At 40.1% G+C, this 144,179-nt stretch overlaps 5 protein-coding genes across 7 annotated transcripts; 2 read left to right on the top strand and 3 right to left on the bottom strand.

The window, feature by feature from the left end:
• Positions 1-6,846: 6,846 nt before the first annotated feature.
• rras2 (RAS related 2) lies at positions 6,847-37,532 on the bottom strand. Its single transcript, XM_085402466.1, has 6 exons — positions 36,998-37,532; positions 13,247-13,334; positions 12,875-12,977; positions 11,188-11,296; positions 10,407-10,525; positions 6,847-8,906 (listed from the first exon to the last, which is right to left on the bottom strand). Exons 1-6 carry the CDS (start codon positions 37,097-37,099, stop codon positions 8,819-8,821), a joined length of 609 nt encoding a protein of 202 aa, XP_085258592.1. The 5' UTR covers positions 37,100-37,532; the 3' UTR covers positions 6,847-8,818.
• Positions 37,533-40,221: 2,689 nt separating this feature from the next.
• On the bottom strand, positions 40,222-48,710 carry copb1 (COPI coat complex subunit beta 1). Its single transcript, XM_085402474.1, has 22 exons — positions 48,567-48,710; positions 46,964-47,116; positions 46,326-46,555; positions 45,993-46,162; positions 45,797-45,911; positions 45,588-45,680; positions 45,352-45,489; positions 45,092-45,211; positions 44,771-44,878; positions 44,508-44,654; positions 44,244-44,389; positions 43,989-44,085; positions 43,744-43,904; positions 43,518-43,638; positions 43,192-43,419; positions 42,531-42,710; positions 42,051-42,195; positions 41,824-41,943; positions 41,557-41,702; positions 41,247-41,336; positions 40,807-40,962; positions 40,222-40,471 (listed from the first exon to the last, which is right to left on the bottom strand). The coding sequence occupies exons 2-22, from the start codon at positions 47,052-47,054 to the stop codon at positions 40,412-40,414; spliced, it is 2,862 nt and encodes a 953-aa protein (XP_085258600.1). The 5' UTR covers positions 47,055-47,116; positions 48,567-48,710; the 3' UTR covers positions 40,222-40,411.
• Positions 48,711-52,683: 3,973 nt separating this feature from the next.
• On the top strand, positions 52,684-101,506 carry pde3b (phosphodiesterase 3B). Of its 2 annotated transcripts, none has more exons than XM_085402485.1 (16): positions 52,684-54,138; positions 86,435-86,485; positions 88,364-88,612; positions 88,814-88,965; positions 89,620-89,720; positions 89,824-90,043; positions 90,158-90,243; positions 90,397-90,557; positions 91,776-91,910; positions 92,312-92,423; positions 92,547-92,660; positions 93,632-93,831; positions 95,949-96,152; positions 96,323-96,484; positions 96,839-97,097; positions 98,601-101,506. In XM_085402485.1, exons 1-16 carry the CDS (start codon positions 53,251-53,253, stop codon positions 98,801-98,803), a joined length of 3,297 nt encoding a protein of 1,098 aa, XP_085258611.1. In that variant the 5' UTR covers positions 52,684-53,250; the 3' UTR covers positions 98,804-101,506. The 2 variants fall into 2 exon arrangements, with proteins under 2 accessions (XP_085258611.1, XP_085258609.1); XM_085402483.1 differs by having other exon boundaries at positions 52,685-54,138; positions 90,394-90,557.
• Positions 101,507-103,379: 1,873 nt separating this feature from the next.
• cyp2r1 (cytochrome P450, family 2, subfamily R, polypeptide 1) lies at positions 103,380-107,252 on the bottom strand. Its single transcript, XM_085402491.1, has 5 exons — positions 106,649-107,252; positions 105,773-105,914; positions 105,035-105,667; positions 104,588-104,917; positions 103,380-104,429 (listed from the first exon to the last, which is right to left on the bottom strand). The coding sequence occupies exons 1-5, from the start codon at positions 106,883-106,885 to the stop codon at positions 104,212-104,214; spliced, it is 1,560 nt and encodes a 519-aa protein (XP_085258617.1). The 5' UTR covers positions 106,886-107,252; the 3' UTR covers positions 103,380-104,211.
• A 9,295-nt stretch (positions 107,253-116,547) lies between these two features.
• Positions 116,548-118,521, top strand: calca (calcitonin/calcitonin-related polypeptide, alpha). 2 transcript variants are annotated; one of them, XM_085411325.1, is made up of 3 exons: positions 116,548-116,646; positions 116,931-117,062; positions 118,359-118,521. In XM_085411325.1, the coding sequence occupies exons 1-3, from the start codon at positions 116,561-116,563 to the stop codon at positions 118,519-118,521; spliced, it is 381 nt and encodes a 126-aa protein (XP_085267451.1). In that variant the 5' UTR covers positions 116,548-116,560. The 2 variants fall into 2 exon arrangements, with proteins under 2 accessions (XP_085267451.1, XP_085267444.1); XM_085411318.1 differs by lacking the exon at positions 118,359-118,521 and adding an exon at positions 117,769-117,946.
• The last annotated feature ends 25,658 nt before the right edge of the window (positions 118,522-144,179 follow it).

Here is a 144,179-nt window from a genome sequence, read left to right on the forward strand (position 1 = left end):
GAAACTGCTGATTTTCTCCAAAATGATGTAATTAGAATTCTATTATTGAATTTGAAAAAAAGTAGCTTTTGTTCATAGATCAAGACAAACACAAAAAGTTTTTGTAAAACCATTTACGCAAAATAATTTCCAATGTTTAAAAAATTCTACATCTTAAAGAAATGCAAAACTCATTGCTATTCTCCTTTCGCCGTTTCACAGCATGGAGGGGGTGATGGTCATCAATGGATTCAGTGTCCAGTGCCACAAATTCGGAAATAGGACACACTGAAGGCAAAGAAATGCCTTTCAAATCCTTTTAATTTTTTACAATAGTTTGGAGTTTACTGTCACAATGCTCTTAACGGTTCCGAACAGGGGCTCCCCATCTTCAGAGTGAGACAACAATAGTGTCATTCCTGATCTGTAGTTTGTACCCTTGCACTCAATCCAAGATGGCAAAAACCCTTCTGTGAAAACAGAAATTCCCTCAAATCCACTTGTCAGTTTTTCAAAATCATCTACAGCACCAAGCAGTCTGGTGCTTCCTGGCTCAACTTCAAGGCGATGAGCGAGCATCTGGCCGGAAAGAAGAGTGTAGCACATCATTATTTGATGTCTGTAAGCTTGGGTTTTATAAATCTTCGGAAAGTTGCAGTACACATGACTAATTAGCAGAAATGAACTACGCGCTCCAATTTTCTGATGGCTCCAGAATAAGGTAGCATGAAATGGTGACTGGGTTTCAAGTGTCTAAGAGGAAAGAGCTCCAAATAAAGACAGTGGTGTTCCTGAATAAGATGTCTCAAAAAGATTACTGTTCCTTGCGTTAATGAAGGAGAAAGAAATCAACTCCATACGGCTAAGCAATAAAATGAGTAACTCCCAGTATTGGTTTCCCTCTGGAAATCCCCAATAATGAGAGTTAGCAGTCTGAGTAAGCACCATGTCTATATCGCTGTTTGCCTATATGCAGAATCATATATTAAGCCATTGAGTTTGATAGCTGATGGCTTGTTGCGACTATCACAACCCCCATAGTCAAAACTGGTCAATCTATAGTTAAGTTGCTCAATAGTCAGGACTTCTTGGTCCATCAATGCATTTAGCACTAGCTTAATTTCCCAATCCCCAACTCCTTCAAGGATATCATGCATAATATTGGGAGCAACATTGTCAGTGACATGATAGAACAGCAACTTATTAAGAGAACAATCTCTTTTAATACCAGTTTGAAATTGGTGACGTAGAAGAGAGACTGAGATGTAGTTTTCTTTATCACACACTGCTGAAGGATCTTCAATTGTCTGTACCTTCAGAACATCTCTGTGTATCCGACACCATCTACACACACTGTTGCCAGCAAAACTTTCTGTGTAGCAAAGTATGCTGTTGAGTCCGACGCTGTACCCACAGATCTGTGCCATTCTAGCATTTACACTCCCTTCGAATTGTGGGATTTCCACCTGAAAGCCATTAATTTCCAGATATGTAATTTCATTCACAATTGCCTCCAATACAGCATTTATTCCATGGGTTTTTACATCATCAGTCTTGCTTACTGCCAATAAGAAGTGAGATTTTTAGACTAGCAAGAAACTCTTTTGGCATGCACTTATTGATATAGTGATATATGATACAACCCTAGTTTATGGACTGATAGTTTTGATACAAGTGGATTTACCATCTCACAATCATCATTGTAAAGTGCTAATAGAAAAGACAAATTCTCAGAAAGAAGAAGAGTATTTGCAAAGAATGTTTCATCTGTAAAATCTTCAAGGGCTGTTTTTTTTTTTAAATTTTCTCCATTGTTCCTGGACTTTCAAGAATGACTTTCAAAATAGATTTCAGGGGAACATACTAGAAGGTGTCTCACACTGCTACTTGTTTCACTGTCCCTGTCTCTCCATCGATTTCCTGCATATAGGAAAACCCAGGGAAAGGAACTGCTTCTGGCTGTATGAAGTATCCAGACTGGGTGAAATACTTCATTTGTCTATATTGTGATTCAAATCCTTAAAATGGTTCAGAGGCTAATGCAAACTCCTCTAAAAGTTTATCTGCGTTTGGAGTTTCAGACTGGCCAGTCTCTCTTAAGAAGATGCCCCCGCCCCCAATTAGAGCTGGGCGATATGAGATTTTTTCATATCACGATATGTTTTTTTCATTTCAGGCGATAACGATATCTATCACGATATAAGCCAAATAACTATATTTGTAAGATTTAAATGTGCCGTTGCTCACAAGTAAAATGTGAAATAATCAGCAGCTTGTTTTTATTTAAATATTTATTTCCCATAATAAGTTCAACAGGGTAGATGTACTTAAGGAACATGAGACTTTTTCAGATAAATAAAGGCAAATATTGCAAACTACACAAAAGGCAGCCGCTAAAGCGTTTAAGTTTCAAAATAGGACAAACGAAACAGACTAAATTGTCAATTCCACTTAGAAACAAAATATTAATTCTAAAAATAAATCTTAGTTTGTTTTACAGAAGAACAGACAAAACTGACTAACTTTTGTCAATATCAAATAAACTGAGAACTAAAAGGAAATTCTCAATCTCTCCTTGTTGTATAGCTGAGCTTTTCAAACAGTTTTAACAGTTACTTTAGTCTGACAAAAGCCGAATGACGAATTAGCGCTTCCAGTCAGAGACTGAGGCTACGTCCACACGTACACGGGTATTTTTGAAAACGGAGATTTTCCGTTTTCGTTTTAAAAAATAATGCCGTCCACACATAAAGGCAGAAATGAAGGAAAACGCTGCTAGGAACATGCCAAAGCAGCAGGTGGCGCTAGATTCCTAACCGTGCAGAAATGTTGGCCAATCAGAAGTCTAGAAGCCTCTGTGGGAAAAAGTAAACAAAGCTGGGGCATAGAAGCAGAACCGAGTCGTATGTGTGGAGGGACAGTAACTGTGTGTATATGTAAGCATTTAAACACTGCAGAGAGTAGAATTAACAGTATTGTAGAAATTCATTTCACCGAAACAATAACGTGGCGCACAGTGTGACGCATGCACCAGTTTATTGTATTTCCAGACTTGCTTTCGGCACAATTTACAGTGCACGCTACTCTGTTTTTTGTCAGACTTGAAATAGCCGAAATACCTTCACACTACGGAACTTCTATGGCTCTTCCGTTTGACAATCTCTCCGGCGTTGGAACCATCATCTGTTTTCTCTTCGGTCACGCTCGGTTGATTTTTCTAGTCGGCACACTCATTTCCTCCATTACGAGCTGGCTCCATTACACGCTGGCTGCTTCCCAAACAAACACACGTGCGGCTTGGCACTTGTGCTGTACGTAACAAGTCACACGACGTGACGCTGCGGCTGTGATTGGTTCGGCTCTGCGCTACTTAATTTGGATTGGCTGACCTTTTTTTTTTTTTTTTTTTTTTGAGGACAAGAGCTGCGAGGTCTATCGCGATAGCTTAATTTCTCTAGCGAGTAAAAGTTATATCGCGATACATATCGTTATCGTTCTATCGCCCAGCTCTACCCCCAATTGTTTATTATCCCATAGAAACAGCACTTTGTAGGATTATGCAAGGCAGCTTACAGACTAAAGTTTCTGCAGATATGTTTTTCAAAGGTCGGGCTGCTTTATGCTTAGTTTAAATCTTGTCTCAGCTTTACGGTGGTAGCGTATCTTTAGTGACAAAAACTCCTTTAACGTTATGTTTATCTTTTGCTCACTGCAAATTTAGACTGAGCCATGCTTGAATATTGTGGAGAGAGGTATGCTTGTAAGTGTGCTGTCTCGCTACAATAACTGACATTAACAGGTGTTGTGCTAATATCAAATGTAATTACATAGACGTCCTATTCGACTTAATTGTTATCATTCTATTATAAATTCTATTATAAACCAATAAACTGTAATTATCAAAAATAACCCTATCACTTTTAAACTGTAAGAATTCACCTTTTACTTACCATGTTTTATTTCATGGAAGAGGACAAGTCCAGTGATATATTATCAGGTTGATAAGATAAGATAAGATAAGATCTAGTTGAAAATGATGGTTTGTGAAGAAAGATGTGCCTTCTTCTGATGCTTGTCTTCAACCCAACCAATTGGGTAAAATTTAACCCAATATTTGATCAAAGCTACCGAGTCTATGACCCAACAGAATTAGTCAAGCTGTAGAGTTAATTAAAGAACCCGGCACATCGCCAACCCAACTCCTGAGTCATGACTTTTTAACCGATATTTGGCCATACTAACCCAACCTACAACCCTTCGACTTCCCAGAAATTGAGTTGTGAAAATAACCCAGCATTTTTTAGCGTATATAGATAAACATGTAACAGAGTGACACACTCAAAGCATGCTATGTTGGAGTCATTTTCATTGGGCAAGGCCATTCAGAAGGACTGACTCATTCACACTTACCACTGACATTATGGCAATGCCATCCCACACACACCAAATGAATGTTTTTGTTATTATGGCATGCAAATGTGTCATGAATCGCACACTTTCAAGCACATTTCATCTTCTTATTTGAGCATCTTATTAAAAACTGCTACGGTGAAGCTGAGAGGAACAGTGGCTGTACAGGGTGGGTGTATCTTTTATGCTTTCTGTGTTCATACTCCACATGCCTGTTTTAATTTTTTAACAAAATGTGAGGTTTTGATCACAGTCACCCCTACTGGGACCCAGTCTGCCAACTTCCTGCCTAATTAAGTGAAGCTCTGGGATCACTGTAATGAACGAACACAGTCACGTTTCCAGCATAGCTAGATAGATAGGTGGACAGAAACAGCCTTAAGCATAAACACTTCAGCCGTTCCCAGGGGAATGTTTTGGTAATGGTGGGCTGCCTGGGAAGGTAGGACATTTCTGAATACATCATGACAACACAGAGTGAAGCAAACATCCGGTGTAGCAGACAGCAAACACACTACGATGCTCAGGCTACTGATGTACTCTTATCACATTTCTCATTTCCTGCTCGGTTTCACCTGCCAACTAACCTAATTCCGCAGGGGAGGGGGGTCCCCCAAAGATGTACAGCCTAAACCTTAAGAATATCGCCCTTGAGTGACAGTACATGCGAAACGCATCACACCTCATACTGGTTTAAACATACAATTGGCATTATGGGAAAGCTCGCTTACCTGTCATAACTCCATCTACTGTAAGACATACTCCTGTTGCTGCTGACTCCCTCCATGGCAGGGATTGGACTGGATGGTGAGACGGCAAAAAATAAAAAAAATAAACAATAAAAGAAAGGAAAAAAATCAAAGCGCAAACGCTGCCCTCCTCTTCGTTGCCACGGCAAAGACGAACTAATGGAATCGCCGTTTAGTGAATGAGCAGGATGGCTCCGCGCAGCCAGACGCTATCCTATGGACTATACCACTACAGAGAGGGGAGCGAGCGCGAGCGCTGTCAGCTCCAGTGCACGCGCATCTACCAATTTCAGTCGTTTACGGCGCCGATTAGTTATACAGACTGACTGCGCCCTACATACACTTCACCCTAATTAACGAGTCCGCACCGATGTATGGCACTACGCTTTCTTTTGATTGCTGGCATGCAAGGACATGAACGCATAAGCATTTTTTTACTCATTTGCTGACAGCTGCACAGTAAAAGATACTTGTATGTATCAGCTCACTGCTGACTGATGCTTTTTTGTTTTAAATAAATGAATACCTGGTCACACACGTGGACATGCTCATTTGGCAAACTAATCCACGGAGTAAAGGTGCCAATTGGGGTGAAAGACAAGCAGGAAATCCTCTTGAGCTTCACCTGTAATAGCCTTCCATTTATGCCAACAAATAAAAATACAAACTCCTTCAAATTTCTCATTTTCTCGTATTTAATCTCAGGAGGAACGCGCCTGAGATTGCACTAATGAGCAACTTTCATTTTCCAGTTTCTGCTATTTTGCAGGCGCAAATATCACATATGCTCGAATTTTGACATTGCTGTTACTCTCTAGAACCTATTGCACAAATAGTGGCATAGTGTGTGTGATTATAAAATCAAAATATCATTAAATTATAGTAAACGAATGATGTAAATTCTTTCAGTTGACAAGGAATTATGCCAAGGAGCTGTTAAGATGTTTATGATAGCCCGTTATTTTTGCTAAAACTTATTAAGAGCTAAGTCCTTCCATCAATTTGTCATCGAGCTTTATGTCTCTGTATTATGTGCTCTCTATATAAACCCAGTGGTTCTCAAACAGTGTAGGCAGACCTCCCTTGGAGGCACAGAGCTACTATATGTAAGACTTTACTGATCCTATCTTACTGACCTTTATTTCAATAATTTACTTGGGTCATTTTTTTCTATCGGCGAAAAAAAAAACTGTGGGTTGGGTGGTGTTTTGTATCATCTGATGTAAGGTATGAGAGAAAAATGAGAACCATTGCCTTGACCATGTTCTGGTACATGTACTTAATAGCATTTCCCTTTAGTCAAACAGTTACCCTGTGGTTCAAATACATGCATGTAGCTGTTTATGGAGGTTTGCTTTTGCACAGTTGTGTGAATTTAACTGGGTTCGGGGAGCTTATTAAATCATTGTCAGTAACATGTTTTGGTCTCAAAGACTCAAAATGAGAAGAAAGTATGAAAAGGCGACTGATCTGTCTGAATCTGGCCTTTTTTGGTCTGTTTTAGGTCTAGACTACACGTTTATTTCAACACTTATAGAATAAACATGTGTATTATTATGTAAGGTGTCTGGAAATTTATATGCCTCGGTTAAAGCATGCCAAAATGAAGTCCCCTGCAGATTAAAGGACAGTAATGCAGATCTGCAGTAAATAGTGAATTTTCAGTTCAATCTCATTTTTTAAAGCTAAAAAAAGATTCTCTACCCCCTCAGGCTCAATGACAGACTTTATTTTAGCACCAAAAGCTAGACACAGGGCAAAGGACACTGATGTTGAAGAGAAAAAACAAACAGTATGATTGGGGTTCACACTAGGTTTTGCAATAAGATGGGAGATTTCAGCAATTATAATAATCATTTGTATAATTTAAAGCTCCTCTGTAAAGTTTCCCAAACTCTCCTCCACTTGAACCGGCATTATTACACTCTGTGCTGGTAATGAACACCTCATAATAAATATACTCTCCATAACTAAGCCACATAAGATTTGTTTGAAAAAGCAACTAAAGAAAAAAAGCAAAAAAACCCTTCCTGGTCACATGTTTGTGACAAATCCAATTTTGCAATTTTGGGCCAACAGTCATCTTCAGTTTAAAATAATTGAGAGAATTAAATATTCTTCTTTACATATATACACAGCTGTGCTGTGAACATGTATTCACTTATAAACATATAAAAATACTTGTCAACTAGTCTGATAAGAAAATAATGTATAAAAGTAGAGTAGAAACATTTAATCAAGTCCGTTACTTCAATCGTCTAATTTTTGTGGTTTATATTACAAGATGATGAGTGAAAAACAAACTGCAGTACTCTGTTTGAATGCCTGAACAGAAGTACACAAGTGGGAGGGGAAGGCAGAACATTATACTGGGTATGTGGCGATGGCTGCTCCACAGGTGGCAGGTCCGTTGAGTTCATGTCCCACTGGAGATGGGTTGTCTTATGATGTGCATCTCAAAGCTTCCATTTGTCCTAATTTTCCAACTGGCAGACCATCGGGATGGGGGGGGGGAGGAAGCCGTGTTACAGAATAATTCAAAGACAAAGGGAACAAACACATTGCCACTGTGTTATTGGAATGGTGAAACAGTTATTTGATCTACATCATGGACTAAATGTTTGACAGAAAAGATGCTTTGCACTGGAATGATCTAGATTGAATGGAGCTCTGAAAGCTTGATTTGCAACAAAGGGATTTGCTAGCATTGCTCGTCAAAGGCTGAGTATAGAACGTAGTTTTCAGTGTTTTGAGCTGAAATCGGGTTAGTTTTCAAGGCTACACAAAGCGCTACCAGTTATTTTATTTCTACTGCTTCTTAGAAATGTGAAAAAAATATGTAGTATGTCCAATGCTGACCTAACCGCCACCTTCGAGGAAAGAAATTCAGACAGATTTGCTACTTTTTGACAAGTGTAGGATTTTTAACAATCCTTCAATCTGTAAGACTTAAAAAAAAATACAGTAGACACTTCATTTTTGACTAAAATGAAAGCAGAAACCACAAAAAAGATCAAGAATTCACTGCAAAATGCCAGAAACCTCTAATCTCATAATAGCTTTAAGGGCTATCATTATATTTATATACATACTTATATATTCAGTTCATATATGTAAAACCAAACTCAATCTCACACACTGTACTGTGGTGATTTAATAGGTCATTAGAAATACAAAATCACAACAAATGTCACATATGTACAGTAGCAGATTAGCACATGGGAGTAAAGGTGGATATGGCACAACATACACAAAGCTTCATAAGATAATCTCTCTGCTCTGGTCAGACACTGGAAACTAAAGAAAGTCATTAACATTCTGGATACATAGTTTTCATTCAATCTCGGTAGCAAGTACAAATGTCACTACAAGGCAAGAGAAGTCCTTCAGAGTACGAAACATTAATTTGTCAGGCTGATTTAGAAGGCAATGTTTAGTGTTGGGACTCTCGTGTGAATTAAGATTACTGCTGAAGGTAGAGTGGTGTTAAATTTTGGCATTGTCAGTTGTCCATAGCGATGTCCTGGGGACAGCAGTTCCTGGTCAAAGTATTTCAGAAAAGGCTGTCTGAAGTCATGCACGTGGAGAAGGCAGCGGTCAGTCATCCACTTAGGATGTGATGTCAGGCAGAGTGGGTGGGGTGGTAGAGTAGCTGCATGAGTTACAGTGATAAGGCCAACTCAGACAATCACACAGTGGCAGCCGCTCTTGTCTTTTTCTTTCCTTGTAGGTTCTGGCGACGGTGGACATTCCTGTTCTTGGAATTTCCTGGGAGTTGGAAGAGATAGAGCATAGCTATAAGGACCCAGTGTGTACTTTTCCCCCTGTAATTATGGCCAGAGATACTTAATCGGTCTTTAAACTATCATCTATAACATGTTATCCACCAAAAGCACCTTATATCCCTTTAAATCTCCTTCCTTTTAACTCAGGGCATTTTAATAATAATAATAATAATAATGGATTGGATTTATATAGCGCTTTTCAAGGCACCCAAAGCGCTTTACAATACCACTATTAATTCACTCTCGCATTCACACACTGGTGGAAGCAAGCTACGGTTGTAGCCACAGCTGCCCTGGGGCAGACTGACAGAAGCGAGGCTGCCATAACGCAGCCTCGATATATGAACGATATTTTCACACATATCGTTCATTTTTTCTGGTCCGAATCTGTTGATGAGTTTGTAAACTTGTAGCTTTTTCACATGATTCACTTTCTTTTTACACAGAGAACAAAAACAAGCAAACCCAAGCACATCACTACAAACCACGTGAGAATGTTCAGTCCGCTTATTGTCCAGATGTGTTTGGGGTGGGAACATTAAAAGTAAATACAGGAAGAAGGTGCTGTGTTCTGAACTACTGGAGCATTTACGTTCATGTCACGGGTTGCTGGAAGTTGCTTGCTGTCACTTGGTTAAATTGAAAACCTCCTCAAGGGTGCTAACAGATTACCAGAGTCACCCACTGTTTCTAGTCAAGGAACCGGGCAGTTAGTTAGTTTGTAACTGATTTCACCTAGCGACAGCCAACAACCTCTAGCAACCACTTTCTAACTGGTTGTGGAATACATATGTGGACTGGTCTCTTGGCCTCTGTTACTGAGTACATATGGAAACTGTTTACATTAAATTTAAATTAACCTTGACTGTGACACTTCCATGACCACATACATTGAAATGTGACCTAATTAATAATTAATTTCTTCATCTTTACCACAATTATTGGTGAGCCAAAGTTTAAATTCCTTTGAGTTTTATCTAATATGATTTTTTCTTTTACACAGCCAGAGATTGTGTGCTTAGTTTTAGCACTCCTTGTCAATAAATGAAGGAAATACTGTCCTATTGCTCCCTGCAGAATGCAGATACAGTTGTTTTATGCTAAAGCCTTCTGGAATATTTTCTAGGACTTTATACTTGAGTGGTGGGGAATTTATATTTTAAAATTCAAAGAATATAGACAGAAACAAAGAAATGTAACTCATCTGTTACAGCAACTGTTGACATAGCTTGTCCCTGTTTTTATAGTAATTTGCTAGGCAGGAAACAAAAGAGCTTAAGAAAAAAAAATGTTGCTCCTGTAAACATTCACCCTGAGATCCTGCAGTGTGTTTAACAGGGCACTCTGAGGATTAGACATATTATTTTTAAGCAATATGTGCAACATGCCTCAACACTAAAGCTTCCACACTGTTTACAGATACAACACAAAAGACTGACATGTGGACGATATGTAAAACAACACACTTTTACAAAGCACCTACCTGATTACTCTAACCAGCTCGTGGAAAGCCTGGTCTACGTTCATTCGTATTTTAGCTGAAGCCTCCATGTATGTGACCTTTAATTGTCTGGCCAGCTGCTGGCCCTCTTCCTGGGTTACCTGAGGCAAAAAGAAAGATGGTAATGATGACGTGAACCTTCAATGTAAACTGAAGTCCAGGAAGGATCATGCTCTACAATCCATCAACGCAATCACTGTGTTTATAAAAACAATGTTATTACTTACTGAAAAGCTACAAATGTCATAATATTGTAAAATATCAAATATGTCTGTCACATACTTGCCTTTATTCTATGAGTATAGTGTGCAACATCGACCAGTTCCTTTTGCTGCTCTATCTGTATTAATCAAAGTTGCATTCACAGAGGACAATACCTGCTTTAACCGTGACTCCCTTTGGAGTCAAAAAGGAGTCACAGGTCAGCGATCAAGATTCTTGATTTAGATCAAGATTCTTTTTCACCATTAGGGGGCGGTGTGGATTTACCGAAGGGAGCGAGGCCTGACTGCACACCAGCGGCTGAAAATTCATCATTTCATCACACTCCTGTTTCCATCCATCCTCCCCTCGACACCAGCCTTTCTGCAGCTTCTTTTATTCTTTCACTCACATCCTGTTGTATCTCAGCAGCTACGCTGCAGCTGCTGCGCTACCACTTTCAAGTATGCAAATGCAAAATCCTCCCGACTGGTTCGTATTATCTCTTCAGCTGATCAAACCGGGTACATGTGAGCCTGTCAGTGCAATCTGTTGGACTTACTTGTCTCTGTAGTTCCAGATCTGCTTTGTTTCCTACAAGGATCATAGGGAATTCGTCTCTGTCTTTCACTCGGAGAATCTGTCTTTGGAATTTGTAGATTTCTTCAAAGCTGTAAATCATAGTATGTGGTGTTAGGTCGTGTTCCCTAAACAAACAGGTTGTGCAATATCTTCTCACATATCGATGAATGCATTCATCTAAAAATGTACATGAGACAGACTTCAAAGCAAAAGGAATGTAGCTACAAATGCCCACCATTACCACACCCACGCGAACAGAACGATCACCCAGAGATAAGGGTCATCGGCAGCGTGCATGAGACAGAAAGGCTAAAACATGTCAGAATATAAAAAATGTCGAATGCATTTATTTAAGGCTCTCTTCTGCATGCTGACTTGACTGCTGAGCCACTACAATAAAGATAGCATGTGAGGGCTACATTTTTATTTTCTGTTGGGTTGAAACTAGCCCTAGTTTCAACCCAACAGAAAATAAAAATGTTAAAAAAAATAAGTAAAAAAAAAGGAGGAGGTGGGGGGCCAGAATGGAACAGTGCACCCAGGGCGGCGTTCCAGCATCGGGCCCACAGACAGCTTGGTGAGCACATAGTAAATCTGGAAGGACTTCACTAATATAAATGGAGGAAGGAAAGGCTGTTTACAACATAAACATTGGGAGGAGGCTGTGGGGGCAAGGGGAATGCAGCTCACTGCACTGCTGGGCAGGGACGCAGGCATGAAGAAGATGAGTAGAAACACAGAGATCACAGCATAAACTCTATAAAGTTTCACATAAAACACTATTTTATGTGGCGTAAGCTGCGACACATACTGAGAGACATAGAGACATACAGAGACATACTGATGTATCTGCATATTTTTATTACTTTTTTGCTTCTATTCAATAGTATTAGTGAAGAGAGGAAGCCTAGATGCTGCTATATGGCGTCAGTTGGCTTTTACTGAAACTGATGGAGCCTGCCGTTTCTGAGATTATCTACATAAACAGGAGGAACACCCTTTATTCTTTTTAGTTTCGCTATTGCAGTAGCCTGTCTTCATTTTCAAAAGATGAATTTGCTTGGCGCTGGCTTAAAAGTGATTTATGACACTTGTTTTTACCAAGGTGACCAAATAAATCTGGCATCCTTTAAATGTTGTTTAAAATCAGAACCAATTAGAAAGTGTGGACTAAAGTTTAAATTAAAGGTCCGTGACAGTGTTACTTTGACTCAGGGTGCTATGCACCGGGGTTTAACAAGTTAAAGGACTCTCTGTGCCTCAGAGTGTTGTTAGTACATACATACGTGCATGTTTCTACTGTATACATGATGGAATTCAGCAGGGATTGCTACGGGATTCTTGTCAACTCCCTTAAGCGTCAACTTGTATAATGCTCTCTGAGCCCATGCGCTATTGTTTCAGCAGGCTTTAAATAGAAAGCTAAGGTGAAGTCAAGAGAACAGGATAAGGGGGTAAGTGCGAAGAACAAAAGAATATGACAACAAGAGCAACAACAAGGTCCGGAAGTAAGAGCAACAAGTGAGAGTATCGGTGCAAGATTTATGGTTTTACTTTAGAGTCGGAGATAGAGGAGGAGCAGCGCACAAGCGTATGTTACTGTAAACAGAAATGTGCAAGGCGTGTGTGCGTGTGTGTGTTTGCACATGATGAAAACTGTCACTTACCTTCCTCTGTCAGTGACTGAGAAGACGAGCAGGAAGCCCTCCCCTGTCCTCATGTATTGTTCTCTCATGGCTCCAAACTCTTCCTGTCCAGCCGTGTCGAGGACTAGAGAGCATGAACATGTGCGTTGACAAAAAAAAAAAGTACACACACACACACACACACACACACACACACACACACACACACACACACACACACACACACACACACACACACACACACACACACACACACACAGGGTAGCTCACAGCAAAATAAACTTCTGAAATCAGTTCCTCAAGTGCAATAGACTTCAGGACAAAGGAGCTACGTGTGCGTCTTTGTACTTGCGTATTTGCACTGGTCGTGTTTATTCAGCAAAGTGCACTTACTGTCGAGCCTGGCCGGCCTTTCGTCGATCACACACTGCTTGGTATAAGAGTCTTCAATTGTCGGGTCATAGTCAGTGACAAAGTACGACTGTAGGAGGCAAAGAAAACGACAATAAAGGTGGATAATATTTTCTTTCTGCCTACTTCTTGTAACAAATGAAATAATGAATTTGTGAATGCATCCGAGGCCTGGAACTGCGTCGGGTTAGACATATCAACATTACATCCAACCTACAGTGCATTTACTTTGTTTCTCCATCTTTGTAGATTTCACATTAAAAACAAACATAAAATGAAATGAAGTGACGTTATTAGATGTTTTTTTGTGTACGTCTTTATACAAAAATGTGTTTATATTTCAACACCATTCATAAAGCATGTCCACAGCACGTTTAAAAATATAAAGTTTGAGTTAACTTTTTACCCTTTTGTTCCCTCCACTGTGTGCTTAAACGCTGCTGAAAAACGACTGTGTGCATTGATCAGGCGGCTTCAAAACTGCCCCTTCTGTTTGTCCTTTTGTTTTAGGTTTAAACACACTACAGTTCCACTGACCTCTACCTTTACTAGCATGCTGCACGCAGGAGGTAAGCACACTCTGTGCGGACACCTGCACGAAAAAAAAAGCCGCTTAGGCTCTGACAGCAGCCTGCTTTTCACGCTAATATCTCATTTACAAGATGTTTCCTCCGTTACCGCTGTAGGCTTTGATTCTTTCACTCCGAGGCCAAAATCTGGTCTCTTAGTAACCTCAGCTGGAAGGGTGGGGCCAGGGCGGTGTTGGAGGTGGGGTGAGGCGGGGGGGTCGTGCATTTTTTACATTTTTCCCATGTTTTGTTGTTCTCGCTCTCCTCTGGGACTAGTTAAGCGGTGACAGCTGAGGGGAGTGCTCGGGGAATGTCAAACCAACACCCTAAAACGCAGCGCGATCACGAGGACATAAAAATCCAGACAAGTTTCCCTGTCATTCTAACAATAGGCCAAATTAAACTTTTACAGTTGCAGTGGCGTTGTTTGTGCCTGAAACTGTATGTTATTTTATGACTCACACACAATCCCACTTATTTTGGGGTTAGCTGGCAGCTGAGGAGACAGAGAGCTCTTGCTCTATGTGCTGTCAGTAGCACATCTCTGAGTAATACGGAGGCGGTTAACGCAACGTAATTTTCATTTGAGAGGGACTGAAACATTTTAGTCAATAAATATTAAGTGATGGTGGCACTGAAACTGCAAAAGCACATCACCACTTAAAGCTACGAGAAGCTCATATATGCTATCAAAACTCTTTTTAGCCTGTTGGATCATTTCTGCAGCTCCATCGCAGATGATCCATGAATATTGTATCTTGGGATGCTCAAATATATTCATGGGATCAAAATGTTTATGCCTTTAAGTCTCTGGTTGATACTGCATATAATCAGATTTCGTGCCTTCTATAGAGCCTTTCTTAGTCCTTAGTCAAGCTCTGTTTCAGTTATAGGGTACTTTATTTTTGTATTTATATATTTTTTGTCTCTTGCAGCTTTTTGCACATGCAGGTAATTTCTCCATCGCACGCTCCTGTCGTTGTGTAGCGTGGAAGCAAGACTGGCCTGTGTCACATCCGTTCACCGCTGTTCAATAATTCATCAGTATTACTGTGCATCCTAGAACTCGCTGCACACTGCAAACCTGCACTGACAGTGTGCCTTCAGACGACGAGACAGACAGAAAGCGAGAGAGAGAGAGAGAGGGAGAGGAAGGGGGTTAAGAAAAAAACCCCAACAACAAAAAAAAAATGCTGCTTATGTTTCTTGTCCCTGCCCACCACCACCTCTAGCACTCTCCCAGCTGTAGCTTCAGCATGTGACCTCGGCCTCACGTCAATCTCTTATTCCTATTCTGTCAACCTCGGGCTACGATGAGCATCGCTCTGCCCTGGCTGCTCCTCCCTTCTCCCTCCTCTGCGCGAGCAGGCGATGGAGATGCTGCACTCCACTCTGGCCGATTGTCTCATTGCCATTTCCCGTGATAGATGAGGCTGTTTTGCAGTGCCAGCAGCACCAGAGCCAGCACTAACAGGGCTGTAGCCCAGCCTGGCTGGCTTTCAGCTCGGCCACAGCAAAGCGATGGGCTAGGTGAGAAAGTGCAACATGACAGGAGGGCTACCAATAACTATATGACATGTGCCAGCATGAATCATGGGTAGTAATATGGCCTATAAATCCTCATGCTGGTCCACAACTTCATCAGCTGAAACAGGCTCCTTATAACGAAATGAATCTGCTGCATGTCGAGTACGAGAACAGCTGCAGGTTTTGGGAAACAGTAGCTCCCAGACGCTCACCACACACCACAAAGGTAGTATCCTTAAGGTGCTGATCGCCTCTCGGCTCTCTTTTACTTTTGTGTTTTAGCTGTCATATTGTATTTCATCTAAAAATGTTAAACCTACAGCTATGAGCACAACGCACAATTAATAAATTAACTGATAAGCAAAATACTTTTTCAAGAATGTAGGCAGATTATGACTTGACTAGACAGAAATGAAAAGACTAGACGGATTCAGATGAGGTCAAAAGCTTTGACATTAAAGATTTTCTGCAGCAACATTGCAAACCTGAGATAAAATACAGTATACCAGCTTGTGTAATAAATCTTTAATAAACCAGAACAGGACGTGTGTGTTTGCAAGATATGTATTAGGGAAGATAAGGCTGCTGGAGGCGGGCTACAAGACCATCGACAAGAAACTTGGTGAGAAGGTGACAACTGTTGCTGTGATTATTCAGAAATGGAAGAAATATAAAAATTCCATCAACTGATCTTGCCTCATGGGGGGAGGATGATCATGAGAAAGCTGGTGGATCAGCCCATAACTGATACATGTGAGGAAGTGGTAATGATCTGAAAGCAGCTGGGACCACAATCCCAAAGAACACCATTCGTGATACACTACAGCGCAACGGATGGAAATCTTTCTGCACCAGCAGGATATTTAGTTTGCTAGTGACCCAAAGAAAACCATCCCAAAGTCAAGCACAGAGGTGGAAACGTTATGTTTTGGACTGTTTTTCTTTCTTTTGCTAAAGATACAGGACGACTGCAGCGCACTGAGGGGCTAATGGACGAGGCCATGCCGTGTAAAATCCCCCCCCCCCTCAGTCAGAACACTGAAGATGGACCATCACTGAGTCCTCCAGTATGACAATAACCCAAACCATACTGCCAAGGCAAAAAAAAGCAGCGGCTAAAGAATAAGCACACCAGGATTCATGGAGTAGCCTCGCCAGTCTTCAAAGATCTCAGTCTTTTAGACAATTTGTGGAAGGAACTGAAGCTTCGAGCTGAGAAGCAGCAGCCAAGAAACCTAAAGGAACCTACTCAGTTTCTAACTTCTATGTAATCCTGTCTTTTGGGGGGTTTTTCTCTTTAGGATTTTTGGTTTATATTCTGTCTCTCCCCACTACAATGACATAAAAATTAGAGACTGCTCATTTCTTCGTAAGTGAGTAAACAAACAAATTCAGCAGAAGAACAAATAATTATTTCTCACATTATTAGCAGCATGGTTTGGTTTCACCTCCACTCAGCAGCAGGACAAAATTTTGGTTTATTTGACACAAATTATCAAATAAAGGTGCTAAAGCTTAACAATATGAAAGAAAACCAGCACAACAGTGAGCACACAACAACACACTGTATGACGAAAAAATAAATCCAGTCTAGTTTAGCTGTCGGTGGTAAGGTGGGTCAAGCCACACTCAGCCCTGGTCAGCTCCACAGGAAGGAAACTCCACCTCTGCAGCACGGAGCTGGCCCGGTCGAGCCTTCGAGTGGTGGTGATGTCACAGATGACATCTTACCCTACCCCGCCTTTCCAGCAAAGTCTGATCCTGTGGCTCAGTCCTCCTCCAGCATTCTAGCTATACATCCCAGCCACACACACAAAGCACATGTACGCTCACACCAGGAAATCATTAAAGGCCACGAGTGGAGGCCCAGTTGATGAGGCTCAGCAGCAGTGCGGCTTTGTGTGCTGAGGCCGTTCTGTATCTAGATGATTGTGAAACAAAGACAGATTGTTTTCTGGGCTGAAACTAAGAAGCTGTCATATAAAGGAGAAAGTCAAGGAAAGGGTTAAAAAAAATAGGCTACAACAAGGGATTGATTTCTGATCTGCTTATTTTATGATCAATTTCTTTTGTTTGGGTGCCGGTGATGAATGGTTTTCAATGTTCTTAAAATGCCTTTTTCTACCATTTCATATTATATTTTTTCAAAACAATACATAATGTATAAAAAATGTTCAAACAAAGCAGGAAGAAGAGAATCAACAGATTCTTAAAAAGAAGAGGGTTTTTTTTGTTGTTGTTTTTTGCATAATTGACAAAAAAGAGAGAAAAAGAATCCAAGTCTTTGCGCAAATTCCTGTAGATTAATTATCCTTTCAGAAATCCAAGAAATGCAAAAAAACAGAAAAACATGATGCACTGATTCATTTAGACGCACGTCTTCCCCCCCTCTTTGCTACACGAGCCACACACAAAAAAAAGCGCTAATTCAGCGTGTAGGTGCTTTGTCGTCTAAGCCACTTCATTGCTCAACACAGGAATAAAACACCAAAGCACCTGGTGAAGTTTGTGCTCTGTAACAAGTGAAGAAATAAAGCAATTAATCCCGACTGTTACGACTGCTGGCTGCCAGCGACGCAAGAATGGGTGATATGTGTAGGCGTGTAATCAGCATAGTGCTTGCATTATGCACCCACTTCCTCCCCACACAAACAGCTATGCTAACACTAAATATAGACCCTTTTCCATCTCACTCAGTTATCCTGCTTGTTTGGTTGTTTGGTTAGAGACGCCGATTTGACTGTTACCATCATTATCTACGCGGAACATAAAACCACTGATTCAGCAGCAGCAGAGATGAAACTGAGATTTTCTTTTTACTACATAATAAAAAACTTCATTAAAAAACAAAAACAAAAAAAACACCCACCCAATGTAGGTTACATGGTGCACCCGCTCACAAGACTGTCATAATGAGAGGGAATGCTGAGTTAAAACAAATAGTCATCAACACAGTTGGGAGTTAATTACCTTCTGCATATGGCTTAATGCCCAATGAGAATTCCCAGACCTCAGCTTTGAGAATCATCAGCCGTAGATATTCTTTAATTAAAGAAAAAAAATGTAGATTAAATACCATTAAATCTTGTTATTCTAGTCAGCATATGCAGATTTGCACTATTCCCCAAACTGCTCATTCCCCGCTCCAGCACACCGCAAGCCTACCACAAAATGTTCCCCAACTAAACATTTTACATTTTATAAGAAAACTATCTCTTGTGATATGTCTGGAATTGCGACCTCGCATGTAACAAACTGTTTATATCTTGAGCACGCCATTCTGTTTGTTTTTTTTTTTTGTCAACGTAGCTGGTTTTGAGTTCTTAATGCTCACTAGATCGTCACCCAAACGCCTGTTTTGTGCTCAATGAACGAAAAAGTAAAAAAAGAAAAGAAAAAAAAGAAAGAAAGAAAAAGAAAAATAGCTCTGCACGAAGAGGTGGGCGTGAAAATGAGCCGCTCGTGGTTTTTGTGCATTTTGCAGAATGAGCTGAAGGTGAGCAGCAAACCTCAGGACTTGTGCAAATCCAATTGAGCAAGCTTTGTCGATTCAGAGCATTTGTGACCACAATTTGAGTGAATGAAAACAGTTCTTATTCACACTGCAGGACTTTTGCCAAATGTATCAAAAGTGCTTGGCCCAGAAAAGCTATATGGCACGGTCAAGGGAAAGCTATAGCTCTCTTTACAGTGAGCGTTCAGCTTACTTCACAAAACTGACCCATGCTCTTTGTTTTGCTGACAGAGCAAGCACAAACTGCTAGATGGACTGAAATATCAGCAGCGAGGAGTAGAACAGGAGTGGTCGCTACATGAAGCGGGGGCGTGCCCCCCAGCTGACAGGTGAGACATGCCATTTGTAAGACTTGTTCGGTGGGCCGGAGCCAAGTTCAGCAATTTTGATTAAGAACACAAACCCCACGCCAGACAGACTGGAGCCTGCCAAGTTACAGTCTGAGACAGAATGTGTAGATCCGTTTCTGACAGCACATCATAGCCAGACATGGTAAATTCATACACTGTACATGCTAATGAAAGGCTTCAAAAAGGCAAAACAGCATAAATATTGGGGGGACTCAATCTGACGGTAAGCAAATACTTGATCAAGCAAGTCTCGATTACCTCAAACCGGCAGGGCAACACTGCCGTCTAAGAAAAGAGAAATTTGACTGTGGGCATCACTTCCTGTCCGAAAAACCATGCAGGTTTAACCTTCTGTGGACCCTCCGGGGCTGCGAGCAGCTGTCTGCAATCAAATAGCCGCCATCAGTGTTTAATGTTAAACAGATGGAAATGAAGACCAATTCCTCTGCAATCTCTGCCCTGCCTGTCCCCCTCCGTTATCGCCTTTCTTTTCATGGTTCACAAAGTTTCACACAAGTGATACAAGAATTGCCGCGAGGAGCATTGTTCTGTCGAGTACCTGGGAGCGCCTGAAAAATAGGGTGGGAGGTGGGGGGGCGTTCAGAGCGAATGAAGAGGTTTGAGGGGGAGTAAGACTGTAAGCTACATGGAGAGGGAGAGCAAGAGAAAAAAGAGGGGGAGGGAAAGGCATTAACTTCCTGTGGAAACACCCACTTTTCCCATGAGCTCATACAAACCAGAAAGGTCACTTATTCAATACCTAATACACATGGAGAGAAAGAAAGCACACAATGTGTCCACTGGCTTAAAGGGCCACGGGGGAGCATTCTGTTATAGCTGGGAAAGCTTTAAGACCGTAAACAATGCTGCAGAGAAATACTCGAACATTAAAAAAAAACAAAAAACCCAGTGCTGGTCATTTCCAAAAAGCCCTACACCCCTGCTATAAAGTAAGCCAAATAAGCATCCATAGTAATGTGACTTCCATTGAATGTTTACAGTTGGAGAATGCGGTCTGGGTACAGGCGCCAAACGTTGGCATGATGCCGAATTAAATGAACCCCTGCACATCACTCCTACAAGCGCTCTTCCTCCTAATGCGCAACAGATCAATAGTCTTTTTCCTTTAATCATTGCCTTGTCCTTAAATGCCAGCAGGCTAGTGAAGCCCCACCCCAACAGGCAAACCCTCGACATAACACACACATCTATCCAGCACTGTGACCTTACTGGAAATTCAGATTCACTTCACTTCAATTTTATTTATTTTATTTATACAAATCACGACAACAGTTGCCTGAAATTGTAAGGTAGACCCTACAATAATACATACAGAGAAAACCCAACAATTATATGAGCCCCTATGAGCAAGCACTTTGGCGAAAGTGGGAAGGAAAAACTCCCTTTTAACAGGAAGAAACCTCCGGCAGAACCAGGCTCAGGTTCTGCCAGAGTTCCCCATAGGCAACTGAAATGATGGCAAGAACGATAAAACGTAAGGTCAAAATAAAGCATATAACATTGATTTTGTCTTTAATGGTGGTTCTTTTATAATTAGATCAGAAATATTCTAAGAGAGAAACATTACACAACATAGAAATTTACAGGTGACTCACGCTACAGTTGTCTAATGGCAAAAGTGGTGACTGTCCTGACCCATGACCTTAAACAATCATCACTCGAGCTGGGAAAGCTAGTAATGTCGTTGCGCTGATGTATGACAGTCTTATATGGGTGGTGGCAGACTCATGCACTTATTATTTTAGTAAAGATGTAGGTGAGTGTATCTCTTGTTCTTCTTTTTCAAAACTCCAAACAAGTTCCTCTTTAATCTTTTTCATGTACTGTAAAGTCTTTTATAGCCTTGGTTCTGTGGCCCTCCTATAATATTTGATTACTATTATTATTATTCCTATATTTGAGCGTGTGTGTTCGCCTCAAGGCACTTTATATTTAAAGGTAAAGACCCTACGATAATACAGAGAAAACCCCAACAGTTAGACGACCCCTATCAGCAAGCACTTGACAAGAGTAGGAAGGAAAAACTTCCTTTTAACTGAAGGAAACTTTTGGCAGAAGCATTCATTTTGAACTATAATTTAATTATTTCATGAAAATGCCTTTATTAATTCCGTACTGTGATATTGAAGTCCCGACTTTCCCACAAAAGTACAATAGTAGTGTTGGAATGATCACTAGTCTGAAACTTATTTAACGAGGTCAAAACAGTCCCTTGCAAATATTAACTTTACAACCTCTGTGTGCAACTTAATACCTATTATAATTTCCCAATGGCCACACACTCCACAGCAAAGATATCCACAAAGTCTTCACAATTAAGGAGCACACATAAGAAAGTAAAATAAAACATAAAACACTGATTTTATTTTCAGAGAACTAGTTGAAGTCACTACAACCCAACATTTTGGTTCGACCTCCTACATTTTCAATAAGTACAACTATTTTTACTTTGACATGTTCATTGATTTTTATGTAGGTTTCTTTCCCTGCTTGGGTTATTCGCACTGTTTGACTCCTTCTTAACTAATTCTTGTTGTCATCGCCCAACAATGACTATTTTCATCCAAGTAGCCATTAATGAGGCATAAATGAACGCTACATTGATTTATTACAACTATTCTGGACGCATTGTTAGGATAAAACAAGTCAAGTAGGCTATGCGAGCTGAATGACCAGCCTGCACTCATGGCTTTAGATATGGGGACAGCACCCATGCAGAGAATAAAGCACAGGATAAATGTCCCACCAAGTAGGCCAACTCCTGGTGCAGTCAACCCCCTGCTCTCCTCTAACCTCTCTGGCATTAAGACTTCAATCACTCTGCTAAATATCAATGCGTGCCGGACTGAACACTTTTGAACCCGCTCAAAGACGCAGAATCAAAGCGGTGCCATTTAAAGGCCTTTTTTCTACCAGATCACTTGGCACAAAGCCACCTACTTGCTCTATAGTGGCTACACAGCACACTGTTTCTTTATCTCAGTTTCATAAGCCAATTCTCTTGAATAAGCAGGCGCGTGGCAGACGCATGTGTCGTTCAGAGACGTTCTAGGTGATCGTGCGATCTCACTAATGTTCCTTCTCCCTCTGCATTAAGCCAACCCTAAACCCTAAAGTCACTGTTCATCGACGCCGGTTTTCTCTTTTCGGCTTTTTGCTGTTTTGCTGGAGGGAACAGAAAATAAAAGGCTCAACCGAAAAATATCTAAAAAAGACACAGTGAGCCCCTTTGACTGTTTTGACATTTCTTCCGTGATGTCTTCTTTTGTGGAGGCTGGGGAAAAAACTAGACCCATGCGAGGTTGCCTCAAAACTTACAAACGAAATTGGAAAGATCTGATCATTTACAGGTGAAAGGTGCTGACATAAATGTGCTTGACATCATGCATTAAATGACAAAAGAGAATCCAAAAAAATCCTTTTTTTACGACTTAAAACTAAACAGTAAGCACATAACAGTAATGAAGGTTATGATCTGTTTAGGCACAGACCCTCCTAGTTTAGGTACACACAAGCTATGTAATGATACACTGAGCGTGAGCCTTGCTGGTTACCCGACATGTAATACAGCTCCATGTTTACATATGTTCTTGCTTCACTCTGGGCTTTATTCAATTCTTCTTCCTCTGCTTGTGTTTGTGCAGAAGTAGCGCTGCACGCGTGCTCATCGACAAAGCGGCACTGTGACAACTCAGCGAGAGGACACCAGCTACCGCAGTGGCTACGAGGACAGAGAAACTACTGTGTGACTTTCAGAAACCCCACACAAAGTCATTCAGTGGAGTGCGTCTCGCAGTCTATGGTTCTCGGGAAAACCGTATGACTGACCAAATAATGGTAACGCTGATCAGTGATGTAAAATACACAGGCCGTAGTTTTATTTATAACTGAATGCTTATAGCTGACACACGATGCTACAATAAACATTTGTCTCTTATTATCTGCTTTAAAACAAGGCAGATACCTCTAAAACCCTTAACTGTACTGCATCTGAGTGTGTGTGTTATCATCTTCTCCCTTTTCTCCCTACTGGGACAAGCGCTCAGTGTGTATTTCTGCAATGGTGTGCTCTGCTGCAGACCATAATTCCTAGCATGGGGTGATATGTCACAGGAAATGGGTCCACTGACTGGCATCATGTCAGACGCCGCAGCATTAGTGCCGTGTGCTTTTAAACCAGCAGCCCTACATCACAGGCAGCAGAAAAGTTATTACTCCAACAGGCGCCTTCTTATATCGAATTTCCCAGAGGAACCCACCCGAGGGATTAATAAAGTTCTATCTTATCTTATAAATAAGTCCTAATGGATCTGCGCTTCACCTTCTCCCGGTTCCTCTCTGTTGATCTTGTCACCCTGTTGTTGATTCTGACAAACACCATGTCAGAATCAACAATTGTGTATCTGACAATAACTTGTTATTTATATATATACACATATATATACACACACACACATATACATATATATATATATATATATATATATATATATATATATATATATATATATATATATATATATATATATATATATACATACATACATATACATATACATATACAAGACCAGACTGACCAACCTGTGCACTGCCTGGATTGATTACAAGAAGGCCTATGACTCAATGCCCCACAGCTGGATACTGGAATGCCTAGAATTGTACAAGATCAATGGGACCCTAAGAGCCTTCATCAGGAACTCAATGGGGATGTGGCGTACAACACTAGAGGCCAACTCCAAGCCCATAGCACAAGTTACCATCAAGTGCGGGATCTACCAAGGAGATGCTCTGTCCCCACTGCTGTTCTGCATAGGCCTGAACCCCCTCAGTGAGATCATTAACAAGACTGGCTACGGATACCGACTACGGAACGGAGCAGTTGTCAGCCACCTCCTGTACATGGATGACATCAAGCTGTATGCCAAGAGTGAACGAGACATCGATTCACTGATCCACACTACCAGGCTATACAGCAATGACATTGGAATGTCGTTCGGACTGGAGAAGTGTAGTCGGATGGTAACAAAGAGAGGGAAGGTAGTCAGAACTGAGGGGATTGAACTACCAGAAGGCAACATTGCAGACATAGAGGACAGTTACAAGTACCTGGGGGTCCCGCAGGCAAATGGGAACCATGAAGAGGCCGCTAGAAAGGCTGCAACCACCAAGTACCTGCAGAGGGTCAGGCAAGTCCTGAGGAATCAGCTGAATGGTAAGAACAAGATCCGGGCCATCAACACATACGCCCTGCCCGTGATCAGGTACCCTGCTGGGGTAATAGGCTGGCAAAAGGAGGAGATAGAAGCCACTGACATAAAGACAAGAAAGCTCCTGACCATGCATGGAGGGTTTCACCCCAAGTCCAGCACCCTGAGGCTGTACGCTAAGCGGAAGGAAGGGGGCCGGGGACTGGTGAGTGTCAGCACCACAGTCCAGGATGAGACAAGGAACATCCAAGAATACATTGGGAAGATGGCCCCAACTGACCGAGTGCTCAGTGAATACCTCAGGCAGCAGAAACCCAAGAAAGAGGAGGGAGACGAGGAACCATCATGGAAGGACAGGCCCCTGCACGGTATGTACCACCGGCAGATAGAGGAGGTGGCTGATATCCAGAAATCCTACCAGTGGCTGGACAAAGCTGGACTGAAAGACAGCACAGAGGCACTAATCATGGCAGCACAAGAACAAGCTCTGAGCACAAGATCCATAGAGGCTGGGGTCTATCACACCAGGCAAGACCCCAGGTGCAGGCTGTGTAAAGATGCCCCAGAGACAATCCAGCACATAACAGCAGGGTGCAAGATGCTAGCAGGCAAGGCATACATGGAACGCCATAACCAAGTGGCCGGCATAGTGTACAGGAACATCTGTGCCGAGTATAACCTGGAAGTCCCGAGGTCAAAATGGGAGATGCCCCCAAGGGTGGTGGAGAATGACCGAGCTAAGATCCTGTGGGACTTCCAGATACAGACGGACAAAATGGTGGTGGCTAACCAACCGGACATAGTGGTGGTAGACAAACAGAAGAAGACGGCCGTAGTGATCGATGTAGCGGTTCCGAATGACAGCAATATCAGGAAGAAGGAACACGAGAAGCTGGAGAAATACCAAGGGCTCAGAGAAGAGCTGGAGAGGATGTGGAGGGTGAAGGTAACGGTGGTCCCCGTGGTAATCGGAGCACTAGGTGCGGTGACTCCCAAGCTAGGCGAGTGGCTCCAGCAGATCCCGGGAATAACAGATCTCTGTCCAGAAGAGCGCAGTCCTGGGAACAGCTAAGATACTGCGCAGGACCCTCAAGCTCCCAGGCCTCTGGTAGAGGACCCGAGCTTGAAGGATAAACCGCCCGCAGGGGCGTGCTGGGTGTTTATATATATATATATATATATATATAAAAAAGGGTGCAAAATGTCAGGCAGTGTGACCACGATATATGCATGCACCTTTTTAGTCATTTATGTTGGTAACTCCTCCCACAGTGATTTTTTTCTTCTTTTTTTGTTCAACTGACACTGTATATATTCAAAGTGCCATCATTAAAATCGAAACGGCGGTTGTCTTTTTTGTGTGCAGGGGGCAGAGTGTCACATTCGTTAACTAGTCCCCCAAAGTCCAAAGAGGCTTGCCTGTGAGACAACAATGTTTTGGTTAGACATACTAAGCACGCTGTTTTTTACACAGCTGTTGACTTTGTGCGCACTGGTGTGTGCCAAATAAAAATTCGGGTTAGTCGACACCAACTGGTGTCACGCACACGGTCGCATACAGTTGCTGTGTGTCAGATCAGCGCAGCAGTCACACAACAGCTGCGTCGCAAACCAAATTCAGATATTCCTGAGTGTATCTACGCGCTTACCTGACGCTCTTGCATTTTATCAGTGGCAGAAAGAACACGAGGCCCAATTGGCCATTGTTGCAGACACATTTGGACAGTGAGTAGTGCTATACCGTCACCTGTTGAGGGGTTGTCTCATTCCGTGCCTCACCTCCCCCTGATGGACAGCAGGTGCCCCACAGGCTTCTGGACACTGTCTGCTCGAGATGTGCCAAATGTCCACCAGCTGCCTGGCAGGCAGTTCAGAGCACGGCATCAGCGACAAGCACACGGACATAAAAAGAACCATTCAGAGCGCTCTGTTGACTAAGGTTCAGAAAAATGTCCCCCTCACTTTTGGCAAACAACAAAAGACGCTTCAATTAGCCGTGTAACTAGTCACGCCAATAATGAAATCAACACTGCCTACTATTTTAAAAGTCAGCAGAATTATCTGTAGCACCATTAATAAATATAAGCTTATCATAAAAAAGATGACTTACCTTTGAAATGCTAAATGTTAAAAGGTGTGGTGGAGTGGGATGCTAAAATAAGCAGCCTGCATGTTGGTTTCCCATAGCCAGAGCTGTTGTTATATGACTCTGAGATGTGAGACCTGATACTGTGAGTAGTTATTCTGAAACAGACAGATGTGTGAATACAGAACAATAGCCAAAAACAACACGGATGAACCCGCCGTCCTCTCTGTCTGTCTGACTATGTGAGGGGCTTCGACTAGAAAACAAGGGAGTATATTTCAATTTTTTTCCGCTATTAGAAGGACATCCAACAAAATATACATGGGTAACTGCATGTTCTGTAGAAAATTTAGGCTTGGACCAAACTGAAAAAGGAAAACTGCGATTTCTAGTTCCACATCATATCCGTCACTTGTTGGCTTTATACAATGATATTAAATTGCATGAAAAATAAGGAAAAATTCCGTTAACATCTTATGATATAAAGTTAAGAATGAATGTTGTCTTAATGATCTTCAGTACTGTAGAAATAAAACCTGGAAACGATGCAGCTTTTCAATCAATATGACAAACGCAAATGCAATTTTAAAAATGGTAATAAATCAAGGAAGTAAACAACTGAATTAGGGCTGTTCAATATAACGATTTATATCGGATGACAATTTTTTTTGTTTTGATGGTCACTGTAGTGGCTATATTAATTTCCTAAAGTTCTCTCTTTCTCTTATATTTAATATAACCACATAACAGACGGACAAGCACCTGTTTTTATGCGTTGTTAGCAAAAACGACGATAAAACCATCCCGTATCCGCTTATTTTACACATAAACCTTTCACAATAAAGCTCAAGATCCTGTTGAGACTTTTCAAAATAAACGGAACCCCGTGAAATAGTATGCAGAGTATTTACGGATGAGAAGCAAAAAAGAGCCGTCAGGTGCTAAAAAATAAACCTTAGACTCAAACATTAGAACAGGCTTTTTCCCGCAGCACACCATATAATAAATACTTACAAAGAAAAAGGCGGCCGTTGAAACTTATATCTAAAAATATATAGTTTCACGCATCGGTTAAAACACTCGACTCCAGGTACACGACGCCCAGCTGGAAACACTAGATTCACAGAATTTACAGAAAATGTTAAATTTTTGTAATTTATATTGTTATCGGGCGATAGATGTCTTATATCGGGATATGAGATTTTGGTCATATCGCACAGCCCTAAACTGAATACAGTTTGTAAATGAACAAAACTAGAATCACACCTTAGACGCACGAGCCTTTTTGTCATCATTACAAACTTGACATAAGGCTGCAGGTGGGTTCTGTTTGCTCAGATCTCTCAGCGTTAAAACTGTAAGCCTAACAAAGGAAACTAGCTTTGAGGTGAAATCTGAGACAATGTTCCGAGCGTTTACTCGCAAAGTCCATGGGGGTGGACATGGTTGCCAACATACCAACATTAGCTGTTTTTAAATGACTGTCATTTATGGCACTGCTGACGGTGATGATGTGTGAATGGCTCGTTGCACACGTCCTACGCCAGCTTGATGCCCGGCCTACAGACAGTGGAAATACTAATAATGTATTCTGCATGGAGAAGTTACTTTGTTCAGCCAAACTTTGCTCTGATTTCATATTTACACCCTGCAAATTACGCTGACATGTTTTCTAACTCCTACTTGCTTTCATTATTAGTAATGATTAGTCAACAGTAATCATAGCTGTCACCTGCTTCATCCTACCCTCCTTGACTTTTTTGAACATTAAGCTGCATTTTCGGACTATTTGTCACTATATAGTGTAATTATCACCATTCAAAACAGCAAATTATCCTTTTTTTAACCATGAAATCATCATGCACTTGAAAGCTGGTTTGTCGTCCAGTATTTTTTAAATTCTTGAAGATATTCATAATAGATGTTGCCCTGACTGTAGTGGTGGAGTTAACAGACTAGACATCAGGACAGTGGCGCAAACTCAAGTGTGTCTTTATGGTAAGAGACTAGTCAGCGACCCCCTGGCAACCTCTAACTGCTAGGGAAAAATATGAAGTCCACAACTGGTTGGCAATTGGTCACCTGTAGTTTGCATGGAAACCAGCAATTTGTTTGGAAACACTTGGCAACTAACCACTGAGCATAAGTAAAACCTTGGAAGAGTGTGACACAAACCGGAATGTTTGCCTTCAAAGGAAAAGCTTCAGGCAACACATTTCAAACAGCACAACTTTTACTTTGAAGTTGAACACTGTTTTCCACAGTTATGCCACCAGCAGATAAGTCACAAACTATGGAAAACCTTGGCAATCTGCTAGCAACAAAAGCAGTAGCAAGGTGGTTTTTGGTCCAGCATCATAAATCCTTTTTTTAGCTGGCCACTACCAGCAACCAACCAAGTGGTCAGCAACTTTTCCCTAGCGACCTGTGGTGACCAGGTGTCACTAATTGTTCTCTAAGTCTGTGTGACATGGCAGTAACATCCTTGTGAGTAGGAAAAATTGGTTGCTCAGTGATTGCATTCAGTTTTTCATATTCGGCAACCAGCTGCAAGTAGTTACAGTGGCAAACTGGTTGCCCAGAGGTCAGATTGGCAAAATGTTTCCAAACAATCATGGTTCCTCTTGGATTGACAGCAACCATTATCAAACTTGCCAACAATTTGCAACGAGTCTGAATCAGTCTGTGCTGATGAGTGAAACTCATCTGCAATGCATCTCTTTGCAACTGGGGACTCGACTCAGGTGGTGGCAACCTGGTTGCATTCTATCTGCATGCCCATACCTAAATCAAGGTTTCTGGGTGCCTATGTCATTTTATAGTTAAACTGCCATTCTTAAATCACTTCCAGTCAAGGAATTTCTGTTTCAAATTTATAAGGTTCTGGCTGGACTCTGAATGGAAGTAGTTACTTTTAATGTAGCTTTCTCTGCACGCAGATGGCAACAAATTTGCGACTTTTGCATTTTTATCACAATCATTCACAGTTAGTTGCAGCTTTGTCCTGTCTTTCTCCCCTCAACCCAAATCTGTCGTGTCAGATGGCTGCCCTTCCCTGAACTTGTTTCTGACAGAAGTTTCTTCCTAGTTTTTCCTTCCCACTGTCGCACCAAGTGGTTGCTCATAGGGTTTGTCTAATTGTTGGGGTTTACCTTACAATATAAAGCAAACTGAGGCGTCTGTTGTTGTGATTTTGCATATAAAAAAAACTGAATTCAATCAAATTGACGTTAATCTTTATATTTTCACAAAAAGACTGCATATAATTGTCAACTTGACCTCATTCAATCACAAAATGAGAGAAGACTGAGTCCATCTTATTACCTTTTCAATAAAAAGGTAATAAGATGGTAACTGCACAACTCTGAAGTGACCATTTCAGAGGCAGCATCCACTGCGTACGGTAACAATAACTTTGGTCATGCTGCAGTCTCCAACCGCTGGTTTTCCTAATGTGACCATAACAGTAATTGCATGCTATTTTATGAATTACATTGTTGGAGTTTATGACTAATTCCCCCATAATTTCTCTTTTCCAATATGCATGTATGTATGTATGTATGTATGTATGTATGTATGTATGTATGTATGTATGTATGTATGTATGTATAGCTCTTTTGTTAGTTTCTACATTAATGGGATTTATGGTTTGGTTCTTGCTTGTTGCTGCTACAGAGAGACAGACATACTGAGGGAGACGGAAAGAAGAACTGTGTTATCTGATCTCAAATCTGTGTTGCCTTTTGTAGAACATTTTAAATCACACCTTTGCCTCCAACTAAAAAATGTGTGCAAAACAGGTACTTCCAAATAGATACATTGAGCCGTTTAATACAAATTCGATCACTGACGCAACGTTTTTTCCCACGTTATCGGCACAATGTAATATATTCTGTTGATTTCGTTTTACTGAGACCTTCAGCAGTGCTTCTTACGCAGATTTGCTCCGTTACTCTGACATTCAAGGCAACAAATGACTCAGGGTGTGACTGATCTCGGTTAGGTAAGAGAATGCTAGCATTTTTCTTGAACTCGCATCATATGTGCGGCCCTGAGACAAAGTTCTTCTTTGACTGAGCAGTAATTCGATGTCACACAATCAACGAGAACAGAGAAGCACTTTATAACAAACACATACTATATACAGAAGAAGCATGCAGAATGAGGAAGCGCACTTTCCATTGAAGATAAGTGATGCCCATTGTTCGGGGATATCGATGTGTGGAACATGAGGACGTGGATTCCAGCCAGCATGTGTTAAAAAGATAAAGGCCACAAAAACCTGAGCTAGAGAAAACTGTAAACTATGTGTGTGACCCATGTATGTAAATGTACTCCTGTTATTGTTATTGTAACTGACAACAGATCTTTCCTGACAATAAAACAAAAGTGTATAAGTGCAAAAATAGAGGTTACTCCTATTGTTTTGCGCAATGCATTAATGACTGTGATGCCCATTTAATTTTTGCTGATTAACAGTGGTCTTCCTCCCTGGATAGTCATTAGGTTCTCATTAGCGTGGAGCAAAGGGAATGACCTACTAGTCTCTTGAGCTTTCCCAGATGGGTGGGAGTGTCTTTATGGATCCTGAACTTCTTCTCGTGTACATTCCTTTGGTGTGTTGCTAGGCATTTTGCCAGATACAGCTAAATTACCTCAGCAATGGGATTGCGTTCATCCCCTGCATTTAAAGTCTTACTTAGGGGATCTTGATGTTGAAATACTCATAGCAGCCTACGACACAAAGACAAATCGGACAGCACAAATCTTCAGCTTGACACTCAGCCATCGGTGAGCATCAGTAAAGATACAACAGTGCACTGCAACAACAACTGATGTTTCTCTGTGTCAAAGAACCTCTGGCATTCATGTGTACAGTTATGTTTTCTCTATACATTACAACATTTGTTCTTGCAGCGCTACAAAGGCACAAATGACATGATTTCCTGAATTCATACTTGGCTGGTCACATTAAAAAAAGCATTTATGAATTAACTGTATGCCTTACAGGTTATATCTGGATAGAGTTTAATATTCACTGAAGTGAGATACATTAAGAAGTATAATTAAGTATGTAGACTTGCATATTGTTTTCACATGAGTGAAGGAGAGCGGCAGTGCAGAATACAAATTGACCGCTTAAGATCAGCAAGGGATAGTGGATGAAGTTACACTGGAAGAACCTGAGCACATCTGGCTATGGTGCCATATTAGAATTGGTCCACTGTCCTTAAAAAACATGAAATCTGCCATCTTTACAGAACGACCCCAAGCAAGTGGAAAGTGTTAACAGAGAATTTGAGTGGAAAAGTGATAAAGACTGAGAATAACATAGCACCAAAAGATTCAAATACGGCAGAGAAGGTGGAAAGGAAACTGTTGCTTTAAACCCAGCAGTCTAAATCTTACTGGAACTCATAAACATGAAACAGGTATTGATGTGAGTGTAGCACTGAGCGCTTATAGTAATCTGACTCTCAGTAAGCCACCAGAATGACAACTACCCACTATTAATTTTTTTCTTTCCAGCCAGCTATGATATAGAGTGCACACCGCCTGCTGTTTACACAACACAAATATTGTCTGTTTGATTGATGATTCATAGACAAACAGGCTGTGAAACCGCTCGCAAAAACAGTAGGTCTATGGCAATTGTTTACAATTAAACTTCTGAGGGATAGTGCTGCGTGAAATTTGAAGTCCATAATTTTCTGATAAATTTTCTTTTGCTAATATTTTATACACATTTCTATTTTGTTTTAAAAATAAGAGGCATCATCCGGAGGCTGGAGAAACAATTCCAACTTGTAGTGACTAAACGGTTGCCCAGACCTGCGTGTTGGACACTCATGACTACTTTTGATCGCAAGGAGACTGAACAGGTTGCAACATTCTTATGGCAGGTTTTAGTAATTCCCACCTCTAGCTTTGCTAACCAAGCTAGCAAGTTATCACAATCTTCTTCTGTTAATATGTCCACTTCAAGCTCCGAAATGGAGACTCCAGCAGCCAAAATGCCATCTCAAACCAGTGGGTGACATAAGATGACTCAATATTGAGTCTATGGTGAAAGTTACTGAGGGGCTTATTTGCTCTCACTGAGGCTCCACTCTGTGAGAAGCCAAGGTGTGACCACTCAATAGTGTTAAACAAACAGTTATTCTCCTCACCTACCCCCCCACACACACATCTGCCACATCCTACACTTAAAATGAGTTTACTGTTATACTGGTCAGTTTTAGGAGAATGTTATACTTTCCCTGTATAAAGCACTTTTTTTTTTTACTTTAATTAAGCAGTCAAAGAACTTTTTACCACAGCCAATGCAATCATGCACACATATAGCACTTTATTGCCTATAGATACTTCAATGTCTAGACTGGAGCAGCCGGGTATCAAACCGCTGACCTATCGATTTTTCAATTGATAAATGACCGCCTCTGCCTATGGAGGCATCCCAAAGTTCATAAAAGCAAAGCCGAGTGGAGTTTATTAGGAAAATTTCAAGCGGTCTTTGAAAAAGCAGACAGAAATAACTACTTGTCTGGTGTCTGCAGGTGTCCGTGTCTGCATCTGAAAGCAAATATAATCCTCAGCTTGCACGAGACATAACAAAAAGACATAAACTTCCTTATAAAAGAAAAAACACCAGTCAGAATATCCAGTGAATGGAGCTGTTTGCACTCATTGGTATGGTATTTGGCATATGACTAAGCCCTACAAAAAGCTACAAACCGCCCGTATTTAAAAATGGGCTGAGAGCATGCACTGTGTGGAAATACATAAAACAATCTCTCAAAACACACATTCACCAAAACATTGTTGCAAAGCCCAGACACCTGTGGCTGTTTCTGAAATGGCACCCTCCACATTTCTACTCAAACACTACTATTACAGCCATATCCTGCCTCCACATGCTCAACCAGGGCTGCTGCCCTCATAATCCAGCCTTTTTCTCCCCTACTGAGCTGCTACTTTTGGCAACATGTCTCTTGAAAGTTTTCATATCTGACTAATCAAATCCATTTTAGAAGTTATGAGAGATGCATGTAATGAGGGTGTGTATTAAAGAAACTGGAGAACACGTGCTTTAGCTGTAAATCCAGCTGAGGTCTACATAAATCCTCAGCTAATCTGTCTGGACTTGATCAGTCAGGATGTTTTGCTCTCATTTATGAATCTCCATGGCCAGGGGCTGCCATCATGCTAATATTAGCAAGCATGTGAGAAAACAACACCACGCTTCACCTCAACATTTCTAGAGCTGTCTCATGCTGGCGGCTTCTCTGGTAACCCAGAGTAAATTGAGAAGGGTTTCTAATATACCATTATTTCAGGCACAAAAAAGGCACAGACGCAACCCACATGCAGTGCTCACATGGCTAATGTGAGTCATCTTTTCCCTTACTTGGGATGCTTCCTGCCCCGCAGACGTCACATTAAACAACATGCAGTGTTCAACAACTTTTGTCAGATGACTCAATGTTATGTCATCCTAACGCTATTTCAACTTGAGTCTAATGCTTGGCATTAGGGTGGCCAGCAGCCAGGGACCTGCCACTCTTTGTTATTGCTAGCGACATCATCTTTCATGTTCTGACTCCCCAAAAAGTCTTTTATTTGAGCTGCTCGGGAACCTCAAGATCAACATTAGCTAAGACACCTTAGGACTAGCAAGTGATTAAAATGTGCTCGCGGAATAAATATAAAAGCTGACATCAGATGATTGGCCACATTGACGAAGTGCTTTTAAAAATGCTACTGTGCTGGTGCATTGTGGTCACCCACAGCCACCCCAACACACGAACAACAACGATAAACATTTCAGCACACAAACAAAATTCTAAACTGTGATGCCACAAGAGGATGATCTAAATATATGGATCCAATGGAAGTAGATAACAAAATACCATAAATATCTCATTGTTACTGGTTTATTAGAAGTAGATCTTCTAGTCACAGTCTTAATCTGTCATGATCCCCAATCCTAACCATAACCCACCGCACTTTTCTAAAGAAATCCAAACTTTTTTTTTGTTCCCCAATTCCAAACACTTGAGGGAACAATTGTTTTTTGAAACCGTAGAACAACAAGTTCTGATAGTACAGGATGTGGGTCAGGGTTAGGGTTGGAGTTGTCACTGATGACGACTCTGACCTCAGAGGGTTACTGACAAGATAATAAATGACGTTAACCTGTTTCACCAGCAGCTGAGGCTAAAACTATGAGCAATATTTCATACCATGAAGGTGATTAAAAGCACATTAATGAGCAATGTAGGAAAAATCTATTAGTGGAAAAAGAGCGTTTGCTAAAGAGAAATCTAACCAAAGAAGGGTATTTGGGATATATTGAGACTTGAGACACTTGCAGTCACTTCATCGAGTATTTTATGTTTTTGGTAAAACACATAAAACTAAAATTAGTGCTAGTCAAAGTGACAACTAACACACACACACACACACACACACACACACACACACACACAAACGCACACGTGCACAGAATTCCAGTGATTCAGGAAGCAGGTCATGTTTTTCCATACAGAACTAGGAGGCCCTAAGAGCAGCAGTAGAGGGACTTCCTCTGCCAAAGGGCCAAATTCCACATGGTCCGTGACCATTAACCCATCCAGGCTGACTCAGACACCCTCCGACCCCTCCACCCCCACCCCACCACCACACACACACACACCCTCAAACTCACAACACTCAGCATAGTTCTGAGTATCGCCTCGACTTCACAATCAGCTGTCAGGTCCACCCCAACACAGCACAGCAGGCGACTTCTTGAAACCTCTGAAGAGTTTGTCAGTTCTCCCCTAACCCTACTATTTCTATCACCATCACGGCACAAGACATGCAAGCCGGCAGTAAGAAAAACACACACGGTGATTAACTGAAAAGGGGACATCCAAGCAAAATCCTCAGTCAGCAGTCAGTTAGCTGATTTGAAAATGAGTCTGTGAGACCTTAGAGAAAACTTTATTACTAAATCCAGGCCCACCTCGTGCATATATGAAGCACGTTTTAAACGATTATTACATATGACAAGCAAAACTACAAATGAGAAAATTCACAATGACATTATCAGCGTTATTCCAGTGGTGTTACCATAACATCTCAAGTGTTTCCACCCAGTTCAGGTCTATCTGATCCCTTCCTACTTGGTATGCAGTTAATGAGCTTTTTGAACCCTCATTAGGATACAACTCTCCCCCACCCACCCAACACACACATTTGCTCACAAGCTTCACAATCCACCCCCCCAACTATTGTCTGTCAGTGTGGAGACACACAGCTGCCTGCCTGTCTTGTCTCCTGCAATCCAGAGCAAGCATCAGTAACACAGTGACACCATGGTGGGGACACACACACACACACACACACACACACACACAAGGCAAAGAATGTCATCTCTTTCTTACAGTGTGTGTGTGTGTGTGTGTGTGTGTGTGTGTGTGTGTGTGTGTGTGTGTGTGTGTGTGTGTGTGTGTGTGTTTGGGCCCTCTCCTAAATGGCGATTATGAAAGCCTGGAAGGTCAGAGCAGTGTCTGCACTGTGCTGGAATGCAACCAGGCATTACAGGGAGGTAAACTGTTTACACGCCTTTTATATGTGACACCCAGCAAGTTTTCTTCAAGCAGGCTGCTGTAAAACTGATTAAGAGTGGTGGAAGCAACCTTTCATTTCTATAGATTATCTATATTAGTGCGCTTGCTTGCCTTTGGTTTCAGCTTGAAACGAGGTTAACCAGCAGACCTGGTGAGACTCTGCATCAGAGCACAAAAGTTAATCATCTCTCACTGGACATTTTGTGCAGCTGCTGCTTATTTTACAGTCACCCAACCTGAACGGATTTTCTCTGTCTAGTTCACATATTTCCAGTGAGATCTGGAGGATCCGTTTTGGTGGCACTTAAAAAGAACTCAAACGCACTTTTTCCTCTTGAGAGTGACACAGAGAGACACCAATGTACCAACGTTGTACAGCTTTTGCATCCTTCTATTTGAAGTATTACATTGTGTGGCTTGGTGGGCCAGTGCACCCCCTCTCAAAGAAAATCACAGGACTTCTAACAACTTAGCACGAACTCTAAATCCGCTGCTTTACTTTGTAGGGAAACTTAGGTACAAGAAAATAGGACAACTCTTTAAGCTCCAAAGACCCACTTTCCTTTCTCTTATGACTAGCGGCTGTACAAACTGCAAAGTGGAAGTGGTCCTCTCGGAAATCGTCGCGTTAAAGTGACAGACGTTTAATTCTCCAAAACCTCCCCATCCGTCCGACAGTCGCAGGCCTCGGCAAAGTAGTGAGGAAAAACAGACCCCGGTGTCCGTTTACGGACGGAACCCGTGTCCGGCCTCTCCCTCCTTGTTTGGCCGTGTTTTTTCGGGCGAGCGTGGAAATCAGAGCGAGGCTTACATTCGCTTCAACTGCAAGGTTTACCGCTACTGACCTGAATAAACTGGATAGTCAGGGCTGATTTCCCGACGCCACCTCCTCCGACCACAACCAGGCGATACTTCTCCTGCACCGAGCCGTCCTTCCAGCCTGCCATCGAGGACACCGCCGCCGCTGCCGCTGCCGAAACACCGGTGAAGCAGCAAACACCCACTTTTCCCCCTGTAAACTGAAGAGGCCCTCGTAGTTGGAGGCACCGGAACGCAGATACAGAGGCCAGCTACGTGCCGAAACAGTCTCGCCTGTGCAGCAGCCCCCCTTTCTCTTTTTATTTAGTTGTAGGGATGTAAACGAAGAGGGATCCCGATCGGAGCTACCACCGACTGTCCATACGCCTGACCGCGTTTCGGGCTCGCCAACACTGCACCGTTCAAGATGCTGATCCGATAGTTAAGAGTAATCAGCCAGGCTAATACTGATGTCTGACGCTAGGGGCTGTTTCTAGAGGCAGTCTGCAAACTGCTTCAACACCCTCCTGCACGCACACACACCGACGCAAGTAGACCTCAACCCACTCTGCAGCTCTGCCCTGACACTAATATCATGCACCCTGCAGTCACATTCCTGTCCTCAAATGGCTCTGCGCTGTCTGCTCGCTGTAATTACAGCCAATTACGCAGCGATAACGCGCCCCGTGGCCGTCGTCGTCGCAACGTAAATATGGTTTAAACATGCTGGAAGTTACTAGTTTCTTTACTTTTCAGTCCAATGAATAAAAAAATAAAAACTGTAAAAAAAAAAAAAACAAACTCAGGGTGACGTTTCTTGATATGTTATCTACAATATTTCCACAGCTTAGTCGGATTTAAACATTTTATTTGTGCTGTGCGCGACATCCAATTTTAGATAGATTTAATTAGAAAAAAATCACTTATTTTAATATTCAATTATTTAAAAAAAAAAAAAAAAACCTTTTCCAGCACAGTGGGGAAAAATAGGTTTTGTGGACAGATAAAGCAAACGGAGGAAATGCAGTAAAAGTGATGTTTGCAGGAGTATTTCTGCACGCTGCACACACGCCTGCTGCTGCCCCGCAATTTACTATAAAATGCGCACATGTGTGCACTTTATATGCGGCGTCATAACTCATCACGCAGGTGGAAATTGAAAGTGGTGGACTGTGATTTGTGTTTTCTTTTTGTTTTTTCCCTTGTTGAAACTGACTCATACCAGTTCGTCTAAATTACAACCTTTTATTTCATTGCGCAAAAGTCCCTACTTGTGTTGTCAGCGCGTAAATCGTGCCTCACTTCGTGCTAAATCCAATGTTTAACTGCATTAAAACAACAACAACAACAAAACATAAAACACCACATGGCTTTGGGACCCGTGGCGCCACCCGGTGTCAGAAAAGAGAAAACGCGGGGCCTTAAAAAAAACTCCCTCCAAATCTCCAAAAGTTGATTCTGTTCATCTGGACGTAGCGTTTTGTGGGAGAAACGTTTCGTCACTCATCCAAGTGACTTCTTCAGTCTCAGCTGACTGCAGGTTTCCCCAATCTTATAAACAGTACATTTGCAGAATGACTGAAACTAGCCCACTGAAGTCATTATACAAATGTACTGTTTATAAGATTGGGGAAACCTGCAGTCAGCTGAGACTGAAGAAGTCACTTGGATGAGTGACGAAACGTTTCTCCCACAAAACGCTACGTCCAGATGAGCAGAATCAACTTTTGGAGATTTACTTTCCTGGATGATTGAGCATGCATCAAGACTCCCTCCAAATGGTTTACATGGTGAGTGCTGTCAGTTTCAGTCGTACCAGAGTGGTTTTAAAATATAATACAAAATATTATATCACCCAAACCTTCTTAAAATTTGGAGGAATTGTGACAGTGATCCTGTGTTTAGCATGAACACTTTGTGTCTACATATTGATGTGGCAAAGCAAGAAAATCACCCAAAAGCACAATGCCAAAGTCATGCCTTGTGTTAGAAGGTGTAGCTGTGATTCTCATAATAACTATACCCGAACCAGACAGTCTGTGCTGTGCACACGGCAGTTGGAGTTGGCTGTTTATTTTCACAGTTGAAGGTCTGACCTCAACGCCACCTTTCAGCCTTTATCTAAAAACCCTGGGGGGAGATTTTTACAGATACTGTAAATGTATGACTGGGGTGGTGACCCTTTAATCTGGCCTACTGCCAGAAATATCCCTTTACTCATAAATAATAAACTGGAGGGCGAGTGGAATATGGAGGCCTGTGCCAGCACTAATCTATCTCCATCTCATTATCACGCTGACAGTGAAACTTGCAGATGGCTCAGAGTTCAATTCAAATCTTGGCAATATATTACCTGAGGTTAAAAGAATTTATGTTCTTGCCCAGGTTATGCATGTAGACAGACATTTTCAAGGTGATGTCGTCAGTTTAGAGGTACTGGCAGTACAAATTCCAATCAGTTACCCCACTGTGGGAGATATTGTGGAAGGAATCTGAGGAATTCTAATTAGATCCCAGAGCTACCATCACAAGCTAGACACTCTCTTCACTTTGGGGCACAACGTCCTTTAGGTAATTGTAACAGCTTCTTTAAAGATTATTACTAAACATCTACTGTCATGCACATTAAGGCAGGTACAGCACAACTTTCCATATTTTCCAAAAGAAGGCATACAGTCCAACTACATTTCTGGGTTACCGTTGTGCTGGAGATGCTCCCAGCTGTCACAGTGGGTGGGGTGCACCCTGCACAGGTTGCTAATCTGTCACAGGGATAACACAGGGACAAGCAGACAACCGGTCACACTCACACCTATGCCCAATTTAGAATCTTTACAATGAAAGGCTCCAGCCAGCTGATTCAAACCTATTACTAACCACTGCTCCTCCCTGCCATCTCCAAAATTCAATTCAATTTTATTTATAAAGCACCAAATCTCATCAACAGTCACCCCAGGAAGCCTTATACTGACCCTATAAAAAGGGTACACACTTATTTAAAGATCATAGTTTTAGTTTGGATGTTTTTCCGTCTTATGCCTTTAAGAATATCAAATTCAATATGAACCTTAGTGGTTCTGGGAGGTACTAGAGAATTTTTTTACCCTTTTCTTACTGAATTGAACTGGAATTCCCTATCTTTTGCATATACTGTCTTAAGTTTCATTTGTAAATTGCACTATTTTGAAAAAAAAAATAAAAAAAAATAAAAATAATGAGGTTTTAATAAGAAAAAAAGGCTCTTAACTCAATGAAAACACCACAGAGCATCTTTTGGACATTATTTCAATACATTTATTGAAAATGAAACAGGACAGCGAAAGCACATTGCTGAGATGTAGTTTTCAGAAAGAGGTGATGTTAAAAAATATAGAGCACAGAAGTAACTGACCATATAATAGTTCATATCTGCTATGACGATGATCAAACAGTAAGTTAGGTGACACAGAACAGCAGCTGTTTCAGACATTTGCCTTTTTTTGGGAGAGGTTGATCTTGTCACCCAGACTCAGGGCCATCCCCTGTGGAACAAAGGAAAGAGGGTTAGCTGCGACACATGCTACATATTAGCATATCTAAAATACAGTGAAATCCATCAGCATTTGGAGATTAATAAATGCAAATTTTTTGTTAACTGCGTGCATTTAAGGATGAAAGTCCACACTTGGGGTACTTTAGAGAGGCAAAAACTGTGTCACTGTGCAAATACTTGCAGAACTGATCAATTATTTCAAATCAAATCAGTCATGTGATATTTTTACAAATGGATGCATTGCTTTACTGAGGGGAAATAAAGTCCACCTAGCCTTTACCTCTCAGATTCTTAAGAGTTCACGGTGTGGCAGCTGTGACCTACCTGACTTTTAGCTCTAATGCGTATGTGTCCATTGACAGGTGCATCGGGCCCCAGGTGGAAAGGCTTCTCAATGCTGACATTAGCCAGGGCATCTTCTCCAAAGATAGAACGAGCATAAAGGTTGGCCGCCATGAAGCCACAGAAGCCAGACAGAGCCTTGTTTATGAGAGAAGAACGTTGGTTAAGAACAACAAACAACATCACAGTATCTGCACATTCATCTTATAAGGAAGCACTGGCATGTCTTATGTTTACATATATTCTTTATATAGTCAGCACAAGAAACTATCCTGCTATACGGCCGCTAATGATTCTTTCCGATGTGCACTGGTGCCAAAAATTTTAATTACCCTTGTTATTTGTATTTGGGAAAGCTGCCAAGATTTAAAAGGTTGTTTACTTTCCTTAGTCTGTGGTTTACAAAATGTTCTCATACCAACCTTTTCAGGAGTCAAACACTTCATGTTGGTGGACTTGAGGATATGCTGGAGATACTCGTTCAGCTCAGTGATGTTGGTGTTCACTGTCACCTACAATAAAGAAAAGACAATCAGTGCTCAATGTTAGTTGAATGTGCATCAACTAAACCCATTTAAAAAAAAAGAGAGAGAGAGAGAGAGAGAGAGAGAGAGAGAGAGAGAGAGAGAGAGAGAGAGAGAGAGAGAGAGAGAGAGAGAGAACTTTTAACATGTCCCACTTTTTGCAAAACGAGTCAGCTTTCAGGAATGTGTTTTAACCCCTTAAGTTTACCTTGTTTTCCCACTCAAACTCTGCCCACATCTGTCTGAATTCTGCATCAGTGCAGGAGGCTGGCTGGATGTAGTCCATGATGTCAATATGGATGTCGCTGAGGACAACGCAGTTTCTGTCGCTAGCAGCTCCTGACACATCGTAGACTGAAAAGAAGAATCCAGACATCCCCACAATTAATTTAAAAAATGCATTTAGAGAAAAAAAAGAAAGAAAAAAAGGTGTGACTTGAGATGTGATGCTAAAAATAGTCAAAAATTCTTTTACCGATGTTTCCAAATATAATGCCATTCTCTGTTGATGCCACCTTCACATTGGCCTTGATGTTAGCAAAATCATGAGGTGCCAGAGTTAAAGGTGAAGGCTTCTCAACCAACTTAAGATCGCCTGCAGGACAGAAAGTTGAATTACATTATAGTAGAAACCCAAATGTGTACAGCCTAAATGAGAGAAAAAAAACATATTTTCACAGAAGTTGAAAAAACTACACTAACCTAAAGTGGCCAGCTCAAGTGTGCAGTTCTGAAGAGTATCACTGGTCTGATTGACCACCAGCACATCCAGCACAATGTCATACTGGTTCACATGAACGTAGGCTTCAGCATAGACTGGATCTGAGAAGCCCGTCAGCTGGGTCACCTAAGTTGGACAAAATGCATTCATTTAATGATTAATAAACAACCTAGTACAAGCACTCCCTAAACACTAGTTTATTATCTTTTAATAACCTATTAAAAGCAAAGCATGTGCACAAGAAGGGCTTCAGCAGCGGTTGCTGCCATGTTGCCAATAATATGAAATAATATGAACAGTAAATAAGTTAGACTAAGCCGTAAACTTGAAATGCACGCAAACAGCAATAATCAGTCCCTTTCCCTCTTTTTCTGTTCAAAAGCACTACTCCAACATTATCTCTCACATTAATTTCCAGTTTCCTTTTATGGAAAGGCTTTTAGGGGTTAAGTATGGTGCACCTTGTTGAGTTTCGATGCCAGAGGATCGGCGGCCTCCTTCCTCTGAGTGTTGCCCATAGCAGCCAGCAGGCTGAGCTGGAACTGGTCCTCCTTGGAAGTCATCTCATTTTTGGCCGTGAGCTGCATGAAGGATATTGGATCGTCGGCCTGGACCGTTACATTGCGTTTCTCAGACTCTTTCTGTAGTCAGAAGAAGAAACACATGTGGTTATTTTTGGAGGAAATAACAACCCCAATGGAACAACAACAAAAGTATCTATAATGTAGTCTAGTATAGTGAAAATAACACAGCATAGCAAGTTACAAAAAAGACATAAGAAACAGTTGTTCAACAGAAAGAGAATAAAAACAGATGTTATTGTGCAGAACTAAGAGAAACTGGAAAGACAGAGACAATGCTGCTGTCAAGAGAAACTGGTGCACTATAAAAAAAAAAGTTTTCCATCAGTCCCAAAAGTCTTATGTGTATACACATCAGGTTTAAATGATCATCTAGGGGTGTGATATTACTACACTCCTCCTTAGACCTATCAGGGTGTAGGCTCTTGAAAACAAAAGTTGGCTTATAAACATATCACAGGTTTCGTATTAAATTTGGCACCAAAAATTTGCTCATTTTCTGTGTAACGAGGTTGGTGAGTTTTAGGTCAACTTTCATTACCTTCTGTGACAGCTTCTCTTCCTCCAGCCTGACAGCCAGCATGTGTGACAGGGATCTGCGACACTCCTTGTTGAAAATGTCATTCATAAGTGGTGAACACTCTGACAGGACCTTCAGGCACAGTGAGATGCGATCCACATCGTCGTCTGTAATTGGCTTCTTGGGCAGAGAGCACTTACCCAGGTGCAGCACAGTGACCATGATCAACATGGCCTCTGCAACAAAAGACTGCAAGGGGGGGCACCAAGACAGCAGGGGTCAGAAGAAGCAAAGGTAGGGCAAATTATTAAAAGTGCTTTTATTGAAATGAAGGAAGAATAACTTACATTTTGCTTCTTTTTATCTTGAACAAGAGCAACATAGCGCAAAGCCACTTTGGTCAGCGTTGTGGCCAAAGAAGCTGCCACATAGAAGTCTCCATCCATTAGGAAGCCTCTGAGTGGAGGTCTGGAACAACAAATTCTTAATGAGCGAGGTGGATGGAAAATTCAGCACAATGAAGGGTATACAGTGTTAGCAAAATGCTTTTCCTCCATGATGTCCAGTGTTTACCTGTCTTCCTCCTTCTTTGAAGGCCTGGAGGAGCTGAGGGCACTCTGTGTCACATAAGTGCCCATTTCTGTCACAAGTTTCTGAGCTGGAGCTGCGCTCACTTCATCTTCTGGCTTCACCTCACCGGTCTCCTTCTTAATCTCATTCTCCACAATTGGGATCTGTCCCGGGGAGAGACAATTATAAACGTTTTAATCAAAATAGCGTGCGTTACTTGTAATTCTGACAACAATGAACAAACATACCTCTCCCAAGGACCTGCGAACTTCTGTCATCACACTCTGGATGTCTTCCTTGGTGCTGCAGTATTCTCCTAAGATCCACAGTGCCCCCCTGTAAATCCTGAAACAGGACAATTGTGATGAACTTTATAAACAATCACAGTGCTACACAATCAAAGAGTAAGTAGTGACTTCCCTTTAGCAAGCACAGCCTATACAATGGTTTCTTAACCACGAATTGACTTTCATCTGCTCTTTAGACTCATCAGGATTACTTACTTGACAGTTCTGATGGCATGAAAGACTTCCAGCATCTTCTCGATGATCAGGGGTCTCAAGTTGTCAAACCTCTGAATGGCTTCCCGCACAAACTCCAGCACATCGGCAGCAGCTGCCTCATTAGTGTCACTCAAGAATTCCATCAGCTGTAAAACATCAACATATAGAAAATGTTTTATTTTAAAGACCATTTATGATAAAAATGTATATTTAGAAATCTAAAGATATCACGAGAATCTTAAAAGGAAATAAGAGGAAACTCACCACAGGTATGACATTGGCTGCCATGTCAGGAAAACGCACGCTACACGAGTGGAGGGTGCGCACCAAGAGCTGCCTGTACTTATCAGTGTCTTCATGCTCTGTTACGTTGTTTGTTTTGATCACCTCTTTCTTCAAAACAATCACCAACTAGCAGCCAGACAGAAGTCACTACTTTAACACTGTATTCCAGTTTTTCTAGGTGTCAATGCAAAAACAAAAAAAGCAACAACAAAAATACACAAAAGCTGCAAATGTCAACAGACCTCTTCTACATTACGGGATGAAACAAGGTCCAGCGCCAGCTGTAAGGTCTTCTTTCTGACTTCCAGGTCAGGAGTGCTTAGAACACGCAGGATGTCCATCACAAGGTCCTGAATGAAAACGTATTAGTGAGACCCAATTTTTAACACAGTTGGTACTGACACATAACAATTTTTGTATATTTTCTAATAAATTTTATGATCTCAAAAAGACTTCTTTTGGGTACCATTCCTTTCCTTTTATGGTTTCTGTAGTGAAAGAGCCACTAACAACTTTATTTGTTAAGTGCTAGAAAAACTAATAAAAGCCATTATGAGACGTACCTGGAGCACACGCTCATGAGTGGGATGCTCCTTCAGTTCGATGAGACGATCAAGAACGATCAGTTTCACATTATTGTCACTCTCCTTGATGATCAAATCAATGTAGCACTGGGCAGCAGCCTAGAGTCCAACAAAGCACAGAATGCATACAGGCTTTAATAAAGCAAAGATACCAATCTATCTAAACGTAATACAATGTATAAAGCACTGTATAAATGATACAAGACATACACACAACCACTGAAACACTGATGACGTACCTTAATGGCTGTGGGAGCACTGGAGAGTGTTACAAGGGTGCCAGCAGCCTCATACTTAACCGCCGGGCTGGAAGACTGCAGCAGGTTGTAAATGCAACGGATAAAACGGGCACGCTCAGAAGGGTTAGCATGGCAAACCTAACAGAGGGGAAAAAAGAAAAACAACAAGAACTTGGATGTGAAATCCTCCATTGTGCTAAAAGGTTTAGATATGACCACCACAAGCTGTGACTCACTTTGTAAATCAGCTCCACAATAACCAGCTGGAGGATGTCTCCAAAAGTGTGAACTTGGTCAATACATGTGCTGAGGTAGTCCAGAGCTCGATCCTGCAACATATAAATGCATGAATGACAAGGTGTGAGATAGACCTTTGGCATATTTACTGTATGACTAAAAGTAAAAGTAGAAACAGTAAGAAAAGAACAGACAATATGCTACAGACCTGGTCTGCATGAATCAGCATCATGAAAGCATTTCTCTTACAGCTGGCATCTTTCTCATTGACCAGGAAATCATGGATCAGCTCTGGAGCATCTGGGATGAGATGTTCAAAGTTCCTACAAAACAAACAGAGCTGGTTGTTGTTCATGATGAATACAGTTCAAAATTTATACGTTATAATATTTAGCAGCTAGTACCTGTAGATTGTGTAAATGGCCAGGACAGCGTTACGGCGCACATAACTGTGGCGGTGCTCCAGGCAGGCCCGGATCGCTGGCATGAGAGGCTCAAGCAACTCAGACTCCTTCAGCTTGCACAGGAAACGCAGAGTGGAGCCACGGATGAACTCATTGGGATGCTGCAGGTCCTGAAATAGAAGAAATATTTAAAATTAGAATTGCTGAACTGATTTTTTTTAACCTTTAGTTTTCCCCCATTGCTATAGTTATGCAGTAATAAATAGTGTAACCTGATGTGTATATTTAAAAATGCACTGTTTATAGCAGCTGATAGTATATCACTTAGATTACCTTCCTGTAGGCATCACAGACCAGGATCATCTCCTGAAGGAGTTTGCCATCAGGAGTTGTTTTGGGAACAATCTCCCAGAAAACCAGCAGCAGCTTCTTGATGGTGTGGTCTTGAAGCGGCAGCACAAAACGGATTATAGTCATCAGCAGTCCCGGCAACTTCTCGCCATTCAGGATCATGATGATGACCTTCTTCAAGGCTTCAGTTTTGGCCTTGATCTCTCCCTTTTCTAAAGAAAGATTATTATATTTAGCATAGCAATCAGTTATTATTTAAACTAGTCTTCATCGAATTAAATTCATCTGATACTAAACTTCACCAAAAACTCTCAAAGGACGTTGTGAGGTTTTACCCCCCAAAGGACACTGACTTATTTGCACGTTAATGCAAAAAAAGTTAAACCAATCCTGATCAAAGCTTGATGTCATACATCAACAATGCTTCTTTGAATCAAAATTAATCTATAAAAAAAGATTTGAACTGTTTTTCCCCTAAACCAGACATTATATAATGGCCTATAAAAATAACACTCATACATCACAAATGCATTAAGATGTAGAAAAAAGTGGAGAAAGGCTATTTTTCCCTTTGTACTGTATATTGAGGTAAGTTATTAAACTTTACAGCAAATGGTTACCTAGATCTGCCTTTAGGCTGACTTCAGAAGGGGGCTCTGAGTCTGAGGCAACATTGATCAGAGTGTAACAAACGTTCTCTGCAGCCGTCATTTTGCTGCTGTGCTTGTATCAGATTAGAAGAATCCAAATGTATGTTGCTCACTGGATAATACCTATGAAAACAGAAAAAGAACAGATTTCGTCAGTGATGGAGAAAACATTTACACTGGTGAAAAAATCTCAGTGAAGTCAAAACTAACCTAATCTCATGGAATACGTTTGCCAGTTCTTCCTCTTTGTTTATGCTAACTATGATCATCAACATGTTTCCACACAAGATAAAAGCACATAGATTTTATACACACAATTTGATAAAGTCCTATACTTATAATTGATCTATATCTGAAATAAAAGCTGTGGTAGTTTGAGTTAGTCAGATCAAGTTGTTGCCTTTTTGTACACATTTTTTTCTGTTTCCAAATAGCATTTCCCTGGTAATCTGTGGTAGGATAAATTTGTCCTAGAATTTCTCTTGTAGATATTCAGAAACTACAGCACATCAGTCCACTCCCTTAATAGCTCAGCTGCACTGGGTACAGTTTTGGATAAATGTTAAACTTATATTACACATTCTTAAGGCCCTCTGTGGATTTGGTTGCACTATATATCGAAATCTTTTAAATCTGTGATATTTTGCCTTCAAGTCATTGAGGTCATCCTCCCAACAACTGCTCAAAGTGCCATCTTCTCACCTAAAAACTTAAGGTGACTGGACCATCGTTATTGCCCCTAGTCGATGAAGCAGTCTGGCTTCCCGGACAAGAACCTCTAAGGTATACCCAATTTCAGCTGCTTTTAGTAGAGTTCATCATGATTTGGCCAAACGTATTGCAAATGTTTTCCATTGCTTTTTGTGCGTGTGTGGATGTTTTTACCAATATTGAAATCTAATTATGTTTTTATTCTTAGTTTCTCGCTTCTCCTTAACTGCAGTTTTATTTTGCCGTCTGTTTTTGTGAGTTCCATGTTTTTAGTTGGGTTCTAGGAGACCTGTATTACAAATGAGTGTGTCAGTAAAGCACTTTGTGCTAACTTCTGTTGCTTTAGAATTTAGCTATAGAGCTACAACTGAATTGCAAAACATACTACTAGCTGAAACCTGGAGAACCAGGTGATTTGGTGTTCAGTCTACGTCTGGATTAAACCTGAAAACGACAATTACTTCTCAAAATTAAAGTCAGATCAAAGTTTTCAGCTGCTTTTTACGGAAAATCTTGGTTGCCTTCATCACAAAACAGCATAAGCTAACAAGTCAAAAAATAGTGACACGCAGCTAATAAGCTTTCTAACAGGTTAAATGGCGTTACATGCGTAAAGACAAAAATGCTAAAATAGCAAGGTTTTGCTCATTTTTATTAGTTAGTTGTCCCCAAAGCTGGTTTTTCTAGGTTAAAACACAGAACCAACTGCTGACTATCAAGAATTAGCTGACAGGAGTTTAGCTTTTGCTTCGGTTAGCAATGAAATGGAGGACAGTAACGTTAGCTAACGAGCTTATGAGTTACCACCAGACAGCGAAACAAATGTCACTCATGTTGGTTAAAAATAAGTCCCAAAACCTACCTATCTGCAGGACTATTATCCTCCCAGGTGACCTTCGATGTGCAGTTTGAGATATTTACATCTGTAAAATTTCTCAAAAGCTCCCGCAGGCGAGCTCTCACTCCCTCGGCTCTGCACTACTTCCTAGTGACGTGGAAGATTACTTTACCGAGAGCCACATCACTGCTACCGTGCGCCACAAGGCTCAAACCGAACGCCTGTGCAACACAAACGCAAAAAAATGAAAAAATAAAATAAAATAAAATAAAATAAAATAAAATAAAATCAATCAGTAAACAAAAAGAAAATCTAACAAGCTGGTCCTCTCTTTCTGCTTAACAATAACACGAGAAAGGCCGTTAATCTTATACTGCCAACTTTAAATGAATATATTGTTATGTATGTTGTCTGTCACCTTGTTTCTATGGTTGAGATACGTTTACTTTTTTAAGCTGTTTTGTAAGTAAGTAAGGCATTATAGTTAACTAAAATTAAACTAAAACAACACAATGAATAAATAATTCTTGCCCTCATAAACATGAAGCAATAATGTTGAGTGAAATGCAAATGAAATATATAAAATCAACAGTTTATGTATCCAAATAATGAATCATTAAGAAAAAAGTAATGGGTATAAACTGAATGCATACCAATCAAGTACATTTAATTAGACCATATTCCATAAAATTTTACATTTTACAGTTATGTAAGAAATTACGCGGAACACATACTTAAAATCAAATTATTAAAGTTAGCATTTTGGGGATAAATATTTTTTGACAGTAGATTTGTCAACGAATTTAAAAAAATAAAAACTATAGTTTAGATTTTTTTTTTTTTTTAAATTACAATTATTTTGTCAACTTGGAAAGCTAACTAAAAATTTGGTTAAAAAGAAAAAAGAAAAAAAAGAAAAAGTGATGATGATGGCTTTGATAGACATGCTAATTGAGACTTTGGGTATCTACAGGTCTCCTTTCAAAAACATATGTGTTTTTTAATAGTAATACCCACCTGCTGAAGTCTGCCTAATCTCACCTTGATAAACCACCTACACACTACACCTACAAGAGCTGCTCAGGCATAGATAATGCGTGTATGGATGGACCCCGAATTAAAACACGAGTACCTTAACAATAACAGTATGCAGCACCCTCCAGTGGAAGGTTTTAGTGTTTACTTTAGTAACACATTGGATGGGCAGAGACTTGAGTGAATCATATGAGTGCCTCAGAATCTTCCATCCACCCATTATTATCACTTTTCAGTCATGCATCAATCAATGGCCAACAGCACCAAAGCAAAGAGACTATTAGGATATATTTTTAAAAATCTGAATACTTAATTATTTAATTATTAATAATTTCCATGACTGAAAGTGATTTTATACGCACAGATGGTGAATAGACAAGTCCCATTAAAAGTCTGTTAAACAGCAGTTATTTGGTCAGTAGGTTTATGGCAGAATAACGCCCAGTAAAAGAATAATGCTCCCATGTACAGTAACGTGGCACTGTTATTGTTACTTTTTGAGGTGTCAGGTTCTATGTGTTTATACACCACTTATTATTTATCTCTGGCTCTCTTCCACAGCATGTCTTTATGCTGTCTTCCTCCCCTCACCCCCAACCAGTATGGCAGATGGCTGCCTATCCATCAGCCTGGTTCTGCTGGAGGTTTCTTTCATTTAAAAGGGAGTTTTTCCTTCCCACTGTTGCCAAAGCACTTGCTCATAGGCGGTCATCTGATTGTTGGAGTTTTCTCTGTTTCCTCTGTATTCTCTAAGCCCTTTACCTTACATTATAAAATGCCTTGAGACAACTATTGTTGTGATTTAGCACTATATGAATATAATTGAATTGAATTAAATTGTCATATCAGGCTTTCACAACGCTGTTTTGCAAACTATCTGTTGTAGACGCCACAGTAGGCAAAATTGATCCCAACACTGATTAATTCCCACTTCCACAGACCCGTTTATTGCGCTAATTCAAACTGAAGCTGATAAAGAAGATTTATGGCTCAAGTTAAGAGCAAAGTACACTTATCACAAAGAGCCCTGCCAGCCAGGGAACAAAATACATGTTTGCTTCATACAGATGGATGATGAGCCTTTTGGAAATGATAAGTAATCATAGGATTGGCATTTAACACATATCCTGTTCAACGGGCATGCTTACTTTTGGGGCAGTAACGTCATATTGTGCCAGACCATTCAGATTAGCTTAAGAAGGAATATAAAAGGTCATTGTTACTTATATTTCACATAATCGTAGTTGCCAGTATAAGCGCTGACTTTCATTCATTTTGCTTGTGTGTATTTTCATGCAAAGCACAGTTTATTAAATTAAACAAACTCTGTCTGCACCTTGCCCTTCCACTGAGCTCCGCTGCAGAGACAAAGATGTAACCAATCAGGGCTACATTACAAATGCCTTCATTTTAAGGGGAAACACTTTAAGGGCTCTGTGACTGACTAAAGGAAACTGCAGTCATTATTAATATTATTAATGAAATGTGATTTTCTACTGTGTCGGTGGAAAAATGACAGAAATAGCAGCTCTAAGAATAGTCTGTTATGGCGTCAACATACTTTCTTCTGCATGATTAAGGTAACCTGAGACTGTCAGTTTAATTCATGGGACTTCAGCAATGCTTAGCAGTGGAAAGGAGTTTTTTAAAGGCCAATTTCTTGGTTTCTGCCATTCTTTGCACATTTGGCATATTAATGAAAATGGGGAAATGCCTTCTGTGCAGTTCAGTGCAGGTGATCTCTACACAGTAATAGTAATTTAACCACAGCTCGCTCGAACCAGGAAGTCATTTTTTTTTTTAACTCAAAGAGATGTCTAAGCCTATCATCAGCTAAAAAGAAACAACAAAGCTCACAAGCTGGCTACAAAAAACAACCATCAGTATGGTTTTGTAACAAATGCTAAAACAGTTGAATTAAAACGTGAAAGGTTTTTAAGACCTAATCTTTTATAAATACCAGCAATCCTTGTCCCTAGTGAGACTTACAATTGTAATAACATAAAAAATAACATTAAAATAACATTTTTAAAAAACTACATTCAGCAGATTTTTGTAATTTTTAAGAATCTATATATGAATATAGATCTGTTTTCATCACTTGTAGTTTAAATCAGACATTATTTAAAATATATACAGTGAAATAAAGTACACTTGTATAAGCTGCACTTTGGAATTTGCAGTTAGGATTTTAACCTGTTTTGACTTTATTCACCATGCAGTAAAGGAGAAATTTACTGTGCAAAATTATGGTGAAAAAATTATTTGCCCTTGTTCTGATATCAGTCTGGAACACTGACTAATGTCAAAGAACCCAGAACAACATCTAAAGAACTGCAGGCCTCGCTTGCCTCAGTTAAGGTCAGAGTAAGAAAGTAAGAAAGAGGCTGTGCAAAAATGGCATCTGTGGGAGAGCTCCAAGGGGAAAACCACTGTTGAGCAAAAAGAACACAAAGGCTTGTCTCACACTTCCCAAAAAACATTTCGATGATCCCCAGCACTTTGGGGATTTTTTTTTCTTTAGGAGTGACTAGGTCAAAGTCTAGACTCCAATCTAATCAGGATGCTTTGGCATGACCTTAAACAGACCATTCATACTTGAAAACCCTCCAGTGTGGCTGAATTATAACAATCCTACAAATAAAAGTGAGCCAAAATTCCTCCACAGCAAACGCTTGATTGAGAGTGGATGTATCCACAGCTAAATAAATAAATAAATAAAAAATTAAGGGAGTACTTAAATCACACATAAATCATAATGATTTAAATGTTCAAGATCAAAAAAAATGTTTTAACAAACGCTGTGTAATTTGTAAAAAAATAAAATAAATAAATACATAATAAATGTTAAAAATGGTCCGAGTGCCCCTTAAATGTTTTAGCGGCATAATTTTGTATATGTCTATATTACGTCCGTGGATAATGGGTGATATTCACTGTTGTTTGGTTTAGCCTGATCAGATCGATAAAATCGAGAATCGATTGAGCTAAAGACAGGCAAACCAAACGATCACAGTGCAAGTCGATGGATCCAACGACTGCGAAAAGCAGCGATGGCATTTTAACCAGAAGACCAAAACAATTTCGGCGTCGTGCAGTATCATTTTATTTAAATTAAATTACATTTATTTGTATCTAATAATAAGCGAGAGAGGAGAAAGAGTCAACACTACAAGAAACTCTGCGTTAGTGGGTTTATTTATGAAGCGAAGACTTCCATGAAGCCTTTGCCACACATATAAGATGAATAGTGAACTAACAAAGACTTCCCGTGCACACAAGGGATGCAGACAAAACAAGTAAACTGCATTGTGGGACATCCTGCGATGGAAATTTAACAGTTTTCCTCGCTATATTATATTCTAATGAGCTTCTTCTGTCTAATCGTACACTGCTAATATTGGGTTATAAAGTCTCAGGATTGGTTCGGTCTGTGGGCTCAGCGCTCCACATCGCAAAAATAAGCCATGCAGTGTGAGTTGTGGCCTATAGCCGGCGACAGAGAGCCCCATTTCTGTAAAAACAACATCTCACCTTCTTTCTTTAGTCCAAGTGCTGGAGCACGTTTGAGTGACCATGGAGTGCGTTTGCTGTCATGTAGTTGAGCGTTAATACGGCGTGAATAGCAGGAGAGGGGGACTTTCGCGTGGATACGAGGACCCACAGTCGAGCCATGGCTGCACGGGAGGAAGGAGAGGTTTTGCACAGTAAAACAAGGCACCACGACGGAGCTGGAAGTGTAAACAGCTCAGAAGGCTTCAGGAACGGCTATGTGAAGAGCTGCGTCACCCCCCTGAAACAGGACCATCAGAGGGGATTTTTGTTTAGCGTGTGCAGGTTTTGCAACGAAGACATTCTCAGCTCCAAACTGTTAAAGGTCTCTGCCCTGTACGTGGGCGCTTTTGTGATTTTCGCGGTCTCCTTTCTAATTTCCAGGAGCTTGCAAAGTGACTCGCTTTGGGATTTGCGGACTTTTTTGTCGGGCTTCTCCCAGTCCATCAGTCCTTTATTCAGCATAGGATGTGCTTTCTTCTTCCTGACACTTTACCTGAGGAGGAAAAAGAAGGAGAGCACCAAATGCTGGCTGGTGTCACTGCCAGCATCGTGTTACCTCGGGGATTTTTTGGTCTTGCGGTTTTTACAATGGGGAGAGGACCAGCACCAGATGCAAATGGTGGGCAGGTTGTTATTCGTGTTGGGATGTGTGGGTCTGCTCACGCTGATCCCAACGCTAAAACTCAAACACAGTGTTCTCATACTGGTTTTTGCCAGCGTTGTGTGGCTTGTTTCTTTCACAAGTTTGAGCGGTCTGCCCGCACTGCTCAGACCGCTCTTTGCCTGCTTTGCGGGGGTTTCTGGCTCCCTGTTGGGGCTCTGCTTTGACCGCTACTACCCGTCGAGGGAAGCACCGAGTGGGATTTCCAGCGCGGAGGAAAAGGTCCCTGTGATCAGACCTAGGAGAAGGTCCAGTTGCGTGTCGCTGGGGGAGACGTCGACCAGCTATTATGGCAGTTGTAAAATGCCTCGCAGACCTTCGTTGCCCTGTATATCCAGAGAGCAGGTAGGTCTCCCCCCTGCAGGACCACGTCTGTTGCTGCTGTTGTTGTTGTTGTTGTTGCAAAAGTAGGCCCACTGTTCATCCACAGCTACTCTGAGTGCACATGTGCACAAGTTGAAAGCACAATACTGTATCACTAAAGCCCACACAGAGCATTTACAAAAGTCACTTTGGTAGAATTTGTTTTCCAAATTCAATATGGTTGCTGCAGGTTGCTTCTAACACGTATATAATATTCTTATATTAATGCTAATAATCTGTGATCGATAATGTCAAGCAAATGGCCAAAACCCCGATTTTAACCCTGAAACACAATGCTACCATTGGTTTGAAGTGCACTCGGATACAAAACTTAGGCAGTGCTGTCTCTCCACATTTTCGTGGGAATGTCCTCACCGAAGAGCTCGTGTGGCACACAAGCCATAAAATGCAAGTGCACGTCAACATCCTCCTGGCAGCATAACAGCACAGCCAGCAACAAAGCAAGTGATGTGGGCTCAGTCCCACATGACAAACAGTCAACAACACAAAATGATGGCAAGCGCGCACTGGCATCTTTCAGTGTCCACAATCCCACAGCAGAGCCTGCGGTGCTCCTTTCCACTTTGCAGCACTTCTGAAAACTGATACACCCACATGGAGTGATATGCGTACAAAATGAAGACTATCAGGTTGCATGCAATATGTTGGGAGCAAACAGCTTACGCCGCCCGTCGCCTTAATTTAAGTGTAGGCAGTGTAGACAAATGCCAGCATTATTGTTGCCAGTGCTATTCTTTAGTGGATGCCAAGCCATCAGTTCACACACATTGTTTTGTGTCCTTCGAGGTTTGTTAGAAATGATAAGAGAACTAAAAATATATGTCCAATTTGTTTCAGTTGTGCTATTTCCAGTAGTTGTTTTTAACCTCATTGTGTTGTGTGCCGTTAGAAGCCTGATAGTCACATTGCACTAGGCCTCAAACAGAGCACCGAAAAGTTGAATGCACCTTGTGTGTTGCTGAAAATGATGGAGAAGTGAATAGTTACATGGTAGGTTGTAATATCTGTGAATTAGGCTTTGGGATTAAGGCCTCAGCTCCAGCATTTGTCAGCTTCTCATTATTATTATTTATAAGAACTGACCTTAAATATTTTTGGGAAAAATATTTGAATAGAAGTGGAAATTTGCAAAGTCAACCCAACAAAAGCAAAGAACTGTTGCCTCGCTGTGTGCCTGCAGTTAGTTTTTAGGCTTTTTGCTGATAGGAATTTAATTTAAAATTACTGGGCAATACTGCTTTCAGCTAAAAAGTAAAAACGGGACACTGATTGCAAATTAACAAATTAATAATAAACTTTAGTTCCCACATGTTATCATCACAGTATCCTGGCCTCTCTTCCAGTGAACACTAAAGCAAAGAGTTTTTCTTTGTGACTAGAAGAGACAAACAGCTTAAGTGCTCTCCATCTGCTGCGTGGACACATGCCAGTCAGGTGAATTAAAGCCTGGATTGCCCGTTAGTTGTCAATGTGTGAGTGAGTGTGTAGTGAAGAGCTATCAGGGATGTTTGTGTCTGTTTTATATTGCACATAAGTAATAATTAATGATTTAAAGACCTGACCGTTTCTGTGTCAGATGCAGATTAAAAAAAAATAAAATACAGAGACAGATAAAAACACTCAGGGTTCATTGGTAATGTCAAACACGTTATTTATTTTCACATAACAGTTCAGTTCATAACAGTTCTGCATTTCTGACTAGGGTACTGGTTTCTGTCTTTCAGTTGCAAAGACAGGAGGTTGTTTTTCTGTTTGCAGCAACATGTGGTTTTCAATATAAAATGTCTATCGCCTTGGGAAAACTGATTTAAAGTTCAACCCCAATGCAGACACAAGTCAAGATGCTCTGGATCAGAACTACAGACATGAGTGTGCGACTAGAGTCAGACTAAAGATATTCAAATTGTGCTTTCAAATCTCAAAACAGAACATTAGAATCATTGTCAGATCACAGTTGCATGCTATCATGCTCCCTCATCGCACGCAAAACTGCATGTTGATTTGAACTATTATGTACTTTATTAGCGCTAACTTCAGCATCAGTGCTTTTTGCACCATCATGTATAACAGTTCCATTAATGAAATGGGGCTCGTCAGGGCTTAAACCCACGGCCAACAACCTTTAACAAAACAGATAATGATGTAAACACAGCTTCCCTTTTTTAAATCTCTGATAAAAGACCGTTTTATAACTGTGGCAGTGCAGAAAATAATGGAGCAGATAGAGGACATTCCAGTTGATGCGTCACATTTCTCCGTATGTTTTTTTTATTTGTATTTTTACATTATGATACTCCTTGAGTAAAAAAAAGAAAGAAAAGGATGTAGCGCACAACAGTGGCTGTTTTTTGTCATCAAGTGGAATTTTGCAAAGTTGAGACTCATCTATATCCTGTGTTTGGTGACTTTAGCGGGTTCTGTCAGAAAAATCAAAAACAGCCTTTAGTCTTTCTACAATACATCTATTCACAATAGTAGGAAGCTTTTTTTAAAGTCATGATTGAACTAGCAGATATGCTCTCAATAACGCGCCATTGTTATTAGTCTTGTTCCATCATGAATACCCTTAAAAAAGGCAGCTTCAGACAGTGCAACTCCTAAGAGACACCACAGTCAGATATATATTTATACCTTTTTAGGCGCATGTTTCTAACAACAATAAGTAGCAGATAATGAATAATGTTTAATTGGTGCTTACAATAAGTGTAAGTAAATCAAGGACATTTTCCATGTTTCTTTTCCACTGAGCTAATGTCACTGATGACAGACTTCCTAATTTGAAATGTGAATCTATTGAAACAAGATCCCAGCCGCTGTGGCATTATATTGCAATAGTAATGAGACAAGATTATATCCAGTGACGAAACATAGAATTAGAAGAATTTTCCCTGGAAATTTGAATTAAATGCATAAAATAACAACTTTAGTGCTTTTAAGTTAACAATAATTAAAATAACTTAACATTGTAACTTGTAGGAAGTCTGCACGATAATGTCACATAATACCACTGAAAAATGTATATCACTATGTAACCATATTAGTTATTTCCATCCACTCTTGGCTCTTCCTGTCACATGGAGCGCCACTAGCGAGCGCTCCGGCAGCGCTCGATGGGGTAATTTGTTTACATATTTCAGTTGCACGTCACCAGCGGATAGTATCTGCCTCTTCAAAGCCTGTTTGTAGTCAACGGTGTGGTTTTTCCTCAAGTGGGGGAAAAAGTGTGTCTTCACCCAGCAAAATTCCCGTGCTTTGTTAAAGTAGCTCCCTTTTTTGGTCCTAAATCATCATCGGAAGCTGACTCACAGCTCTTACGCTCAGATGTGCCTGGGCCTAAAAAGATAAAATATTAAAAAACAATTTGTGCAGTTTCCCTTTTCACCGTCTCCTTTTTGAGGAGTGCTGGATCTCCTCTAGTATGTAAAAAAAGCCAACCTTTAACTTGATTTTCATGGTATTGAGGTTCACAGAGAAGTGAATCTGGCAACTATGGCAACACGTCTGTTGATGCGGCCAAAAATCATACTTTAGTCAGCACCGTGTGTTTCCCTTTGCTTGAGATCGTTACTGCTGGATGTTCTGTCTTAGACACGTGAGGACCTCACAGTAGAAGGTATATGATTATAATCTGCTTCTGGGAGACAAATTCATGTACTACCTGATGAATGTTGAAAACAAAATGCTACACAGCACATGCTTGTGGCTACACGCCAGGTCCAGTGTGTTCCTTTTATCATTTGACTAGATATCCAGCTCTTATCACCAGATGTCGGGCGTGTTTATATAAAATTTCTTTCTTTGCTGTGTGTCCTTTCCAAGAGGTCCATGATGAGGTTGCAGAGTGCACAATGAAATAGAGGGTAATTGGACTTCCAGGAAGCAATAAAAAAAAAGCAAACGTTTCTAAAGTGAGAGATGTACGACGAGATGGTGTTGACATGGATCATTGGTCATATTAGGGTTATGTATGGTTTTTGACTTTTATGGGCTCGTTCCCAAAACTTTTTGATCACGCCTCATGAGAGGAGAGACATAATTTTGTGCTAAATCATTTTTTAAGTGTCTTTCTAGAACGTCTCTGATTTTGTTAAAGTTACACCACAACATATTTTCGTCAGACAGTAATAACTTCTTAACTTCTTTCAAATCACTGTTTATGAGCGAGAAAAATCATTTTTCTTTATGTTAGGGCATTTTTTACTGCCTTCTTTGCCTGTCTTCTCTTTCTTTAAGTTTTATTTTCAATTGCAAAGTAGTCAAATTACAAAAGTCTGTTTTTAAAAGTACCCTACTATTTAATCATTGATCTTTCTTTTTGGTATTTTTGGTATCACTAAGATAGAACTATAATGATGGTTTACAGGTGCCACAGATATATACTTCTATATCCATTTGGTTCATTATGCAAAGCCTTATTTTAATTTTACACCTCAAATGTATGTACATAACAAGTACTGTCTGTAATATGCACATTCTAGCAGATTTTCCTTAAATTGTGTAAAACAGTGTACATAGTTTTTTGGTGTGCAGATATTGTTTATGTAGCTGGCTCCCAAAATTTTATTTGTCTTGCTTTGCATTGTGTTTCCACTGTGGGCCTTACACTGGTGGAGGTGGAACAGTATGAGTAAAAACATGGTAATAAAAGCAGTTTTAACCTAGTTTTTTCCCCCCTAAAATCTCATTTACAAATCACTTCTGTGAGTTAAATGTGAGGATACATTTATGAACATACTGTTTTAACCTTAAAGCTTTAAGATGTTTTTCTTTTAAAGTGTTATGTCAGCCACCAAGTATTGCTCACAAAGTCCCCAGTCACTTGAAGGTATTATTCCAATTTCTGGTACATTACAGTACCAGAAATTGGTTAACAATTGTGTAGAACTAGTATTTCTTTGATGTTTAGACAAAAGCCATCACCGTTGTTTCTTAAAGGTAAAGTTAGGAATTTTGGACTCCAGAGTTGCTGTAGAATAACTTGAATTGAACTTAGGGTATGCACTGCTATTACACTCCGTTGCAGTCCTGACAGAACCAAAGGCCGAGGAGTTATTCCTGTTCCTGTTATAGTTTTTTGAAGTCCGGTGCCTGGGGCGCATGCTTAATTGGTCCATTGCAATGTAAATTCTCTAGGAAAAGCCCCTAAAAAACCAGCAGGCATATCTGAAAGGAGTTTTGCCCTCACTGTCTGATGACAGAATCTATGTCGCTCTGACCGAAGCGGACCCTAGTGGACTGGGAGACATGGGTTTATTAGATAGCAAAAATCAGGATTTACAATTGTGTTCCCAATTAAATTTGGAATTAAAAATTCAATCATTCAGTCCCTAATTTCAGTTACCAAAAGTTGGCATTTGAAAATTAATGAAAAGGTTTGTAGTCATAAAAAATATTTGATGGAATACAATACAACAGCAAGTCAAGTATCATGACTGGCTAAAAAAGGAGCATCCTGGTTCGACAAATTGTTTAAGAATTGAAAAATCATGTTTGTGAATGGAAAATTGAATGTCCAGTCAAATATTATTACCTTTTAGAAAATCCGATCACCTGATGTCTGAATGTGTAATCTGAATCAGTTTATACATTTCAATACTGCATCTAAAATGCAAAGTAAAGCTTTCTAAATAAAATCAGGAAAAGCTGAAGCCTTCTCTGACTCGGTGTCCATTTATGTGGAGTGGCAAAGTGTCCTGTACGACGGAGTTATACAAAGAAAATGAAGGAAGCATTTTGTTTTAGTAAACTACTGATTTGTAATTACTGGTTCATTGCCATAAGTGACAGGCTTTGGAAGAGCTTTATTTTGAAAAGACTGAACCTCCAAACAGGTGTAATATGTTAGCTACGTAACACCTCCGACTCTGAAGACATTTAAGCACATTCACGGTTCCACTCGTGTCCACTCAAATCATGAACTTTTTATTTTAACTGTATACTGTTTACTACCTTTGTAAATTTTATCTGTCATTTTTTAAATACTCTCAGGTAGTGGGCAAGCATAAAAATGAAATAGACTTTGCCGTTACAGCCTTACTTAATCTTTTGTCAACCGCAACTCTACAATTTAAATAGAATTGTACCAACTGCACTAGTGTCAGCGCTTCTTTGGGCAAGAAGCAAATGCAAAAATGAGAGGACATCATCAGGATTTCACCTTGAGTCAAAAAACTACTTTACTATTCTTGAAAGCCAATTTCTCAGCTCTCGCTGCTTGTGACTGTATGGGAACAGTTTCTGTTGTTAGTCGAGAACACGATTTTTTGTAATGTGTGATCCTTGAATGTGTCAGATTGACAAGATAGGAAAACCCTTTGTGGTTGCTGTCACCTTAAATTCAGGCTATGAATTTTAGACTTAGTTTTAGTTTCAGTTAATGTTAACTTGTGCTCTCAGTTTTACGTTTTGTCACTCAAAATCTGCACAGCCAAAGCATTGTGGGTTAACTGCAATCGCAGAATCTTTGATTTACTATGTTAACTGTGTGTGTTAAATTCTTATTTAATAGATATTTTAAACAGATCAATGATTTCAATCTGACTTAGTAAAAACTATATTTCGCTAATTTCATTGTGGGATCAGTCTTGCACTTTGAGACTGTCTAATAGTCATAAGGGTCACCGGATGGAAAAAACAAACAAACCCAAGAACCCACAAACCAAGTGAAAATTTATATTAACCGCTCCATATTTGGTTATGGGCCTTTAGAATAATTTATCTCCAATGACTGTTTTTCCAAAACAGTGATTTTATTGTCCAACCCTCTCTGTCAGCGTGCGTCTGTGAGATCAACTGAGGTATTTTGAGACGGAGAGAGTAAAGTAGACTTAATTTTTTTTTAAAGTAGGATTAATGTATTTGGGCTTTCATGGCAGAAATCTAAAAGCTCTGCTTCATGACTAAGACCTCAGAGGCTGTATTAGCAGGCCAGTGTTGAATTCAGGGAGACAGCCCTTTTATGTGTGGTTACCACTTCACGGGGGCAAGAAGAAGTAAATAATACACTTAACTAACCCCCCCTCCCATCAGCGCAACCCCCACCATGCAGACAGGAACAGAGAAGCAGGCTGTAGAGAGAAAGGTTGGAGGGAGAGCAGCGAAAACGCAGAGCAGCTCTCAGCTGTCACGTTAGCTTGCTGTAAAGCCATGTGGAATGATATAACATTGACGTCACAACCAAGTGACGTACAACAGGGTTATTGCAGAGAAGGGGGGGGGGGGGGATTACAAGTCTTATTAATTGCCTGGTAGTATATAATGTCTGCCTCCAGCAGCGATGAGAAAGAGCGAAGCACTCAGTCTTTAGGCAGTGTGCAGTATGAAGTGTGTTTTGGTGGAAAAAAGGTGCCACAAAAAAAAAAGAGTCTACTTCATATCAACTTATTCATTCAGAAAATCACATAAAGGTCCAAAATATATAGAAATTATATATTTATCTGTAATTATACTTTGCTTTGATATATGCATATATTTTGCTGGCAGTTTATTTAATTCTGTAAGCACTGTGTAAGTTAATGTTTACTTTGAGCAAATCCTGCCTTATCAGTATTTTCAGAAAAGCAGTCACGTATGTGTTGGAGAATCAGTGCTTGTAATCTGCTCGGGCCTAAATGCAGTTGATCTACAGATCAAATCGTGGTGAAAAACGTACGTTTTTACTGTTATGCGTCTTTAGCCTCTTCATGTGTTGTTTGTGGAGATGTAAACCCTTGATGCACGTTTAGTTTTCCCCCCCTTTGATTTGCTGTTATATCAAAACTGAAACACTGTCTGAGCAATGTATATTAAATTCAGGAGTAGTGTGTGTGTGTGTGTGTGCGTGTGTGTGTGTGTGTGGACTGCATGCTGAAACAAGCACTGTTTTGTGTTCCAATACACATTTAATCCTGGTCATTGCATCTTTTTCAATTTGGTATTAAGTATGAAAAAAGCATATATATCTCATATTTTAATTGTATAAAAGATAATCAAATCAAGTCTGATTGGCTGAGATTGGGCCACTCGGGGCCTGATATTTACAGAGGATGCATCGTGAACACTTAAGACAGCACTGATATGTAGTTTTATGTTGTTGTTTTTTTTTTAACTTAGAAAATAATTTAAAATAAAATAGTAGACGTGTTTGTGTAGTATAAAAAAAATTTAATCATTGTTTTTTTTCCCTCTCAGTCCAAGTCAGACAAGAATAGTTTTCAAATATAGGAATTGTGTTTTTCTTGGTTTCTAAATTGAAATGGAAATAGCCATTTTTAGCGAAAGTGATAATTCTCTGGGACAAATTGTGAGCCAAGCTGAGCCTCTGTTGAACTGAAGGAGAGTGATACATGAGGGGTAAACTGTGTGTTTAGGAGGTTGTGTAACAGTTGCGATATCAAGACCAAGATGTCCCAATTCTCAACGTAGCAACTTTTCACTGATTCCACAGGTAGCTTTCATAATATAGGTAACAATTTTATAAATATTAAATTAATCAGTAATATTGTCCGTATGAGTGATGGAAATTCTTCAGGTGTTTCTGTTTGAAAAGTGTATAATTTGCAAGCCCCAGTTGGGAATTGCACTGGTTAAAACTCTTGCTTTTTGGGATTGGATCCAGATGGGCTGCCGTGATAGCTTCTGTGAATTCTGCTCCCAGCCCGCTTTCTTTAAAGTCAAAACTAGTTTGCGTAGCTGCTTTTAATTTCTCATCGCAGCGGCAGAAGTGTTAGAAAGGGTTAACTTGTGCGAGGCGCAGAGTGAAACAGGATGCAGCGACTGCATTGTCAGCCTGCTGGTGTGAGTGCAAACAGATGAGGAAATGCTGGAGCGGGTACTTCAAAACTCGGGTTGCCCTGGAAACGGTTTGCGTCATGATCACCAGCAATTAGCTTGCAGCTCTTTAGTTTTCATGATAGGTCTACCAGAGCTTAGCCTAATGACTCTGGTGTCTGAGGAGTCACTGTCTAAAAGGGGGCTGAAAAAAAATTATGAATTTATAGTTTTATTTTCTTTGGTTTTTGTTGTTGTTGTTGTATTTTTTTTAACATTTTGTTTACAAGACTAACAATAAATTACAGTTATTTGAGGGATTAGTTATGGCAGCATGTCCCCTGTTTCTTATTTGTCTCTAATGAGCCTTAATGTGCTGTCCCGACTTTGTCTCAGCCTGTATTATTATCTATACAAAGCTTATTTGTGCTGAGTTTGTGTGTTGTTGAGGCCCAGAATGTTGGACTGGTCAGAGCGATGCGGAGCCATTGCCATCAGATAAATCTGGGCCATTAAAAAAAAAAAAAAAAAAAATCTGCAACTGTTGTGCCAGCCTCCCATGCTTTGCATATCTTGGCTTCTGCTCAGGTTTTCTTAAATACACCACGAGATTCCCCACAATTCAAACATTTTAGGTGGCGTTGCTTTTTAGGTTCAGGCTGAGGTAGCTGAACTTTTCACGTGCTGGCTGTTTGCTCAGTCCAGTGATGGTGTGTGAGCAGCGTGGTAGGGTTAAATTTGACTGCTGTGACATAGATGGTGGGAGCCCCCTGTGAGAATTTAAGCGTGGAGAAGGAGAGGTTAAGGATGTAATAAATTTCAGTCTAACGTAAAAGAGCACATGCCATGGGTTTTACTGACTGTTAATAGTCTCCAGACAACTTTATTGACATAACCTAATCTTTTCCTCCAATGTTCTTAAAGTGTTTTCAGCTTTTGCTGGTGATTCGTTCTTACAATTATCATTTTTTGCCTTGCAATCTTTCTCCCTCGTCTTTTCTCTCGCTCAGTATCTGTTTCTCATTCTCTCTGAGTTTCTTTCTGTCTCTCTGTGTGCGCCTCTTTTGAAAACGGTGTCAGCACTGCTGCTTTTACACCAAAAGGCTGTTGCTAAGTGACGGTTGACGTCAGCCGCAGCTACAGAGGAGGGCTTGTGTGTGTTTAGCAGCTGAGGGCAGATCCTACTGAAAAGGGCAAAACTGTGAAGCGCTATTAGTCACTGCAATGAAAACCCTAACTCCAACCAACAAGATCGTCATTTGCACTAACTGTGCACGAATTATTCAGAGCAACTCATGTTTAAAAGTAAATATTTTAAAGTGGAATGATGAGGTTTAGACTCATATATATTCTTTTGTAAGGGGGGGGGGGGGGACTGCACCCGACCAATCCCCACCCCCCTTTCTTCACTTTTTCTTCAGTCTGTCACTGTCTCACTTTTTTTCTCACTTTAACCCCCACTCCTCCATCTACCCTTCCCCCAACACGCAAACACACACTCACACAGACACACACGCACGCACGCACACTGAAATGTCAGATCCCCCTTCCTCTCAAGTCAGATTTTGTAGGTAGATTTAGTGTCGGACAGAGGTCTCTAACTCGGAGCTTCAGGGTGATATCTCCCCCATCCTGTCAAGGCTGCTCTTGATCTACTGGCAGTTGTTCAAGGTAATCAATTCCTAGGGAACCTGTATCATTGTTTACATCAATGCAATCTGCTCTCCCTCCTGTGACAGCAAATCTTCAAATTTGAAATAAAAAGTGCAAACTACACTGCTAATATTTTTTTTTTTTTTACAACCCCAATTCCAAAAAAGTCATGGTGCTGTTTAAAATTTAAATAAAAAACAGAATGATTTTCTAATCTTATAAACCCAGAGTTTATCCACAATAGAACATAGAAAACATATCAGATCTGGCACATTTCACTATTTTGTTAAAAAAAAAAAAAAATCTAATTTTGAATTTGATGGCAACAACTCGTCTCAAAAAAGTTGAGATGGGATGGAACAAAAGCCTGGAAAAGTAAGTGGTACTGAAAGGAAACAGCTGAAGGAACGTTTTGCAACTAATTACGTCAACTGGCAGCAGACAAATAACACGACTGGGTATAAAAAGAGCATCTTTTAATCAAGAGGCAGAGTATATAAGAACTAAAGATGGGCAAAGGGTCACCAATTTGAAAAAAAAAATGAAAGAAAAAAAAGAAATACATTCACAATTTCCCTTAACATAAAATTACAGACACTCTGGGTACGTCATCACTTACAGGGCATGATATCAGCCAATTATTTAGAGAATCTGGAGAAATCTCTGTGCGCAAGCGACAGTGGCAAAACTTTGTATTGAATCCCTGTGATCTTCAGGCCCTGCATCTCTGCACCTTAATTTTAACAAAGGAGTAATATAGCTGACATTGTTTTAATCAGTAAATATCCCTGGACCCTCATTTTGAAGATAACTAATTTTTTTTAGAACTGTCCCTAAAGTTGCGTTGTTTAACAACTACAACACCCAGACGAAGCGCCGTCACTGTAGTGTGCTCTGTTTTGCTCTTACTGTTGTCTCGTTTGATCTCCTTGATGAAATCTTGTGTTTTACCCGGGAAGCTGATGTGGCTTCACTCTTTGCATATTACCACTAGTCTTGCAGGTGCAGTCAGTTTGTGTCATATCCCCAGGGTCCACAGCAGCTGGCGAACCAAATAACACTTTTGATGCATTGTATAACCTCACTTGTTTTTTTCCTCTACAAAATGTCTTTTGTTTGCCCAGGCACCATTGCCTGTTGTTTCCCCCTTTGGTTAAGGTTTCACTATCAAACCTAAGTATTTTATGTAAGTAAGTATTGCCTGAGTTTGTTCACTCATTATCTTATCTCCATATCTAAGAGTTTATCTTCCAAAGTTTTGTTTTTCATCTGTGATGCATGTACCTCCGTCTGCCGTGGAAGCGCATCATCCTTGGCCGTCAATATTCATAGTTTGTGACATCCGTCCAGAAGGAAGCATAGATACTATAAGTGCTACTATGATTATTTTGCAACATGTTTCCATCTCACAGTCTGTTTACTGTTTACAGTTTTTGCAGAACCATATTTTCTCAGTCGAAATTATCAGAAGTTTCAGCAGATCAGTGCAAGGAACATCTTAGTAGGTGGCCTCTAATCTAAAAAGCTTGTGCTTTCGTGATGCTCACTGGGGAAAAATATTTGTGAGAAACATTACAGAGTAATGGCACAGGAGTTCATGAGTCTGTATACAGCAAAAGATGCAAAATGATTATGGCTAATAGAGGCTGCTGCAGGTGGAACAAGCACAACACAGAAGATCCATGGACAGGGTTATGGGGTTTAGCAGTCATATGGAGCTGACTGATGGCAGAATGAGTGAGCGTAGCGCACATGGTTTAATTACTGCAGCTAAGAGGTGGGGAGTTAGAGCTGGGATCTGCCCCAAATTATTACTGATCCTTCAGATGGTCTCGTCATGATATGTCCATAGGATTTTTTGGAGAGTGATATACAGGGATCAAGGCATGATGGAAGAGGAATTACTGTCAAAATTTTAATGTGTTTATTTAGTTAGTTTACTTTAGCAATGTGTAGGTCCCCTTGAATAACTCCTAAACTGCTCTGTTCTGTCTGTGCGTGGACCTCTGGGGTTGTCCGCTTGTTTCTCTTGCAGTCCGACTCTCCTTCTTTGTCCTTATCTGTCTCAACTGTATCAAAGGATCAACCGGATCAGCAGTGGACTTGATGCCACATATCAACAGCAGGCTCCCTGGCACGACTCTACAGACATGGAGCATTAGGCACGGCAGTAGTTGGCTGGATTTAGGCACGGATTAAAGATGAAATATGTGCAACATAAGCTTAACTGTACTCAGAACAGATCATATAGAAAGTTTTGTGGCTCTAAACACAGACACATCAGGTTGGTGTTTATACATTTAGCAAAAAACACAGGCATAAATTCAATTTAAAAATAGAGGTAAATACACTTGGCAGTTTTCAAAACTCGCTAGATGGCTGTAAGAGTTGTTTCCATTCTCTTTTGGTTTGTCTTTTTCATATACAATGACTTGGGACCAGGTTCAGAGCGCCGGCACGTCCACAAATTTACCAAAGGCTAGTAAATCATCAGCCATATGTAAAATATTTAAGGTATTTATTATAGGCATCAAGGCAAAGGGTTGAAGAGGCAAACAGGAGGGTAAAGATAGAAATGCGAGAGTCTCTCTCACCAACTCTGCTTAGACGACACCATCAGGAACGATGACAAGGACGGTAGTAAAAAAACTAGTAGGGGATGTTGGGTTGTTTGAAAGGAGTTATCAGGTCGTTAAGATAATGTTTAGAGACATAAATAAATCCACAGCACAGGTTTCTGAGAAATAAAAGGTATTTAAAAGTAGAATTTAATAGGATTTTTTAGTATAGTATAGCTATAGCTATGTTGTATGAAAGAGTTATATATGTCTTGAGCAAAAAAGGAAATAAATCCAATTTTCTGCTATATTGATGTATTTATTATTTTTCTTTAGAAGCGTTTTATACAACTTGACTCTTCCTTTTCATCAGCACCACAGTTTAATACCTAGAAAGAGTGTGTTCTACACATGTTGGTGAAATGGGTACACAAAGATCTTACCTTTGTTCTTCTTATCTCTGTTTAGTAAACCTACTTCAGGTTTGTTTGTGTTACTCTGACTCATCTGACAGTCCGTCAGAGTTCATGCTATGTTGCATCTGTTTCAGGTGACGTAGGCAATGCTCGCCAAGGTCTAATTTTATACTTTTCGATTTCGACTCATCTGGCCACAGAGCAGTATTCCACTTTGCCTCAGTCCATTTTAAATGAGCTTTGGCGTAGAGAAGACAGTGGCATTTCTGGATCATGTTCACATGTGGCTTCTTCATCGCACGATAGAGCTTTAATCTGCATTGTGACCTGCATTCACAAGTAATGATTTCTGGAAGTGTTCTCGAGTCCATGCGGTGATTTCCTAAATCGCTAAATCATGTCTGTTATTAATGCAGAATCACCCGAGGGCCAGAAGATCACAGGCGTGCAATAATTATTTTTTAAACTTGTCCCTTGTGCACGGAGATTTCACCAAATTCTCTTTTCATAATATTACGTACTATAGATGATGAGATATTTAAAGCCTTTGCATTTATTCTTAAATTGTTCCGCAACTCGTAGCTGCATTTTTCTGCAGATGAGTGAACCTCTGCTCATACCTAATTGTGTTACTACCCTGCTGCTAATTAACCTAATCAACGACAAAATGTCCTTTTATCGATACTTACTTTTTGAGCCTTTTCTTGCCCCCGTTCAAACGCTTTGAGACGTGTCATTAAGCTGAATTTCAGTTTAAAATGAGTCAGTGATTTTTAATTAAAAGGTAAAATTCCAGAAGTATTTATTTTAATTAAATCGAAATAAAGTTAATAGAAACATTTGTAAAGGTGGAAACTATATTTACTGGCAAAGATTTAACATTTTTGTTTTGTGCTTTTGGTCACTGTGGGGATATAATATATGTTTAATACAATATATATAGTCTAAATACAGCCTATTCAGAATCATTTCACCTTAAACTTTAGTGAACACATTTACTTTGACTTCTGCTGGTTTTCTTTTGATTCACAAAAGTTCTCTGTTTTCCCTCCAGCAGTTTCTCCACGTTTTGTCGTAGATAGCGTACCGGTGTCGTGACAGTTTCACTTCATTATGTGTGTACTAAACACCAGAGACTCCACACTGTGAAAGACGCTGCAATCACGTATGAAGCCAGGGTAGATTATTCTCATGCTTTTGGACAATGTAACAAAAGTAATCTTGAAGCCTTTTGCACTGCTGTAGGATTTAGTCCCTGACCTGCTACCCATTGTTCAGGCATACCAAGAAGTTGGGGGGTGGGTACATGGAAATTTTGAATGTGAGGATATAATAAAAATAGAGGTGCATATATCTTGGACTTGATCACAAGTAGAGAAAAAGCTTACACCCAGCTCACAGGCACACCGTTAACCATTACTAGGCCCTATAAAATTCTAATGGTTAAAATTTGAACATTTATCTAAACATAGAGAAGCACCCTCTCTCATTTGAGTCATATATTCTGAGGAATATATATTTCCAGTAGTCACTGTTCAGCTTTTATCTCTGCAGGGTTTCTGCCAGTGTATTGCAAGCCTGGCGTCCGGCTGCTGAGTCCAAGCATTTTTTAGAAAATGTAATTTTAAGATTTTTTTAACATGTAAGAAATACATTTAAAGTTGGCTAATTTATGTTTTAATTATCATGCTCACAATTTTTATTAAAGCAGCTCAGAAGTGCTGCTAAAACTCTAAAAATGTATTAAAAAGTGAAAAAGAAACCAATGTGTAATATTGTGTAAGGCTCAGCTGCTACACGTATGGCAGGTATGGTTCAGCTGATCCCTTGCTGCTATAGCATGCTTTGCTTTGCAAGTGGGGGATAAACTGTCCTGTGTCTCTGTCATCAGCTCCGGTGTGTCTGCACTGCAGCTCCACGTGTTACAGTGAGTGGATAGCGCTACATTAACCGAGCGCTACGTCGATTGCAAACAAGACGAGAGGAGTGAACCGAACAGACCGAAACATATAGTAAAAATATGTAGCTGTAAAACCACACAGGGGTGCTACGGGAGGCTTAGAGAAATTCTCAGGGTATTAAAGAGTTTAGTGTATTGATGAATTCAGCTGTTAATGTTTAATGGCAAGTTTTCTATTGTAGCTCCTAGCTGGAGTTGACAAACTCACAGAGTGCTGTGAGGCATTTTGAAAAGAACATGTACAAGCCCTGTATGATGCTGACCTTTACTTCTGTGATCCAACCCAGACCTTCACACCACGATCAACAGAGTAAGAAAGAACAGGATGAAACATGCTCTTTGTTGCTATGGAGCAGCCGAACAGCCTCTCACTATGGATTTGCTTAGATGGATGAACTGAGTTTGGTCAAATTGTGCTCATACTGTACAGCTATTGAGTTATTTAACTGTGTTCCCAAAAAACTTTAACACCAACTTGCCTGCCCGATGTTGAGGTGCTTCATCGTGGCCCAAACTGTACTGATTTGAACTCCCCATAAGCTCCTCTTTTTGACATTTAACCTCCCTGTCGCCTGAATGTTAATGGCAGCTTTGTGACTGTGATACGTAAAGGAGAAATAAGACGCTTCCTAGAGCCAGTGTTGGTCACTTGCTTGTAAATGATTTACTTAATCGCAGTTGTGCTCTTGTCTCTCTGTTCTTCTTGCTCTGTCTCTGCTTCCCTGGGAACTCCTCCTACCACTGCTCAGCTCTGATGGATGGCGTTTGTGTTCACATGCTTGTTATTGGCCAGAGCTCTGGGGCTCAGGCGTTAGGTTGTGTTTATGAGAGGAGCCTGCACTGATTCCATGATAAAACCAGATGTTCCCTTACAAGGCTTCGAGCCTCCCTCATCTAGTTCTCATGTCCATATCAGGTATAACCTTCCTGTTCTGTACTCGGGCCTCCCAGCCTCGAAACTATAGCTTGCTCTTGGGCTCCGCAGTGGTCAAAAAAGGTTGTGTGTGAAGGGCATGGATCATATGTTTGCACTTTGATAGAGAGAAACAGTCCTTAATAGAAAATGCAAGGAATATGGACTAGTTGTTGTCAACACGGAAGTGTAAAAATATTAGAGTAACAGCTTTGCTTCCATGTTTTCTCGCAGTGCATCCAGTATTGTGGGCTTGTAATTTGCAATGAGGAGAGGGTAGCTAATTCTCCCACTGGAGACAGATTGATAAATGACTTAACTAGTTAATCAATTATCAGAACTGTTGCCTACTTCAGCACTAAATTATACCGTTAAACCAAAACACATGGCGCAGCTGCAGATGTTGCACGTAATGTTTTGCAGGGTTAGGACATACATGAAGGGAAATGGCACACGGATTAGCTGTTGTATTTAAGAGATTGTTACCTCACTGCTATCTCATCTGTTCATTGTTAGCATACGTAAGCCCTGTTAGATGCCAAAACACCGGACAGCAGGTTACAGTAAAATGAGGCAGGATTTTACAGCTCTATAAAGTTACCACAGTGGCATTATTCAGTCCTCTGTTTAGATAATTGTGACATACACACTGGAACTATGTAGTAATCCACCTGGAATGTGAATTTGCCCGTATTTGATTTTCCAATTTGCCGTACAGCATTGTTGTAAAAGTTCACACTGTTACCATTTCAAGAGTTTATGTGTCTAAAAAAGCGAAATAAAAAGCAGACGGTCAGGATACTGTGCAGTCAAATGGATCTGCCAGCACGGAAGCTCTGCGAGTACTGTCAGGTTAATTTGTTTATTCTACCTACAGGGCTTTCATTTTTTTTATACCTCTATGCTGGCATATGCAAAACAAGCATGTAACATTAAGCAGTAAAATATGCAAAATATATACTGCATGACTGTGTGTGCAGGATGGAAGCTTGTTGCCTTGGACAACAAGCCTACCTTTGTCCCTGGCATACATCGAGCCTTTGATAATGCAAAGTTTCAAACGGCGTGTTGTAAATCAAACATTGGACTGATATAGGGATATACAGCTGTAAGGTCTGAAAAACAAAGTGGCGCTGCTTATTGTGCCCCGATAAATAACTGCTGAATAGGTTTCATTTTTTTCACGACTTTAAGTGGCCATGACACTTTGATTAAACATTCTGTGTGTCAGAAGGTCATTTGCCTTTTCAGTAATTATGTGCGGTACTATTTGGTAAATCTAGTATTTTTGTATGAACCTGCAGATCAGAAAATCAATGCCAGCAGAAAGGACTTTGAGAAGCACTGTTTAGAGTATTTACACCTGGGCTCTCTGCCACCGCTCTTCAAAGGTCATACATGCCTATATTCTTGCCAATCTCTCGTGATAACGATGAATTGCAGCGTACCAGGTCAACAGAAAATTTAAGCTCAGATAAAATGTAACCTGGATACATATCGTCTACTAGAGACTACCTTCAGCTATTTATAGGGGCATGATTTACAGAGTGGTTTCCAGTAAACGTGGAGCCGAAGTCACGCATGAATTAAGTCCCTTTTGAGGAATATGTTGTGTAGAGTTAAAAGCTGTAAGACATTTTGTTCCCCTTTCATTTGACTTTTACTTGAAGCTCATCTTAACTTTAATCTTAACCAAGGTATAAGTTAGTACAGTGTGTTTTTTTTTTTTTACAAGCTAAACTCTGCTTAGTTTCAGTGTAGTAGAGCACAGTCAAAAGGTTGAGGGCCGTTGGAGCATGAAACATACCATTGTGGGAAAAAGTTCATCATTGACGTAGCAGGGTTGACCTTACTCATATTGTGGCATTTATGTTGTTCCTGCATGTTGTGGTTGTCATTGTGCAAGCTCCATTTTGTCTGCTGTGCAGGCCACTGAACTGAATTGTCTGTGTCTTACCTTTTCTCACTTTGCAAAATAGAATTCAGAACGTTTTGAAATTATATACATTAAAACCTAAAGCCATATGGCTTAACAAAAATTGGATTATGTTGTATTTTTTGTGTATTTAAAATATTTGGATATTGAAAAATAACTCAGCAGAATTTTTATTTTATGCTTGACATTTTTTTCTTGGTGGTGCATTCGCTGCATGTTGAAGAATATATGGATAGACATTATCGTTATTATTAGTGCTACTAATAAGTAGTAATAAGAAATAATCCAATCTAAGCTTTCATGCTCTTTACACCGAGACTCATCAGACCAGACAACATTTTTTTCAGCCTTTTATTGACCTGTTTTGGTATCCAGTGTGGTCTTCTGCTGCTGCTCTGTTGTACTCTCAGAGATGCTCTTCTGCATACCTTGAGTGTAACAAGTGGTCATTTGTATGGAAGCCCGTTTCCGCCACACACAAAAAAAGTATCCATAACTCAAAATTTCAAGTTATTAACTTGAAATTTTGAGAAAAGTAACTTAAAATTGTGACTTACTTTTCTCGAAATTTCAAGTTAGCGCTGCCAATCAGTAATCTACGTGAATTACGTCATATTCTTGTTGCCCAGAAGGATATTCCACAGAGGGATACGCAACAAACTGGCGCTTTCGAGAGTATGTTTGCCATAGTAACGCCATGTGATTCAGCTAACAACACAAGGATTCATCATTTGTGAAGCCACGCTGAAAATACTCAGCAATTTGTGCATCATGACTGGCTGTAATACTGGTAGTTTAGCTGTAGTATTTGGAGCTGAGGGCTTCAGCTTACAGGTAAAAAGGAAATAATAAATAATAAGGAAGTAATTCACGTAGATTACTGATTGGCAGCGCTAACTTGAAATTTTGTGTTACTTTTCTCTAAATTAAAAAAAACAAAACTCAAAATTTCGAGTTATGGATACTTTTTTTTCAGTGGCAGAAACGGGCTTTCATACATTTGAGTTACTGTTGCATAAGTAACAACAAAAGGCATTTTCGCTCAGAAAATTTGATATTTTCTATTTTTGGAGTCTTTATCTCTAAATACTAGAGATGGTTGTGACTCAAAAAAATTGTTAACTAACAAACTTTAACCACTAGTTAATTCTGTTTTCAGCTCCTGTCTTATTGCTTATACACTTTTACACATAGCCTTGGACACTACACACCTTGTGAAGTACTTGTGTGTACTTTTTTTGTCTACATCCCCACAGTGTGAATTGATTTTATGCAGAAAAGTGGGGGGTTTTTTTGTTTTGTTTTTTCAAAATCTGCTGCTGATAGATTCCTTCTGTGGATGTTCATCTCGAAGTTCATAGCCAATAAGATCGTGTTGTTGACAGAAACCAGGTCGATCCAGGATGAGTTCACAGATCCTTTTAAATAGCTGGATTCATAACCATCTTGCAGTATGTCCCAACTAAAACGTTTCATTATGGAACTTCTTTCACTTTTACATTTGTCAGTGCTTTGCTTTTTAACAGCTGAGTTAGAAGGTGTTGACAGTCCTATCAATCAGTATTGTCGCTTGTGTGAGTTGATGCTTAAAGTATTTTTTGGAGGCCTGTGCAGCCAAGCGAAGCTAAAATACAATGCTGTGGTAGCAATCAGCCTGTAACTGAAAGTGACTACAATAAGTTAAGCAAAAACATTAAATGAAGATAAATGGCTTGTTTCCTGTGCAACTATGAAATGCTTATATTGTCAAACTATGCTATAAAGCAGGAAGTACAGTTTTCATTGGAAAAACAATATGTGACCACGTTGGGTGCAAAAAAGTGACACTAGTAATTTTCTTCTGATTTTATTTGGTATTTGTAAAATTCTGGGCTAATGTAAATGCCAGGATTTAAAACAAGCTGCAGTCTCTGGGGTTGTTGAAGTGCCCTAAACGTAATATCCTTGAATGACCACTTGAGGCTGGTCCAAAGGTGAATCATTTCTTATGGAACCATAAAGACTAGTTTTATAGGAGAAATAAACATGTTTACGTGACTCACCTGTTAAATTGTACTAATGCTTATGCAGGTCTTACAGGGTCTGAGTGACCACTCCAGTCACAATAACAGTTTCTTCAAGGCACTTTATATTGTGAGGTAAAGATTCTACAAAAATACAGGGAAATCAGATGACCCCCTATAAACTAGAGATGGCACGATACCACTTTTTTATGTCCGATACCGATATCATAAATTTGGATATCGGCCGATACCGATATGAATCCGATATAGTGTGTTTTTTAATCAATAAAACTGTTTTTTTAAATATCTTGCTGCATTTTGTATAAGTTCAAATTCAATTTTAAAAATCAAACAAACACTAAAGCTATTTTATTATACCTGTATGTAAAAAATACACTGCACCCAAAATATTTCATAGTTCAGCAACACTGATCAATCTAATAAACTTAAACCTACTCAATCCTTCCTATTCTGGTATTTTAAAGAGTAAGCAACCTAACCAATACGGTTCTAAAACTCCCAGCAAAAAAAAAAAAAAAAAATAGGGAACCACCCCCCACCTCATGATGCTTAATTGACGTAATCAACTTTAATTTGATGCAGTGTGAAAAAAATGCACAGAAATCCATTATTTTTCAAGAATAATTAAATAGATTCAACATCTTTCTTCAACAGAATTGCAGACTGCACAGATGGTATCTTCCCAAAGGAAAAAGTACTATAGCTTACTAGGGTATATTAGACTTAATAGTTACTATATACAGTAATGGACTTCTATACATTTTACATCAGATTAAAACTTTGGGTGTAAGATTCAGAAAATGATTTATTAAAAGCTAGACATTTTAAATGAGAATAAGAAAGAAAAGTATGTCTTTGTGCCCCCTTTTCCCTGTTCATGCCCTATCGGCCCCCCTGGCTAAACTTTGGTAGATCCGCCCCTGCACAGTTACCAGCCGTCAGCTACGTAGAAAAGGATCCTGGTGTAGAAAGTAATATTAAATAAATTCTAACAACAGATTATCAAGCTTAAACGTGCTGCTGTTGTTCAGCTGCTGGTTTCCTCTTTCTGGCACGAAGTGGGCGATAAATAAACATGAGAGACGGACTCGTGACAGAAAAGCCGATCAGCTGATCATTGATCAGTTTCACGATTGAAGTAGCAGCAGGAGAGGGAGGGAGAGAGAAGAGGCAGTAGCTCCATATATCGGTTGTTAAGCGTAACGCTAGAATGCTTTACAAACATTCAGAGATGAACTTACACATAGGGCTGGGCCATATTATACCGTTCACGGTAATACCGGTATAATGTTAGGCAACGATAGGAAGATGAAATATTGCCATAGAATATGAGTAAAACGCGCATGCGCAGTGCCTTTGTTTTCATACGCACATGGCCGATTGTTGAGTGAAACAGATGAACCAGAATTGGTTTGTAAAAATGGTGCAACTTCAGTGATGTGGAACTGGTTTGGCGTTTGTCCGTCAGATACACGACAAAGCACATTTTTTGCAGAACATGCAAGCGGCCGTCGTTATTGTCGTATTTGTCGGACTAAGATGCTCTTAAATCTGGGAGTAATCTGGGTCCTAAACTCCGTCTCTTCAGGTCAAATGAACACTGCAGCATCACCGAGAGTTAAAAACTGTCTAAATTCTTTCATCTTTAATAAAACGATCAGCATTGCTGCTTTATCAGGTGTAACTATGAAGTTTAACTTCCAGGCATCCATGAAAACAAAATGTATTACATTTAACGGAGTTAGAAGTTAGCAGGAAGCCAGCGGAAGTTAGCAGGAAGCTAGCAGAAGTTAGCTCGCTAGTTTCGCTAGTTACCTAAGCATGATATTGCATGTCCTGACTGAGAGATTTCTGAAAAAAATCAAACGTACAGCTCTGCTATCACTTCCAACATAAATGAAGACAGGAAACTAAACAGCAGTGACGTTTGTAGGGTTACTGAAGTTGGGCTAGCTGGTATATAATTATGTGCTACGTGCTCGCTAGCGACACAGCTATGTTAGCATAACATAAACAGTGAAGCTGGAGGACGAACACTAACACTTTTCCACTTATAAAAGTTAACGTGAAGGTTCCTCATGGTTAGAGACAAATGCAATCGCATGGCAGGATGCTGTAAACGGACCAAACTTCAGTCAGGAGACTGAGATAATCCATCCACAATACGAGGTTAGTCATTAATATACTGCAACAACATGGGAATAGAACAGCTGCCAGAGAATTCAACATTAATGAATCAATGGTACAGAAGTGGAGGAAGCAAGAAGAATGAGTTTAATAAAGTTTGATTTATCTGACTGCTTTGTTTCGCTTAATGTGCCTTATAATCCCGTGCACCTTATGGTCCGAAAAATACGTACTGCACACTGCAGTTTAATGTTGCAAAGCACCTCTTTTTAACTTCAGTGGATATTATACATGGTTATGCTCAGGATATGTCAGCCCATTTCTACTGAAAATGCCTTTTGGTTAAACTTTCAGCAAGGAATTTGCATTTGCACTGTTAAATTTTTATAAAGCTTTAATGTACATAAAAACCAGCTTCTTGTTTAAGTGAAAATAAATGGAAGGTTGTCTTTTTGCGCTAGTAATGTTGTGGAGTTGTATTTTGTCTCGCATCAATTATATCGTCAGTTATATCGTTATCGCAAATTTTCAAATATATATCGTGATAAATATTTTTGGCCATATCGCCCTGCTCTACTTACACACTTTCTTTACTTCTCTCTGGGATAACTTTCTCGGAGATGAAATGCCGGTTTGGTAGCGAGGCTCCAAATGCTGAACCAGACAACAGATCTCGCACGCCACAGCCGCTCTATCACGTGATGCATACTGCTCCGACGCGCTACGGTTATGAGCCGAGTTATGCCATGTTGCAAGTTTTGTGAGGTGCTTTTTTGATATTTAATGGATCGGATTACATTTTTTATTTCTCTCCGATATCCGATCCAGTAATTTACGTCAGTATCGGACCGATACCGATACTTAATATCAGATTGGTCCATCTCTACTATAAACAAGCACTTTGGCAACAGTGGGAAGATTAAACTCACTTTTAACAGGAAGAAACCTTTAGCAGAACCAGGCTGAAGGAGGGGCAGCCATCTAGCATGACTTGTTGGGAGTGAGGAAGGAAAACAATGGAAGACAGCATGAAATTAATAACTAATAATTAAATGCAGAGTGGTGTGCAAGCACATAGTGAGCGAAGAAGGTGAGTGAACACGAAACATTTGGTGCACTGTGGGAAGCCCCAAGCAGCATTACTGAAGGAGGATTCAGGGTCACCTGATCCAGCCCTAACTATATGCTTTGTCAAAGCGGAAAGCCTAATGGTCTAGACAAAACACTCATCTCTGGTGAATGCAGATGGTGTCTGCATATGAATATAATGCCCACTTCAAAGTTATGCTCAATTAAGTGCATAACCACTTTGAGTAAAACTTGGGTGGTGACACAGATGGCTTGCTGTGTGGTTATTTGTACCAGCAGAAAAGTAGTTAGCTTTCGGTGACAACTTTTCATTCCACCCTCTCCTGCAAATATGGTTACCCCAAAACCCTGGGTGCTCATAGGCAAAATGGCATATTCAAGGCTTTAAAATGGTAGTCTAGCAAACAATGTGGTAGATATGTTGGCTTTAACCATATTTTACGTGCAGTGTGTTTTATTTATTCCGCCTTGTGTGACAGGCAAACAAAAGCTGAAGCGTTCTAATGTCTTTCTGGTCTTTGATCAAATTATTTTAGAGCAATTACTCAAAATAAAACTGATGACATACAAAAAACAAAAGCCCCCCAAAAAGCCAGCAAAGACATAAGAAGTACTCGCTGTTTACTGACACTTCTTGCAGCAGCAGCAACACTCACACAAAGAGACTTCCTGTATCTTTTCTTGGGAGATCCAAGAGTGATCTTAGGTCAACTGTGTTGTACTGTAAATCAACAAAGTGGAAAGTCTGCCGGGACACTTAAGTATCCTCTACCGCCACTTTCTCTTGAATTGAGGACACACCTGCAGAAACAGAGCTGCCTGAGTGATTTCTGCTCTTGCCTTTGCTTCCTTAGGCAGCCACGTGTTTTTACTGTAGACTCCTCCAATGTGTTCTGCATGCTTTTGCTTGTAAGGCCTCTGTGTCTTTTGCTAAAACTTTATTTGATCAGCAGTTTCTTTGGCATCGACCATGTTGAACACAAAGTAACTTCTTAGTGTCGGCTCATAGCCATTTCCTTCACCACACAGGGGTGTAAATGGGTCAGTTTAGTACCTCAGATTGTGCCACATAAAGTTAAAAAAAAGTCATCTAATATTTTGAGTTGAACTATCTGACAAAAAAACACCCTTTCCACATGCCTCAGGCTTGTCCAGTCTCTACGCCTTGACAGCAGTATCCAACTTGGCACGCATAATTTTCCTTCTACATTCCAAAAGTCAAGTTGAGCTTAGTTATAACTCTTCCATTCTCTTTCTCTGTTAGCCTCTGTCCAGCCCATCTGCTTTTTGTGGGGACACAGACAGCAGCAACAATTTTCCCCTGTGGAATTAGCGCCTGCGTGTGCACAGGCTGTGTGCCGCACATCTACAAACTCATGTAAACAAAGTGCCATAGTAAAATCACATGCTAGGCCTCAATGATAGAAGATGAGAAGATCAGTCTGCAGCTGCAAGGAGCGACCATAAGTGTCTTTAGCCTTAGTCTTTGATTAAACAAAGCTTTGTTGATGTACGCCAGACATGCTTGGATGTTGGATTAGTGTTGAAGCTGATCAATCACTTGGTCTTGTCCAAATTCCTCTGGTTTCCTGTTTTTCCTATTTTTGCTGCTATTTTTAGATGTAGTTTTAGTTGTATTTATTTAACTTTATAAAAACTCATTTTCCATTACATCTCCGAGGACAAATTCACATTCCACATTTAATTCACAACATACAGTAAAGTCTTGCTCTGCTGCTTCATCCCACATGTGATTTTTGCAGGACAAAATTTTATTAGTCTCATTTGTAACATAATCTTGACAAATGGGCACATGTGGTCACATCACATTTGGGACAACTTACGCTTGTTATTAAAACTATTATTATCTATAGGGCACGGAAATCTGGAAATGCTGCTTTTTAGGTGAAAAATGTGTAACACACCCAAAGAAAGATTCTAGGTCTGACCAACCGTCTCTGTCGTGGGCAAAAAGATGACAGTCAATAAAATTCTAAAAGATAATTTATTGACAAAAAAATATATCAAGAGATAAAAGATAAAACAGTCCAGTGTCCCATTTATGAATTGTATAAAAAACACACAGTCCCAAGGCCAGAGCCAGCTATGCCACACGGCCAGTTGCACTCCACGTGTTGCCTGTAACAGGGTTAGAAGTTGTCCTTGGAGACCCACCACCCTGCAAGCATATAGCCAGCGGTCACTCCAGCCTCTGCAACTCTGCTGCCTTTAGGCTGTGGCATATAATAGGCCCTGGCCTGCACAGAGAGACAAAACGACACTTTCACTATAGAATTCATAGCACAAAATCCATCCATCCCAAACATATCTGATTTCATCACATTACATACCTGCACAGAGAGACAAAACGACACAGCAGTGTTTGTAGTGTGGGCTATAAGTAGACCAGTGTATCAGTGCAATCAAGTACACCTGCCTCTAATTAGTCCAACCCCATTCCAGCCATTGGCTCACCAAAAATGTGACACACACACACACACACACACACACAAAACCACTCCCAACCCAGTGCAACTTCACACAATAATATGGAGCTGAATTAACACAGGCACATTGGTCTACCATGTTACAAATGGCCTGCAAACTGCAAAAAGCTCCACAAAGATATTCTAAATAGTTGTTACACATATACATTAAAAATAAACAAGCCCAGCACAAAACATGGCTGAACATGGTTTTGCATGCACATCTGTGGATACTTGCTCTTGCTTGTCGTTCACTTAAGTACACTCTGGAGCTGGTGGGGTCCCATGAAAAGGCATCTGTAACTTATCAAGGAAACTAGAGTAAACGAATTATACTCCTCTGAGAACAAACAACAATGTTTTTCTAGAAGGAGACAAATAAAAAGGAGGATTTGGAACTTTTCACGGTATCTTGGTCTGTGATAAAGGTCACGCGAGTGTAAAAGCTTTCTGTAGAACTGGTTTGAATGGAGTATATAGTTCACAAGATGGTAGCAACACCCATATGGAAATAGAAAAGAGCTATAGTAAATGTTTATGTTGTACATGACTTATCTCATGCTATGATTTACTCATATAAGTGTCCCCTTTAGGATTTTCTTAAACTATATGACTATAAAAATGAAGAAATAATTAAAGAAAACATTATGCAGCATGAGAAAAATGTGAAAGGACCTACTCTCATAATAGTGTGAGACAAAGAAATATTATTGGACTTATAAATGATCTTTTTTAGATCAGCTTTCAGTAATGACTCTAAATAGAGAGAAATAGCTACAATAACAATTATCCTCATCTGCCCTCCTCATTCTTCTATTTACGACACTTTTTAGGAGGTTATTTGTGTACTTGCCATTAGTTCCGGGCTGCTCCTTTGTTAGCCTCCTAAAATATTGTGGATAATTATTTAATGGGGCTTATCTTATCGTATCATGTAGCATGTACCAGTTGTTGTAGTTTACACAACCAGTTCTTATAGTGTTAGTGCTAAAGACCAACTGTTTAGGCTTATCTTCATTAGAGATTGTTAAAGCCTTAACCTCATAAGATGGATGTTACATTAAGGATGGACCAGTGGATTGCCTTTACAGTTCCCAGTAGTTTAAAAGGTGTAATCACACAGTTAGATTTGCAGTGTACAGTTCCCAATAGGGTGGGAAGTGGAGTCTGTAGTAAATGTAACCAACCATATGGTGATGTAATTGGGAAGAGCAAAAACAAATTCATAAAAACTCACTGGTTACCACATGGCCATTAGTTGCATGGTACTAAAACTGGGTTGGACCCTTTTTGCCGGAATTCATCATGGAAACATTCCTCGTGGATTTTGATCCGTATTGAAGTGATAGCATCACACAGTTGTTGCAGATTTGTTGGTTGCACATCCTTGATGGGACTCTCCAGTTTCACCACATCCTGTATGCTGTATTGGATTGAGATCTGGTGACTGTGGCGGCCACAGTGAACTCATTGTTAAATGTTCAAGAAACCAGGCTGATGAGCTTTATGATACGGCTGATTATCCTGCTGGAAGTAACCATCAGAAGATGGGTAGATTGTGGACATAAAAGGATAGACAATGGTCAGCAATCGTACTCATGTAGGCTCTGGTTTTTAAATGGTACTCAAGTGGTACTGAGCCAAGTGTGCCAAGAAAATATCCACACCATTACACCACAGATAGATGGTAGGATGGATCCATGCCCTCACGATGTTATCAGCAGAAATCGAGACTCATCAGACCAGGCAATGTTTCCTCCCCCCAATCTTCTCTTGTCCAATTTCGACAAGGCCATGCAAACTCTTGCCTCAGTTTCCTGTTCTTAGCTAACAGGAGTGTTGTTTTCAAAGATGCTCTATGAACACATCACATGATACGTCAGATGATACGGAGGAAATCAGAAATCTCTCTTTGAAAGTCTGCCAATTTAAATTTTGCCATATCAAGGGGAAACCTGATAGAGAAATTTAAAAAAAAAACCACTTTCAATTTCTTTTTGCATTTTAGAATATTGTATTCAAATGCTTTCTTGTGGTGTAGTTTGTTAAACTCCAGATAAAAAAGTGCAAGTACACTCTTGAGGATCAGACGATAGTAGATGTTAGATGTTTTTATTGTGGAAAATGCATAGAGATAATGATGGTGAGGTGAAGTGAGACATTGAATTAACAGCTGCTGTCTTCTGTGTGTTTCTCTCAAATGTCTAGAGAGCATTTTTCAAATTTTGCACAGAGGTTTACTTGGATTCAAGTTCAGTCTGATTGGAATCAGTTGGTCAAAGATCAAGGTCGCTGTGAATTAACAAAAGCCATAGCTCAAGAAGTGATGACATTTGATATGCACAAGGTCAAGGGTCAAATTCACTTGCCTTCATAGCAATCTGCTGCAAAAACACACTCGCCATTATTTAAAGCTGCAGCTCAGGAACACAAGAGGGAATTGTAAAGTGTGCGTGTTAGTCCCCATAGGGAAATAGTTCCTCTGCATTTAACCCATTCACCCAGTGAAGCAGTGGGCAGCCGCCAGTGCAGCGCCCGGGGAGCAGTGTGTAGGGACGGTACCTTGCTCAGGGGTACCTCAGGGTAGCCGTTCAGTGGAGTCGAACCCCCGACCATGGGGCCACCACTCTACCTACTGAGCTATCCCTGCCCTGAATTTTGACCATATTTCATCTTTGGTCAGACACTGAATTGGTGACGTCTGTTTACCAATTTAATTCTTTTAAAGTCTTTTCTGCATATAAAATATGAGTCTAAGATATGTGGATGCAGCAACTCTACTTGTATTCTTTGTAGTAGAATACAGTTTGTCTGATATATACAAATACCAAGAAACCGGTTTTATAGTATTTAAAAATACTCCAAAGGACACTTGCAGATGTTTGCTTGCGCAAGGCACGCGCTGAACAATTCCAGGTCCAGTGAAGTAGTAGATGAGTGTGAAAGAGAGGAATGACATTTTGAACGAGCTCCTTTCCACAGTCAAAGAATTTTCCATGGCCTTGCCAGGTCGCCCTGACAACACTGGTGACAGCCATAGGCGGCCTGGCCATCTGGAGGCCCCTGATTTTTCCCATTGGACTTGCTGATCTATGGGGCTGCTGTTGAGACCAGCAAAAGTCTTTGGCCCTGTGGGCTGTCCAGCTGAGTTTTTACAAAGTGCAATTAGAAAATCCGTCCTTGTGATGTAATGCATGCTAAATTTGAAGAATTTTAGTAAAGCAAAATATTTTATCACACAGGTTTCCAGTTTATCTGCGGTTGAATGTAGGATAAAGCCTTGTAGCAAGTCTGTCAAGGTCAGAAGTTCAGAGACAATTTTTAATCCCAGTCTGCTTCTTCCTTAGCCTGCCTGAGCTCTTACACTAAGCTACAGGCACACTTCTGTCAGTTCAGGATGTGCCTCCACCCCCCACCCCTATTGCACTTTTTTCCTGAATATAGTCTTAAAAACAATCAGGCTGTATCATCTTGTCCCCCTCTGCAGGTCTTGACAGCCAGAGCTTAGCCCTCATTATCAGCAAGTGCATGTGCAGAGGGCTGCTGACGCTGTGTGTGTCGCTGCACACTGACGTCAGCAGTGCCCCGCTCCTCTACATGCAAATGCCCTTCCTGTCTGGCTGCCATTGATACCGTTTCTCTGCCCTCCCCACGCACTCTTATTAGCATGTTTTTATCAGTTCTAGCACCTCTCGCGCCACACAGCCCAGCTAATATGACACACAGGTGTAACCAGCCGGAGGCCTAATGGCCCGCACAGTTTTATTGACTCCTGTTAGGAAATATTTATGACCTGTGAGAGGAGTTATTTTCACATTTCATGTTATGCCATGTTTATCAGTATTTGCCAGTGTGTTTTGATGTGTGTTCTTATCTGTACAGCTCGCTTTCTAGCCATCTTCAAACATGCAGAGAAGCTCAAAAACTCTGGAGACGTCAGTTGGCAGCTCCCTAGTACAAACTCCATGTGAGAACAATGCAAGATTATCCGGATAATTCACAGCGAGCAAGTGGACGTCATATGTCCTGCATTGCCCGTAGTTGACTGTTAAAAATGCGTGCGTCTGATAATTTCCGTCCTGGAGATAAAATAATCCTCATATAGGCGATATGTTCAGTTGTTAATGTGTCACTGCTCCTACGTAAAAAATGTGTTGATTAATTAAATTAATCAGATAAGCAGGTGGTCTGACATAATCGGCATCATGTCAGAAAAAGTCAAATTAAGCTGCAAGCATGTTTAGTTTAGTTTGATTCAAATCTAGTTTTTAATTAGTTTGAGTAAAAACAAAACAAAACTCTACCACAATGTGAAAAACTGTCATAGCACGTTTAAGTATAAGTTGTATCAAAATGTACTTAAAATTAGAAGGGAAAGTTGCATATTACCTATATTAACTATGTTTATTATCGGTGTATTACTGTTTCATAAGGATAAACATGTACGTGTTATATCCATGCTGCACAATACTTTTGACGAGTATAGCTGCAATGCTTGCACGATGGTGAAAGAGGTGAATGGCATTTCACTTGTGTTTTGCTGTGCCTGTGCGGCTGCTTGCGTAAAGGTGTCTACGTGTGCTGAATTGTGCTTCTTTCCCCATGCTATGATTTCGTGACGTCGCTGGAGACAATATTTCGTGCTCATTGAAAGATTTTTATCGCGTCACGTGCACAAGGAGCACGTGCCTCTTGACACAAGCTTTACCGGTTGTGGCGCTAGCAGTGATTCATCCAGCTATTCCTGTTTCTGAGCTTAGCGAGAATCACGGAGGAGCCCGTGCTCTTGTGCGTTATGCGCTCAGGTAAGGCAGAGGAGAAGGAGAGAAGTGAAGAGACTAGTGTAACTGTGAGGTTTTGGCAGCTTTTGTACACATGTTTTGTTTTTTTTTTGTCTCTCTCTCTGTAGGTCTCAGCCCTTTACTCTCCATCCCGGCTTTAATGGCATCCGCTCCTTCAGCTTTTACCCATCTCCCTCTCTGTTTCGGCCCTTCTATTTCTCTCTGTAAACAAGCAGAAGGCCAACAACTCTGTCCTCAGGCTGTCTCCCGCCATCTCGTTGCCATGGTGTATGGAGCATTGTTTGCTGGCCTCTATGTCGGGTTGCCATGGCAGGGCTTATTTGCCATATTAAATGTTTGGCAGCACTGTACAGATGCTGATGACAAACACCCATCATCCCACTTTGATCAGTGAAACAGTCAGTGATTAGAGGAGATGGCATGGATCTACTGATCTATTTATCAAGCTTAGTAATAGATTACTGTATGGACATAATCAACAAATGATGCTGCAGCTGGTAAAAAATATAGTGTAAAATAGCTAGTTTTGGCATTTAAGTGCCAAAACGCAAACTTTTTGCTTTTCAGTGTTCCTCTGCTCAGTCCCGTGTAACAGTAATATTTCAGAATGATAAAAATTTGCTTTTGATTTTGCTGATTGTGACCTAATTATGTCTGATGGTATCATGGCTGCATGCGTGTTTACATGATCAGATGAGACTTGTGCTGCTTCTGTGTGAGGCATACTCCCCTGCGGTTCTCCCTCTTGTGGAGCGGGGTGAGACTGCATGCTGGTGCTGCAAAAGAAATGTTTAATGTCTGGATTTTTACACATGAAAGTTCACTTTTTGGCACACATTTATCCAGTTCGTAAGCTTCACATTGTGATTTGTTATGCTACCCAGAAATGCATATGCATATATTTTATAAAGTGCATGGCTGAAATGTTAGGAAAACAGAAAATGTGCAAGAGGATAACTAAATTCAAATACTTACAAATTGCTACATTTGTATATGCTGTCATAAAGCTTTAGGCTATTTCTGAAACATACTGTTAAACAACTTGCACAGCACTTTGACTGTGCAGCTCTGTAATATGTGAGAGCTCCTTTGTAGTTACCAACAGATAGCGCTTCTAATTGACGTAGTTGAGGCTTGATAAGATCTCATAGCTCTATTGTAGACGCACCTTGGTGGTTTTCGTGGTTTGCTTTTCTGCTTTTGCTTTCAGTGAGAGGCCTCTGTCTGCCGTCACTCAGGCAGACTGCATTAGCATACCTGTAGTAAAATTTGTATTTTGTGGCACGGGGAATCCCTAATGTAATCTGCGACTACACTGTTGTGTTTAATGTTTAGATAACATGAAGAACAGACGAGCAGAAGCTGTCTGTTTGTGGCCCACCGGCGCCTGCTCTATAAGGTCATAAAGCATTGTGCTCAAAGTGGAGCATAGGTCAGAGCCCGAGCTCCATCTGTGTAGATACATTTCATATTCTCTTTTATAAATAAACACACAACATACAAAGATGACATTTGACTGACGTTTCCTTTGTTTCTTCTTTTCAGATGATCTTATGGGACTGGGATCTGAAACACTGGTACAAACCACAGTATCAGGTCAGTGCTGTGCTTTGTTTAGCTCGCATGTTTATGAGGGTTTAAGGTTGTGGGTAATTCAGGAAACACACTGCCTATATAGTTTCTTTTAGATAGTCAGTCTGTAGTCCACCCACAGAGAGTAATTCAGGTTTAGTGCGTTAAGTTAAAACACGCATTTTGTTCCTACAGCAACCTTTTCGTCAGGTTTTGCTCTTGTGTCTCACAAACAACAGCATTTCATATGAAATCTGCTCTAAAAAAAAGAAGGGATAAAACCCTGTAACAGATTGCGCTCACAATTTTGGGGATTTCACTTTAGACAATAGCATGTCACTTCAATAATCCAAATTTCTGGTCTAGACAGTGTGTTTTCATCCACGTACACTATTTTTATTATCTTGCTGTGCAAAAGGCTAGAGGAAGAGAAGAGGGATAAGGAGACAAGAAAATAGAAATCATGTGGAAGAAGAAGTTGGAAACAATACATAGTGTTTAGAAACAATTAGGGAACACTTAAATTACACATCAGATCTGCAGTTCTGTGAAAAACTAAGTACACCCTTAGTCCATCCATAGGAACTAAGAGGGTAAGTAGCAGTCAGGTGCTGCTTATCAAATGTACTTGATTAAATGTAAACGCAAGTGTGAGCGGCACCAGAAACGCAGAAGTTTCTAGAAGAAGTTAGTTTCTAGTCTGGAGCATTCAAGTGTGTGTTACAAAATGCCACAAGATTTCCAGGAGTGGACATCCCAGGAAATTCAACCCAAGGTCAGAGCGTGAAATGCTTGAAGAAACTGCAAAAAACCCAGTAGCTACATCTCAGACTTAACAGGCCACAGTTAGCATGTTAAATGCTAAAGTTCAAAAAGACTGAACAAGTACGGCTTCGTTGAAAGGGTTGCAAGAACAAAGCATCTTCTCTCTAAGAAGAAAATTGCTTAGGTTTGCAAAACTGCATCCGAACAAACCACAGATGAGACCGAGGTAGAGATGTTTGGCTGTAATACATTTCACCACATCTGGGGAAAACCAAACACAAACACAAACACATCAACACAAACACTACACAAGCAACTGTCAAGCATGGTGGTGGAGGGTTGATGATTTAGCAGCCACATTATTATGGCACCTTGCAGTTATTGGGTTGACAATGAATTATCAGTGAATGTGAGACCATTTAACTGAGAGCTAAAGCTCAGCCTAAAATAGGCCAAACAGCAGAACAATAATCCCAAACAGAGCAGCAGCAGAATGGCTGAAGAGACAAGCATCAAGGTGTCCAAAATCAACCTGGTTGAAACGGTGTGACTTTGAAGGAGCTGTGGGTGCACAAATGCCCAAAATTCATTGAACTGAAGCAATGCTGTAAAGGAAGTGGGTAAAAAAAACAATGATGTAAGAGATGGATAAAGTCATAAAGAAAACGATAACTTCAAGTTATTGCTGTTAAAAGTAGACCTACGAGTGGCTGAGTCATGGGTTGTTAGTTTTTTACAGTGATGAATAGAGTCCTGTGAAAACGTTATCTTTATCTATCACGTGACTGTATATAAAGTTGATGTACATTGTGCAATTTACACAAAGACATAACAGTCAGTGGAAACCAAAATCGTCAAGGACCGGATTCAGAATCATTTAAAATGCCTTCTTCATGTTTTTGCACAGTTTATGTGTAATTTATGGGAAAGTGGAATTTATAAAAGAGAGCGTGAAGAAATAAAGAACGCGATTATAAACCTCATACTATTCCTGGCCACCTATCTGCCATAAACCAGTACTCACACTCCAGCAGGAGTCTACTAGACACCACAAACCATAAACTTTTAACTGTCATTTTATGTCTGCCTTTGCAGCTCTGCTCCCTAACCTGTGCAGTGTATGTGCATTTACAACAGGGTGCAGTGAGCGGCAACGGTGTGGACCTTTCAGTCATCAACGAGGCCAGGAATCTGGTGTCAGACCTGCTCATGGACTCGTCGCTGCCTCCACACACTATCTCAGTTCTGCGCAGCATCTCCAGCCTCATGGGGACGTTTTCAGGCTCATGCCGCCCCAGGGTCAACCCTTTTACCCCCTTTCCAGGTTTCTACTCCTGCGATGAGGTGGAGGACTCTGTAGAGAGGAGTGATAGGAAACCTATTAAGGTGGGAACAAGTGTTACTACTGCACAAAACTAGTCCCTTATCAGTTATTAATAGTTTTAACCAGCACTGGTTTGTGATGGGAAATAGTTCTGAAGCCATAAAACTGATTACTAGTTTCAAATAGTCAGCCAAGTTAACTTATGATGTTAATGTTACTGTATAAAACATATATTTATCACTGGATCTTTCTTCACCAATCAGGGTTTGAACAGCAGAAACAGCCTCCCCACCCCTCAGCCAAGGCGTAGCTCCACCTCATCTGCATCCTCCACACTCCCTTCTCTTGACTGCGCCTCTTTACGGTGGGAACGTAACAACGGCAAGAGACCCCACCCTGACCTCAACTTGATCAGGTACTCATCACAAACTCAGCCGTCTACCTTACCACCTCGCAGAAACACAAGAGTATCTGTAGAGCTGCTAGCGCACGTTATTTATCTCTTACTTGAATCTCTCCTGTTTTGGAGCAGATAAAATTGCTTTTCTTGCAGGATCTAACGTGTTCCTTTTATTGCCAGAAAGTCATAATGAAAGTTATCATGAAAAGTAAGTGCAGTGATAGTTTTACCCAAATGTAAATAAATCACTGTACTTTTAGTACAGTTGTCACTTCTTTAACTAAGGCTACCTCGATGAACCAAGGACTAGCAAATCTATTCTTTGATGCACAATCAAGAAATGGACTTATTAATTATAGCATAACACTTCAGTGTTAAAAATGGGTTTAGAAGCTTTAAATAAATTCATTTCAAAATTGGTTTGAATTACCATAGTGACGGTGGGGTGCAGTGCCTGTTACCGTGTGTCTCCACTGGATGGCAGGAGAGGATTGGCTATGTTGGCACCTTTTTTTGTCTTTGTTTCTGTAGTGTAACGTGATTGGCTTGCCAGAGTAGCCTTGAACTGTTGTTCTTTGTCTGGATAATGCATAACATCTGATAAAAAGAAACCCTTTTTATATTTTCTTGATAAATCCCGTGTTTAATATATGTGTTTTTGTCCTGCAGCTCAGGTTTGTCCAATGGGCCTAATGCAAACCTGCTCACCATTCCCAAGCAGAGATCTTCCTCTGTCACCCTCACATACCATGCGGGGCCCAGGAGAGCAGGTGAGACTTAAATATAAAGCTCCTCGGACTCACTGCACGTCTGTTTATTACTCATGTTTGACTCTGTTTTTGTCTTTTCCTGCACTCCCTTTATTCTCTCTAGGCACATCACCGAGCCTGAGCCCCGTCACCTCTCCAAGCCACAGTCCTCCCACTGTAGGCACAGGTTCTTCATCATCCCTTGTTCCTCGATTGCCTGTGGAGTTCCCAGACACGGCTGACTTCTTGACGAAGCCTAGTGTAAATCTGAACCTGCATAAACCCTTGGGCTACACAGTAAACTCCCCTGATTTCCGTAGCTCCGCCTTACCTCTCTGCACCAGGTGAGACCTGCAGAACTGAAGAGACACGCCACACTGTCATCTTTTATCCAGTCTATCAGCGATTGCCGTTAAGATATATGATGGATTGCATTTGGTTATGTCTGTGATTATTAGCTGTGGTCGTCAGATGCTCAAGGGCAACAGTGATACAGGGGAATCCCATCAACCGTACACCACTGAGGCTCAGCGGAGACGCTCAGGTACATATAGTTAGATGTTATGGAACAATGGCACAGTTTCGAGTCTTAGGGTTGAAAATATAAAACTTCTATAAGCTGCGTAAGGTGCTAATGTTTTTCTCTGCATGTGATGCATTACTGGGTGGTTTTACATTGTGTTTTTATACATAGCAGGGGAAGGACCAGAGTTCATAGGAGAACCTCTGATCAGGGAGGAGAGTTCGGAGATGGATGTGTCTGAAGATGGGTGCCCAGACGATGGGGGGAACCAGAGGCTGACAGAGGAGGAGAAGGAGAAGAGCACGAGCACAGACCAGCAGACTCAGGAATCAGAGGTGAGCTTAATCAGAGGGCTTTTACTCACAGTGTGATTATCGACCGGAGAACAACCTGTGAAAAAAACATAAGTGCACTGTTCCCGTAGAAGTTAAGAGGGTGATTAGCAGCCAGATACTGCTAATCAAATGCACTTGAAGAACTGATCATCAACAAGTGTGAGACGTTTGGGGAGTTTTTTGGTCTGGAGCAGTCAGACCAAAAAACTGGTCTTATTGCTCAGGCTTTCGAGGATCAGATATCTCAGCAAATTCCTCCCTGTCACGGTCCGCTGTGACGGACCGAGTGGAGAATGCGTGTAATGGACCCAGGTGCGTACACAAGTGAGCAGACGGGAGTGAGTTTTAACAAAAGGCGAGCCTTTAATATGGCTGAAAACAAGGTGTGCAAATACAGCAGGGATGGCGTGGCTAAACAAAAACCTAAACTGAGAACAAACTATGGTGAGGCTATGGCTTGGAAGACAACAGACCAGGCATGGAAACACGGAGGGTGGGAACACAGACGACGCGACACAGACTGTACGAAACACAGAGACTAAATACACATGAGGGATGATCAGGGGAAGTGGATGCACACGGGGAACACAGGTGACACTGATAATCATAACAAGACACGGCAGGAGTGAACGTAACACTGATGGGAGATGGGCAAAGTAAAGCAGGAAGTACACAGAGGTTCAAACAGGAGGAGAGAGAGCACGGGGAGAACGCAGACATAACGGGCTGGGGAAAACATAGAATAAAACACAAAGAGAGACGAGGGCTCATAAATACACAGAGGGGCACACAGGGGGTAAGAGTCACGAAGGGAAAACACATAAGGAACAACGTAACAGATCAACCCAGGAAGCATGGCCTAAATAAAGAACAAAATACAAAAATACATGAAAACTAAGAATACTGGGCCCACATGGCCCAGGACCATGACACTCCCAAGGTCAGACCATGCAATACCCAAAGAAGCTGTAAAAAGCCTTCAATGACAACTTCCTGGGAGTTTATCGGAGATACGAAGCAAGGTGTTTAGCACCGTTTTAATACGCCATGCGAGGTCCTGCTATCAGCAGAAGGGTACATTAGCGGTGACCAGCAAACAAAATATTTGCAAATCTCTGATCAAACTGTCAGCAGGCTAGCTGCAGAATCAGAAGGAAAATACTGCATTGTTTTGTTGTTTGTTTGTCTATAGTGAGCCTAATGATCTTGTGTCATCAGGATGAACAGGAGTTTATGCTAGATCCTATGCTTGAGGAACACGAGACCCTCATGGAGAGGATGAACACCTGGAACTTCCAGATTTTTGACCTGGTGGACAAAACAGGAGGGAAGACCGGAAGGATCCTAAGCTATGTTAGTAACAACTCCAAACCCAATATGTACATATCTGATAAGCAGTTCTGCTAGTAGCATATAATGACCATTGTTTTCCCTGTTGGATAGACTTTAAACCTTTTAGTCTGAAGTGAATATGTCCAGTTTTTTCGTAAACTTTGATTACCAAAATTAGCAGAGGTGCCCCAGAGGCACAGCTTCATACATTTTCAGCAGTCTAGTGGAGCCTGGATGCTCCGGTACCTCCTCCCTAAGTTATGACTGATTATGATTATGAGTATGATTCAGTTTGAGCCAACTGTGGACTTTATTACTTGTGGAATCTACTTTGTTTTACTGTAGCACTAAACTGATGTGATGTCGCTGGCTTTCCTGTTTTCGGATGGGTGTTTTAGTAAAGTTGCCTTTTCTTTCCCCAGGTGACATACACCCTTTTCCAGGATATGTGTCTCTTTGAGATCTTCAAGATCCCTGTGAGGGAGTTCATGACATACTTCTGTGCTCTGGAAAATGGATACAGAGACATTCCTTGTGAGTGTTGCGCTGTGCAGTGTTTAAGACTTAAAAAAAAATCTTATACATGGTTATGTTTATTTTTGCAATAATCAAGCACAATAATTTTTAAGTTAAACTGTTATGGTTAAAAACACACAGATCATAATCGGGTACATGCTACTGATGTGCTGCACGCTGTTTGGTACCTGACCACTCGACCAATCCCTGGGTTCCAGCAGATCCACAGTGAGCATGTGACTGGGAGTGACACAGGTAAACAACAGTTTGTACTATTACATTATAATCTTATAAATCACTTTTCTCATGCATACCAGTTTCCTCCACTGGAAATACTGCCATTTGGTTTAGACAGAGGGAGGCACCGGGGTAGAGTGTGCAGGTGACAGGACACAGGGCCTGGATTTGCGCTCAGTCGGATATTATCCGACCTTTGTACTAATAGGTCTCGGGGTAAAGTCAGCGATTGATCTGCCTGAATTGAACATTTACATTCATTTACATTCACTCCGTGTCTTGAAAAGTTCAGGGCCGTAGTGCATGTGCGAAAGCTGCTCTAGACAATGCTGTTTGCAGTCCAAACACATGGTCGCACAACATTGACTCCCAGTGATTCCCTCACACTGTAAAAAAATTTCAAATGTCATTAACATGCAGAAACACTTTGGTCTTCTAAGTTTCATTTTTTTCTGTTCTGGTAAAAAAAAAATACAGCCAACTAAACATAATTAGCCTTGTTGTGTTAACTTAGCTAAAGTGTGCATGCTTTGGAAGTGCCCGCACTGTTACTGCTGCTTGATGCTTTTAAGAGTTTCTTCCTCACGGGTTGGTTTAAAGAAAGCAGATGGTTTGGCTCAAATGGCAGAGATTCCCAGGCTCGTTTCTGCAGATGATATTTAAGCTCTATTAGAAATTATCTGAGGCTTATCCACTGACGTGCACCCACTGCTGCCAGAGCAGCTGTCATTTGATAAGGAGAGGGGGAGTGATCTGGGAAATGAAATCTAAAACAGCGAATACGCTGGCATAGAACGCTGTGTGTGTGTGTGTGTGTGTGTGTGTGTGTGTGTGTGTGTGTGTGTGTGTGTGTGCGTGTGCATGTAGGTGTATGGAGACCTTTACATTAGCTCCAGTTTAGTTTTGCTTAATTACAAAAGAGCTAAAAGTGTAATCTGTCTGATTTTTTTTATTGCTGAGACTCATCAGTCTTGTTTGTTATGTTCCAGATTCAGACAGTGGAATCTCTCCAGGCAGGATATCCTACGCCTCGTCCAAGAGCTCCTCAATTTCAGATGACAGTTATGGCTGCCTGTCCTGGAACATCCCTGCCCTGGAGCTCATGGCCCTTTATGTAGCAGCTGCAATGCACGACTATGACCACCCTGGTCGCACAAATGCCTTTCTAGTAGCCACTAATGCACCTCAGGTAGCGTACAGTTTCTGCTTGTACTTCAGAGGGTTGCAGACATAACAGAAACAGAGGATAACAATATGAATTCAAAATATGGGTTAAGGCAAAGTGCCATTTTCATGGATTGCTAAAAATGGAGTGGTGAAGACAGAGTATACAAAATGTTGTTATTAGTTATACTTACTCAGCTTACACCCCTATTTAGGCGGATAAATCACTTAGTATTTGTCCTGCGCTTTGTTTGCTAGTACAGCAGTGTTAGATATGGTGTCTCACACTCAGAGTTGGTGGCCAGTCTATATAGTCCTCTAGGCTTCCTGTGGAAATTAACAGTATCTTCCATAAAACAAAGTACAAAATACATTTATGTCAAAGTCTGCAGGGTGAATTACTCACTGGCTGTTGATGGTCATTGCCTGAAAGGCGCTGGAACCTGTTTTCCCTGAAGACCAACAGCCCAAGAGCAAATATCAACACTTGGCCTGAGACAAGCCTCGTGTACATACAGAAACTCACATGGCTGTCTGTGCAGCATTGATTGGGCTTCCCTGAAGTGTCACCCGACGGATATTGTGTGGCTTTACTTTTACATTCCTCCGATTCCACCCCAAGGAATACTTACTGCCACTGGACATAAGATGTATGATTTATTATATTAACATTACTAGCAATATAGTAACATCAGATACATTAGGTTCCTACACTAGAGATAGCATTACAGCTAATGCAGCAATGTAAGCATAATGTTAAATTTTAACTTGCATGCACCTCGGTATCAGATTGCCTCACGTGGTATTTTTTGTGGTTTGTCTTTATGTAGTTAGTGTCCGGTTTTTCAGTTAATCTTTAACTTTTCTTTACATCACCGCTGCGTGACACACGAGCCACACTTGTGCTTGTCTGACAGGCTATTTTACGCTGAGGTGTTATTTGATTTCCTGAGACTTCCTTAGTTATCTCTACAAATGAAGATCATGTGCAAGATTAGCTTGTCACCACATGGCCAGTTAATGCTCCCTCATTGGTGGTGAGTTATGTAAATGAGCGATGAAACAGTTAACCACTTGCCCCAGTTTAAATATTGTATTTTGACGACATGTCCAGCGATAGCGCTCACTCTGTCTGGGTTTCGTGCTAGGAAAGTGAGTTAAAAGAAAAGGAGAAAAGAACCTTGGACCTATTGATTGCTAACGATGTTGACGACCACTATGTCTGTTGAAAGGATCTTAAGTATTTTGTGGTATCAAATGTTTTAACATTTGTTATCATTTGATACCTTTCAACCAGTAGATGTTTTCAGCTGTGTCTGCGCCTTTGCTTGTCACAGTAAAAGTTTTACATACTAAGATTGATCTAAGATGAAAATGACATATTACACTGTCTCATTATTTACTTAACAGACACTAGGCTAAAATGCAGAACCAGAATGTGAAAACCTAAGGTGACCCCACGATTCAGTAGCTGATAGAACCACCTCTGAATCATTGAATTTTGTCTCTTCTTTGCAGCATTGTGTCAGTTCATTGAGGTTTGCATTCATTTATGCACAGCTCTCTCAAAGGTCCTGCCACTGCATTTCAGTCAGGTTGATTCTAGACGTTGACTGCTCCATTAAACGCCTTGATTCTTTTCTTTTTCTTGCTCGTAACATTGTCCTGCTGCATGATCCGGTTTAGGCCAGGTTTTAGCTGCTTGAGAATGATGGCCTCACATTTGCCTCTACAATACTTTGTTATACGGACGACTTTATGGACGATTCATTGACTGCCAAGTGCACAAGTACTGTGGCTGCAGAACAAGGCAAAATGATCACTTCTCCATCACCTGACTTGACAGTTTGTCGACAGTTTGATGCAATAGGTGAATCTACTAAGAGTCTGGATTAGTTTGAATAACAATGACCTTTGACCTTGAGATCTAAGGACTTTGTTATTAAACAGTGAACACGATAACTCAAGAACGATCACCCGGGATTTAAAAATCAATACCTTTGCGATTTTATACACAATACAAGTTATGCAGCTCATACGCACAACACGAGCAACCCTATTATTAACCTTTTAGAACTTTTTAGGAATCATTTTAGTGTGCCACTTTGACACCTTGTGCTTTTGTCCTCCTGGGCGCTGTAGGCTGTGCTGTACAATGACCGCTCAGTGCTGGAGAACCACCATGCAGCATCTGCCTGGAGCCTCTACCTTTCCCAACCTGAGTTCAACTTCCTCGTCAACCTGGATCACATGGAATTCAAGCGTTTTCGTTTCCTCGTCATCGAGGCTATACTGGCCACAGACCTCAAGAAGCACTTTGATTTCCTGGCTGAATTCAATTCCAAGGTCTGAGATGAATTATTTTGAACAGACAGCTTACAAAAAGTATAATTTTCTGCAAAACATTGATTTAAGCATTGAGAGGTTGTTAAGTTAAAAAAAAAATCAGTTGAGCAATACATGGCATAATGAGTCTACGATACAAGTTGTACTAAGGCATCCATCTTTGTAAACAGGTGAACGATGTGAACAGTCCAGGAATTGATTGGACCAACGAGAACGATAGACTGCTGGTGTGCCAAGTGTGCATAAAGTTGGCAGATATCAATGGACCAGCCAAAGTCCGTGACTTGCACCTCAAATGGACAGAAGGAATCGTCAATGAGTTCTACGAACAGGTACAGACTGCGTGCTAATGCTGCAGAGAGTTTTTAGTTATCATAGATCATAGATTTTTATCTCTGTATTAAACTTTAAGCATTTCCTTCTAGAAGATTTGAACTTTTTTGTAAAATGAGAGTGCACCCTCTTGTAAAACTGATCCTGAAACCAGGAAAGAAGAAATATCAAGAAATATCAACACTCAAAAAACCTTTCAAATTTGTGTCAAATCTGCTTTTGTGTGCGCATGGTCATACGAGGAAAAAAGTCAGAGCTGCGCAACGCTTTCTGTTCCTCTGATTGTGATATAGTTTGTATCAAATATCAAATCTCATCTCTAAATGTCTGTAATCTGCGGTTTTAATCTGCAGGGAGATGAAGAATCCAGGTTGGGATTACCCATCAGCCCCTTCATGGACCGCTCCTCCCCTCAGTTGGCCAAGCTGCAGGAGTCCTTCATCACACACATTGTAGGACCGCTTTGTAACTCCTACGATGCTGCTGGCTTACTTCCTGGCCACTGGATCACTGAAGAGGGGTCGGATGATGATGACGAAGAGGGCCAGGTGGACATCGAAACAGACGAAGATGAAGATGAGGAAGATGAGCTAGAAGAAGAGCTGGCACCAAGTAAGATGTGGTACCCACAAATTTTAAATAAAGCCACTTCAGGTGTCGTTATGAGACAGGTATTCTTAGTATTTTGGGTTTTGTGGTCATGTGACTGTTAACGGCATGACATTGACTCGTCTGACATTTTGATATTTACCTCTCCCTGTTTTTAAGCTAATTGGTTAATTTAGTGTAACAGTCTAAAGTATTTAGCACTTTTGTACTATTTTGTACTCCTTGTGCAGCTTTGAGAAAACCTCAGTAAAAGTTATATCAAAGTGACTGTGTCGAGAATAGCACGCTATAACTCCTGGTACCGATTTGTTTGATAGTTTTCCTGAAATTCGCATAGAACTGTGTCCAAAAAAACCCCCTCCACATTGAAGAACAATCAACTCATTCAGTCTCCGTTGTCACTTTGTTATATATATACAGACAGAAAATTACATGCTTCCATTATAGTTGTTACAGTTGAGAGCGATTTTGTTTGTTTTGGTCAAATTTAACTGCTTCCAACTTCCTCGGTCTGCTCAGTGTTTTGCACTAGAAGATTCCTCTTGCTGCCAATGCGTTTTGTTAGGCTGACAGTCCTTGTATGATAAGGCAATGATTTTTTTCTTTATTTTCAACGTCTTTACCAACCTAAACCGTCCCTTTACGCTAACCAGTGCTAAAACTTTTGCTGTACTTGGAGTTTATACCTACACCAAACTATACCAGCACTTCCACTTTGTCTGTCTTTCTGTTCTAAGCTGTTAAGCTGTTAACAGTATTGGCTGCTACTAACTCAAATCGTAATTATATAATTATTATATCAGTAATTATTATCTAATAATTATTATCTAATTGCACACTCAAAATTTTTTCAGAAATGTTCCTAGTTGACATTGATTGTTGAATTTATTTCTATTCCTGGTTGCACAGTCAGTTTCATACACTGTATATATATCAACAAAGCCTGCAGGTCTGAAAAGTTAAAGCAATGCAAAATATCTCATTCGTCCTGATAGCCAGCAGGGGCCAACTCTCTTAAAGACCATCTGTATGAAAGTAAAATGTAATTTATAGCACTTGTGAAACTTTTACAGTCTCAGTCCCAGGTTTCAAGTCATACGGCATGTTGATGTTTATTTAGTACATAATTTTATAATTAGTTGATCAAACATTGTTTTTATTTATGTAATTTGTTTGTTGTGATTTTAAAAAATCATAAGAGTGGCCAGTGTTTCTTGTTTCTTAGTTGGATCCACCTCCACCTGTGATGTCTGGTGAAATTTTAAAAATAAATAATCAAGGCTTATAAATGGGACTTTACAAACTAATGAGTGATGTCACTGTGCGTCCATCCTTTAATTACAGTCTATGATCAGGGCACCAAACTCTGACTATTTCCCACCCTGGTCAGACGGGGAGTCGGTTGATGTGTTGAGAAAATAAAGAATCATTTATGTTTACGTTACAGTTACACCAGTGTGGAATTCCCTAAACACATTTATTTTTTTATTTTTGGTGTTGTTGTAGGAAGGAGGAAAAAACGGCGCAGGTTGTTCTGCAGCATCATGCAGCACCTGACAGAGAACCACAAGGTGTGGAAGAAGGTCATCGATGAGGAGGATAAGAGCAAAGAGCTTGCCAAACAGCAGCAGCCAGACAGTTTGCCCACCTCTCCGTCAGATGACATCCAGGTCATCCAAGAGGAGGAAGAAGGGGAGGAGCGTCAGTAGCAGCAAGAGGAGCAGACGCGTGGACAAGAAAAGGAGAGGCAGTACAAGGGCACGAGGCCCTCAACCACCTGCCTTTCACCGACTTTAACATTTGACAAATGCACATAAAACACACGTTCCCGCTCTCTTACACACGCCCACACAAACATATTGAAAGATTCACTGTGCTGACACTCAAATGCTTAAGCAGTCACGTGGTTTTTGGAGAAACAAAAAGGCCTTACTACTGTGAGCGGATCCTTACTGCAACGGTGGGGGCCCAACTCCTATGCACTTTCACCCCATGGAGAGTCAAGTGCACCCAGAGAAACGCACCAGGACTGAGGAGGCAGAAGGTGCAGAAAAAGAAGAGCGTGGACTGACGTCCAGGATGAACTTGTCCTCCATGGTAACTTGGCTGTGATGCTGCCTTGAATGCAAAGCGCTTAACACTTACCACCTCCCTTAGGTACAAAAACAGTTTCTGTGTATTTCAAAAGGAAAGGTAGAGGAAACATACTGAAGCAAATGACATCATGAAGTGGTAGATACCCTTTACCAAAGGAAAGACAAGAGACTGAAACTGTTTCAGCTTCAATGTCAGGTATATTTTTGAATTATATATATGTAAATATATATATATATATATATATACATATATATAGCAAATGTGCCTGTCTGAACCTTTACTAAGTCCATATTGGCCCAGAGCCTAGGCTTGTGTAGTTCTCTCCTTGCTGGTGACACGAAACACTGTATCAGACTCAGTCACAGAGACAGTATTGAAATGTTGACTGATTAATAGCATTATATATGCATCATTTTTGATGCTTTTACTCATGCGTACCACCTGTCTTCTTGGATTTTGTTTTGTTTTTTTTCTCTCTCTCTGTCCTTTGTTTCGTTTGAATGTGTGAACATTTTTGTCCGGAATGTGACGGAGAGAATGAGCAGGGAGAAAGAGATCGCATTTTTAATTATTTTATTATGTAATTTGTATGTATGTTTGTTTGTCCTGTTAGCAACAGTTGATTTCTAATCAGTGAAATGTCGTCTGGTTGGTGTTTAACATGTCGCATTCAGATCAGGAGTGCCGATTCAATGAATGGATTCTTCATTTTCCTTTTTTTTTGATTCTAAGTATTTTTTTAAAGGTTACTCAGGATTCACGCAAAGTTGAATAATTATTTTGCAAGAGTTTATGTCATTAATATGAAATACACTTTCAAACGTAAGAAGATTAAAAATCTGGGTGACTGAAGTAGTTTGTAATCTCTCAATGAACAACTCGACTACAAACAAATTCAAGCAATCCTCGAGAAATCCTCTGTGACAGAGGGACATGCGGTATGCGCCGTCTCTTGGCCATCCATACACTGTTTGCGTAACCTTTTTACAATCTCACTGGAGAAAGGCCTTTCTTGGTTGTCAGCAGACTGCAAATGTGTCTTCTGTAGCAGCAGCACATCATGCACACATGCTATAACAGTGTGTTTGGGTTTTTTTAGGGTTTTTTTTAATTGAATTTTAAAATGATTTAAAATTCAAACTCTCATTTTAACAGAACAGTATCTAAATGCAGACCTTAGATAGACAAACTTTTCTCTTTTGTTCACACTTATGACTTGGCCAGTTTGCAAAGAAGGGATCCAAAGTTTCATGTCACTTTGGTTTTGTTTCTATATATATACATATAAATATATATTCTAACCTACCATGAGGAAGGTTAAAGAACTCTTGGCATTCCACTAGAATAAGACATTATATCAAAGGGAAGTTAGAACTGTCACCTAGCTCCTTTCTCACCTTATTGAATCATATTGTTTGGAGAAAATGTTAAGTAAGCAGTGCAAACTGAGATAGTAATATTTAAAGACACAAAATAGATACAGATGTGCACATTTTAATACCAAACAAGTGTTTAGCCGCTGTACAAAAGAGTATGTGCATATAAAGATATATTTTTAAAATAATCAAATGAATGCATCTGTTTTCTACACACAGCTGACATATTGTACATTGCGATCCTGTAATTACCTTTGTGTTTCCAAAGTTTTTATCTACTTCTATTTCCAGGTGTGGAACTGTGGGGCTTGGTGTTTTGATTTAGATTTTTTCATTTTTCCAACTTCAGCGTCTGTCTGTTCTGTATCATAACCACTCTTATATTCTTCATCGTCTCTCTCTGTCCCTGTCTTTATCACCTGACCCAGCTAGTGCCAAACGTTACCTACATGGATTCATTTGTGTGCCGTGATGAGCTGATTGGCAAAACGCGCACACACACAAAAAAATTGCTCCGGTACCATTTGTGAAAAGAGAAGCAGCTCGTGTCAAATACTCCACTGGGATCAAAGTGGCAGTGACAGTGTTAAGAATAGCGGGTGGACTCAGAGCCATAAACAATATGACAAACGTGTCATAATTTTATTTTCTTCTTTTTTTCACATGGACCCGTGCTGGACTATAAAGCATCGGTAGCCCCTGATCTGACGTATTCCAGCTCATTAAGTTGTAAAAGTTTGTTGGCTTCTCGCTGTGCAGTCCTTCAAACCACAGTGTCCTCTGATGATTGTGCCATAAATACATCAATGAATGGTTGTTACCCTTATGTAGCATCAATATACGTACGTTTGTCTAATGTAACCATTCACCCTTATCTACACTGTGGAGGCAACAGATTTTTGTTGTTATTTATAGCTGTCATAAAACACCATCCCTCAAGTATCAGCAGTTCTCATTGATTTTTATTGGTGTCTGTGTTTGTCTGTGTGAGCCCAAAATATATACGCCTTTCTTTTCTTTTTTTTTCTTTTCTTTTTTCTTTTTTGTCCATGCCACCCCATAAAAACAGGAGAATAACCTTAAAGACATTAGATATACCAACTGTGTATTCACTTCCTCTTATGGAACAGTACATGTACAAACTATGCTTGATTTACGAAGGATCAGGTCACTTCAATTCCACACAAGATCAGTACACAAAATGTGAGCGTCTCTCAATGTATTGGTTTGATCTTAGTAGTTTGATTTATAATCATTTGACTCATGAGTGGATTGTCTCCATGGTTTCAATGTCTACACCTTTAACAAAGGGGGCATACTGTGCCTGTTTAGTTTTTCTACCTATGAGTAGAATTATAGGTAGAAAAACATTTTTAAAGGAGCTGGTTTCAGCTCTTGGAGGTTTATTCCTGTTAAAAGGGAGTTTTTCCTTCCCACTGTCACCAAGTGCTTGCTTATATATTCATGGTGGGGGTCGTCTGATTTTGCAGGTTTTCTCTCTATTTTTTTAGGGTCTTTTCCTACAATTTAGAGTGACTCGAGGGGACTGTTGTGATTTTTTGCTACATAAATAAAATTGAACTGAATTTAACGGCTCCCTTGTCACAAGGGGTAGTTGCAGCAAGTAGCTGTGCGTGTGTGATTAGGCAGATTTTTTACACTTGGCACCATGTTTATGTTCAGGTTCCTTTTTCACTCTCATGAACATGATTTATAGATTTGAAATGAATAATGTTGGGTCTTTTAATTTTTTAGAAAATACTTTATTAATGTGCATAAAGCTCCTTCAAAAACACCAGCATTACAAAACAAATAAAGTACAAACAAATGTTAACATTCCACTTAAATTCAGTACATACTGAGAAGCACCATTTAACAGAAACCAGCGTTGCAACTAGGGCTGGGTATCGTCACTGATTTCTAGAATCGATTCAATTCCGATTCACAAGGCCCCGAATCGATTCGATCCACGATTCGATTTAATTCGATTCGATTTAAATCTGGGAAATTTTGACAGTCAGAAATATTATAATTCAGATCAGTACATTTACATATTTTTGTATCAATAAAAAGGAAGCTGACACATGCAAGACTTTATCACAGGTGTGAGCATCACAGCAGAGGCCTTTGTGTCAAAGTAGCTGAGGATAAAACACAGAAAAACATGAAGGTGATTTTCCTGGCCTGGGATTTTATAAAAATATTCTGCAGTACATCAAAAACGAAAGAAAACCATTAATCAACATATGAACATCACCTCTGAAGTTACAGCGGTTTTATTACAGACACAGCGTTTTGCATTTTGAATAATTTTAAAAAGTTTAAATTTATTCAGTATTGAACAGCAGAAATGAGGTTTTCTTTTCGGAAGAATGTAAAAGGGAAAAAACAGCGGCCGACAGCCTGTAAACAACAGTAGACTTGTGTAACAAGCAAGCGAATAATGAAGAAAGGGAAACTGTTCTTGAAGTACAGAGAGAGAGAGGGGGAGAGAGAGAGAGAGAGAGAGAGAGAGAGCTGTGCATCGCAGTGGAAGCAAAACAGTAAAAGTCTGAGTGAATTCATGACGATGTTTATGTGAAGCGTTTGGATCTTCTTTTGCTGCTGGTTCGGTCAATATTGTTTGGAGAGAGATCAAACTAACAGCTTTAGAATCGGCGCATAAAGGGCGTGCACACAAAGCGCAGACCCGCCGACAGATCAGAGTCAGCGAGCTGTCGGCTTTCAGCCCCGACTGTGAGAAAAGCGACATCTAACTGATTCTGATCCGCGGGTCCCGCTGTGTGTTTAAGTCTATGTGCAGAATCCGTGTTCCTGCTCTCATTTACTGTCTTAACTGTTTGGTGGTTCTTGAAATTTTGTGAGATTTCACCTGAGATTCTGGCATTTTGGGCAAAATAAATTTATATTAAAAAATCGATTCAGGATTTTAATGAATCGATTTTACGTTATCCAAGCCAGAATCGATTTTAATCGATGAATCGATTATAAGAACCCACCCCTAGTTGCAACGTCAGTTTCTAGAAAAAAACAGGGTTGCATTTGCTTTCTAAGAGAAAGATTTTCCACAGACCGTTATGCCTGGAGAAGGGGTCAGTGTCAGTCAACATGATGTGAATCTTGGCCCACGTCTATCTTCAGCACACAGTGTTACGAACGTTCTTGGAAAGTCTGTTCATCCCATTTTGTGTGACCCACATAAATTGCTGGTGTCTTCTGTCTGACCCAGTGCTATCCTGAACCGCCACAGGTGCACATACTGTAAGTCATTGACTGGCATATAAGCTACTCATTGCTACTGTCCCAGGGTTCACAGATATTTCAGTCTCTGAGCTCAGAGAACTGAATCAATATGACACTCATGTTCCCAGGATGTTCTTTCATCACTTGCTGCCTCACCAGTTGTTTCCAAAAAGAGCATTGTGCAAACATGCATATTGCTCATTTTAAAAAAAGAGAAGCAATAGTAATTAGATAAAGTGGATTAAATAATCAGATGTACAGCCGTATTTGCCATAAATGATGCTTTGGAAAAATGCAATGCATTGAAACTTCAGAGTGATTAAGTTATCACGCAATTGCATTGTTGTGCAAAGTAGTGTAACACATAATGGCTAAACGAGCCATTGAAAATGTTCACCTGACTACTTGTAAAAAGGAGTGTATCCAGAGCAGGGAACTTTCTGCTGCCTGCGGATCGCACAGATGTAGTAAGTTTTGGGCTGTAAGGTCATGCCCAGCTTGGGAGTGACAGTTGGGACAGTTCCTGGAGGGAACTGAAGATGAAACCTCTGCAACAAAGTTGTGAAAAAGAGGAACATCTCCATTCTAGCCAGCTGTTCACCCAGGCACCCACGCCTCCCTGAAAAAAAAACAAAAAACTGTTAGTTTTTCACACACACACACACACACTGCATCTGGCTAATTATCTCAAGTCTGCAAATAAACAGGAAAGTCTTTGAGGAATAACTTGGTTTAACCAATCATAGCTAATGCTGGTTTTGAGAAACGAAGCCTTACCCAAGGAGAATGGAAGGAAAGCCTCGCGCCTCACAAAATTGCCGCTGCTGTCCAGAAACCTCTCCGGTGAGAAAACACCAGGATCGTTCCAGTACTTCTCATCGAAGTGCACCGAGTAGAGGTTTGTGATCACCATGGTCCCTTTGGGGATTGTGTACCCATTGACTTTTGCATCTTGGGACGTGGCACGGAAAATCCCAAGTGGTACAATATTGCAGAAACGTAGAATCTCATGCAGCACAGCCTCTATGTATGGCATCCTCTGTTTGTCCTCCAAAGTGGGCGCCCTCCCATTGGACAGCACGCTGTCGATCTCCTTGTGCACCCTCTCTTTGTAGGTAAAAACACAGATTATTAGGTGAGATTATATAACCATTAAATTTAGAGCAAACTCAGACTAAATAATTAGAAGTAAAAACATTTTTGGGGGTTTCTACTACAACTGACCTTGTATGTTGGGATACAGAGCCATGTAGAGCATGGCCCAGCGCAGAGTGTTAGTTGTAGTCTCTGTACCAGCAATAATGAGCTCACCCACTGAATAGATGAGATTCTCATAAGAAAAGGAAGACCCCTGAATGCCTGCATTCTGCTCCAACTCATCCAAGTAGGCATCAACATAATGGCGTGGTGCATGGGGCACTCTGCCCTGTGAGAAACCGTTTATAACCTCCTGTAGAAAGTTGTAAACCTCAGCAGCATTGCGGAAGAGCTTCTGGTGTTTCCCAAAGGGCACATACTCAATGTAAGGGAAGGCATTATAGAGGAGGGCCCAGCCACTCACTGCTAGTTCCACATTCTCACTGAATATCTCAATCATGTGCTGGAAGTTGCGATCATCGTAGGTAAAACGCTGGCCAAAAATGATCAGATTGGTGATGTTGGACACTGCGTTGGTCACAAGATGTTTGGGGTTGAAGGGCTTTCCCTTGTGTTCATCGATGGCATCAACAAAAAACATGCACTCCTCCGAGATCTTCTTCTCAAAGAGTTTCTGGCCGCTGCCGAAGTAACGAAAAGAGCTGCATGCCAGTTTGCGGTGTTCGTTCCAGCCTTTGCCATATTTGCAATTAAGAAGCCCTTTGGACATTGGAAGAGAAAAACAGAATTTAATCATTTTGAATCAAAATAACATTTTTTTAGATTGCAAAAAACGGCATTCACTGTTATATCAAAGCATCTTACCGCCCATTTTGGTCATTTTCTTGAACAAAGGTAGTGATGGCCGATCAGCAAACACCTCACCCTGATGGTAAAGGCACTCTCTGACACAGTCGTATCCATTTAACACCACAGTCAAGATGCCTCCCAGGTCAAGGCTGAAAATCTGAAAGGTGTGAATTCCATTATTAGCAGTCACTGCAGTCATTTAGATCTTCACACACATTTCTATCCACATTAAAGCCTCTGTTAGAGGAATGTACTATTTTTTAGACAAATGTATTTGCATTTGCAAGTCTTTGCTGGTCTGTTCTTTCCAAAGTGGCTGTCTGAACTAGAGAAGGAGTTCCCTGGTATTCAATAGAGAGACAAACGGTTTTATAATACACACACTCAGTGGGCACTTTTTTGGTAAACCTTGCCAATAACATGATAGCATCACACAGTTGCTTCTGATTTTTTGTTTGCACATTCCTAATGTCAATCTCTTGTTCCACCAAAGGAGCTCTATTGAATTGAGATCTGGTGGCTGTTAAGTATGGGGCGCGAGTACACTGAACGCACTGTCATGTCCAAGAAACCAGTTTGAGATGATCTGAGCTTTGTGACATGGTTTGTGTTCTGAAATAAACTGACGTACAAACTACCAGGTTGCCATTATGAGTTTTATTCACCTTTCCAAGAGAGTCATATAAGGTCGGTAGAAATAGCGCTATATATATTTATATACATACATATGTGTGTGTGTGTGTTTTGGGGGAGGCCCTGACTTGTACGCTTTCCAGCTGTTCCCAGGCCATTAAGGCGAGTCTCTTTTGTTCTCTTGGTGTGTGGGTGTGGGTGTACACGCTGCAAACTAGTAAAAGCGTTAGATTCATAAAGTGCGCGTAAGGGCATTACCTGTCCATGAACTTCACTCTGCTTCTTGAGAAAGACGTGCGGCTCGGTGGCTAAAGAAAAAATGTTGCCTATCACAGGGATGGGAGATGGACCGGGAGGAAAACCAGGAGGTCTTCTCTGCTTGACGAGCTGGCGAACCAGCATGAACGCGAGGAGGGCGAAAGCCAAACAGCCCACACCGAGCAGAGCCTGCGCGCAGGGCACCGGCGTCAGAGACGGCGATTTTATTGAAATCATCTTTTTTTTTTTTTTTTTTTAAACCAAACAAACTTTTTTCCCCTAACAGATCAACTCTGCTGACTTCGGCTTCGTCTCTGAGCAACCGAAGCGCACATGTATCTTCTTTCACGTTTCTATCCCCCGCCTCTAAGGCTAAGATTGGTCAGAAAATCAGTGTGACTTTGGCTGAACTTTGTTCAACTATCGATCAATGATCCGAAGAATTTCGGTGGCTATTACACGGAGTTTTGGCAACTATACATTCACTTCCAGGGGAGGTAGCGCAACATACAACTGCAATTCATCCTCTCGTTACTGGTTGTGAACATGCTTTAGAGCTTATGGTTGTGAAATGCATTTGTAAATGTATTCGATTAGACGAAGATGTGAATAAAAGAGGATGTAAAACAGTCACACACTAATTTCATCTAAATTCATTTCAAATCTATGACGTTACAGTAGAAGAGACTAGTGAACATATGGACACATGCAACTGAATAGCTTGCAGATGTCTCTCAGTTATCGATATAGAATATGCTATAGAGCACGAGTATGATGTATCAAAATAAGACTTCTTGGTAATTTTCACCCAAATTACAATGAAGCAGATGTACGTGCTCTTTGTCAGCTTTTATTTGAAGTTCAGCATGTACTTTTTTGCGCCACGGACCGGTTTATGCCCGACAATATTTTCACGGACCGGCCTTTAAAGTGTGGCGGATAAATACAACAAAATAAAACTAGTACCGGTACCGAAAAAAAGAAGATTTATTCATAACACACGTGAAAAGACCCAGGAAAACCGAGTTAATGATAAAAACGATAACAAAATAACGCTAAAAACCGATAAAAACCCTGAAAACCATACATTTCACACTCGAGCCTCAACTCTCGCGGCCCGGTACCAAACGACTCACGGACCGGTACCGGTTCAGGCTCTGTGCAAGTTTCTGGGTATTCATAGCTGGGGACTGTGGCTATGGCCGCTTCCTTTAAATGTTGGGAGTACTTTAAAACACAAGGTTTTGGTTAAAAAGGCATTTCTAGGTGTAGCACTCTCGTGTGATGCGACGAGCCAATAATCACTCTCGATGTTAGTCCGCTGTAAAACTTTAATGGTACTCCAGCACACGACAAAACACACAGACCGCACCGGAAGAACAAAACTCCCCCCACCATACTATTCCGGTTGGACTAGTCCCCCACAGTTATGGCAGGTCTGCACAAACAAATATTGCTTGGTGATCAAAATGATCTACATCCTCCCCATTTAGCTGGTAGCACCTAACAAAACTAATTCACTCACAAGTTTCTAAACAGTGCTTCTAACACAACTTTAACTTAACAATGTTTTTTTGCTCGGAGTAACCCCACACCTTAACATAACAGCAGTTATGAAAAATGCAAATAGCAAGCATCATATTTCAACATACTGATAACAAACTGATTACACCTAAGGCATCCTAGTGTTTTCCATTTACATGTATCTTGGGTTGGGTCTGCAGATGCGACCTGCACGTGTAGTGTATGGTGTCTGGTTCACAATGTTCTGTCCGGGCACCTGCACAGCAGGTTGGGGCTGAGGAGAGGATGTGTTTTGTGAATCTTCGTTTGAGCGTGTGTGTGATTGTGGTGTGAGTGTGGAACTGTCCATTGTAGAATGGTTAGTGTCCTGGCACTCAGGGTCATAGTCATGGAGTGGTGGCGGAGGCGGTTCTGCCACTGGGAGGATGTGGCAGCGATTCCTCCTGTAGGTTCTTCCATCGACCTGAATGATGTAGGATCGTAGCTCCTTGCTCTTCCTTTCCACAATTCCCAGCTTGTCGTAGCCTTTCTCTGTCTGCACGCGGACCACTTGTCCGTCTTGCAACGGCTGTAGCGTGCGACTGGACTTATCATAGTGACGCTTCAGTCTGAGTCTTTTGTTGCGAAGTCGGTCACAGATCTGTCCTGTGTCTTTTGCAATGGGTGCCAACAGCTTGCTGCACACAGGAATGCCCGCGCGTGTCTGACGAGACATGAGGCGTTCAGCAGGGGAGCCTAGTTGTGTGTCACGGGGAATGTTTCTAAGGTTTAGGAGGTCAAGAAACACGTCGGTCCCATCTCGGTGAGATTTTTCCATGAGCTGTTTTGCACTGCGCACCGCTCTCTCAGCAAGACCATTTGACTGTGGAAACTCTGGGCTGCTGGTTGAATGGGTGAAGTCCCACTGTTTTGCGAAATCAATAAACTGTTGACTAGTGTATTGTCTGCCATTGTCAGTGAGGAGCGTGTGCGGTGTGCCATGAACTGAAAAGTGTCTCTTTAGCTTGGAGATGACCGCTGCTGTGGTCAAGTCACGGAGAAGGTCAATCTCAATCCATCCTGAATAGGAATCTACAAGGACCTGGTATTGTTTTCCATGCCAGGTAAAAATGTCAGCAGCCACCGTTGACCTTGGGAAGGCTGGAACAGGGTGCAGTTGTAGCGGTTCTCTCTGCTGATGTGTCTTAGTGCTGTTACACACAGTGCAAGAGATCAGCTCTTCTGCGATGTCTTTTGACATTGCTGGCCAAAAAATGACACTCCTAGCTCTGCGCTTGGTTGCTTCGGTACCTGGATGGCCTTTGTGTACGATGTTGATGTACTCTTTGTGCAGGGACTGGGGAATGACAGTTTTGTGGCTTTTCATGATGATCCCATCCTCCATGCTGAGCTCATCTCTATATGGAAAAAACGGAGCCAGAGCGGGCTGTACTTGGCTCTCTCTGCTGGGCCACCCTCGCTGAATGACTGTGCTGAGCGCTTGTAGCACATCATCTTGTGCTGTGTGCTGTCTTAGCTCCTCCAGGTAAGCAGTGGAGATGTAGCTCACTGTCATCACTTCATAATCAGTGTGTTCAACCGGGCAGCGTGACAGCGGGGCGAGCGGGGCTCTTGAAAGGGTGTCGGCTAGATACATGTATTTCCCCTTTTTGTAGACCAGACTGATGTCGTAACTCTGTAGTCGCAGTAACATCCTCTGGAGCCGGGCAGGGGCGGCATGGATTGGCTTTTTCATTATGGTCACCAGGGGCTGGTGGTTGGTTTCAATGATTGTTGCTTTGCCATAGACATAATCTTTGAACTTCGTGCAGGCAAACACCACAGTGAGGAGCTCCTTCTCTATTTGAGCATATCGCGTCTCTGTGTCAGTGAGAGCACGCGAGGCGAAGGCCACCGGTCTGCCATTTTGCAAACACGCGGCACCCAGCCCATAGCATGATGCATCATATGTCAGTGTGACTGGCTCCTTGACGTTGTAATACGCCAATACTGGCGGGCTGGAGAGGCATGATTTGAGGTGGTCGAAAGCCTCTTGGTGCTGTGGGAACCAGCACCACGCAGTCTCCTTGTGGGTTAGTTTCCTTAGGGGTGCCGCAATCTCACCAAGGTTCGGTATGTATTTCCAAAGGTAATTAACCATACCGAGGAAGCGCTGTAGCGACGTGACATCCGTGGGCACCGGCATTGCTCCTATTGCTGTGGTTTTGGAGGGGTCTTCTTTTAGACCGTCCCTTGTGAAGATGTGGCCCACATATGACACTTGATCTAGGGGAAATTTGCACTTGTCAGGGTTTAGCCTGAGTTTGATCTCTCGAGCACGTGTCAGCACTTTTTTCAGGTTGGCATCATGTTTGGCCACTCCGTGTCCTCCGATGATGATGTCATCCACGATGACAGAGCACGGGTAACCGGCAAACAGCTGTCCCATGGAGCGCTGGAACACCTCACTGGCTGAGTTGATACCAAAGGGCATCCGCAGAAACTTGTATCGCCCAAATGGGGTGCTGAATGTGGTCAGCATTGAGGATTTCTCGTCAAGCCGTATTTGCCAGAAGGAGTTTTTTGCATCTAGCACTGAGAACACTGTCGCTCCTGACATCTGTGCTGCCACTTCCTCAACGCTGCGCATTGGGTGATGGGGTCTTTTCAGTGGTGTGTTGAGGTCTTTTGGATTTATGCACAGTCTGATCTCATGCTTGTTTTTCTTGTGTGCTGCCACCATTGAGGACACCCAGTCAGTAGGCTCGGTGACTGGTGTTACAACGCCGATGCGTTGCATGCGTTCAAGTTCAGCTTTGACTCTTTCTTGCATCGCGACGGGGATGCGGTGAGCTGGACGGACCACAGGCTGTACATCAGGGTCTAGCATCATTGAGTATGTGACTGGAAGTTTGTTGTAGATAACAGGAGTATTCCTTTATCTGAATGAGGGGGTACTCCTTAACCATGAACACATAGTACAGAGACATTATCAATAGCTTGATAGAGTGACTTTATCAGCAAGAAATATAAGCAAGGAAGTCAGCATTGATATTTTAAATCAATTGTAATGGCAACACTGGAATCCACATTCAACAAAGTGAAAGGAGCAGAAGAGGTAGGCTACTCGTGCGTTATTAAAAAGCATGAGAACAAATGATTGAAGTTGGAGTGTAAAACTTTAGTAATAATAAGTGCCATGATACAGAAATGTAATTTCCTGACACCACCAACTACTCATAACTATTAATAATAGTTATGATTATTATTATTATTCATTATGTTTTAGTTTGTATTTTTTGTTTTGGTATTATTTTTTTTTATATTTTGGTTGTTACCCATGTCCTCTTTTGTGCTAAAGCAGGGGTGGGGAACTCCAGGTCTCAATGGCCAGTGTTCTGCAGGTTTTAGATGTGTGCTTGGTCCAACCCATCTGATTTAAATGGATAAATTACCTCCTCAACATGTCTTGAAGTTCTCCAGAGGCCTGGTAATGAACTAAAGGAACAAAAAAACAAACAAAAACAAGAACAACAAAAAACCCATAAGGAAATGAGCAACTTCAAGTTTTAGGTTCAAGTGTCAACCTATTTGCCCATATTAGTACAAAAAATCATTTTGTTTTCAAAAATAAGAATAATCTTTAATCTTTTAATATTTTGATGGATTATTTAGCTAGTTGTCTTAATGATAGCTGCTGTACTAGCATTCTTTACATTTTCATTTTTACTTGTGTAATCATAACTCACTGATAGTAAAATTAACGGCTCACAGAGTGCTTCTGGATTCATCAAACTTACTGAGGAGTCCAGGTACGTTACCAGGTTTTAAAGCAAATAAACGTTGACACCCGTAATCTGTTGCAGGTTCTTTTACCTCAACCCATTAAAGGTTAGGTCATGGACTAATTCAAGAGGGTAAAGTTGAAGGCACGTGCCACTTTCCAAACTTGTGAAGTTATGTGTGATCTTTTCAGGATTACTGGATGTGTATGTTTTAGGACAGGACAATAAAACAATGATTGATGAAATTATATTTAATAAAACAAAGCCCTAAGTGGGAACAAACAACAATAACCTACCTGGTAAAAGTACATAGGTCTCACATTATGTCATTATAGCTTTTATAGACACAAAATACTTCTAAAATTTGCTGGCCACACCGCTAGACAAGTTTGTCCTGATTGACTCCTCATTACACATGAAGTTGTTTACCCTGCCATTGCTTCCTGCTAAGACAGCTGGTATTTTTTTCTTTTATTAAAAAAAAATCCTTTTTCTGCAGAGCTCTCTGATTCAGATCTGTTAGAACTACTACATAATAAGGAGAATCTTGCATTTTGTCTTTGCTTCCTGCCATCTCCCTGAATCAAAGACTAGTCTGGGTGTGTTAAACATCTGTCAAATCTAATCAAAACTCATGTTCTCTTACTGTACCTTGTTAGTGGATTAATCAAAACAGAAGAGACAAGAGTGGCCAGATGTTTAATACGGACACTCAAAAAGCCTACACTGGATTCAGACAAAGCAGACTCAGTTTTATTTCAAAGATATTTGTCTGAAATTCGAATGTTATTAGTAGAAAATGTAGAAAACAACAAATGCCACAAGCATACAAGCATTACAGGGTGCCAGTAAATATCTGAGAAGGAGACGAAAAGAAAAATGTCATAATTAGTATAGCTGCCCGTGTATAAACAGCCCCAAAATGACCACCAGAGGGCATAAAAATGGTTAGGTCTGGTTCAACAGTTACTTTCTCACACAGACTTGTAACAATGTAACAATACATTTTCTCACATCACCAGTTTTATAAAATAAATTAACTTTACTTGATATGTGAAGTCCCACAAAATCTTGGCAGAACCTCATATGAGTTAAGAAAAAAAGAGTTTATGGCACATTACCCAAGATCCTAATACTATGAAAAGTTTTTAAAGAGGTAGCCACCACTATATATACATATATATAAATATAGCCCTATCCTGGAGAGATTTTAGTCATGTCTAGTATACAGGATATCAATGCAGTTACCATATGTGCTGTAGGAAACATCAGTTTGCATATTATGAGGCTATTTGTGGAGTGCTCTTCCTGCTTTGCTATACTGTGTGCATGCATGCTAGTTTAATTGGGTGGGACTCTTGACTACTCTGGTTCTACAGTAAATTATTTACCATCTGGATGACCGGAATTATCAAGTGCATGTGGAAAATCTAATAACTGGCCTTCTCTGTTAATGCTAATACTGTCCAGAACCTCGTCTTTCTAACAACATAATGACGCTGGCAGGAACATCAAGAGCTCTTGTAATCCCTCTGCAACTTCTGGGCAGGTGTTTAAATGTTAAATTGAGTTTGGTTAGCTTTCTAATGGAGAGCAGCAGGTGGAAGTACCTCTGCTGAAGCATACTTCACTTCTTTGTGTTTATAATTCCATGAAGTTGAATTTTATGTTCCATTTGAAGATACGGAGCAATCTGTAAATGTCCTCCTCGGGCTGCTCTTTTCCCAGGACTTTGCATAACACCATTTCTACAGTTATATTTCTTTTATCCACTGTTTGTTTTTTGTTTTTTCACTTTTGAGCTCTTACAGGATAGGTTGACATTTGATTTCTGACCATGGGTTTAAAACATATTTAAACATGTTATACTCACGGCCTATTTAGTTGTGCTCAATGCTTCAGTGCAGCTTTACTTTTTGCATATAAGCCTATTATTAAAAAAAAGAGAGAGAGAGAAACCATCTCTTTAACAAAATGCATACATTCAAATTCACTTAATTTTTGTTCAGCAATTTTTGTTCATTATGTGGTCATTTCCTCATGGTGCCTGCACAAATAATGATATAAGCAAACATTAGGAGTTTGGAAAGAATAATTCTTGTGAAGACTAGAGTTACTTCTGTTTCCGAGCAGTTACATTCACAGTGACTCTGCTGAGACTGTCAGTGATGAGCACCGCGCCGAGCCTAATGTTGCCCTAGCTGTCATGAACATTCTCCTGTGTTTCAATTAATCTTCCAGGCCAAATCATGCTTAACGTTAGCGAACGTGAATATTGTGAGCTAATTGCAATCTTGACAATGCACTTTTCCCTTTGGAATGTAATTTCTCTGCCTCATTTGGTGTCCCTGGTCAACCAGATAGTGGCCAGTTGGGGCTCTAAGCGTCAGTCCAAAACAGTGTGAATGATACTTAATTATACACATGCTAATACAATATGTATTTGATCTGTTTGGCTTATTAGAGGGGGCACCTTACATCCTTTTCTGAGTTGGGAATGATTCAGTGTAGATTTACATCATTATTACAAAACTCTTGGCTTCGGTATTAACTGTCATCTTTTGAGAAAACCAAGACGTAGCATCGAATTCCAGATTCTTGTATTTTCATGCCCTTCAATTTTCAATTATGTGCTCTACTTGGCTAACGCTGCACTTAAACTTGGGGATGAGCAGTTACCTAAAAGATAAATATATATATAATTAAAATGTCTTGGCAGAGAACAAGATAATTAACATTAGTCATTGTGAATGGGATTGCTTGCTTTAAAGTCTTTCGTTTTCATAAGCTTCAGCCTTTCAGGAGTAGTTTCTGACAGCATGTGGAGCTGGGGGAAACTAATTTAGTGCTTCTGGTATAAGAGGCTGCAGGTCTGCACAATAGTACTAAAAGGCTCATCTACTCTAATGAGTTTCCATGTGACGCAAAAAATAACTAGGAGGCAGGATGGTTTATGATACCTCATCCAATATCATTACATAAGAGGAATTAGAAGATGGCCAGAGACCAACAGCCCAGTAATTAGCTCGGAGAAACAGGATGGATACCAGGAAATAGGAGGTTTAGCTGATCGATGTATCTCACTGTGATGCTATTTCCATGTATTAAACAACTGCCTAACTAGCTAACACAACTAAGAAATTAACTCCAGATTCACTGATTTACAGCATTACATTTAAATTGTTGTCAAATGGGACATCATTGTGTTCAGTATTTCTCTACACCTCATGATGCCAGGTCAATCGTAAGATCAGCTAGAAGAAGATAACCTGATTGGCAGTTCAGGAGGTAGAAAAATAAATTACCGTGATAATAAATCAATTTAGACGCATATTATGCATTCTTACGAGTCTTAGATTTTCTTGCTATCAGTACTAATGTGTGAGGTTTTAACTGAACGTAAATTGTTTAGAATGTTTAATCAGCTGTGTTGTTAAGTCATAGATAATCAAGATGTATTTTTTAGAGGTATTTTAGCATTTTTCTGCAGATGGCATTCAAACCTGTTCACATTCAGTAACCAACAGTACGGGGGATCTATGAACACCACATTATCATACATTTGTGTCATGCACAGCCTGTTTCCTGTTTGTTTTCACTGTCAGTCTTCTGTTTGTAAGTGTCAGGGTTAGCTTTTCTCCTGAACAATGTCCAGTACCTAAAGTCGGAGTTCTTAGTGCCACAAAGGTCACTCTCCTTTGTCTTAGCTAATTCACAATAACAACTAGTACTAATCATATGTTGAACCTGATCTGGAGCGGTTTATAATTAGAGTTTTAGTTTAAAATTGGCTTCAAGAGCCATATTTTTGCTTTGATAATGTCTCTGATTGGCATAAGAAGCACTCAGTTGATGAATTTTATGCAGAAGAGTCACATTTCTTTTGGTTAAAGGTTGACTACACTGCAAATTCCACCACCAACAAAAAACAAATACTTGACAGCACAGTAAATTTGACTGTGTAGTGATGTCATTTGCACAGAGGCACTTTTGTTGGCTTACTTTAAGAGACAAAGGACTTCTGATTGGCTGGTAGTTTGAGGTAAAGCATTTGATTGGCCAATAAGCTACCGTTGAGTGCTCACTCACTTGATGCTGAAACCCATAGGGAACATATATAAAAGCGTGTACTGTGGGAGTGCTCAGCAGATCCACGAGTAGGTCCATCACTTGAACCTTCAACAGCTGAAAAATCTTGTACGGTAAGTAGAGAAAAGATTGCTTACTTTGGTTTTACTGAAAAATGTGCTGTCAGTCTTAGAAACAGCAGATTTTAAGAAGGTGGGTAAATCGGATAGTAGCTGGCACCCACTGGTGTGATGTTGTTAGGATGTCTCTGGTTTGCTGCTGTTAATTTTGCTAACACGGAAAGCTGGTGGTATAGTTTCTGGGGGAACATGCAGTTACTAATAACTCTCCTGCTTTCCTCCGCAACTTCAAGGACTTCAAGCAGAAAGGCAGTGAGTGTGTGAGAGAGAAAGGGGATTCATACAGCTGTGGATGTATGGAATAGAGAAAATCTTGTGAGCATATGTGGAAAACCCTCCAAAACAAATCACAAAACCTTTTCCTGATCATATTTAATTACCTTGTTTTGTATTGTATGTGTCTTCCACAGTGAATAATGATAATGTTCAAGCTGTGGACGCTTTTTCTTGCTTATGCCTTGATCATTTGCCAGATGTATGTCTCAGAGGCAGCTCCAACTAGGTGAGAACTGTGTTATTATTCCTATGAAAATAAAATATTGACCTTTAAAAAGTACGATAATCATCTGTATTTACATACATTATTACATGTTGCAAGCTGAATGAAATATTGCTACTTTAGTGTACTCCAGTAAAAAAACAAACAAACAATCACTTCACATAGTTTTTGGTTTACTTTGTGCGCTATTGTATTTACGCTGGACAACACCTATAATTTATGAGCAAGTGCATTGGCAGAGCCTGAGAGATCAATGCACTGTACAGTAATCGAATGTGTATTTTCAGAACCAGTAAGGAATCCATGTCAGATGGAGTCACACTATCAAATGATGACGCCCAAAGGTTGCTCAGAGCTATGAAGGAGTTCATGCAGATAACTTCAGAGGTGCAAGCCCAACAAACAGCTGATGGGAACAAGTATGACTCTTTTTAATCTATCTATCTATCTATCTATCTATCTATCTATCTATCTATCTATCTATCTATCTATCTATCTATCTATCTATCTATCTATCTATCTATCTATCTATCTATCTATCTATCTATCTATCTATCTATCTGTCTGTCTGTCTGTCTGTCTGTCTGTCTGTCTGTCTGTCTGTCTGTCTGTCTGTCTGTCTGTCTGTCTGTCTATCTATCTATCTATCATATTGTTACACTACACTTTTGGATAAGCCCAACAGCTCCAACTTTGTGTTTATTACTTAATAAGGTATAGAGTGAGATCTGTAAACATTTTCATTATCTGTTAATGCATGGACAGCAATTATTCATTCATCCATTCATTTCTTGAATGTTAAATGACATGCCTGGAACAGGAATAGGCCTGGAATAGGCGCAACACTGGAAAAGCATGATGTCATACATACAGGAACATGCATGATAGCCAGCCTTAGAGCAGATTATACCAATAGCATGAAAACATGCATAAGCTATTTTGGTTAATAAGATATCATTATATGCATTCAAAACCGTTAGCATGCCTTTGAAATATTAATTGAAGCTTTTCTGCTGGTGCATGACATTTCAGGAAAAAAAAACCATATGTCTGCATGTAAATAGTAATAATTATCTGCATGTTACTGTAAGCCTGTTTTTGCATGTTTGTCTCCATCTCTAACAGCTTGGATAGACCCATGTCTAAGCGCTGCACAGGCTTAAGCACTTGTGTGCTGGGAAAACTCTCCCAGGATATTCACAAACTACAAACCCATCCTCGCACTGACGTGGGAGCAGAAACACCCGGCAAGAAGAGAAGTCTATTTGAGAAATATGAAAACTACAGCAACTCTTACAATTGAAGCTCTCAGCGCTAGCCCATTTATGTTACATTTATCTGAGTCAACATTTTCTTGCAGATATATACGTTTACATGTATAGGATTGTATGTATTGTATGACCACCTTAAAACAAAGGGACAAAAAAAGCTTAAAGAGCTTAATGGCAGTGCTTACACTAGTTTTAGACAGCAAACTGAAGATTTCATCACCTATAAAGTTGTAGTAATTCTACAAAAAAATTTTCTTATGTAAATTTTTTTCCTGGCATTTTTCTCTTATAATAAATTCATATTTTACTTCAAAGCAGTTTTTCAGTGCCTTTAATTTGGTGTTCACAATTCCAGACTGTATTGTTTGCTTAATGTCTGTCACATACGTTTCCAGTCTTATCTTGAATACCATAATTTGCTGTCTTGTTTCTATTCCTTACAAGCAATGCAACAGCACAAAAGCGGGCATGCAACACAGCCACCTGTGTAACCCACCGCCTAGCAGACTATTTGAGTCGGTCTGGGGGACTTGGATACAGCAACTTTGTTCCCACCAACGTTGGTGCCCAGGCTTTTGGCAGACGGAAGCGGTTCATCTCTGTGTGAGCACATTGCCAGATAAACGGTATGTAGTCACTGGATACAATCGACTGCAGGTAAAAGATGGATAAAGCTTGCTGATCTGAAAAATGAAGTCAATAAAAAGTTCTTTAAAATCTGCATTCTTTCTAATTGCAAGCAGGGTGCAACTCTTTTGACTCCACAAAAGATATACAGTATGCATTATAAAGTCTATGTTAAAAACATTCAGTTCACCCGATGTACCATCTGATTGGTTTAAGGTCTTACTTGCAGATACACGTCTGAAATTTGGGACTTCACTGACCAGTGAGAGGCTATGTCCGTCTTTACATGGACTCCATGCTCTGTACTTCTTTTACGGCTGAACTCATCGGAGATTGAGCTGAAAATAAAGTATAAGAGAGGGAGTATGTCTGTGAAGGTTCTCAGTCATCCAGGTCATCGTAGTCTAAGGAGCTTGGAAAGGAAGGCGTCTGGACCTCTTTGAGTTGCTTGAAGACGTTTCACCTCTCATCTGAGAAGCTTCTTCAATTAGAACTGAAGAAGCTTCTCGGATGAGAGGTGAAACGTCTTCAAGCAACTCAAAGAAGTCCAGACGCTTTTCTTTCCAAGCTCCTTAGACTAAGAGAGGGAGTAAACAAATTTAGTGTGTCAGAATAATCGTATTAAAACTCATTAATGTATTAATTCCTCCAGAAGATTAACTTTTGGTGTAATCTACTTCTGTAATCTAGTCATATTTTATTTTATTTTGCACTCTATTGTTAAAGTCTGATATAAAATCCTAAATTCACCGCAAAAATCTGGATCTTATACATCGTGTTGTGATTCACTGCAAGTTCAGAAAAGATAAACTTTTTTGTTTTGTCTTCTCTTTTTTTTTTTTAGGACAAAGTGCCTCTTTCCTTGGGTGACATCAACTTCATCATCAATCCATTTACACACTTCATAAACACTGACTGATGTCTTGTTTTCAGGCTAACAAACATTTCCATAGTATTGATGATTAATCTGTGCTTAAAACCAGAGAAATAACTACAGTTACAGAAAGGTAACTCAATAGGATAAAATAGAGTGGATTTCTTTCTGTCTCAGCCTGTGGCTCAGCTGCGCTTCTATTTTGTGCTGATGTATCCATCTACATTAAAACCACCTTCACCTTCTTGTGGATTGCTGTAAAACACTTTAATTAAATTATCGTGAAAAATACAAATGTAAAATGCAGGAATAAATTGTATTTTAGCTACATTAGACTCTCCTGTCTTACTGTGTTGTTGATCGACTCATGGACAAAGAAATGTACAAAGAAATGTTGATTTGTTTTTAAAAAGGTGCAATTTAAGTTGTATTAAAAATATGAAGTTGGTTTCTTTCGGAAGCTGCTCCCTGTGGTCGCCACAGCGAATGAATCTGCATGTTGAGAAAACGAAACTATGCTCTTGATTCTTAATTAAAGAGTAAGTATTGAATTATGAGTTATACATTATTATTTCATTTTATCTTGTCATGTGACACAAAAGCAAGCACAACACTTGTGTTATTTCTTTCCTGTTGGCGGTTCACATTTTATTCTGGTGAGAAATAACTTACATAACTACATTAGCATCATTTGCCAACCAATCAATTGCCTTTGAAAATGGCATCATCTGGCAAACGTCCACAATAAAACCGATTGGCCTTTCCTGATCATATAGATCTAATCCTCTGAGACTTCTGCCTTTTTCTTTTCAGACTTTAGCTGCAGCAACCTTTTAAAGTTTTAGTCTAATTGAGCTATATTACTAAATTCACAGATAAAGTTGTTGTAATATAATGACAGCGCTTTAAGAATAAGGAGATGTACTTTTAGTGAAGAGGGCGTTTCTGTCAGACCAAACCATCCAAAAAAAAAATTTATGCTTTTCCCTTAACAGTTAAACGGGTTGAGTAGGTCTAAGTGGAACGTTAGAAATTAAGTAAACATGCTTATAAAAATAAAGCTCTACATAAGTTGACAGACTTTGAGAAAAAAGAAAGAACTAGCTAACTGTGTGGCAATAAATTGCAGAAAAGCTTTTGTTTGTGTTGATACACACTGACTGGCCACCTCATTAGGCACACCTATTTAACCATTACTATCTAATCAGCCAAACACATGGTAGGGACTCAATCAATACATGTAGGCAAGTAGGCTTGGTCAAGATGACCTGCCAAAGTGGAAACTGAGCATTGAATGAGGAAAAAGTTGATTTAAGTTACTTTAAACAGAGTATGACTTTTGGTGCCAAATGGGCTGGTCTTAGTATTTACAGTTTTTCTCAGTCGCTTTGGTGCATTTCTCACAACAGAATTAAACATTGCACAACAGTTAGTTCAACCACCACAACATGTAGTCGTTTTGGCACAACCCTGTGGCGGTTTCACGTTCACTGCGTCCAAAGGCAAATGCCTTTGGACATGAAGCAGTTGAGTGAGTACAAATATCTAAAGAATGGTCACGTTTGACTTCCTATTCATCACTATCTCCTTTCTTTTATCATGAATGTCACAATTATTCATACTTGTACCGGCTGAATAGTCATTGTCCTCACAACTAATAGTCTTCATTTCATTGCTTGTGTCAGTGCACTCAAAATTGTTGAACATCTTGTCAAACACTTTGTACACCCATTTTGAAAACCCTATTTTTAAGGAGTTTCCATGAAACCCCTGCACACGTTTGTATATCTTGACGAAGCGGGATTCAATCTTGCAAAAGGCGTGAACGAAATCACATTGGAGAAATAGCCACCATTGATGTCCCAGGCCAACGAGGAGGAAATATTTCAATGTGTGCAGCAATCTCAGAAAATGGCGTTCACACCCATATTCCTCGTATTGGTGCATACAATACACAACACCGGTTGGCTTTTCTGGACGCTCTTTATAGGGACCTAATCCCACAAAATGAAAGGGATGATCCTGGTGACAATCGGACAATGTATGTAGTGGTTTGGGATAATGTTAGCTTCCATCACTCTGCTGTAGTCGGGCAGTGGTTTGCAGCACACGACAGGATACTTATGGAGTTTCTTCCTCCTTACACTCCATTCCTAAATCCAATTGAGGAGTTTTTCTCTTTCTGGAGGTGGAAGGTATATGACAGGCATCCACATACCCAAATGACCCTGCTAGCAGCTATGGATGCAGCTTGTGATGACATCACAGCAGAGTCCTGCAGAGAGTGGAGTTGACACTCCAGAAGATACTTTCCCCGATGCATCGATAGAGCTGACATTCGCTGTGATGTTGATGCAAATATGTGGGCAGACAGACGGGAGCGTCTAGATATCAATGATTGATATGCAGCAGTGTCTGTTTTTCAGTTTTGTTTTTTTGTTTCATAACCACTGGAGTGAGGTTTACTGTCTAAGTGAGTTTATGTTTGCTGTAAAATGTTTGATTTACTGTATTTCCCCAGTTTGCACAATGCTGTGAACAGTTTCAATTAAATATTATCAAGAGTGCATATGGAGTGTCTTGATTTTCCTTTACAATTTATGGTTTTCAACATGCCATGCATGCTGTCCAGACTTGACATGTCATTGGGAAGCACCTACAAAGAAATCCGTCACAATGAGAACATGTTCAAACCATTTGATTTTGTGACCAAAGGTGCTGGTGTAATGACTTGTAATTGTGACAGCCCTGACACTTTGATTGATATAAGTACTTGCTTTTGATGAATGTATTATCTGTTTTGCTCAAGGGATTTGTTGTTGATGCATTGACAACTTATTTTGGACACCTGACTTTTCTTTTTGATGGAGTGACTCACTTTTGCAAGTTATCCACCATGTTTTGCAGTTTGCACTAATTGTTTTGAGAAGTGCCTTAGTAGTGGTGGAGAGTTCAATTCTGTTGTGAGAAATGCACCAAAGCGACTGAGAAAAACTGTAAACTCCTGCTTCAACATTTTTGTCCATCCATCCATCCATTCTCTTCCACTCATCCTTATCAGGGTTGTGATGGGGCTGGGCCTGTCCCAACTGCCATTGGGTGAGAGGCGGGTTCACCCTGGTAAGGTTGGCAATCTGATAGAGGGCTAATGTGCTGATATTTTCAGAGATTTGGAGCACTGGTGACTTTTGTGAACTGCACCACAACAACTATGCTCATAAATTCTATCTTGCTTAATGAGAAGTTTCTTATTTAGAACAACCAACGCTTTCACAAATATTGTTTGCTGTGCTATATGGAAATCCTTCTTCTTTTTCTGGATGGCTTCTTCAGGATAGGCAAGAAAACTTGTAGTCATAGCCCCACCATGACGAAAAAAGTACTGCCATGTTTTCAGAATTTTGTAATCGAAGATGTCTAAATCAGAGGTTTTGGTTAAAAACCCTAGTATCGAAGAAGCAGGAAACCATAATGTTTAAAAAAAGAAAGAAAGAAAGAAAGAAAGAAAGAAAGAAAAAATTAACATAATATACATAGAAGAGGAGAATTTCAGAATTTCTACATTTATAGAACCATAAATCTGAACATGACCTTTCTTACATTTAGAGTTCTCCCCTGAGCATTTATGAATCATACATATCTTGGTTGATTAGACAGAGGAGAGTTGGTCTACTCATAAATGTGAGTGGCCATGTGTAAACTCCCAATCAAAGCTAATGAGGGAGATGAGGGTGGGTGTGCGAGTTGGTTCAAAGTCTCAGTGGAGCTGAGATGCCACAACTTTTGAGCATCTGGGGACAAGCATCTGCCACGTTTGTCTCAACACCATCTGGATACAAAACTGGCACTCAGTTTTAATGCTGAAACAGTCACATATTTTCTTGTGTGTGCCAGCCAGTTGTTAGGTATACAGAACTGTTATGTAAAGCCTGACTGATACTGGTACTGATATTTGTTGGTTGATGGAATTATGAAAGTGTAAACACATTAAAGTATCATGAGACTTCTGATTGACAATGGCTGTATTTTTCAGCATGACAATGATCCAAGACACACTGCCAAAGCATGAAGTAAAAGGATACCTGGACAGAAAAACACAGTGTAAGATTATCAATCATGGATTGGCCACCCCACAGCCCAGACCTCAACATTATTGAAGCAATGTGAGATCATTCTGACAGAGAACTGAACAAAAAGCAGCCAACATCCAAAGAAGAGCTTTGAATGTCCTTCAAGAAGCCTGGAGAACTATTCCTGAAAACGGGTTAAAGAAATTACAATAACACTTTCCTAAGAGACTTCAGGCTGTGTTGACAAAAGTGGTCACACCAATTATTGACATTCAAGCTCAGCAGAATTTTGAAAACTATTTCTTGTTTGCACATGTTCCAATAAACTGCTGCACCAATTCCCATTTTCATAGGGGGTTGCTCAAGACTATGAAAATGTGCCTTAACATTACTGTAACAATGGTTGATAGTAGGCACACTTAAACCAGATCCTCATTGAAGTTGAAGTTACAGCTTGTCTTTAACGAAGCACAATTTGTCCTATATGAAAAAAAAAAAAAAAATCACTGATTTCACCACCTATCATATTCTTTTAGCAACTTTCTTTTGAAAGCACAGATTTGAATTGAACTGGCTAAGCAGTCACCAGTTTTTACTCTGCAAGGATAATATTCAAGGATGATCTTTTTCTCTCGCTGCAGGCTCGCCTCTTACTGTGTGTACTCTGTTCAGTGAGTGGTTGAGAGAAAATACAGAAAGCATCTGTGAATGTGTTGTTCTTGTACTTTGCACTCATATGAAGGCTTGGACTTCTGTGAAGGAAAGAAAATAGTGAGAAAATGATATACAGGACAGCTCTAGCACCTCGGCTCTTCAAGGGCTGTGTTGTGTTGACACATAATTTGCATACTCTGCCCTACTTTGCTGTGAGCAATTACACTTGACAGAAAATGTCTTTAGATTAGCAGTATTGCTATGTACTGGTCTAAATTGGCTGTAGGTGTGAATAGACACGTGTGTTAAGCTGGTGATTAACTAGTGACCAGGACGGGGTGTACATTAGATTTCGCCTCATTGATAGCTGTGATAGGCTCCAACTGGAATAACATAAGTGGAAGATAATGTAAAGATGATTGGATGGTATCACCGTATTTCTGTACTGGTTTTTAGAAAAACTTATGCTATAGTTTTTAATACTGTCAGAAAACCGCATTAACAGTATTGCCAGTCTTTTGCCAAAGTGAAATACAATGTTGTATTGAGGTCAAGTATTATAGTCCACATGCATGAAAACACCAGTCTGCTGTATCGGCAGCGAAATCCTTTCTGCTGTGTTGTGTCTTTGAAGCAACAACTAGAGGTTTCCCTAGTGACTAAATAGTCATTTTTACAAATAAATAACTGAATAAGCAATGAAGTAGTCTAAACTAAAACACTATAAGTGTGTATAATCTTAGCCTTAGTAGCACTGGCCTTCTTTCCTTATAGGTTATTGTCAACATGATTATAATTAATGTGGTTTTTACAGTGATCAGATCATCATACCATACCATACCATACCACCATACCAGTTTACTCTGACATATCAATACTGAATATGATCCAATAGGAACAGTTCGTTTCTTATCTATGTTTTTTTATTTATAAACCTTTCTAGTAGTGTCCAGCCATCACTCACACTGCATCAGGATATTTGCGGACGTTGAGACGTTTCTTAACATTATGTTTTGTGAAACTCACTAGGATTATTGTCCTGGTTAAAAATTTAAAATTCTTGTGATGTATTTTGGCAGTGGAGGAATCAACCAGATTTGCCCTGGCTTCTAACTATATAGTTGCTGGAATACAGCTGCCGCCTACTGTAGTTAGAACTAGACATTATGACATGGCTAAACTTTTAAAAATGTTTTAATTTTCTTGCCACATATTTGTATTTATACATTTAGAAATGTAGCAAATTTAATAGATCTTTTAAAATTGTTCTTTTCTTGATTGTTATATCTTTCCATTGACTGATAAGCGGTCAGGGTTTAATTCGAGGCACATAGTTTAACAGGCACATTTTCCACATGGATCACTGCATATCAAAATACACATGGCAACAAAAATCAGAGGGAAAAACACTGTCTCCTTCTCTTTGCAGTACAATGCCACCATGTGGCTCAAAATGTGTGTTGGTGCATCCAAAGTGCTTCACAACAATGGAGATGGCTGCTGTAATGTACATTTAGGATTATTGATGCAGAATGATATTTTTGAGAGGTTTAGCTGCCAGGACCAAACCTCACATGTTTGATTTCCAATTTATTTTTAAAAATGCAGAACAATACTAATCCAGCCAAATAATCTGATAACCTATGTGCAAAAGTTTTAATCTTTACTCATGTTACGTTCCCCTGAGGGGTCTAGGCAAGGAGGGGGAAGTAACAAAAGTGACCGGGTCAGAAAAAGGAGTCAAGGAGGCAAAAGGGTTAAATTAAAGAGTTTTATTAAAGTTTCAATTTATACTAACTAAAAGAGACGGACAAGCCGCTATCACCATTTAAGAAAACAAACAAAACTCAGGCGTTGGTCAATAAAGTAAAACGTAAGCCAAAAAGAAAGAGCAGCTCACTAGCTGAAAACCACCAAAAACACAGCTCACTAGCTGAAAACACAACAACAGCTCACAAGCTGTAACCACACTACTGGCACTCTGGCCCAGAGCTCACCTTTCCCTGGGCTTAAATCTCCTTGATTACTGACGAGAGTCAGCTGCACAAAAGGGAAAGGTGGCACCTCAGGCAGAAGAGGTAGTGTGACACGCCCACACAGGCACCTTCAGGAGGAGAGAGGCCCTGCTAGGGCCGTAACACTCAATTTGATTAAAATGCTTCGATTCTTCTCTGTTCAAGTCAAGATATTTCACATGCAAACACAACACAGGAGTAACGCAGTCAAATGGCATTGGTCAGGACAAATAATAATTAGACATACTGCAATTTTTCACATTTACAACAATAACTGTAAAACTGTTGGTAACCTGCACTTTGTTTCAGTCAAAGACTAAACGACCTTTATATGGAGTTGGCTAACCATCATCCTGTACACTTTATCATAAGCATATTTATCTTCATTTAAGGTTAATAGTGAGATTTTAGATTTCTACTAAACTCTTGTATTGTTAACTGCTGCTCCCACAGTGTGTCTTTTGGCTTGTCTCCCTCCCCTCACCCTCAACTGGTCAAGGTGGATGGCTGCCCCTCCCTGAGCCTGGTTCTCCTTTTTCTTTTTTCTTTCCAACTGTCTCCAAGTGCTTGCTCATAGGGCGTTTTGTCTTTATTTTGGTAGTATCTTTGCTTTACATATACTGTATAGTGCCTTGAGATGACTATTATTGTGAATTAGTGTGATATAAATACAATTAATCTGAATCTGTTACAGTGAGATAACAAATCTTTCTCATAAATTCTAAACTGCTCACGTAGACATGGACCACTGGGTCATCTGTGCATCAGTGTTACATGTGTGACACCTTGCGTTGGATTGAATTTGTCCTATCAGTGAGGTCTTGGTTTGCCAAATACACAGCTGTAAGTGTTCCCAGCTCCAAAAACATATTCTGCCAGCTTGAAGGGCCTTTTCAATAATACAACACTTTCATATTATATTCATAATGTGCTACAGTGAACAGTGAGCCCAAGTCTGCTGGGTTTAATTTAACGTAATTTTAGGGCCTAATTTGGCTTCCTACATGTCAGTGGTAATGAAACGTTTGTATTTGATCTAGATACCCTCCAGTTAGATTTTCAAGATTTCGAGATGAACTTTGTGCATAATATTAAATTCAAAGAGAAAAATAATCCCATGGCTTTTAATTGTGCAACAGAAAAATGAAAACTTAGATATCAAAGAGGTGAAAAAAATACAGGGGAGCTATTGTAAGATTTATAATGGCCTACTATTATTTTTCTTACCTTAATAATATAGTCTTTTTATATATGAAACGCTAATAACGAGTGCCACTTACATGTGTACTGTAAATCCTTATGGTCATTAACTTAAGTAGTCAGTGCTGAGAGTTTCTCCAAAGACTGAACTAACTTCATAAAAACTTATTGCTATACGTTTGTAAAAAGCAAAGCTTTTATTTTAATAGTGTAATGTATCTTCATGTACACTAGATGGCAGCAAACAGCCATACTACCCCACTTTTCAACTCATCAGTTTTATGTTTATCAAAGAGAATGAAAACAGTATTCTGCCTTTTTTTTAATATCCTAATTTTGATCTTATTTCGTTTTTGGATTTATACTTTACAGAATGGATAAAATGATTTTCTCTTCCTGAAGTAAAACTGTCCAGTCAAATAACCTATTCAACCAGAAAGGAGTGTGGTAACTAAATCAAAATGACAAAACTGATAACTGACATCTCTGTGATGAGCAAAATTAACATCAAACGGCGGTGTGTTGTTTCATTCAGCTTTTTTCATACCTCGAGAGTCGAGTCTTCATGAGGTATGAAAAATTAAATTAAATTAAAAGCATTTAGCCAGTTTCACAAGAAAATCAGAATGAAGTCAGTTTATCGGTATAGCATTGAATGAGCGTATTGTGGTACTGCTGTTTAGGATTATAATACCTCTGAATGCCTATGATACTTAAGTATGACCTTAACACCGAAGTTATCAAATGCAAGCTAGCATAGCTCTTTTTAGGTTGATCTCAAATCATCAGTCATTCTTTCTGAAGGCCCCCTTTGTAAGCATAGGAATGCCCTGTGTATACTCTGAAAAGGAAAGCAGGCTTCCTGTTCTGATATGCACGCTCCTGCTGTTCATCTGTTTAATTGTAAGTGACAGAAGGATTTATAAAGAACTATGTCTGATAAAGATGCCTTTCTGATATTCCCTTAAAGAAGACACACACAACATGTAGTCCTAATTGTTAGACTTCTCATTAGGGCAGTGTCATGGGACCTCGCTGGATAATGAAATAGCTGTAATTCTTTGACAGTCGTCTTGTGTGTCTCCTGATCGTACGTGAATATTGAGCAGCTTGTGATAATTTTGCACCACAACTGGCTATATTGCCTCCAGCCTATATAAATATATTGACGACTTCTGCGCACCAGATTGTGTATAGAGATTCAGTGGTTGTCAAATATTTGGAGCAAACATCTGGAAAAATCTATCTTATATTGTGATATTTCAATAGTAATGATCAGTTTGTTATTAATTTTCATAGCGCTATACAAGTAAAATTATTATAAAATTAGGAACTGAAAAAGTTGAACTGCATGAATCTGCATGATCCTGAAATATAAATCTTTATAGCTCTTGCCATCTTACTCCTTAAAAGTAACAATATGTTTAAAGCCTGGATGGTTTAAAACACAACTGCTTTATAAATCAGCCATTGCAGATACATCCCTATTACCACGGTGTACTCACACTTCGCTCAATTGTACAGCAAGAACAACATCACTCGTCCCACCTTTGGCCTTAACATTACACAGCACACAGTACAGATAGATGTTCATATGCTGCTCATATTGTCTTCCAGCCACACTTTTAACTTCAAAGACTTGCTCACCCTTGTGTCTCAGGAGGAATGGAGGCACCATAGCAGCCAGCTTTCACTGCCTTGCCATGGTTAACTATGACTGCAGGCTGGAGCACCACCCCATGCCTTCTATACCAGAGTGGAGGTGGTGGAAGGGAGAGTTGGTGTCCTGTACCTCCACAGCACACTGGTTTGGGCCATACCACTGCAGAATCTGACCCCTGCATTATGCAACCTATTATAAGACTACCTCTCTGCTTGCAGCATAGGTAGTCTGCATACTGAGTTGTTCTTGACGAGGATGGCTAAACATAGATTTTTAATGAGAATATCATCCACTGTCTAATCATAAAGAAGACTAGGTTTGCATATCAGATGGAGAGTTTTTAAAAAGAAGGTTTTAATTGCATAACTTTGAAAGGGAACATCACACGGTCTAAAATCGATGAAAATTAAACTTTCTCTCTTTCTTTTTAGATTTTTAAAAGATGTCAGCGCCTGTGATGTATTTGTAGACACATTCATGCTCTGCTCAGGTCGGGAAAGTGTCCTCCCGGTTGAAATGGTGATGTTCAGCTCAAAGGAACAATGTGGTGGATTTACTTTATTATGAACAAAGCCTTTGTCTGAGGTGCTCACATACTGAACAGGGGTCCAGAGTCCAGGAGCAGCTTTGAACTATCAGGTCAAAGACATCACAGAACTGACGCACTGTTTCGCATTCATCTTGTACCTCACACAGGAGGCCCGTCACATTTGTCCTTTTGATTGTTCTCCATTTCTTTAAAGGTCTGGCTGGAACCATAGGTCATCTGGAGGCTTTTATGTAGAGAAAAACAAACGCTGCGCTCTTACTTTTGCTCTACATTTTTTTGGGTGAGAACTGCACAGGGGTGGCGGCTTCCACGTGTTAGCATCGCTCCCCACGGCAGAAAAACACAATTGAAATTACAGCTTTAAACCAAAACAACAGATTATCATTTCAAATAAAAAAAGCCCACATTTTAATTGAAAAATAGAAAAGGCTTTGCTCTTATCAATAGAAAGGTGGGCTTAGATATGAAATCCTCCGCCATGAAATATGCAAAGCAAGCCCACCACAGAGAATAGCTGAAAACACAGGTTCTTTTGATGTTAAGTCCTTTGGTTGTGCATGTCTTCATTCAACTAGCCCGTGGATGTTTTAACCTTCTCTAAAACTTGCTCCAGCACCGCACTCTCCCTCTCTACATCAGAGTAATGTGGGTCTGCAGATCTGCCCATGATTTTTATTTCATGAACACTGTATTTCTCTTTGCTGAGGTTTATAAGTGCCCACCGTAGCATTTATTATTCTCAGTTCACTATCCCGGTTATGATTGTTGACACCAACAACCTGTTATGACTGCTGTTAACATTGCAGGCGCTTTTCCGGCTTTGGCTTTCTCGCACAATGTTTTGATGGCCTCATTTCTGTTTTAATGACTGGTTTAAGCTGGGCATGGTTCGCTAACTTAATTAATTCTTAAAATACAACAACAAAAAACCTATTGTGGACACTGAATTCTTATCAATAAAATAAGAAGTTAGTTTATCTGCAGCTAAAAATGTTTTCTATACGCAGACAGGCACATACGCATCCACTTGTCTCTCTGTCTCACATAAACAAAGTAATCCAAATGGGACTAATAATCAATCAGCCGTGGAACACGTATCCTTTGACTCCAGGCTATTATTGCTTGGGTGAGCCTATGTGTGTTGTGCAGTATTGACTGCTCGCGTTTTGATAATCCATTCTCAGATGAGAGGAAGCATATGAGGCCACTGAACATCATAAAGGGCTAGATGAAACACAATGCTTCACATGCTAGAGCAGATAATTACAGAAAACATCACCTTCACTCACTCTGTACGATTCCCTCCTCCTCCTCACTTCCCTTGTGATGTTACAGAGGTCTGCTTTGGGAACTGTAAGGACCAGACAAAGTCCCAGCATTGAACCAGACACTGCTGCTCTTACAGGCTTTCGACGCTCCCAAAGCAAAAACTCGGGATTAGTTAGTATTCACTGGACATAACAAGGCCTTTGATGTAGCCAGTATTCTCTTTACTCACCAGGAGCATCAACATTTAATGAGACCTGATATCAGCCTTTTTAGGAGCTGTGAATATTTCAGATAAAAGCAAATTGTATTCACCAATACAAACAGACTGTGAGGTGGTCAGAGGTTCATTGTCACCTGTGTGTTCCAAGTGATATACTGGAGCTATGCCTTTGTGTAATGGGATATGTTCATTAAAACAGACCCATTTCACTCCCTCTTAATCAGCACCACACATGTCATGGGAGCACAGTGCCTGGAGCTAAAAACTAGTGCATAATTTATAACTCCAGGTCAGGCTGTGCAATGAGTGCATATTATCTCAACAAAGATGCATTACTCTCCCATCATTTCATATTTACAATTATGTCTTGATGCAAAGTCAATTTAGCACACAATAGTTCAACAATCAGGCAGACTAGATTTCAGCATGTAAATATTAAATGGCACAGCGCACATTTCAGTACAGACTTAAATTAGATCCTGATAAAGGCACCTTTCCTTTCTCAAAGTCTTCAGCAGCTGCCTAACACAACTTATCTGTGTGTGTGTGTGTGTGTGTGTGTGTGTGTGTCTGTGTGTCTGTGTGAGAGAGACAGAGAGTGTGCAAGAAAGTGTCACAGTGAGCTGTGACACTGCAGGTGTTTAAACTGTGGTGATGTAATTGGTCACAAGGGGAATAGAAACAAGAGCTTCACAGTCCTTGATTTGATCCCTTGGTTATTGATTTCTCAGTCTGCTTCTAACAGAAATAATTGCCACATGTAATGTATTATTCAATTACAAGACACTGCTCTCAAGTTTGGGTTTGATGGTCCTTTTTGAATCGCTGAGACCTATAGATAATTCAACACTGTCAGCCTATTAAGCAGCGTGAATATTAATAGGTATGCGTTAATCCTGCCTATTTATTAGCAACCGTGACATTCACCAGCACTCAAAATTTCCCATTTTCAGCCTTTGTATAGTTGAAGGGAGCAGGGTTAACTTTCAGGCATACAGTTATCCTGGCTGTGGTTTATAGGAAGTGAACTTACTTTAACTGTCCTTTGAAGACAAATCAGAATAATTAACACCACCCTATTGTTCACACGATGCGTGTGTATGGGCAGCCTAACAGCAAGAAACATTTGCAGTTCTATTTTTCTATATTTATGTGGCAATATTTATGAGGTTGCTACTATTTCATGATGATGGGGTGGGGCCTCAGTATTTGTTTATGGTGGAGTTGGTTTACGTTTTTAGCTGTTTTTTATACCCTCAACAATGATGCAATAAATGATAGATTTAATAGGTGAGAGCAACCAGTGGTGTTGACCAGCTTCCCTTCTGGCTGAGGATAATACCGAGTGCTTCATTCAGCTCTGAAGAAAAATCAGTAATCGTGTTGAAATCACTAGCTCGCCAAAACTGTGCAGCACTGTGTGACACAGTTTTAATGATCAGCCATCCAGCACTTGTTTACAGCTTGGCTTCCCAGTTATGTTCTGTTAATACCCACTCCTGTTAATATTTATCGTCAGTCTTAATTGGTTTGATGTCACTACACTGGCGCTGTTGTCGGCTTGCTTGTTGAGCTGGCCTCGGTGTTGTTTCAAAGTCTTTATTATCTTGACAGTTGAGTCCTGTTCATTAAACTTTCACTTTCCATTTTCATCAGTGTGAGGCTGATTCTGTAAATGCAAGAGGGCTGTGGAAAAGTCAAACCCTGCAAGCGATCACAGGGGAGGTGCATAGTCTGTATAAATTATCAGGAATATGAACCCGATCGAAGATGTTAATTGCACGAATGCTTAGTTATGTGGGGAATTGCCGTGCATTTCATGCAGCGATAATAAAAATGAATTTTTGAACAAAGGGATCTTAAAATAATATCTAATCTACAGAGAATAACCACATCAAACGAATAATTCAAAGCTTTGAATTTTATCTTTGTGGTCCGAAATGTTAAGCACTAGCCTTGTGAATATTGTACTCGATTCAAGTTTGTCAAAGGGAAAAAACAAAACCAGAGTTAATTAACAGTTATTACGGGCCTTTTCAACTTTAATTTGACTTTCAAATATTAGTTCTTATATATAAACTATGCTTCTGGCGTCTGCAAATTAGCTTAGTGTATCTCCTCTAATTAGGCCTCATTGAACCCAAGCTAACCCACACACAATAACATAAATAATTCAGCAGCATAAGATGCATTTAAGAGTATTCATTAGCTTGCATTTCATTCACATTATAATAATTTGAAACACTTCACCTTTGCAGTTTATTAAAACAATAATCTTAGGTCAGAAGAAAATTCAATGATGAGGTGATCATGAATATTAAAATGAGAGTAAATTTAATGGATTTCATTGGGGTTTGGAGAAGTTCTCGTTATGAAACAAGATGACAAGTTTGAGTTCCGAAACTCAGTTTGTTTAAGTCGTGATAATATATAAATAAAATATATAAGCCATAATATTTAAACTGTAATAATTAATTCTAAAGGTCTGTATTATTACTATAAATTAGATTGAGCTTGATTGACCCACTATCTATCTATCTATCTATCTATCTATCTATCTATCTATCTATCTATCTATCTATCTATCTATCTATCTATCTATCTATCTATCTATCTATCTATCTATCTATCTATCTATCTATCTATCTATCTATCTATCTATCTATCTATCTATCTATCTATCTATATATATATATAGATATATATATGAGAGAGAGAGAGATGGATAGATATAACAGATCACTGTGACATGTAAAACAATGTTCACAATATTTAATCGATTAACTGACTCCTGTTGTTCTTGCCCAGTAAATAACCTCATATAAATGCCACTTTTTTTTTGTCAGTAATTAAAAAAAAAAAAGGTTTAGAAAAACCTGCCCCTAAGCCAGCATGCTTTTGACTCCTCCACCCACTTGCCCTCCCATTTCCATCCTCCTGCCATCTTTTTCTGTCAACAGTGATTTTGCCTCTTGCCACTGATCAAACGCACCTGCCAAACCCTTCTAACATTCCCGAGCATGTTCACTAATTACCCACAAAGCCTTGCAGATTTATACTCCTAATGGGGAATTTGCCTCAAATTGGGGGCAGGGTTGTACTGCATTACAATGGTATTTATTTGCTCATCTGGGGGAGGGCCTCTAGGGATAATGTGATTATAAATGTTTTAAGGCAAATAAACTTGTTATTTTTTCATGACTATACTGTTCTGAATAAGTATCAACCCCTTTGTACTCTTCATTTTTCAAAGGCTAAAAACGACTACAGAACAAAAAAAAAAGACATTGTTATAATTATGTCTTGATTTACATTGTTAAAGGACTTGAACCCTACAAAGGCATGGCAACATCATCAGGGAGATCAAGAACAAAGCTTAGCGCTTTTAGAGTCTTCTTGTTTCAGTGTAATTATAAAAAAGAGCCTTTTAACTGTACAGTTACAGGATACAAGATGGATTATGTATTTAGCAAATGGCTAATTACTTTTATGTTTAAAACACTGCAGTTGGTACAATGGATACCACACACACACACCCTCAAATAAAAAATAGCATCAAACCCACAGCCATCAATTTTAATGCGTTTTGTAAGAATCTGAAAGTTGTTTATTTCCTTCCTCTGAGTTATTTAATGGTAATATGCTTCCAGATTAATTTAATAGTGTTAACAACAATAAACTCATATTTAGTTGTGCTTGAACTTGAATTGTGCTGATAAAGCAAATAGTCCCAGCAGTTTTAATGTGGGTTAGGTTTACAACAAATATAGATTATTGGATGATATTAACTATATGCTGATATATTAAATCTGCATTTATGATAGCTGCTAAATGACCATTTAAAATGTAAAGCAGATGTTGGCGAAACACTTGCTGTGGTAGAAGTGACTCATCTGTCAATCAGAAGGTCAAGGGTTCAATCCCTGACTATTTCTGCCTGCATGTCAAAGTATCCTTGGGCCAGATACTGAACCCTGGGCTTCCTATGGATGCATCCATGTGTGTGCACAAATGCTAGACAGCTTGTTTAGGTATAGATAAAAGGGCTGTATGTGTGATTGGATGAATGAAGCTTTCAGTGTTAAATTATAATCGAAAAGCACTATATAAGAACAAGCTGAGTCAAGCAGAGCTTTAAGTAATCCACAACTTGCAGTGACAATAAAACAAGTGTATTGTCATAATGTCTTTGTAAAGACCTTTAATAAAAAACTTCACATAACAAATGTTTTTCATGGCAAGTAAATGCAAGTAAATTTTTGTTTTTAAATCTGTCACCTGGTCACTGTCATTAACATTCAGCTGGGCTTAATCGTTGTCTTGCAAAGACATTCCTTTGCAGTACATTTTTATACAAACTCAGCCATACCTAGACAGTAAAAAATGTAGGTGAATATGTGCGTACGATATGAAAATACTATTTTCCAGGTGTGCTTACTCATGCAGTTTATAATTTACATACTTTAGTAAGCTAAATTGTGTAGCTTATTGAACATGAAAGACTTATTAATGTTTGCTCTGAAGGGGTTGAGGTCAGCTGAACTGTTGCTTCACATGTAAAAACATTTATTCATCTTGAAAAAAAGTCCAACTGAGCCCTGAGTCTGGCGGAGACCTCACTATTGAGGGCTTCATCTGGGTCTAGTCAGTTGGTATAAGCATCAAATATCATTTTGTCAGGAGAAAGCAGTCACTAGGGAGAGTGTTTACTGCCTATCCATTTAAAAGAGAAGCAAGTTTTCCTCAAGCCTGCTGCTTTCTGCATGGTTAGTTCCCCAATGCTGCTCTAATGGAAGGCAGCCCACTCTGCCAGTTCTCAGCAGCGGTAACAGCAGCATCGCGTGGGGAGAGCATGAACGTGTTTGGGAGAAGTGCTTGAATGCTCCTCAAAACAAACAAGCCTGACTTTCTGCTTCCATTGTTAGTAGAGAGGAAAAAGGAAACATGAGGGCATTAAGATACCCAATTTTAAGTCAGTATTTTTTTATAGATTAATGTGCAGTTTGAGTCTATTCATCAGTCTGTTCCAATTATTACCAGATTTCCCAGTTTTAGCACAGTTTATTTTTTTTTTTTACAAGAAGAGTAGAATCATAATAGATCTGAGGCCTCCTTTGCTAACTTTTATAAAAATTTTAAATCCAATCATAACGTTTTATTAGCATTTGTCCTCCTGTTCAAGCAGTTGTAAGACGTTCTTCTGTCTGTGGATGTCTGTAGCAGTTCCATCAAGACATTCAAAAAACACTTATTTTTTGCGAACTTTGCATGTTAAATTTTCACGACAGTCATTCAGACACTCATGTGAATGTACTCACGCTTTTACAGCATTGGACCAGCGTTTTTAATTTTATCCACATTGGCACTTGTGTCTAAAATGTTCATTGGATTTGGAGGAAATGGAAAGAAGAAGTGTGGACCAAAGGTGTTGAGCATGGGCACGTACTTACACATGAGGAATAGCAATAAATGGAGATATATATTTTCAAGACCAACCTATTAACATTGTGAGAGTGGAAGGGCCCAAAGTCAAGATTACAAACAGGTAATCAGTGTAAGGATCTCAGAACTATAGATTGAAAGTGGATGATCTTTAAAAATACATGATAAATTCCATTTATTTAATGCCTTCTTCAACCTCATGCTGTCCTTTTTTACAGCATGATTTTGTGTGATTTTCACAGAGCTCATATGCAGAAGTCTCTTTTTGGTTTCTATTTAAATGATGGAACATTATCAAAGAATGTTTTTGAACAAAGTAAGTCACATAAAGCAATTACAAATTGTTGGTTAAAAATAAGAGAGCTGGGGTGTTAATTGTTAAATTTACTCAAAAAAGTGCCTCAACAAAAACGTAAAAAATAAAATAAAACCAACATACATACACCTACCTGTATATGGCACACATACAAGCAGATTATTTTTTTTTTCAAAGGATGTTGTCAGTAGGTGAATAAGCAATGGAGACACCGCATCTGTAACCTGCCATGACTGATCCCCCCCCCAGCCTGTCTTCAAAAGCAAATGAAGAGCCTTAATAACAGCTGCCATAACATGAGGTCTTTTTAAGTGAGACTCCCCCCTTCCTTTACCAGCCTACTCCCCGGTGAGGATAAACCCGCTCTTTATCAACCAGCAACCGAGCAACACCACAGCTTTGTCTCCCCCCTCCCCTGCAAAATACAAGCAAACATTACACTCTTATTCATACCAGAGATAATAAATGCTATGCTAAACAATATCCGGTAATAATTTATGTGCAATTCCTTTGACAGTGGAACTGACAGTTGCAGGGCATTTACTTCCTTTCCTGGCCATTTAGGTCATTACATCCAAGGTCTCCAAAAATATCTTCTTTTGCCTGATACAAAGTCAGAGTTAAACAATTAAGCAATTAATTCATCATTGAAATTATAACAGAATTTCTTCTTTCTTATGTATTTTTTTTCCATAAGCAAGAAGAAAATCTTCTCAGTTATTGTGTTATAAATGCAGCATAATAACATTCCTGAATATATTTGATGTATAAGCTGTAATGTTAATGAATAGTACAAGTGTTGGATCGAGAATTGTGTCAGCGTTGACCAGATGGTGGAGCCAAAAACTCAGAGGAGAACATGCCGGATTTCTAATTTGTCCTAATGCAAGTTTCTTGGATGGCTCTGTAGTTTGCAGCGACTTTGTGTGTGTGTGTTCGCGTGTGTGCGTAGGTATGTGTGAGTGCGCGTGTGTATAAAAGCAAGTGTATTTACCCTTGACTAAAAACACTCACTTGAGAAACAGAGAACAGGGCTCATTTTCTAACCAACCCCGTCGGCTGGTTCTGGGCTATGGATGAATAATGGCTGAATTCAACTGTACTGAAACAGAAACACATTCCACACACTCTGCAAAGCTAATAGCCAGAGCAAAACAACCACATGTGAACATTTACAATTAAGAAAGCTCAGTGATTGAATGTCCGGGTGACTGGTAAGTCACGCTTCGGAATGAAATAAAATGTTGCTCCTGAATATTGCTGAATGCTTCACAAAACCCTAACTATGTTTTAGATGTGCCTCAACATTGGGAAATGAGTCAATTTGACAAGGGAGCAGCATTTGTTTGTAGTGAGAGAGCACAGGGAACATAGGCATTGACATGTCAAGAACGAAAATTTCTGTGATGGTAGCACTTGGCTTAAAAATTGAAATTCAGACTGTATGTTACAATATTTCCTAAGATGCAACTCTAAATTTTGGAGTTTTATAAAATATATTCTTAAATTCATATTTACATATTTAGTTTTGCAACATCTGGACAATAACAGGTATTTTAATAGTGCTTTTTTAAAATTATTTTCCAGTTTATTGTACAACATTTGCTTTGGCTCCAGTGCATTTTTCCAGACTGCCCATATTATTGTCTGAAGCTGTTTGATGCACAAGACAGGCACAGAAAATGTTAAAATATTGAGGCGATGAGGGGCCAAAACCTCAAACTTGGCCTGCTTCCACTAGGGATGATATAGATATGTTATAATAGAACATATTTTACATTAAGACTCCCACCTGAAAGTTTTCACTTCATGGTGAAGAGGTTAAAAATATCCCTGAATGATCATGAATACCTTTAAATAAACTTCCTTTTAGGAAGGTGAAAGATATCCTTTCTGTGTATTTTAGCCTAAATGGTGACATGTATATATGCATATATACATTCTGATATCTAAAATAAGAGTTTCACATGGTAAACTGTTTTAAAACAGATAAGGACACTGTTTGTAGTGCATTTTCATTAAGTACTTATGCATAGTCTGTTTAGGTTTGTTTAAGAGGTTTGCAAACCCTCATGTAGTGCCATGGAGAGAGTGAGGAGAAAAATATTTGAGGCAACTGAAAAAGGCCGCACTGTTAACAAAAAAAGTAATTTAACCTCAGAGAGCACAGGCATGGGACTTAAAACACCAAAGTTACACAGCAGATCAGCACCTCCTGTGTTCTGCGAGGTAAAATGACTGGCTTTGTCCAAAAAGTCTGATGGCTTTAAAGAGAGCAAGTTCTTTTTTTTCTGTGTTGTTTTTGAAAATCAGCTAATTTTTTCAGCTGCTGCCACACTCGCACCTCAAAACATCAAGATATTTATTGTTGGACTGACACTGAGATTTAAGTGGGGCCTAATACAGAGTGGGGGTTGTGTTAAAAAAAAGGATAAAGAGGTTTAATGCAACATTTAATTAGAGCAGCAGCAGCAGCATTGTATTATCCTTTATCTTGTTCGACGAAATGTAAGTGTATGTAAAAAATCTGTATACTGCCCAGCTGTTAATTGTTTGCTGCACATTAGAAGGAAAACAAATGCATTTTATGGAAATCTGCCATTAATGAGTGTCTTGTCAAAGCTATAAATAATAACTTGTTGAGATCTATGGGCAGAAATCTATGCTATCAGAAACTGAATTTGAATAAGTTAAATTCGAATTTGAATTGCTCGGATTGAATCTGAATTGTAACTTGAATAAATGCTTTTACAAACTGAATTTGAATTAGCCTAATTTGAAATTCAATTTATTGGTTTGAAAATGATCATCACTAAATTGAAATTGAATTTTATATTTTGAAAATGAATTCATTTGCTTTGAAACTGCATTTTATCCTTTAAAAATTTAGCTCTCGAATAATTTCAGATTCACTTCTCACCATTCAGTTCAATTTCAGTTCCAAAATTCAGTTTTTATGGGACTTACATCCGGTTCTGGTTCAAGAGTAGTCGAGCGCAGATTAATAGAACTACGTTTTACTAGCGGGCCGAAAGTGTTACTGACGGGAATCTACAGCGTCTTGAGCTGAATTAAGACTTCAGAAGTCATTCGTCATGTCGAATGACCAGCGGATAAACTCTCAGGTTGGTAATAAATGTATTACATGTATAAGAACAAGTGTCATGTTAACAAATCATGTTAACAAATTTCCCATGTGTAACAAATTTCCTACGTGTGGGACTAATAAAGGTTATCTTATCTTAAATGATAGCTGTACAGTAACTTTTATCCTTATTGTAGCTGTTAGCTAAAAATGCTAATTTAGCGTAGTTTGCACTGAATTCAGCTTTGACAAACAAATATGATCGACTGTTTCTAGTAGAATTCCAGAGTTGTCATCTTGTACCCTCTCAGAGCCCTGTATGCTTGCAGAGACCCCTACAGTAGGGAAACATGCAAAACGGTGTCCAAACCTTTGTATTTTAGCTTTATTTATGTCTTACACAGCATCCCAACTCTTTAGCTAACTTAATAACTTTAGCTAAAGTGAATAGTTAGTCTAATTCATTAGTGCAGCATTACTGGATCACCTCTGTTTGAAGTGTTATAATATGATATACAACTATCACTGAAACAGCAAACTTTGTAAATAAACAAACAACACTTCTCATTCTCTAAACGTTTGGCCACAGCTGTAGATTACACTATCAGTGCTTGTTCACTCTTGGCAATAATTACATTTCTAAATTCTCTTTGTGCATTTACAGGTAAACAATATCTAATATTTTATCTAAATGACTGCTTTGTCTTTGAAAAGGTGAAGAGCCTGAGGCCGGTGACAGTCCAGTTCTACTCTAAGTGCATCCTTACAGTGGCTCACAGGACAAGGCCACATTCCTGTCCTGCCAGAAGAGAAGAGAAACTTCAGAGTCTTCATGCAGTTCAACCACACCTGTCATATTCCGTATGACAGGGGTCTCAAACTCCAGTCCTCGAGGGCCGGTGTCATGCAACTTTTCCATGTGTCCCTGGTGCAACACACCTGAATACAATTAGTAGGTCATTAGCAAGAGTATAGAACTTGACTGCATGCTGAGGTGGCAACCCCTAACCCTACCTACTCAAGTAATAATAATAATAATGGATTGGATTTACAGTGGTGCAAAAAAGTATTTAGTCAGCCACCGATTGTGCAAGTTCCCCCACTTAAAACGATGACAGAGGTCAGTAATTTGCACCAGAGGTACACTTCAACTGTGAGAGACAGAATGTGAAAAAAAAAATCCATGAATCCACATGGTAGGATTTGTAAAGAATTTATTCGTAAATCAGGGTGGAAAATAAGTATTTGGTCAATAACAAAAATACAACTCAATACTTTGTAACATAACCTTTGTTGGCAATAACAGAGGTCAAACGTTTACTATAGGTCTTTACCAGGTTTGCACACACAGTAGCTGGTATTTTGGCCCATTCCTCCATGCAGATCTTCTCGAGAGCAGTGATGTTTTGGGGCTGTCGCCGAGCAACACGGACTTTCAACTCCCGCCACAGATTTTCTATGGGGTTGAGGTCTGGAGACTGGCTAGGCCACTCCAGGACTTTCAAATGCTTCTTACGGAGCCACTCCTTTGTTGCCCGGGCGGTGTGTTTTGGATCATTGTCATGTTGGAAGACCCAGCCTCGTTTCATCTTCAAAGTTCCCACTGATGGAAGGTGGTTTTGGCTCAAAATCTCACGATACATGGCCCCATTCATTCTGTCCTTAACACGGATCAGTCGTCCTGTCCCCTTGGCAGAAAAACAGCCCCATAGCATGATGTTTCCACCCCCATGCTTCACAGTAGGTATGGTGTTCTTGGGATGCAACTCAGTATTCTTCTTCCTCCAAACACGACGAGTTGAGTTTATACCAAAAAGTTCTACTTTGGTTTCATCTGACCACATGACATTCTCCCAATCCTCTGCTGTATCATCCATGTGCTCTCTGGCAAACTTCAGACGGGCCTGGACATGCACTGGCTTCAGCAGCGGTACACGTCTGGCACTGCGGGATTTGATTCCCTGCCGTTGTAGTGTGTTACTGATGGTGACCTTTGTTACTTTGGTCCCAGCTCTCTGCAGGTCATTCACCAGGTCCCCCCGTGTGGTTCTGGGATCTTTGCTCACCGTTCTCATGATCATTTTGACCCCACGGGATGAGATCTTGCGTGGAGCCCCAGATCGAGGGAGATTATCAGTGGTCTTGTATGTCTTTCATTTTCTGATGATTGCTCCCACAGTTGATTTGTTCACACCAAGCTGCTTGCCTATTGTAGATTCACTCTTCCCAGTCTGGTGCAGGTCTACAATACTTTTCCTGGTGTCCTTCGAAAGCTCTTTGGTCTTGGCCATGGCGGAGTTTGGAGTCTGACTGTTTGAGGCTGTGGACAGGTGTCTTTTATACAGATGATGAGTTCAAACAGGTGCCATTCATACAGGTAACGAGTGGGGGACAGAAAAGCTTCTTACAGAAGACGTTACAGGTCTGTGAGAGCCAGAGATTTTCCTTGTTTGAGGTGACCAAATACTTATTTTTCACCCTGATTTACGAATAAATTCTTTACAAATCCTACCATGTGGATTCATGGATTTTTTTTTTCACATTCTGTCTCTCACAGTTGAAGTGTACCTCTGGTGCAAATTACTGACCTCTGTCATCATTTTAAGTGGGGGAACTTGCACAATTGGTGGCTGACTAAATACTTTTTTGCCCCACTGTATATAGCGCTTTTCAAGGCACCCAAAGTGCTTTACAATGCCACTATTCATTCACTCTCGCATTCACACACTGGTGGAGGCAGCTACAGTTGTAGCCACAGCTGCCCTGGGGCAGGCTGACAGAAGCGAGGCTACCATATCGCGCCATCGGCCCCTCTGACCAACACCAGTACGACCAGGACTAGGACGACCACAACGACCAGGACAGAGAGCCCAAGGATCGAACCGGCGACCTTCCGGTTACAGATACGCTTCACAACCCCCTGAGCCACAGTCGCCCAAGTAAATTTAAGTAAATGTATGTAACACGAATCAAATGGCTGAATTGCCAACTCAGCATGCAGTCAAGTTGTATAGTTTTGCTAATGACCTACTAGATGTGTTGCACCAGGGACACATGGAAAAGTTGCAGGACAGCGGCCCTCGAGGACTGGAGTTTGAGACCCCTGCTGTATAGTGTTCATGCAGTTTTCTACCCCACAGTTACAGCATGTCTGACTGCCTGTTCAGCATATGCAAAAATATATGATGAGTTTAAGCATGTGATGACAAAGGCCTTCCATTATGGTGTTTGTCATCATATTTGTTTGTAAAAGCTGAATCCAGGGCAAACTACGCTAAATTATCATTTTTAGCTAACAGCTACAAAAAGCATAAAAGTTACTGTACGGCTATCATTTGTAAACTTGACACTTGTTCTTATAAATGTAATACATTTATTACCAACCTGAGAGTTTATCCGCTGGTCATTCGACATTCTGAAGTCTTAATTCAGCTCAAGACGCTGTAGATTCCCGTCAGTAACACTTTCGGCCCGCTAGTAAAACGTAGTTCTATTAATCTGCGCTCGACTACTCTTGAACCGGAACCAGATGTAAGTCCCATAAAAACTGAATTTTGGAACTGAAATTGAATTGTAGACCTGAAACTGAATGGTGAAAAGTGAATCTGAAATTATTCGAGAGCTAAATTTTTAAAGGATAAAATACAGTTTCAAAGCAAATGAATTCATTTTCAAAATATAAAATTCAATTTCGATTTAGTGATGATCATTTTCAAACCAATAAATTGAATTTCAAATTAGGCTAATTCAAATTCAGTTTGTAAAAGCATTTATTCAAGTTACAATTCAGATTCAATCCGAGCAATTCAAATTCGAATTTAACTTATTCAAATTCAGTTTCTGATGGCACAGATTTCTGCCCATAGAGATTGTGATGTATCTTTGTGATTTATACTCATAGTGAAATGATTTAGAGATTAAGCGGAGGACATGAAGAACAAAATAAAATTTAAAAAATGCATGTAACATTTGCATAGTCTGTTTCAGATAACCTCTTTCCATCCACATTTTATCTGTTCATTTTCTTTATATCTTTTGGATCTAAGGTACTCTTATCTCACAGGTAAACTAAGTAGCGCCTGGATCTTTACATTTAAAATTAACAGCGTAACAAAAGGCTCAGGGTTGATATCCAGGTCAGCGCACGAAGGATCACAAACAATCAACTTTGTGAAGAATGCTGAGAAACATCTGGGGATTCACTCACCCATGGCCTCTCAGATTGCCGTGGCTATCACAAGCTCTAATGGCTTTACCTGGTGGCACCTTCATTCACAGGA

This window comes from Rhamphochromis longiceps, linkage group LG1 (assembly GCF_057381845.1).
Source record: "Rhamphochromis longiceps isolate RC_006_pf linkage group LG1, R_longiceps_female_GT1.1, whole genome shotgun sequence".
In the NCBI taxonomy this organism is placed as follows: domain Eukaryota; kingdom Metazoa; phylum Chordata; class Actinopteri; order Cichliformes; family Cichlidae; genus Rhamphochromis; species Rhamphochromis longiceps.

What these genes read in the sequence shown, in the direction of transcription:
- rras2 (XM_085402466.1), bottom strand. Translation starts at nt 37,099, where the DNA reads ATGGCAGGCTGGAAGGACGGCTCGGTGCAGGAGAAGTATCGCCTGGTT. An exon ending in AAGGCCGGCCAGGCTCGACA is followed by an intron (nt 12,978 to 13,246) that starts GTAAGTGCACTT and finishes CATGCTCTCTAG; the next exon opens with TCCTCGACACGGCTGGACAG. An exon ending in GAGCTGGTTAGAGTAATCAG is followed by an intron (nt 8,907 to 10,406) that starts GTAGGTGCTTTG and finishes TCCAACTCCCAG; the next exon opens with GAAATTCCAAGAACAGGAAT.
- copb1 (XM_085402474.1), bottom strand. Translation starts at nt 47,054, where the DNA reads ATGACGGCTGCAGAGAACGTTTGTTACACTCTGATCAATGTTGCCTCA. An exon ending in CAGCCAATGTCATACCTGTG is followed by an intron (nt 44,390 to 44,507) that starts GTGAGTTTCCTC and finishes GATGTTTTACAG; the next exon opens with CTGATGGAATTCTTGAGTGA. An exon ending in ACTTGAGCTGGCCACTTTAG is followed by an intron (nt 41,944 to 42,050) that starts GTTAGTGTAGTT and finishes TCTGTCCTGCAG; the next exon opens with GCGATCTTAAGTTGGTTGAG.
- pde3b (XM_085402483.1), top strand. Translation starts at nt 53,251, where the DNA reads ATGGCTGCACGGGAGGAAGGAGAGGTTTTGCACAGTAAAACAAGGCAC. An exon ending in CCTGACCTCAACTTGATCAG is followed by an intron (nt 88,966 to 89,619) that starts GTACTCATCACA and finishes TTTGTCCTGCAG; the next exon opens with CTCAGGTTTGTCCAATGGGC. An exon ending in TCAATGAGTTCTACGAACAG is followed by an intron (nt 96,485 to 96,838) that starts GTACAGACTGCG and finishes TTTAATCTGCAG; the next exon opens with GGAGATGAAGAATCCAGGTT.
- cyp2r1 (XM_085402491.1), bottom strand. Translation starts at nt 106,885, where the DNA reads ATGATTTCAATAAAATCGCCGTCTCTGACGCCGGTGCCCTGCGCGCAG. An exon ending in GAAAATGACCAAAATGGGCG is followed by an intron (nt 105,668 to 105,772) that starts GTAAGATGCTTT and finishes CAATGTCCAAAG; the next exon opens with GGCTTCTTAATTGCAAATAT. An exon ending in TTTCCTTCCATTCTCCTTGG is followed by an intron (nt 104,430 to 104,587) that starts GTAAGGCTTCGT and finishes TTTTTTTTTCAG; the next exon opens with GGAGGCGTGGGTGCCTGGGT.
- calca (XM_085411318.1), top strand. Translation starts at nt 116,561, where the DNA reads ATGATAATGTTCAAGCTGTGGACGCTTTTTCTTGCTTATGCCTTGATC. An exon ending in TCAGAGGCAGCTCCAACTAG is followed by an intron (nt 116,647 to 116,930) that starts GTGAGAACTGTG and finishes GTGTATTTTCAG; the next exon opens with AACCAGTAAGGAATCCATGT. An exon ending in CAAACAGCTGATGGGAACAA is followed by an intron (nt 117,063 to 117,768) that starts GTATGACTCTTT and finishes CATCTCTAACAG; the next exon opens with CTTGGATAGACCCATGTCTA.